At 45.0% G+C, this 106,140-nt stretch overlaps 1 protein-coding gene and 2 long non-coding RNA genes across 3 annotated transcripts; 1 reads left to right on the top strand and 2 right to left on the bottom strand.

Moving 5' to 3' along the window:
• Positions 1-10,869: 10,869 nt before the first annotated feature.
• LOC140907150 (ovostatin-like) lies at positions 10,870-58,499 on the bottom strand. Its single transcript, XM_073332481.1, has 36 exons — positions 58,420-58,499; positions 55,916-56,099; positions 54,477-54,633; positions 52,094-52,146; positions 51,572-51,592; positions 47,642-47,810; positions 46,238-46,322; positions 43,192-43,306; positions 41,318-41,432; positions 40,933-41,042; positions 39,947-40,105; positions 38,376-38,600; positions 37,696-37,753; positions 36,534-36,679; positions 35,932-36,081; positions 34,306-34,476; positions 32,153-32,270; positions 30,798-30,888; positions 29,017-29,245; positions 28,118-28,244; positions 26,705-26,808; positions 25,461-25,512; positions 24,751-24,834; positions 23,491-23,667; positions 23,126-23,207; positions 20,799-20,955; positions 20,227-20,301; positions 17,597-17,762; positions 16,868-17,088; positions 16,040-16,255; positions 15,783-15,907; positions 15,414-15,504; positions 13,676-13,744; positions 12,473-12,575; positions 11,373-11,448; positions 10,870-10,921 (listed from the first exon to the last, which is right to left on the bottom strand). Exons 1-36 carry the CDS (start codon positions 58,497-58,499, stop codon positions 10,870-10,872), a joined length of 4,413 nt encoding a protein of 1,470 aa, XP_073188582.1.
• Positions 58,500-61,615: 3,116 nt separating this feature from the next.
• LOC140905844 (uncharacterized) lies at positions 61,616-67,016 on the bottom strand. Its single transcript, XR_012156964.1, has 3 exons — positions 66,938-67,016; positions 63,688-63,804; positions 61,616-61,673 (listed from the first exon to the last, which is right to left on the bottom strand). It is a non-coding gene; the product is annotated as an uncharacterized lncRNA (long non-coding RNA).
• Positions 67,017-78,311: 11,295 nt separating this feature from the next.
• LOC140898773 (uncharacterized) lies at positions 78,312-86,353 on the top strand. The gene is made up of 2 exons (XR_012155093.1): positions 78,312-79,077; positions 85,681-86,353. It is a non-coding gene; the product is annotated as an uncharacterized lncRNA (long non-coding RNA).
• Positions 86,354-106,140: the final 19,787 nt, after the last annotated feature.

Below are 106,140 nucleotides of genomic sequence, written 5' to 3'. Positions count from 1 at the left end.
GTTATTGTAAAGTGCCACCCAGGGAGCCTGAGCCAGTGTGGAGGCCCTGAACGCTCCACCTACCCTGGGCGGGGTGCCAGGTTGCCCAAGAGCAGCCCCAGCCCATGCCCCCACCCCCCCGGGACAATTGCTGTCCCAGAGTCATTCAGCCTAGGACTGGAAATGTACATTTCAGGGCTGTCTTGCCCAATTAGGGACAGGGGTAAACTTTCCCCAACCAAGAGCCTTACAAAGGTCAGCAGCATTTGGCCTCTAGGGGGTGGCGAGGTCCTCTGAGCTACTTTCCCTGGGTCACTTCCTATCACTTCTTCTGGATTCACATATGAAAAAAAAATGAAAGAAGGTAACCCCAACCTGCTGGCCCCGTCTGGGCTCTGCATACAATTTTGTCCCCTCTGGGAGGCTTCTCCAGCTCCTTTTGGTGCTAGATGCACTCCTCCCCAGTCTCTCCCTTCTGAGCTGGGTTGCTCCCTTTTTCACTCTGTCTCCATTTTGAGCATGTTGTGCAGAATTGGAGGGGTGGGCCTAGCTGGGCCCAGTATAGTCCTTTCACCCCTTCCGTACCAGTATGGGTTTGTACCCCATCACAAAAGCTCAATCCATTGCAGCCAGCTATTTAGCCTGTTGCTTTGTGAATTAGGATCTGGACTGGCGAGCCATGGTTATGCTGCCAGGTTGGTATGAGGATGAGCAGGGGAAATTGGAAAAAGAAGGGTCTTCTTCCTAAAAGGTAAAGTCCTGAAGAGAGGAGGCCAAGACTGGAGAAAGGGCACACTTCTGGCGAGGCCATGCGCAGGGCCAAGTCCTAGGGGAAGTGCAGCTGGTGTGTTTGACTCATTTTGGTCCCAATCTAGCAGTGGCAGTTGAGGGCGCTCAGGCCCTCACAGGCTCCTCTCAATGCTTTGGGGGATTGTGCCCTTTATTTGGGAGACCCTCCCTTGCTGAACTCAATGTTCTGGAAAGGCCCAGACTATTTGCAGGCAACCTGAACTCTTTATTAATGATGGGGTTTTTTGCCATTTAATTCTACTGAAAGTCTGCTCTGATGAAGCCTTGGCTGGGATGATTTAGTTGGCACTGGTCCTGCTTTGAGCAGGGAGTTGGACTAGATGACCTCCTGAGGTCCCTTCCAACCCTGATATTCTGATTTTACCCAAAATCTCAAAACAGTGCTACAACTTGGGGCAGGGAAATAGTCATCAGCATTTGCTTTTTAATTGTCATCAGAAAGCCCCAGATTAAGCACTGTTGGATTGACTGAGGCAGTTCACAACTCTTGGAGCTACTGTTCCACTGACATCTACTGAAGCCTGAAGCAGCTCTTCACTAAAGGAAATGATCCCCCTGGAGCTGCCAATAACCACTAGGGCTTATCTGCTCACCAGCTACATTCACTGAATTAAGTATAGCTGTACTGAATGGTGAAGGCATATACTGGAGCAGCTTGGGAGAGCTGTGGTTGTAATATGAGGAGATCTGGGGATTAGTTTGAGGAGCATCTGAGAGCTGTGATATGAGATCTGGGCCTGAATGCCCCCATGTGTGTTATCAAAGGAAAGATGTGCATATGGACCTTGAGGTTGCAGTTGGCATCATTTGTGTAGGCTGTGTCAGTAGCAGGGCACTGGGTTCATCTTGCCATGGGTATTGTCAGTAGTGAGTTGGGACATGAGAGCTGTCTGTGGATTTAATGATGGGTAGGGGAAAGTATATGTTTAGGTGGTATCTTGTGTTGATGAGTTAAGGGGCTATAAAACGTATGAAGTGGTTGTTAAATTTTGCAAGTGTGGTGTGCTCTCAGGGCATAGGCTCACTGTTTGAGCACAGGGCAAGTGCAGGTAGTGCCCAGGATGGATAAAAATCAATGATTTTTTTAATTTAAATTAGATTATTTTGATAAAATGTTTTTTTTGTGGAAAAAAACTATCTAAAGATAGTTTTAATTAAGATGCATTATAGCTCAAAGATATCTCATCATGGAATAGAGATTACACATTCTAATTCTATAGTATGAGACAATATATTCATGTAATGCTTAAGAAAAGTTTTGTAAATGAGTTCCAATAGTTCATGGATTAGGGACCCAATCTGATGGGGTTCCAGGAGCTTCTGTATAGATTATTTAGGTTAATTTTTCTATCTACCCAATGGGACTCAGTGCTCAGTCTAGAAGATACCATCAGAGATCCTTAATTTTGCAGTTCTCAAACTGTAGATTTGTGTCTCCAGAGATAACATACTTATTAACAGCAAAAATGTTTTTAAATGAATAATATATAGAGGTGGGAAATAACAGACCTCAACCCTATTGTCCCTCTGCAAATTTGTGTACACAGAGTCAATCCCTTACCTCTCTCTAAAAGTGCAAAGTTTCAAAAAGTTCAATGAACAGAAGTTTGTTGGGGGTGGAATAAGTCTGGACAAGGAGAAGAAATCTGGAGATAAATGTGAGAAGGGAGGGACAGGCAGTAGAAACAAAACTGAAACTGTTTGAGCAGCATATTCCAGAAGTCTTGAGGTCTTTCTGAGTGTAGCCCTCATTGATTTGAGATCTACCATACCATTCTCTCACTAGAAGGGAAAACCTATAATGGCAGGAGGCCGTAAAAGAGACACAGTTTAGGAATATTTTAATGAAGTTCCTCTACCTGTCGGTAAGACAGGCATGTGTGCAAAATCCAAACAGTGCAACAAAGAAATGCAAGGCCTGGTTCCCCAAATGAAACAACATCATGAGAAGTGTTCCTTCTCAGGAGGAAGCTGCATTGAAGATGATGAAAGGAACATGTTTGAACATGCAGGATCTTCAGGTTGGTAAACTTTTTTATTTCATATTTTTTTCTTAAGGACTGCCTGTCTTCCTTCTGGACTATTGTTGAATTCTCATGTTTGAGCAAAAAATATCATTGTTACTCTATGGTACTATCATTTTAGATGCAGTTGTGATAAAAAATAAATAGCTGAAATAGGCAGATCTTCCTTTTACAATTTCACCTTTAAAGTTCTACTGTCTGTCAGTGAATGTAATGAGTGATACTAAATGAGCAGTGTGGTAATAATAATTAAATAACTGCATTGACTTATTTTGTTTAGGAGAATCCATCCTCAACATACAGGATTCTGAAGACTATCCACCTTCAAGATCACCATCATTTTCTATAGTTTCAGAGTTATCTGCCAATGATAGTGTTTCAGTCACATCATGTATGTCACATAGCCACAGTATATCACTTGTAGCAAAAAAAAAAAATCTCCATTATCCAGAAACAACCATAGATAAGTTTGTGATAAGAACCAGCAGATTACAAAAAGAGGTAATTGATGAAAAAATTGCCTGGTTTGTTTATGCAACAAACTCTCCTTTCCGTATGATTGAGAACCCACACTTCATTAACATTAAGACCAGGGCACAGTCCACCCAACAGAGCAGATGTCACAGGCAAATTGCTGGATACAGTGTATGAAAGAGAAATTGCTCAATGTGCAAACGGTCTAGAGGGTGAAATTGTTAACCTGAGTCTTGATGGGTGGATCAATGTCCACAATGATCCTGTTGTATGTGCTTGTGTGACGACAGAAGAAGAGAATGTCTTCCTTACAGAAACAATTGATACATCCGGAAATGCAAAAACAGTGGAATACTCACAAGAAGTAGCAGTAAAAGTTATGACAAAAGGTGAAAAAAAAATCAAATGTCTTGTACGCAGCTTGGTCACAGACAATGCTGCAAATGTATCCAAGATGAGAAGAAATTTAGAAGAGAGTGAAGAGCATCCCAAGCTAATAACATACAGTTGCAGTGCTCATTTGATGCACCTCCTAGCCAAAGATTTCAGTGTTCCAGAAATAAAGGCTAATGTTGTTGAAATTGCAAAATACTTCCGTAACAACCACTTTGCAGCAGCTGCTCTGAAAAAAGTGGGAGGAACCAAGCTAACTCTCCCACAAGATGTGTGGGACTATTTTGTTTTGGACTGTTTTGAGCACTATATCAAGAACTGGCCTAATATGATGACAGTTTGTGAACAAAATCGTGAAAAAATAGATGGCACTGTCATAGCCAAAGTTCTCAACATTGGGCTTAAGAGAAATGTTGAACACATGCTGAGTAACCTGAAGTCTATTTCTGTAGCCTTGAACAAAATGCAGGGAAATAGCTGTTTTATTGCTGATGCTATTGAAATTTGGAAGGAACTGAGTGAGATCTTAAAAAGAGAAATATTCAATGACAGAGTTAAATTACAAAGACTAAAAAAACGAATGGGACAAGCTCTATCTCCAGCTCATTTTCTTGCAAATATTTTCAATACTTGGTACCAGGGTCAAACCTTAACTGCTGAAGAAGAGGAGCTGGCTACAGCATGGACATCCAGCAATCATTCCTCCATAATACCAACTATAATAAACTTCAGATCTAAGGGTGACGTTTTCAAGAAAGTCACACCAGTGAACTTGGAGTAAGCACTTGGATTCAGAGACTATTGAAGTGATAATCTCACTTTTAACAGCAGTAGTTTCTTCTGCCGGAGTAGAAGGAATATTTTCTTCCTTTGGACTAATTCATTCCAAACTGAGAAATCGTTTGGGACCTGAAAAAGCAGGAAAGCTTGTTTTTCTTTTCCAGATTATGAACAAACAGGAAAATGAAGGTGAAGATGACTGTAGTTAGCTACTTTAAGTTTCTCATGTTGAACTGGCTGACACAGTCTATTTATTATTTTTTTTAATATTTCATTTAACTATTGTCGTTAAAAACAATTTTAACAAAAACAAACCTGATTTTAAAAAAAACTTGAACGTTTAACTAAATTAAAAAATATATATGCTTGTTTTGTTAAAATATTATATGTTTGCTATTGAAGAAAAAAAATCCAGAATACATAACGTTGTTTTTTTAGTTAAATCAAACAATTTAAATGTCTGTCTGGTGATGTTCTCCTCCTAATACAGCCTGGCAAGAAAATTCTCCAGATATTAATGATTAACCTGTTGAATTGCAGATAGTTCATCTCCCAATGACTTTATGAATATCTGCTTCAGTTACCTTTGGGAAATGAAATAACCAAACACTCATTCATTTTGTGATATAGCTGTAAAACTAATCTGATAAGTTTTCAAAATAAATCAAGGTTTAAAAATGTATCGTGTGTACCTTCTAAAAATGAAACAGACATCTATCTCTGAGTTGTGAGTCTTCCTGACTAGTGATTTAAATCAAATTCACCTGGTAGTGCCTGTCCATAACACTGAAAAGCAAAGTGGGAATGTGTGTGTTATGGGTTTTGTGAGGCATTGCTTGAAGAGGGCAGAGTTAACATTGCATGGGCATTTATATGAACTCTGTATTTTCTAGCTCTCAGAAGTTTGAGTTTTGCTGAAGTCAAAGTTCTGGAAGCGCATGAGGTATCAACAGGCAACCTTAACTCTGCATTAACAAAGATCTTTGCCATTTAATTTACCAGTTTTTTTAAATGGAAAGAGAAATGTTTGTTGGTAGGAGTTAATGTTTATATAAACAGTTGTAGTTCTCACCTAGGCTTGCAGCTAGTATGCTACTGTGACAAGGTAATAACAAAAAGAACTAGCTTTTATTTAGTGCTTTTCATCAGTAGCTCTCGAAGAATGTACCTCATTATCCCCAATTTACAGATGGGAAACTGAGGCAGAGAATGGTGAAGTAGCTGAAAAGAATCATAGAAATGTGGGGCTGGAAAAGTCCTCATGCGGTTATCAAGTCCAGCCCCCTGCACTGTGGCAAGACCAGTTAAACCTAGACAGATGTTTGCCTAACCTGTTCTTAAAAACCTCCAGTGATGTGAATTCCCCAATCTCCCTTGGCAGCCTATTCCAGAATTTATCTACACTTATAGTTATAATGTTTTCCCTAATATCTAACCTAAATCTCCCTTGCTGCAGAGTAAGCCCATTACTTTGTGTCCTACCTTCAGTGGACAGGGAGAACAATTCATCCTGGTCCTCTTTAGAACAGCCCTTAATGTATTTGAAGACTGTTATCACATACCCCACCCCCATCTTCTTTTCTCTAGACTTAACATACCTAGTTTTGTTTAACTTCTCCTCATAGGTCAGGTTTTCTGAACCTTTTATCAGTTTTGTTGCTCTCCTCTGGACTCTCTCCAATTTGTCCACATCTTTTCTAAAGTATGTCACCCACAACTAAACATAGTACTTCAGCTGAGGCCTCACCAGTGCCAAGTTAAGCAGGACAATTATGTTCCATGTCTTACATATCACACTCATGTTAATACACCTCAGAATGATATTAGCCTTTTCTACAATTGCATAACACTATTGACTCATGTTCAATTTGTGATTCACTGTTACCCCTAGATCCTTTTCAGCAGTTATTCCCCATTGTGTAGATGTGTATTGGATTTTTCGTTCCTAAGTGTAGTACTTTGCACTTGTCTTTATTGAATTTCATCTTGTTTTCAAACCAGTTCTCCAACTTGGCAAGGTCATTTTGAACTCTAATCATGTCCTCCAAGTGCTTGCAACCCTTACCAGCTGGGTGTCATCTACAAATCTAATAAAAATATTCTCTACCCCATTATCCAAATCATTAATGAAAATATTGAATAGTACCATACCCAGGACTGACCCCTTTGGGACCATACTAGATACATATTCCCAGTTTGATAGCAAACCATTGATGACTGGTCTTAGACTATGGTCTTTCAACCAATTATACACTAACCTTATAGTAATTTAATCTAGAGCACATTTCTCCAGTTTGCTTACGAGAATGTCATGTGGAACTATATCAAAAGCCTAACTAAAATAAAGATATCTCAGATCTATTACTTCCCCCCATCCACTAGGACAGTAACACTGTCAAAGAAATAAATTAGGTTTGTAAGGCATGATTTGTCTTTGAAAAATCCATGCTGGCTTTTCCTTATAACACTATTATCCTCAGAGTGCTTACAAATTGATTGTTTAATCTTTCTTCCATTGTCTTTCTAGGTATTGAAGTTAAGCTGACTGATACCTCTTTATTTCAGTGTTTATAGATAGTGGTCCAGTCCTCTGGGACCTCACATGTCCTTCATGAGTTCTCAAAGATAATTGCTAATGGTTCCAAGATGACTTCAGCTAGTACCTTAAGTAGCTGAGGGCTTGTCGACACTACCGCTGAAGTAAGTGTAATTTATGTCACGCAGGGGTGTGAAAAAACCATTTCCCTGAATGATGTAAGTTACATCGACTTAAAGCGATGTCTACACCATGCTATGTCAGCGGGAGATGCTCTTCTGTCAACATAGCATGATACAGCTGCGCTGATGTAGCATGGTAGTGAAGATAAGCCCTTAGTGTGACAATCAGAGTCCAGAGGCTCCAAGGGAAGCCCAGTGGGTCTGAAACCCAAAGAATAAATAATTGGAACAACTGTTTGTATACAGTATTATTGTACTATAAGAGTGTATTGGGTAAGACTTCATATAAAAACTGGCAACATGCTGGTTATGGATATCGTTGTGTGAGGTATATGCAGATGGCGATTAGAGTTATGTATGTGTGATGGAAAGATGTTCCTAAAATATGTTTTGGGGACAGACTTGATAAACAAGTTTGTCCTAGACAAAGGAATGTTGTTTTTCCTGTTTGCTTGTGTCTCCAATGTAAACTGAGAAAGGTGAGGTCAGAGACAGTGGAAGCTACATTACATATGTGTCAAAAGGGGGTGGGGAAGGGAGCTGTGGAAAAAATAGTTTGTGATAATGTAATTAATGACTGTATCATAATGCATACATTCAAGGGACCACATTAAGATTCCACAGGCACCCATAAGTCTGCCATTTCCTATCTATCTGCCAAGTGTTTGACTTTTCAATGTTAATGTTCTTTTAACTTGGTGTGTGCATGTGTGTGTGTGTGTAATATATATGTAGGGACTGTGTTTGTACGCATCACAAATGGGCTATTGTATACAAACAATAACCTAATTGTGCTATTGAGGAATACAACTCCATTACAGGTGTGTTAGTGAAAGGTAGTATTGCTAAAATGTGCTTAATGTAGCAATTTATCAGAAAAATCCCCAACTTCCTAACTTTGAATAGTAAAGTGTGATCTAGTGTGACACTCTGTACCTCAAAGTAGCACCATGCCCCCCTCTAGATCACCAATGTGATATCATTATGATATATTTTGTACACAGTATGTCTTGTGAGGTATCATTTTAAAAGTCTTGATCTGGAGAACATTAACATCCTCTTGGATGTATGTGCTTTCATCATATGCAAAGTTATAAAGTATTGTTATGTGTGTGTTACTGAAATATGTTGTGAGGTTGGAAACACCCACAACCAGCCTTTTAGGTACAACAATGGAGTAGCCATCAATAGGCAGACAGTATTAATGGCTCATCAACACCCATTAATGAAAGAATTCTCTGTCCCAGAGATTGTATACAATGGAGATTGCCTGACCAATGGGGACTGCCTGATCCCCACATCACAGTAAAGATATTTCCAGCAAGCTGAAATAAAATATAAAAGAGGGGAAGTGACATCATCACTTGGCCTCTTTCTCCACCCCCCACACCCTTCCCCCTGACAACTCAATATCTGGAGGAATGTCAGGAGGACGAAGACTTTGAACTGGGGGAGGGTGGTCCCAGGCTGGAAAAGAATCCCAGCCTGTGTATTGAGGATCTATAATCTGCTTGTACTGTCAGGGTGAGACACTGCTTGATTCAAATCCTGTTTAGTTTGTAGAATTTGGACTGTAAATTTATTTTTATGTCTTAAGTAACCAACTTTAATCTCTAAGCTTGCTACTTATAATCAATTAAAATCTTTCTAAAGTTAATAAAACCTCTTTTATATTTTACTTAAAACAGTGTGTTTTGGTTGAAGTGGTTGGGAAATCTCAGCTCAGTTTACAAAGGCTAGTGTATGCCCTCTCCATATCGAGGGAGCAGTGCTGGGGAAGGGCAGAGGGAGCTAGGGAGCTCCAGCCTAGCAAAACCCCAGGCTGCAGGCCAAGTTAAGGGCCCACAAAGGGTACTGGGGCTGCAGAAGGGCAGCCCAGAGACAGGCAGAGGCAGCAGGTCCAAACCCCCTTTGCCAATGATGAGTGGCCTTTACGGACTGCAGTCTGCCCCAGTGAGCGGGAACTAGAAGGTGACGGGCAGTAGCCACTGAGGCGAGGTGGGAATAGGGGGTTGGAGGTTCCCCTGAGTGGGGAGACCAAGATTGTGGGTTGCTGTGGTGGGCAGAACCCCTGGGTAAAGGGCACCGGGGTCCAGGAGGGACATGGGGGCCAGCAGCCGGCAAGACATCAGCCGGCAGACGGCGCTCTGGGGCTGGAAAGAGCTAATTCCCTGGACAACCAGCCAGAGGCACTGCGCCAGTGACTCGTCGCCCCGCCACACCTGGGGAATGGCACCGTGAGCACAACTTCTTCTGAGTGAGGTTTATACCTCAAATACTAGTGTAGTGATTTTAAGTGATAAATTAAAGGGTGTTGGCTGGAAACAGTAAAGAACAGGTTAAAAGTTTTTTTTTATTTTCTGTTTGCTTATTTGGGGAAAGGGAAATAGAAACAGAAAGGCATAAAACTGAGCAGCAGCAGTGAAGCAATTGCAAAGTTAGACACGTTCAGGTTAGAGGCAGAGGAAAAAAGAGAAAGTGTCAATTAAAGGACACAGAGATAAAAATGAACATGAAAGAGCTGAAGTTGAAGGAGAAGGAAATGACCGCTGCCTTAGAAGCAGCAGCATACTAGCGAGCCTTGGAACTAAAGCAACTGGAAGCTAAGACCCAGAAACAAGGCAAAGAGGCTGCAGAGGTGGAGGCTGCCAGAGAGGAAGCCACACGCAGAAGGGTCATGGAGCTACAAGCCAAAGAGGCTGAGGAGAAAGAAAAGGAATGGAACACCAATTGGAACTGTTAGAAAAGCAGAAAGAGATCCCTGTGTCACCAACAGATCCCATCATTCTGAGACTCCACAACTGGGACCAGCTGTGTCTTGCATACAAAGAGTCTGACTGCATTGAGGAATACTTCACTACTTTTGAAAAGCTGTGTGAAGTCCATGAAATACCTGAAGACAGGAGAGTCCCCACACTGGCTGCAAAATTGTCTGGTAAAGTTCAAAATGTATTTAATAAAATGCCAATTCAGGATGCTTTAGTATAACTCAAAATTTGAAGAAATGGTTTGGAAAAAATGTTCCAAATTACTCCTGAGGTGACGAGGGTAAAATTTAGAAATCTTAAGAGGAGTGTTGGTGTGAGTAATAATGAATCTGGGTTAAGGGAAAAGGTGTTGAAGATTTTGAACAATTGCTTGATGTCACTGCTCAGGAATATTTCTTGAGGATGGGTAAGGATGTTGTGAAGCAACGTATCGGGGATAAAGCTGTAAAATCTGTGATAGAAATGGCCACTCTGGCAGATGCCTTTGAGGAAACCCAGTCATCTATTGAGAGTAAACTGCAGAAAGAGGGTTTTAAACCTAGGGGGAAGAGGGGGATCCTGTTTTACCCCTGGTAAGAAGAAGCATGGTTGGGAGGCTAAACACTCACTACTTTCCTGGTAATTCCTCTCTCAACTCTCCCGAAAGGGGTGAGGAGCCCCAAAACTGCTATCAATGAAACTCTTCTGGGCACCTAAGAAATCGATGCCCTGAGCTGAAGGCAAACCAGCCAAGAAGCAACTGCCAGCCAAGGGGCCCTGTTGGCTGTGGATGAACAATTATCTTTGTGAACAGAACTCTCCCCTACCTGAACAAACAACATTTGAGAAGAGTTGTCAGCGTCACTTCATTAAAATGAACCAATCCACACACACACTGTGATTAGGAGTGTGATATTTATTGAAATGGCTCGAGCCAAACTCAATCACTCAGGGCAATGAGGATCTAAAATCACATTTCCACAGCTGTCATTTCTCCTGGTGAAAAGGAAAAAAAGAGAGTGATTAAAATCTATAGATTATTTTTTTTATGCAGAAATTATTTTTCTCTCTACAAATTATAATTTTGGGAGGAATTTGTTGCCATACATGTGATTTCCAGGAATCCAGTCTTCTAAAAGAAACACCTATGTATAGTGTGCACCTGGGTACCTCGGTGGGAGAGGGTTTCCGGGACTAAGCACACAATCTCAACTTTGTTAGGATAGACCAGCAACTGTGGCAATGATCTTCAGGGAATGAAGGTAAGATCCAGGATGGATCTTTGGGAGTGTTGGCAGAGATCAGGCTTTCCTGATCCACAGCAGTGTGTGTGGATTTATCCCACATCCAGCTCTCTACATTCCATTTTCCCCTCCACAAAGAATCAACTCTCTTCTGCTCTTCTTTCCCCATTCACACCTACCTAGTGTCTATTGCTCTCAGTTACCTTTTCCTGACTCCTAGCAGGTTTTCGCTTGAATCTTCACTGCAGGGCGTATTGTATTCAGCAAGAGCGTATTCGTCTGGAAAAGAAAAGGAAGAAAACGTTCATATTCCAGTGACAAATCGCTCCAACCCCAGTGCATGCACATCTGTGGTTAACACATATTCCAGCTCCACCAGCATCGAACGGATCTTGTTGTGGCCTCCCCAGCTGTTTAGGGACGTGTTTCCATGGCTGATTTAGACTGCACGGTCAGTGCCCAATGCTTTCCACTGGGCCTACTGACAATGTTCAGAAGGGAGGACTATCAGTAACTAGAGGAGCCATTTCTGATGCTAATTATGTTGATCAGATGGTAGTGTGTACAATCACAGGAAGCAGAATATACCCTCCCATCCTCTGGACAGCTCTACTGATCTGGGCAGAGACAGCTCCTTTTATCCCAAAGCTGGGCAAACAACATGGGACCTTAATGTGTAATGGTAACTATAGCTTTTGGTACTTGATGATGACTGAAAGAACAGAAGTTGGTCCAATAAAAGCTATTACTTCACTCACCTTGTCTCTCTGATACAACCATGATTACTTAGCTGCTAGCTATTATGGCAATGATATGGTTGGTGGGTGAACCAGGCCAGACTAGACAAGAGACTAGACAATAATTACCCTGGGTCATTTATTTTTACCATCATGCCAAATCTATGGCACGAGGGCTAAGCCACACATTGAATAAGATAAAGGGCAAACGTCCCTGTAGTGGCTTGTAATAAGTAGTTCTTGGGAGTGCCACTGTTCATCCTTCTTTTTATTCAAATTAAACAAGAATGTGGAGAGAGAGAACTCCCAATGACCCCTCTGGGGCCCAGTGTGCTGTATCATAACCTCTGAGAATTGGTAGAACCAGTAAATGCTGATAAAATCAGTAAAAACTGAAGCCTCACTTTCCACTCGCTGTTGCTCGGAGAGCGAAAAAAAGGCAAATGCAGAAATGGAAAGACAGGCCTGCAGCTGGGGAAATGCACCAGATTTTACAGTTATTCAGCAGCCTGGGTCATCCTAAAGCTTGATTCACTAGATCTCTTCTCAGGCTCAGGGAGGCCTACCTGTTTCATAGTAGTCATAGAGGTGCACTGAAGCAGGTTTGATATCAGACACAGGAAGGTTTTGCTCAACCGAGAAAGAGAAACTGATTTCCTCCTGGGTCACCTGGAAATGGGAGAGAAAAAATGCATCAGACTTTGTTTTGTTTAATGTCTACTTCACTGAATTGCTCTGAGCAGAGATTTCTAAGCCCTTCTCTCTCTTTCCCCATCCCCCCATAAACAGTGTCTTGTTTCTGCCAGCTTCCCTCTCTCTAATTGTTCAAATCCCACTTTAAAGTGCTGTGTTTTATTTAGACCATCAGCTCTTAGGGGCAGGGATGGAGGTTTATCTACATGTGTAAAATGCTGTGGAAATGTGCGGCTCTTCTGTAAAGATTAATAATAAATGCACAGAGCTCCCTTTCCATGGCACTATACTGCTGTTATATTCTGCGTTACACTGTACTCATTTGTAGGTCTCAGGGACAACAGAAAAAATATGTATAACTTAATTGCTATTATTCTATATGGATTTATATAGTGTGACTAAGTCATCTGAACAGCTCACTTTACCAATTAGAATCATAGAATATCAGGGTTGGAAGAGACGTCAGGAGGTCATCTAGTCCCACCCCCTGCTCAAAGCAGGACCAACCCTGACTAAATCATCCCAAGCCTAACCTTAAAAATATCTAAGGAAGGAGATTCCACCACCTCCCTGGGTAACGCATTCCAGTGCTTCACCACCCTCCTAGTGAAATAGTGTTTCCTAATATCAAACCTAGATCTCCCCCACTGCAACTTGAGACCATTGCTCCTTGTTCTGTCATCTGCCACCACTGAGAACAGCCGAGCTCCATCCACTTTGGAACCTCCCTTCAGGTAGTTGAAGGCTGCTATCAAATTCCCCCTCACTCTTCTCTTCTGCAGACTAAACAATCCCAGTTCCCTCAGCCTCTCCTCGTCAGTCATGTGCCCCAGCCCCCTGATCATGTTTTTCATAATTTGTCATATTTTTTCATAATTTTCATAAATTTCATCATTTTTCAGAATCATTTTTCTCATAATTATATGAGATGGCAACAGACACCTGAATCTCTCTGGACACAACAATAAACACAGGCTGGCTGATGATGTGTTATTTCATTCATTTAGGAGTGCATTTTAAGTTCCAAATTTTACAGAAACAACAACAACAAAAGGCACATTCTTCCACACACTTACATTTGACAAGTAGAAGAAGACATGGCTGTGCTTGGTATCCACCTGCATCACCTTACGATCATCCTGAAGCTTTAAACAAGGCAAATAATACCAACTTTAAACACAAGAAACATCCCCAAATCTACACAAACAGCAAGTCTGTGGTGCCACAGTGACAGTCACGATTGGTAATACAAAAAGTGGTATTTATTGCTGAAGTCCTAAGAGGAGTATTAAACAATCACCACAATGAAACACAGGACTTCTCAAAATTCACCCTTTTTTTCTTTTTTTTTTTAATTTTATTATGAATTCAACATTGGACCCATTTGAATGGAAAATGTTGCATGTTACCATTTTTTTCAGCTCAAGCTGACTGATTTTCTAGTGAAAAGTGCAAGGTCTTTAATGTGAGGTAGCTGTTTGAGCAAAATAGTTCCACTATAAAAATAGGCCAAAAAAAAGGCAAAAAAATGGTAAAAATAAACAATTTTGTTTTAACTGCTCCCAAAAGGAAAATGTGGAGAGTACAAAAAAATTCCACGCCAAGTACTGCCAAAGACAAGTTCTGGAATTCATACAGCTCCAGACACAAAGGATAAACCCAATCACAGGGTGATAAATGTGCTCTAAATGCACACACATACACAGAGAAAAGCAGACAGGGAATGAACAGACTCTGAGAAGAAATGCTTTCTATCACATACACTTCCTCTTTTCACTTCCCTGGCAGTTAAGTTGCATAGTTTGATGTTCACAAACATTTCTGTGTTATACGCCAGCCACAGCTGCTGTTGAAAGATGCCAATCTGGAGATGGGCCTGAGATTGAAACCCCACTCCCAGCCCAGATTTGAGAGTGTTTGATCTGGGGATTTGAGCCTGTTACGGGATTCATTCAAGTGTAAATTGCATCCTACTCCATGCCTTTGTGTGAAATGCCTTAGAGCAGTGTTTCTCAAGGATCAGGGTAAGTGATCCCTGAGATTTCCCTGAGACAGTTTAGGAAGGCAGCAACCCACTCCCTGATATCAAAAAGGTTGAGAAACACTGCCGTAGAGTCCTTGGCTGGAAGCTGAAACTAAATAAATCCAGGCTACCAATAGGGTGCACATTTTTAACAGTGAGGGATATTAACCACTGGGACAATTTACCAAGGCATGTCTTGCATCCTCCATTATTTGAAGTCTTTAACATGAGATCAGGTGTTTTTCTAGGAAATAAGCTTCAGCTTAACCACAAGATATGGCCTTGATACAGGAATATTAGGTGAAATTCTCTGGCCGGTGTTATGCAGGAGGTCAGACTAGATTATCACAGTGGTCCCTTCTGATCCTGTAATCTATTAATCATAACCTGGGGGGTTAGATAGTACAAGAGAGAGTGGGGAAGGGGAAATATAGATTCTTCCATGTTTGTTAAACTGTGCTACACATACATTGGCAACATCACATGGCAGGGTGTCCAGGTAGGCATGGGGAACCACATACATCACATGGATGATGAGGCACAGTGCCCAAGGCCAAGCACATTTAACCTCTCCAGGAGTAGTTACTGTGTAAATCTCACTTCATCAAATGGGCAGCTAAAGCACAGGGGATGTGGCTAGATCCCTGGCCCAAGTGGTTTAACTGAATTCTCCACATGACTCAGGACACCAGTTTGTTACTCAGTTCCTCTTCTTAACCAATCCCTGGTGTAATATCATCTAACCCCCACTGCCCTTTGGGTGGCTTACTGACAACATTCCCTTTCTGTACCTTCTGCAGGGACGATCTGACAGGGACGAAGCCGGAGAGCATCTTGACATCAATAATGGCCATGTTGGAGGTACTGCGCTTCCCGGCATAACTGAAACGAGAGAGACTGGATCACGATTGGGGAGGAAACACAATGACATGCACAAATACCCTATGAAATCTCACTGAACTGTATGACCCTTCTTTCCCATTCAGTTATATCAGCGGATGGAAAGGTTAGCAATAGGAGTCAGTGTCATTCAGCAGAAGGTCCTGCATGCCTTACTGCAGCTACACAATAGTATGCTGCAGTGTGCTCTTTTTAAATCCCTCCCCCAACACATTACCCTATGTGGCATTCAGGGAGCCAGGGCAGTGGGAAGGGGTTACCTGGCTGAGAGAACAAGGTCAAACTTTGGCAGGAAGCTGCCTGCACAGGAGGCATTCACTGTCTCCACAGAGAGAGAGAACCCAGAGGCCTTTTGAGGAAGGTAGATGTTGTATCTCAGGGTTGTCTAGAAGAGATAAAAATTGTCATGTAGCACAGGAGCCCCTGCATCACCTGCGGTAATGCTGCAGTCCTGCTGAAGGGAAAGGAGAGGAGATCTCCTGAGTTATCAGCTGAAAGGGCTGGAAGCCTTGTTTACCTGCAGATAGACACAGCCATTGCCTTTTACTTCTACGCTGTAATTCCCTGGGAGACTGGGCAGGGACACTTGCTGCAGCAGTAAGCGGTTCCTGTTATGCACCTGGAAAACCTTATTCAGAAGTTCCTTGGAGCTGATGTCGACGGTGTTTTGACCATCCTTTGAGAAGGTGAGATACCCATATTGGGCTAGTGCTTGGAGAGCGACAACAGTGTCCTGTAAAGTACAACATGGCCCCTCATTAGAAAGAGTCTCCACTGGGATATAATGCATAAGACTGGTACAGCTCCTATACACCCCAGAGAGCCTGTCACCTCCTGTTCTGGGATAGAATGGAAGGAGTGGAGCGGAGAGAAGGTGGTTTTGTGGCTTGAACTGAATTAAGACACCTGCATTCTATTGCTGATTGCCACTGACTTGTTGTGAGAACTCAGGCAAATCATCATTTCCTTACATTTAAATAGTGGTTACCAAGACATCTATAGCAGAGCTCTCTGTGCACTGACAATTAATGTTACAGGAGCACAAGACATCCAGCAGCATTAAAGACAATGGAACAAATTAACTCAGCCAGCTGGTGAATCATTTCCTAAAAAGCATCCCACTCCCCCGCTTCCAGGACCATACCCTCCACCTGCTCCAAAACCCCTGTCAGATAAATGGCTTTTGCACCAGATTTGGTCTATTTTGGAACAATGGGAGAGGGAAGTTTCAGAATCCCTAGGTCCTCTCTCGGGGCACTCTCCCAGCAGTGGAGGGGCACGGGGATCCAGCGTGAGAGCTTGACTGTTTTCAGGGTCTATTCCTTTGAACAGAAGCAATATTAACCTGTGTGGAGGAGAAGCCTCCATATGGATTCTGCTGTTTAGCGACCCACTGCACGATCTGAGCTACGTATGATAACTCCTCTGGAGTCAGGGTGGGGCTCTGGAGCAGCGCCAGTATCACATAGCAGGTCATCTCAATCTCAGCAGAGGCAGCACGGGAGTTGAAGGAGGGGAATATTTCTGCCAAGGGCTTCTCTTTCCGCTCCCAGTGCACTGAGCCGCCTGAGAACAGAAAGGAGATTATGAGGAGCTTGATCAGTTACCTAATGGTTAATGTGCAATGTTGCCATGTGGGGGATACAGCTTGATTCCCAATGCTCGTCCCTTGCTCCCATCCCTCTTTCACTCAAGTCTAGCAGGTCTGGGAGGTTGTAGAGGGCAACCTCATTTCTCAGTAGCTAGAATTCTGAACTGCAAGAGACCCAGGATCTATTTCCAGAGAGAGGGCGTGGTAGAAGGGAAGGAGTGCAAACAGGGGTCTATAAAAAGAAAGGAAAATGAAGCTGCAAGAACATTAGGCCTCAGTTTCCCCTTCTGCATAGTCCACAAGGTAAAGAGACATTCACAGAATTCATATTCCACTTTGGAGATAAGTCCAACCAAGGTTGCTGTGGAATGGGAAGGTAGCAGGGGCTGGACATCAAAGACTGACGTTTTTCATACCACAGGCTATTCTGCTCTCAAACCACTCTCAATGGTTATCTCATGGGAAAACTCAGATGACACTCACCAACTTTTGTAGCCGATTTGTCCAGCTCCTTCAAGAAGAATCTCCATTTCTCCTCGTTACCAGCTAACCCATAAGTGTAAGCCAGCAGAGCTTGATAATAAACATTGTCCACATTCCTGACAGATGCAGCGTCCAAGCAGGACAGACCATTCTGGACCAATTTGTGCTATCAATAAAAATGTGGTTTAGGTTTGTTTGGTATTCAGTTTAGTGCATCAGCTTCTCCTTACAGATTTCAACTGTTCTTTAATCATCCACCACTGGAATCTCATGTTGAGCATATGGCACGTTCACTTCCAAAGGGGCTGCAGAGTGCAGGAAGATCTCTTAAAGAGGAGGTCTCTTCTGAAAAGTGACCATGAAGAAATGGCACCTTCTTACCAACACACCTGCTGAACTAGGCCTAGGGGGACCTGGGTTTTATTCCCAGCTCTGCCTTTTACCAGCTGGATGACTAAGTCACTTTGTTTTTCTGTGCCTCAGTTTTCACATCTGTAGAATGAGGATAATGATAGTGCCCTCTTTGTAAAACAGTTTATCAACCAATGAAAAGTGTGATTAGAACTAGGCATTATTAATTGTTATTATTATTATTATTACTGTTATTTATTTGCTGACTTTAGCGACAAAAATAAATTTTCACTTCTATCAGCCTTGCAGAATTATTCCAACTCTGGATGAATGAGCTGGACTCTATTCCGGCTCATACATCAACAAGGGACTTATTAACTATCTTCCACCTGCACAGTCACAGATACATCTGGTGAGTGTTAATATGGTGATAATGGGATTGCACAGGTGTAACTAAAGAAACAAATTGATCCTGGAGAATGTTTTATTACTGTCTTTTTTGGGTCCCTATCTGGTCCCTACCACCATCGTATCTGAGTGCCTCACAATCTTTAATGTATTTATCCTTACAACATCCCCATGAGAAAAGGAAGGCCCTTTCATGGATCAGTAACTGGCTAAAAGATAGGAAACAAGGGGTAGTTTTCAGAATGGAGAAAGGTAAATAGTGGTGTTCCCCAGAGGTCTGTACTGGGACCGGTCCTATTCAACATATTCATAAATTATCTAGAAAAAGGGGTAGATAAGTGAGCAACAAAATGACAGATGAAATTCAATGTTTACAAATGCAAAGTACTGCACATTGGAAAACATAATCCCAACTATAAATACAAAATGGTGGGGTCTAAATTAGCTGTTACCGCTCAAGAAAGAGATCTTGGAGTCATCATGGATAGTTCTCTGAAAACATCTGCTCAATGTGAAGTGGCAGTCAAAAAAGCTAACAGAACGTTAGGAACCATTAGGAAAGGGATAGTTAATAAGACTGAAAATATCATAATGCCACTATATAAAGCCATGGTATGCCCACATCTTGTATACTGCGTGCAGTTCTGGTTGCCCCATCACAAAAAAGATATATGAGAATGGAAAATAGTACAGACAAAGGCAACAAAAATTATTAGTGGCATGGAACAGCTTCCATATGAGGATAGATTAAAAGGACTGTTCAGTTTGGAAAAGAGACGACTAAGGGGGGATCTGATAGAGGTCTATAAAATCATGAATGGTGTGGCGAAAGTGAATAAGGAAGTGTTATTTACTCCTTCACATAACACAAGAATCAGGGGTCACCCAATAACATTAATAGGTAACAGGTTTAAAACAAACAAAAGGAAGTATTTCATCACACAATGCACAGTCAACCTGTGGAACTCATTGCCAGGGGATGTTGTGAAGGCCAAAAGTATAACTGGGTTCACAGAAGAATTAGATAAGTTCATGGAGGACAGGTCCATCAGTGGCTATTAGCCAAGATGGTCAGGAATGCAACCCCATGCTCCAAATGTCCCTAAACCTCTGACTGCCAGAAGCTGGGACTGGATGACAGGAGAAGGATCACTTGAAAATAGCCCTGTTCTGTTCATTCCCTTTGAAGCACCTAGAACTGGCCACTGTTGGGAGACAGGATCCTGCACTAGAGTAACCACTGGACTGACCCAGTATGGCCATTCTTATGTTATCATCATCATCCCCATTTTAGAAGAGAAACAGAGAGAGGAAGTGATTTGCAGGAAGTCTGTAGCAGAGCAGGGCATTGAACTCAGGCCTCCCATGTCCCGGCTAGCACCCAGACCACCTCTTTCCTCTCCATTGCAATCATGATGTTGAAAAATGGAAACACAGCTTCAGGCTAAGGTCCTAGAATGAGTTTGCAAGGCTAGAAGCTAGAACAGCTGTATAGTGTACACTAAAAAAGATTGAGCTGGATTCTGCCTTTAAGGAACTCTGTTTTCTAACACAGCTGGACTGTTCTTGAAAGCTAAGATTTTCTACTGATGTGTGAATCCCTAACTGCAGTTAAACTGGGGACACAAGACATGACTAACTGATATAATGCATTAAGTATCCAGTGCATTTGTGAGGCCATTTACACATAATAATTATGTTACATAATTGGGTACAGACCCCTTGATATGGCCATATAGACACTCAGTGTGCAAAAGCCAGTATTTAAGACCTCACTGAAGAGTAGAGATGAGGCACAGATTCTCACTTCCACGCTGTTTGTGACATATGACTGACCAATCTAATAAGGCAGGGTAGCACTTAATTCATACCGAGCTGGGGAGTCCGGCTTCAAGCAATGCTGCAGTGACATAGGCTGTGAGTGAAAGTCCATCTTCTGCTCCACCCTGAGCAGAACACAAGGAAAAAGGAGGTCAATATGCCCTTGCTAAACCAAAATGTACACAAGTGAAATACTCAACTACCAGCCAGACTAGACATTATAAGGAATCCATGTGTTGGGTGCACATACAAAAAACAGGGGGTCAAATTCTACTCTCGGTTACACCAATATAAAGGCAGAAGGACTTCAGTAGGTTTACTCAGAGCTTACACTTGGATAATACAGCAGAATATGGCCCCGTGGTCCTTAGTTATAAATGCATATATGCAGCATTGCGGAATAAAACCCAGAACCTTTGGCTCATAAACACACCCATTTCTATTGCATTGTCTATCAGTACTAGTAGAAATTATATTCTGTCCATGGGACAGCTGCTAGAGGGCAGCTTATCCCAATGAAAGGGTTGAACATTTGGGGATAAGGATAGCAATTTGGCAGTGGCTGGACAGTTTTATCCCTGTGGCAGGACTGGAAGCTTGGGAGAAAGCTAAGATCACTCACCTTCAAGGCATTGTTGAAATGGTCCCCAACATTTTGGAAGCAGCCGTCTGGCTTCTGTTTACTTGCCAGCCAGGTCAGGGTTTGAGATTGGACATCGTCATCGATATATATGTAGCGTTTGGCTTGTGCAAAAGACTTGTATACGAAAGCAGTGAGCCTGCAAGTGAACCACACAACAGGAATGAGAAGCAGGGAATATCTCTTTATTCTGCTACCACCTTCCACAGGGGTGGCTGGAGGAGGCAGAATCCAGAGCCCAATCTGGTCTCATTTAAACCTCCACTCCATGATTTCCCCATGACCATCCCCTGGAAAGCAGTGCTAGTTGCAGAAGTCTGCACACTAGACACAGAGGTGGGACTGAGAGAACTTTGAGTAGAGGCACCATGTTTCGAGGCTCATTTTCCTGACCCACAGAACTCTCCCTCAGCAGAGCAATTCCTAGAGAAAGGGCATGAACACCTGTATGTTTCCTGCTGGGGCAGTGTGCCACACCCCACACACAGAAGGGTAGGATGCCCCCAAACACTTAGCAGTGAAAGCTGCATGATTGACAGGCAGCCCTGCAGACTAGACTGACAAACCCTAAAGAGTGATGTTCTCTGTTCATGCACAGAACAGGTACAATTCACACTGCTGTGGTGTAAGCTTCACCGAGCTAGCCATTCCCCTCACCTACCCACCACACCAAAATCTGCATCAAAATCTGGAGGTGAAAGGCTCCCTTTGCCATTGCCCTATTCCTTTAAGCAATCCAGTCCACCTCAATGGGTAGTAATCAATGGCTCCATGTCTAGTTGGCAGCCGGTATCAAGCAGAGCGCCCCAAGGATTGGTCCTGGGGCCGGTTTTGTTCAATATCTTCGTTAATGATCTGGAGGATGGCGTGGACTGCACCCTCAGCAAATTTGCAGATGACACTAAACTGGGAGGAGAGGTAGATATGCTGGAGGGTAGGGATAGGATACAAAGGGATCTAGACAAATTGGAGGATTGGGCCAAAAGAAATCTGTTGAAGTTCAACAAGGACAAGTGCAGAGTCCTGCACTTAGGACGGAAGAATCCCACGCACTGCTACAGACTAGGGACCGAATGGCTAGGCAGCAGTTCTGCGGAAAAGGACCTAGGGGTTACAGTGGACAAGAAGCTGGATATGAGTCAACAGTGTGCCCTTGTTGCCAAGAAGGCCAATGGCATTTTGGGATGTATAAGTAGGGGCACTGCCAGCAGATCGAGGGACGTGATCATTCCCCTCTATTCAACACTGGTTAGGCCTCATCTGGAGTACTGTGTCCAGTTTTGGGCCCCACACTACAGGAAGGATGTGGAAAAATTGGAAAGAGTCCAGCGTAGGGAAACAAAAATGATTAGGGGGCTGGAGCATATGATTTATGAAGAGAGGCTGAGGGAACTGGGATTGTTTAGTCTGCAGAAGAGAAGAATGAGGGGAGATTTGATAGCTGCTTTCAACTACCTGAAAGGGGGCTCCAAAGAGGATGGATCTAGGCTGTTCTCAATGGTAGCAGATGACAGAACGAGAAGCAATGGTCTCAAATTGCAGTGTGGGAGGTCTAGGTTGAATATTAGGAAACACTATTTCACTGGGAGAGTGGTGAAGCACAGGAATGGGTTACCTAGGGAGGTGGTGGAATTTCCATCCTTAGAGGTTTTTAAGGCCCGGCTTGACAAAGCCTTGGCTGGATGATTTAGTTGGTGTTGGTCCTGCTTTGAGCAGGGGATTAGACTAGATGACCTCCTGAGGTCTCTTCCAACCCTAATATTCTATGACTCTTTTGTTGGTGATGGGAAATTATCCTGACAGGACACTATACACATGTAAATAGTAAATAGCAGTGCGGGAGGTTTAGGTTAGATGTTAGGAAAAACTTTTTCACTAGGAGGGTGGTGAAGCAGTGCAATGGGTTACCTAGGGAGGTGGTGGAATCTCCTTCATTAGAGGTTTTTAAGGTCAGGCTTGAGATGGGTGGGATGATTTAATTGGGGATTGGTCCTGCTTTGAGCAGGGGATTGGTCCTCCTGAGGTCCCTTCCAACCATGACATTCTATGATTCTATTATTTCAATGTCTTAGAGGTGAAAGGCTTTATCTGCCATTCCCTAGTCCTGGGCCATCAGTTTCCCCCATCCTGGGGATGGACTGTAACCAGTGCCGTAGAGGTGAAAGGCTCCATACCCCCCTGAGTCAGCAGTCCACCTGCTGGCACTTCTGTCCCTGACTACAGAATCAGATTGTTGAGGTATTTCCGTTCTACACCATAAACAGCTTCCTCTCCTATCCCAGGTCCCTAAACAGCTTCCCAGCTCTCACCAGGTGCTCCCTTCCTCATCTCTGGTCCCAAACGAACTATAGGATCCATCCGGGTGTTTGTATGACAACTGCTTCTGGTATCCTGCAACCAAAACAAGAAGAACATATTTTCTAACCCCAGTAATGGACCTGTTTTGTTCTCTGATAAATTGAGGCTGAAGAGTTTTGGACTGAAGAATAAAAACAGTTTTAGTGAGTTATTTCACTGGCTATGAATTCTAACAGCTTGTGTCCTGTAATGTACCATCATGCACACCTCTGGGGCTTTCTAAACCATCAATAACTATTGCATGTACACTGGAACTAGAATGGCATTTCAGCAAAATCGGCCACAGGATTATAAGGAGGAATCTTAAACTTCTCACCGCTTGTTAAGTATCCAATACCCTTGAATTTGATCTCTGTAGTCAGCTGCCCTGTCTTATTCAGGTAGTCCAGGATGTAGATGTTGGGAGCGAACAGGACCATGTTCTGCTCCCCACAGCCATAGGGCATCTGGAGAAGATTCTCCATGTTCCTCATGGTCATGCCCAGGAGGTCCCCTGAGGAATGGGAGACAGAGGGAGTCAGTGGAGTTCAGAGTTGGTATTTAATACATTACAGTATACACTGTTTTATTTTACCAGATCATGAATTTGCAGACAGATACTGACTGACAGAGAAATTACAGTGCAGAACACTCCGCATGGGTAGCTTCTTAGGCCATTAATTTTTAAAATATAGAGCTGCAGACAAATAAGACAAATAGGGAAGATCTAAGGAAATAGGAATCAAGAGTAAAGAACATCTGAGCATCAGTATTGAGTTGGGAGCTAAGAAATAGCTGTTACCCTTTTAAAAAACAGGCTGTGTTCTTGAAGCCACATTCTCCCCATGCTGCAATTTCAAGGTGATTGACTTGCGGGGAGTTGCATGGGCTTAACTGAGAGCAGCATTTAGCCTGTGGATATGTCATTGCTAGGATTCATTTCTCCAGTGTGGTCACTGCGGCCAGCCGCACTGCACCTCACATTGAGCCAGAAAGACACTTTTTAAAGAACCAGACTCAGTTCAAAATTATGCTCATTAATTTCAGATCAACAGTTCCCATGGTTCAGTATTTCCACTTCTTTGCACCTTGCGTAGTTATTGGAGCTTCTCAGATCCTGGAATTCCCATTCAGTGGGAAATTCTGAAATACCAATTTTCTTTTCATTCCAAATTGGAATGAAAAAATGAAATTTCAAGATTTCCTACAAAATGAAACTCCAGAGTTTTGCTTCAGAAAAATCTAAATGACATTTTATTTCAACCTTATCAAAACATTCTTTTCATTTTGACAAGGCTGATCTTTATTGAAACTAAATGTTTTGACTTTTTTTGTCAAAATTATGATATGTTCCTGCAGCATGTTGCAATTTAGTTGAATCAGCATCTTCCAATGGAAAAACATTTTGTTGGAAAAATTCGGACCAGCTCTTATAGTTATTCACAGCTTTGCAAAGGGGATGTGAAATGCTAACAACTCAGATTGACAGTGTTGTATACCCACTCTACACTCATTTTGCACTGGTGTCAGTGACAACACGAGGTTAAGGCCAGGGGAGACTCAAGACCTTTATTCTTAGTATAAACATTAAACTTACCGAGGACAGAAAAAGAAGCTCTGGCTGATCCCTGCACCAGGTTCGCTGGCAGCTTTGGAGACACCATTTGAGAGACAGCTTTGCCTGTTGGTAAGATATAATAATAACAATTAATAAGAAATCTCTTTTTTTGAACCACTAACTTTCCCTTCTATAGTACCTTCTTTCCAACAATGGTCATACAGTTTAAGCCTGGGATCCTGGCTATGTACTCGAGTGGTTAGCCAGTGCTGCCATGGCTTCATTACTATTGTTATTTGCTGTAGTTAGATTAAACTAGCTCGGGTAAATCTACATATGCTACACTCACACCTCTGATTGCAATATAGACACACCCTACGACACACAGTTGAGTGGTTTTAATTCTACTCGTTGGAGGGTAGCTGTGCATATACACACTAGCCATTACCTCCCATGGACAAAATTAGAATAGACCCGGGTAGTGTCACTGCCTGAGGGCCTGCAAGCAAAACCAACCCCATCGTTTTAATGATCCAAAAGGACTGACGTGAAAAGCAAACAAACAACCACAGGGTGAAACACATTGCGACAACTCTTTCAATCTCAAAGAACTAAGGGGCTATTAATTAGGGCAGGGAAGGGCCCTGGTCGAACAGTGTTTTAATCTGGAAATCTCTCTGATAGCAATCACTTGCTGAATTTGTAGCCATGGCTGCCTTACAGGAGGGAACTTGGAGAGATGCCCTTACCTTTTGTGCAAATGAGGGAGCTCTCAGTCACCTCCTTTTTGATGCCTTCGGGCTGGTTGGCAGCAGGGAAGTGGAGAGGGAGGAAGACATAGCAATGAAACCAGAAACAAAATAATGCTGGAAAGCGCAAATTTGTAGCGTGCAGCATTGTAACAGGCTGCCCCCAGACTACTGAGTGAAGGTGACTGGCCTTCCATTCCAGTGGCATCACTCCCTCCCCATCTTGGCACCCAGCAGCCTTTGGTCTTTGTGTACCATTCCTCTCCACCAGGAAGGCAGCTGGGAGATGTGCTGCAGAAATTCACAGCTGAGGAGAGCTGGTCACAGTTCCAGCTTCCTTTGGTGCAGCAGCTGCCCTAGAGATCATAGGACAAATCCTGGCCCTTTTTCTGCACCCCTGCAACATCCCTATAGAAATGGGCCAAAGGCACCAAATGTGTGGAAAAGAACTTCCCCAAAGTCTGAGATCATCTCTTCCCCACTGACTTCACTGGGCTTCCACAGGTGTAAATGAAGGCAAATTTTGACCCCATGAGTGACTGGCTGCAGTAATATGCCAGATGTCATAAATTAGTGCAAATTCTGTCCTCAGTTACATCTGGACAAGCCCACTAATAGCCCCTGTGCACCACTCTGGCTATGTACCTGGAAAATGTCTCCCTCTAGTGGGAAAGAGGATAAAAGACAGATTGCTCCTTGCACATAGCCAAAGGAGGTGCTCCTTTAGCTCACGTGGAAGAGCTTTTATTTTTGGTGATGAAGGTCCCTAGTTCTGTTTCTGCTGACAATATGTGCTGGTTTCATTACAGCTGCATGGATGTAAGGCTTAACTGACAGCAGAATCCAACCAAGTGAATCCAGTCACAAGATATGGGAGATGGTGAAATTCCAGTACTGGCCATGTTGGTAGAGCGTTTGGCAACTAGTTTGGAGAAAGCGGGTTGAACTTTGATGCCATAACTGCTCTGTGGGTTGCAGCCTGGCTCACTAGTTCCTCCAAGGATCACAGGCATCCCATGGGCTTCCCAGGACAGCATTTTGGACAGAGTCTCAGGGTCACTGTTCAACCGATCAGCCAGCTGACCTACCCCAAGACAGGTGGGAAAAAATAGAACTTGCCTCAGACCCTGAGTCGATGCTCTCACAGGATGTTTTGGAGAGGGAGAGTCAAATCAAATTAAAAGAGATGCGTACCCCAGAGAGACCATTTCTCTCTCCCACAGAGTTGGGATTTTTTATCATACCTCAACTAACAGCATCTGCATGACAGTGTCCACACGTTCTATCCCCTGCTCCCGAGATGTGTCACTCGACTTTGTCTCAGCAGTAACCGCGAAGCTCACATTACCTGAAAGAAACCCCCCACAAGCCCAAGAAAGAAAATTAATCCTGAAAGCCTAGAATTATACTGGCATGAATTCACTCCTCCTAGGGTGGCCTGAGGGAACTCTGGGAAATTCCCTCTCTTCCAAGTCAGCCAGCAGTGTGAATGAATTCTGGTCATTGTTTAATACATCTCATCACAGACAGAATTCACCAATGAAGAGACAACGACTGGTGAATCCTGCCCACCTGACACTTATAGGGCAGCTTGGCAGAACTTCACTTAATCTCTTGCAAGTACCAGCACCATGGAAATGGGAAGAAGATGCCAATATCTTTTTAATCAGTACAAACTGTAACCTAACAAAAATTCAATTACTCTGGAGACACAGTAGCTTTTCTATTGTTAACTTTGCAGCCAGGGATCTATTATAAGCCTGCTCTTTACCATGCTATAATTTTGGACAGAAAAATTATTTTAGCTTCTAAGAGTTCATGATTACTCTCTAGGTTCAGTAAAATTGTTTACATGTCAGGCTTTTTGAATGCCAGTTTGAAGTAAATCAATCTGTTGTTTTTATTTCTGAACTTTAAAAATGATCCTATTATGAAATTTGAACCACAATGGCAAACTCTTTGGGGGAAGTTTTTGTAAATTAAAAAATAATGTTGTACTTCCATCTTTCTACACATACAAATCTCCAAACCATTTCACACAAAGGCTACTTTTGACAAGAAAGTATTGAAAAGTTAAAGCCAGATCCTCACTGGAACCTTACTGAAGTCGATAGAGCTATGCCAATCTCTGGTCCAATATTCCTTGCACATTTTGTTGTTATTGAATGATTTCTGATCTTGGTTGTTGATGTGTAAATTTTCAACATCCAGACCCTGGTGATTAAAGCTTTAGATATTTGTGGGTTTCAGTGAGCTAAGACCGAGACTCAGGCATTTAAAATTCTCTGTTGACAAGGAGCAAGTTCCCAAGTTTGGGCAGAGGTGGGGATTATGCACAGAAATATCTTAGGCAAGTGGACTCCTGCAAATGTTTCACATAAAACCAGATGAGCTGAATGGTCCTTTCTGGGACATGAGAGGAATGAACTGTGAGGAACAAGAACAGAGGCAGAACACGGGGTCCTACTTCACTGCCATGTGCCTGCAGAGATTGTGCCAGGGGAGTTCAGCAGAGCTGCTTCAGTGAAGTCTGGTACAGATAGCAGCAGTTCCTGTCTGTAGGTTAGCGGGCAGGGTATCGTGTGATAGAGAATTCCGGAGTGAGACTGGACAAACCAGCAATGTGCCATGAGAAAGACAAAGGCAGAGAAGCTTACCCAGTTTTTGAGGAATAATAGTCCAGGAGGAGGTTTTCCTCTCGTTGGCACACACCTTTGCAGTGTTGCCCTCTTGGGAAAGGGGCTCTATCTTGTAATCCCTGGACTCTTCCAGTATGGTACTGATCTGAGAGAGGGAGACAAAATAATATTGCACAGGCTGTTCCTAATGCTTGGCTGGGGGACAAAAGGAAGGTTTGTTGATCTCCTCCAGAGACTGATTCTGCAGCGTACCCACTGACGTCACCTTAGAGCTGTCCTGGGGTAGAGAGGTACAACACAGGTAGGAGGGATGGGGCATTCTTCAGAGGAGATAGTAAACCCTGACCCTTATGCCCATCTACTGTGGCCATTCAAGTAGAAAGCAAATTGTACTTTGCAAAATGACTTATTCCAATACCCTGACCAATATCCTCTCTGACGGCTTGTCTACAAGGCAAGGTAGTACATGGCAAGCTATGGTATGAATCTACAACACACGAGCATACCATGCACTAATTGTCTGTGTGGACCATGCTACCATGAAAAGTTCTGTATTGCGCTTTAACGTACTCCCATTTCAAACAGCGATATGTCAAAGAACACCAAATGCCAAAGGATAGACCCCTGAAAGGAGGGTTATATCAGGATGTAAATACCTGCCAGAATGAGTTCTCAGTTATAATAAGTTCCTTCTCCATTAAAGGATAGATCAGCATCCTGTAGCTAAACCCAGCTTAAAAGAAATCACTCCACTACTGTGTAGGAAGCCAGTGTAAAGAAGGCTGAGTGGCTGGAATGGGATTGTGAATGCTTCGTTCTGCATTGCTGCTGCATTCTGCTCTAGCTGAAAGAGGTAGAGCCTTGCTGGAAACACTACTAAGAGGGGTTCAGGAAGGAAAGGAAAGGACATACTGTACCTGGATACATTTGTTCAGGTAGTTGAAGACATTGGCTATCAAATTAAACTTTTCCCCTCGGACAATGGAGTAGGGCAGGGTCAAATCAACAAAGAAGGGCTGGAAGGCCTTCAAGGAGGTAGATGGGGATATGCCAAACCCAGCCTCCTCTTCCAGGCAGAAGGCGCTGGCTTTCCATTCCGTGATGGTGTCAGGGATGGTGAACGGAACACTGGCCTTTCCATTAGAACTAAAAGTACAAGAGACAAAGTGAGAAAAGAACCTGATTGTTCAAAGGGTATCTTACAGATAATCAAAAGAAGAGACTCCCAAGCTGAAATAATATTCTCCTTTCCCACTTAGGTTCCACAGGATATACCCCCCTGTGATGGGGCGTCTGCCCTGCACTGGCCCTGAAAGGGTTAAAACCCAGCCTGGAGGGCTGCAAGGAAACAGCCAATTTGGGCAGTGGCTGGATCAGCCAATCAGGGCCAAGCCAGCCCATATAAAAGGAAGCTGCAGGCCAGAGCAAGTCAGTCTGCTGCAGGAAGCTGAAGGGAGGGGACTGGCTTCCTAGAGGGCTGCTAGGACTTGCAAGCCCAAGGCCCTGGGAAGAGGGTGAAGCAGCCAGAGGCAGAAGCCAAAAGTGCTGGGGCTGAGTGGAAGTGGGCCAGGGAGCTGAGACAAACTGGTGGAGAAAGAAAGGAGGGCCAGCAGGAAGCTGTTGTTTGCAGGGACCCTGGGCTGGGAACTAGAGTAGTGGGCGGGCCTGGGTCTCGCCCCCTCCACTCGCCACTGAAGAAGCGGCCAGGCTATGGACTACCAAGCTGCTGCAAGGAGTGACTAGACTGTTGCGGAAGGAGTCCCCCGGAAGTCGGGAACCTGGATTGTGACATGGCCGGACGGCTGTGCTACAAAGCAGAGGCAGTGAGACTGAAACTGCAGTGGGTCTGCAGGTGGAGACAAGGACGGGAGAACCACCATCACCAGATGGCACACCTGCTGACCAGAGCTCATTCCCGAAACGGGCAGCAGGAGGTGCCAGTGTGGTGATTGACCCCGTGACACCCTCCATATTCAGAATATGTTGTTAAGCTGGAGGTAGAGCTGAAGGTTCATATCAATGACCATAATGTTAAATCCCTTGCAAGGATGTTGGAATTGCTCTTTTTTTTTAATTAGAAAAGTAGGGAATTCTGGTTTGTTTTTTTAAAGAAACACAAAAGAATGCTGTAGTTTTGTAACACAAAATAAAAAAAAATCCAAAACCACAAATCAGATATGATACATTATGGTTGACATTCCAAATAGATTAAACCACGGAAATTCATAATTAAGATCAGTATCTTTTTGAGGCGCTTTTCCTTGCCTTCTTGTTGCAGATGCTATTGGCAGCCTTGGGAGAATACTGAAAGCAACCTGGCTGTTGAAAATCAAAAATGGTTTCCTGCCTTTTTTTTTTTTAGTTCTTTAAACAAAAGCCTTTGCTGTCGTAGAGTTGAGAGGATTGGGGGGCCACCTTTCTGCCCAGCAGGAAGTAGCTTGCATTGTACTGAAAACAAGGACCAGGTAAAGATCCAACAGGGCATAATTTAGAACCTATCAGACTCCAGGGGCTTGGAGATGGGTAACAAATGGGAGCCCATCTGTCACTGAATAGGAAGAAAGACAACAAGGGTAAGAACATAGAGGTCTGGGAAGCAGTTACATGTTCCAACACCTTCCATGTGACTTCCGGTGAGCACTGGGAAGTGACTCAGAGACCCTTAAAATAGTCAAAGACAGAAAAGAAGAACACTCACTTGATGGGAACTAGATCCCAAATCCAGGTCTCAGGGAAGAATTTCCGAACTGTCTTTATCACAGAAGACCCACCTATTATCCTGCTTTCATCTAGAGGTGAAGAAAGGAGTTGTATATATAGTAAAAGTGTCATATTAGGGAGCATAGGGTAGAGATATCTAATGGGATCTACCTGGAAACTCCACTGAGCATGGTCTGAGCTGAGGGAAACAGAATTTTTTCCATGGGATTTCTTGCAGGAAAATTCTAAAAAATAACGAACTATGGGGGGGAGGGAACTACTCTTTTTTGTTTTCCAACTGCAAACATTAGAAAACAGTAACAGCTTAGGTTTACCCAACTCTTTGTTACTGGTTTCCAGTTGGAAAACAGTAAGGAGGTGTGAAAAGTATTTTTTCTCCAGTGTCTTATACTTTCTGACTATTTTTCACTTTTTTTCCTTTTGGAAAGTCAGCTGTGTCCACTGGCTAGAGTAATTGGAGGGACATGTTTCCTGTGATCTGTCCCAAGCCCCCTTCTATAGTCAAAGGTGGGGCAAAAGCTGGAAAGGTGACTTCCAGAGCGGCATTCCCTACAAAGATCCTAGGGGTCCTATCCAAGACTCTGTTCCCTATTTAAAGGTGGGGTAATGAGTCAGAGTTCTGTCATTGACCTGTTTGTGATATTGAGCAAGTCACAGAATCATAGAACCCGAGGGTTAGAAGAGACCACCAGGGTCACCTAGTCTAACCCACTGCCAAGATGCAGGATTTGTTGTGTCATTTAACTTGTACGTGCCTCAGCTTTCTCATCTGTAATATGAGGCTCTACATACCTTCTACCTCTCCCTGGGCTATAGAGAAGGATAATTGTAATACTTATTGTCCGCTGTAAAATGCTTTGAGATCCAGGGCTGCAAAAAGGCCATGTGAGTGCTAAGTACTACAGTATAGGGCATCTAAACCATTAGTAGCCCCATTATATTTTCTGATACTTCCTTGTTTAGATTTCAAGTCAGTTGTGAGCTTGTGAAAAGCTCTGGATCGATGAACCCTGGAGAATGAAATCTTTATCATCCTCTGAAAAGAGGCAGCATTGCAACTTTTCCCTCATTTTCCCCGGCACACAAGCTGAGTCAGACTCCAGTCAGTCCTTTGGCCATTCTGCAGAAACTACAACGGAAGCACTAACAGAGGCAAACCATGATGTGGAAACTTGTCCCACTAGGAACTAGACACACTGATTGGCCAATTCATTCTACATAGGGGACACTATTGAGGTGCAGCCAGATTGGAACTGGTGACCTGGAAGTGAAAAGACCATACCACATTTCCCAAGCCATCCAGTCCACCCCTTTTTTACACATTATCTTTACCGGAAAATCCACCACCTAAAGTATAGTGGGGCGTGGAATCTTTCGGGCATGCGTTGTCCGATGGGCACAGGACCGGCTTCCGTATTGTAGAATTAGTAAAAACCTTTAGACCCATATCCTTAAAATAAAATAATAAAACAATTAATTATATTGTTCAACGTATTAATAGAACCAAACAACTTCATTTCTCCCATTCCCTGTTCATTACTAGCAGTGGATCCTATTTAACGCCACAAGTTTGGTCTGCTCAGGAGATCAGTGCTCAGCTATCCATGGGGGCACTTCAATATTATGGTGAAGCATGGCATAAATGTAGATTTAGGGGGCTATATGAGTAACAGAATTGGTTGTATATTAGTTGATGAGAAAAATGTTTGATGAACTTAGGTCTTTTTTTTGTTCACAAATCATTCCCAAACCACTCCACACTTGTCATTTCATTCACTATTGGTAAGTATTTGGGTTAATAAACTATTAATAAATGTTTTCAAAAAAATGAATCAGTTATAGATTATTACAGAGTCCAACAGGTCAATAAACTGCTTATAACCATGGCTTATAACCATCTTAAACACCTTCTTCTGATGTGCTCATAACCATCTATAACATACTATTCATGTCCATAATATGCTTACAATATTGATTAATCATTTATTAATCCTTATAAACCATATATAGATGGAACCTTAATATAATCTGTGACCAATTTTCTGAAACTGTCTCCATGCCACCTCCTAGACATAGAATGTCCCTGCTGAGCTAATACCAAGAATAAAATCCCAGCCCCAATGAAGTCAATGTCAAAACTCCCACTGACTTCAGTGGGGCTAGGATTTCAGCCTAGGTCATTACTTTTGTCATTCAGTTCCTTCCTCAAGGCCCAGAGCTACCATGATGTCAATAACAAATTAGCAAGCTAATAACCACTAACAGTTAGAGCTGCTGCAGGTGGTTGATGTGTGCTAAACAGAAGCTAAAAGTGGAACCAACAGCTATCTCCCTCTCCATTCCACTTGTGTGCTACATACCTTTCCCCTGCCATTTTTCATTTTTTTAGTAAGAACGTAAGAGTTGCCGTACTGGGTCAGACCATGGTCCATCTTGCCCAGTATCCTGTCTCCAATATTGGCCTATACCAGAGCTTATGGGGAGTGTATAGAATAGGGCAATTATAGTGTAATCTTCCCCTGTCTTTCTACTCCCAGCTTCTGGGAGTCAGAGTTTTAGGGCTTTCCCCCAGCACTGAGTTGTGTCCCTGACCATCTTGGCTAACAGCCATTGATGGACCTATCCTCCATGAACTGATCCAATTCTCTTTTGAATGCAGTTATACTTTTGGCCATCACAACATCCTTTGACAATGAGTTCCCCAGGTTAGGTGTGTGCTATGTGAAAAAATACTTCCTCTTGTTTGTTTTAAACCTGCTGCCTATTAATTTAATCAGAGGGCCCCAGTTTGTTGTATTGTTTGAAGGGGCTAAATAATACTTCTCTATTCACTTTCTCCACACCATTCATGATTCTATAGACTTCTGTCATATATCTTTTCTAAGATGAGCAGACATAATCTTTTTATTCTCTCCTTGGACAGAAGCCATTTCATACCCTTGATCATCTTTGTTGCCCTTTCTGAATCTTTTCCAGTTCCACTATATCCTTTTTGAGATTGTGTGACCAGAACTGGACACAGTATTCAAGGTGTGGGCAGATCATGGATTTATATAGTTACATCATGGTATTTTCTGTCTTATTTTCTATCCAAAATTTCCTAATATTCTGTTAGCTTTTTTGACAACTGCTGCACATTGAGTGGAAGTTATCAGTTGTCTTTCAGACTGCAGGCTCTTAGGAACAGGGATTGTGTCCTCTTTAGAAAATGGCTACCACACTGTGGGCTCAACCATAATAAATATAACTGAGCATAATTCAGGGGACAGTCTAAACAAAAGTCACTGCAGGGGGAGAACGGAGGACCCCCTGAGATATGGCAGACATTTCCAGTGAATCCACCCTCCCCCTAGCAGTGGAGAGCCATTGCCTGAGCAGGGCTTTAAAATCTGAGACATAAATCTACAGCTTTTCCCTCCTCTGTTGTCCCTTTTGTGGAGCCAATACAATGACAGCAACATTGGGGAAACATTCAGAAGACGTACCCTGAAAACCCCATAGACGTCCCCATCAGAAGTAACTTTCACAGGCACATAGTATAAGCCATTGAAAAAGGTCTCTGTGACTGGGATGCACGGCTCTTTGTCATTATCTTCCAGGTTGAGCCCGTTGTAGTAATAGCCATAATTCTCATGCACACGGAGCTGACTGTATACCTGGTGGGAGGGGATGAAATCAGGTGAGCACAAGGAAACGTCTCAGAGGTGTAAAACCCTGTGTCACCACTGGCAATTACCAGGCATGAGCAAACTCCAAGCTGGACCCTTTGCCCTTCAACAGAGGTACAAGAAGTGTTCCAGCTCAGTAAGAAAACTATCCTGGGATACTTCAGGCTGTATTAGACTCACATGCTCAGCCTCTTAATACAGAGTGGACTAAAAGTGGCTTTGGAGCACCACAAGAGAGAAAACACAGTGAAGAAGAGACCACCTGTATTATGCAACCTCCTGCTTTAAGAGACCACCTCAGAAATCTCCTCCAATACAGTACATGTATGCTCCAACTTTATGAGAAAACTGCCCCTATTATAGTGTGGTTCTCTGAAAAGTGACTCTGTAAAAATGGTACCAGGGGTTTCCCAACAATTCCAGATTCTTTTTCAAATTGCTAGCTCCACAAACTTGCCCTGGGATCTCAGTGTCAAGCTGGGTCCTCTCTTTCTTGAATATCCTCACTAGTAATACAAACAATGCAGGCTGTTGGTGACACCTGTGCAATCCCATTGCTTGCAGTAGGTTTGCACAATTGTAACCGGCTGGAACTTAGTAACCAATTTTGTTGATGATGCACAAGAAGGAATAGATTCCATCACCTTCTCTCTGAGCTGTGCTGGCATTGCGGGGTGCACAGGAGCAAAAATCAGCAAACATATTTTTCTCATTAAGGTGAGTAGATATGAGCCTGAATGTTTCTGCACAAAGAGCCTGATTCAAAGCCCCTGAAGTTAATTGAAAGATTCAGATGACTTCTACAGGTGTTGGATCAGGCCCAACCAGCAAGCCTACTTGAGTAAGAAGATGCCATTTTACATAATCACTTACTTCTCTAGACTATATACCAATTTTGAGTGCATTAAGTGGCCCTGACAATGCAGATTTCTGGTATTTCCATATAATAACAGTAATACCTTGCACTTATACTGCACTTTTCATCAGTAGATATCAAATCGCTTTGCAAAGGGAGGTCAGTATCATTATGCCCATTGTACAGATGGGAAGACAGAGGCACTGAGACTTGTCCAAGGTCACCCAGCAAACATGTGGCAGGGTCAGGAATAGAACTCAGGTGTCTTGAGTCCCTATCCAGTTCTGTGTCCTGCAGGCCACCTATGAACTGAGACTAGATAGCCACGTGTTGCAAAAAAGTAACAAAGATATTGCAATAAGCAACAGCACAATTGAAGATTTCTCTCTGTGCCTGGAGGTATGTACCCCATCTACATCCAGTGTGTGGCTACTGGAGAGAGGAACTTTGGAAGCGTAGTAATGAAGCAGAATTCAGAATTGTTTCTTGGCACTTCCCTGCCATGTTAAGCTATAAACCCCCTTGGGAAGCACAATATTCTGCACAACTCTGAGTAGAGAGAGAAGAGGATTTGCAGCAGGGCTTACAGTATCAGCAGACAGCTCTTGCTCAGGTCTCAGGAGCAGGACACTCTGATCCACAGCCCGTAGGGCACAATAGGAGTTGGCAGCAGCCTCAAGGTGGAGGCTGATGTTAGAGCCTGGGAGCCCCTGATTCTTGGAGAACTGCAGCTGGACCTGGAATTGAGCAGAGAAATCAGAGCCCCTTAGGAGAATCATTTTAATGTGTAAATGTCAATCTCATGGAGAGATGATGAATAGGTTCTCACTCTTCTCCACAACCTCCTTCTATTCTCTGCAGGGCAAAGGCCTCACTATCAAAAAGAATCTCCCAGAGTCCCTGTTCTAGGGCCAGACATGACCTCAAAGGCCCTGCAAAGCATCCCTGCTCTTCTCTCTCCCAGACTTCACTGGCAGTCCTCGCTCTGCTTGAACATCTACCCATGTCCCTCCTGTCTCCCTGCTATTCTAATGCCAGCATTGGCATTCACTTCTTCAGATGTGTTTGCACTTTCTTTGCTCTCTGCCCTTGAAGGAAAGCCTGAGTACAGGGCTGGAATCACATCCTCTCGGTTCCCCGAGCCTGTGGCAACCTGGGGTGGGCCTCAAAGAGAAAGCGGAGCTCTCACCTTGTTCTTGAAGCACTTCTCAATCTGGACTCTGGTGCTATCGGCCACCAGCTCACCACCAGGGTGCACAGTGTAGACCAGTATCTGGGCAGTGGGAGCCAGCTTCTCACTGCCAGTCAGCAGGATGAAGAATGTGCCATAAGGAGCTGCAGGAGGAACATGAAGCCAGTAGTAGGAAAAGCCAAAAGAAGAGACAGGAGGAATCATGGCTTTAGTGGATGAACTAACATTTTTGCCTGTAAGCTAAAAGCTTCTTTAAAAGGAGATAGTTGGCTATTGGGAGACCCAGCTCTCACTAGCCTTCAAACTGCTCCCCTCAGTGAGATACCAGATGCCAACATTAAGATGATGAGCACCAGGCACCTTGCAGAGTGTGAGGTGAGCTGCAGTCGGAGAAGAATTCTATTAGCTTCACTTCTGGGTAGGAAATGTGGGTATGAGTGCTACAAGCATGGCACACACTGAGAATACTGTTCACAGAGATTGAAATCAGGACCTTCAGCACCAAACAGCCCAGGACTCCACCTCCTGAGCGAAAGGAGAGGTCCTTTACCTGGCTGAGATAGTATAGTAGCAGGCTCTCATGATCATTAGAGGAAGACAGTCTTATTTGCACAAGCCTAGTGTATTACACCAGAACCTGCAGGATGATGGCATGAGAAACACACAACATGGGTGTTTCTGTTACACCAAGAGTAAATCATGCACGAACTTACTGTTGACAACCAACTACTAAAGACAGGTTAGTCATCCAATCAGGGATCAGAAACAATATCATGTGATTTAGGTGATCATTCACATACTTCAAATTATGAATAATGAGGAGTCATAGTGAACAGTTTGCAAACACCCCTTGAGGAGAAATTAAAGAGAAAGAAAGGGACAAATTCACACCAAGTATCACTCCTAGCTAATCATTCAATTTAGAAACAACAAGGCTAATCTGGCTGTGATGCCAGGGGATGGACCACATGATGCACTAAAGTCCCCTTCCAGTGCTAATAATGCTGTGATTGTGGCTTATGTCGGAGATAGGTCTAGTAACTAACACCACATGGAAACAGATTCCAGCCAGCTGCTGTACTCAATTTTTAGCCCATTTCACTCAAGATACTTATGCTTTGGAGTTCACATCTTTGTTTTCTAACATCTCTGCACTTACCACCTTCGATGCTGACTTGCTGTTGGCCATTCAGAACAATTTTGCCTTTTGACATCACCTGTGCACAAAAAGACACCATGAGACAGGATCAGAGAAAGTTAAAATTGTTTCAGTGGGCTAGTAAATATCTATTATTTAGTGATGATCAGGATTGTAATGTTTGGTGCTCACGAAAATGAGGGATGGATCGCCTCATGATTGTTGGATGTAGCTGCAGGCAGATCCTGTGCTAGTTCCTGCATTCCTCACACACAGCTGTATCAATGCCCCTCAGCCCTGCCCTGCAGCTCCTTTCCTCCTTCCGCTAGTCCACTCCTGGGCTCCCCTCACAGCTCTGCCAATGCCCCTCAGTCCTGCCCTGCCCTGAGACTCTTGTCCTGGCCTCTCCTGCGTGGCAGTTGTGCAGCACAAGGGACTGAGGAATAGTCCCCCTAGTGGTAATTTATGCTCTCCACTGACTGGTGCTCACAGTGCCCTATGTGACTTCAGAGATCAATGTTTAATTTGTTCCAAGTTTAAATGGGCAGAGCCCTGGTGGAACCCATTGACAAGATAATGGCTTGGTTCTGATTTTTTACCACTGACTTGTCTAGGTTACGTATTTCTGACTTGATCAATACTCAACCGAGGTTAAAAGCAAAGAGACTTTCAGGGAAGCAGCGCAGCCACCCAACATTTACCACATAGTTGAAGTTCACACTGGTGGCATCCCTGTATCCCTCTTTGTTCAAAATGTAGTGCACCATGATCCTCTTCTGCTGGCCACAGTTCAGCGTCTCCGGGACCTGCTCGAGCTTCACAAAGCTATTGGTGCGGGAGTAGAAGCGCTGGATGTAGTAGGTCGTCTGAGATTCGTAAGAGTCCATCCAGCCAAGGTCTCTACAGTCATCTATTGCATATGTGGCCTGACAAGAGACATAGAGAAAAAAGCAAACAGAGGATTTCATGAAGAGGAAATTCAAGAGTCAACGGGCAGCTGGGGCAGAAATGTTTCTTCACAGCTGTCTCTAAGATAATCGGGGTAAAGCAGTGGAAAATGGTCTTTAGAGGCTATTTAGTCTAATAGATCTACCAATATTTTGTGTGTGAGCTTGTGTGAACATTCCTGCACAGCAAGTCCAGTCCAGCTAGGCTGCATGCTGTGCTAGCCCTCTGGAGTCCTTAACACATCCCGTCCCCTCTGGTGTGCCTAGACAGACAGGTCACTGGACATCCTTGTGGGGCTGGCTAGGGCTGCATAAGCTGTTAAGGGACTCTGCAGGGCTGGCTCTGCACCAGTCCCAGACAGACTGGATTTGCTGCAACCTCTCTTCTCCCCGTGCCAGGGAAAAGTGAACATGTGTCAAGGGATGTGTGTATCTCTGGAGCAGCCCAGTAGGGAGCGAGAGAAGCAACACCAAAACAAATAGTTGGTTTTGGAGGTCAGTGCATCCAGGTGGGATGTGGAAAGACAAAGAGGCAGGGAGGGGGTTCTACACTGAGGAGAAGGTAGGAAGGAACTGGGGGTTGCTTGAACCTCACCACTTCATAGTCACTCTCCAAGCACTGATGCTGTCCGCTAGTTGTCCCCCTAGCCAGGCCATTCTTGGGGTTTCTACAGGCCTTTTTGACCAAGTGACAAAATCCAGCAAGATCCTCTGCCCCCTGTATGCCTACTTAGCATTTTATAGTTTCTTTGGTGCAACCTAACCCAGAATCAAATTGGGGACAACACCAAAATCACAGGAGGCAGGAACCACACAGGAGGGGCCAGTACCAAACTGCAGAGCAAGCTGGAAAGATTGGAGCTGGGAGCGTGGGCTGCAGGCATTGAGAGGAGATTTCATCCCAATGAAGGCAGAGCTCTGTGTCCAGGGAGAGGAGACAATTAGAATACGGATACACAGTGGGGGGATAGAGCCAAACAGCTGAAACCATCATATTAAAGTGAGTTGGTTATCTTCTCTGATTAATATTGTCCTCATTTCATCCTTTTAGATAACCACATCTGAGGTTGCTGCTGGAACAGGACTGGGAGACCAAATGAAAACAAGCCCATTGAGTTCCTCTAAAAACAATGTTTCCTCTTCCTTCTTCTCTACTACCCTTCCCATGGACGCAGGTGTCACTGGAGGGACCAGCTACTTTCCCACACATTGCAACTCAGAACAGTATTTTCCATCAGAATACCAGCTTGCTTCTCCCTCCTCCCCCAGTTGAATGACCCTCTGGGGGAATAGAGCCTTTCCCCTTAGTTCTCTCAGTTACTTACTCTCAACTTAAAACTGGGCTCAAAGAATTCGGAGGTGTCGATGGAAAACCGAGCAGTGCCATTCTCATTTGTGATATAGTCAGCCACATGCTTCTCATTGAGATGTAGCTTGATGGTCTCATTTGCAACAGGGATGCCCTCCTCATTTTCCATCTGAAGCTGAATAAATAAAGGTGTGCAAGGTGTTCAGCAAACATACAGGACAGATAAAGCCCCACTTACTCCCCTTAATATGTTAGGTTGGCTTCAAAGCCTTCGGTATTGAAGACAACTTGTGTGGAGGCTACAGTGAATAGCAGAAGGTGTTGTCATCAAATATTCAAGTGTACTTAAAACACATGCACTGGTCAGAGTATTTTGTGTGGGTTCTGTGAAGGGCAGGGAGAGGAAATTCCCTGTGGAGCTTCACAGGAGGGACAAAGGAAGACAGGAGGAATATTCCTGCTGTGGAGAGAAGGAAGTGTTTATATACAGGATTAGGTACAAACCAGGGTAACCTGGTTTATATCTAATCCTGTATATAAACACTTCTTCAGACCTGACCTCAGACTCTTGCTTGCTGGGCCTGCCGGGATGGAATGGCTGCAAAGGTGGTGTTCTTTGCAGGATGCTAGCTTGTGAAACTTGCAGTGCTTAGGGGACTCGGAACTGATCTTGTGCCTTAACAAAGACCCCTCCCCCCCAGTATAAATTCTTTCTTCCTTGTCCCCACAGGGCTCATGTCATTTTGACTGTACAGCCCCTTGCCCCCCCCCCCCCCCCCCACACACACATGATAACGCAAGGTTCCATGACCCAGACAGGTTTCCTCATCTTCTCTGAAAGCCCCTAATGCAATGGGAGAACTGTGCATTAGGGGCTATTGCCGTGTGGTGTTACCGAGGGAACCTGCAACTGGGAGTAGGGGGATGGCCATATACAGCATCATGGAGATCATTTTTGCGACTGCAGAGTTTGCCCAGGACATTCTCTCTCTGCTGTCCTACCTCTCCATAGTAAGGAATTCCTCTTTTGTAGTACGTGTCCATGTTCTTAAACCACATTCTCTCCCTTGCCTGGTAGATGGAAATGTATTCAGCACCTATAATCTGTACACCTGAAGAAGGGTGCAGAAGAAGAGATAAGAATCAGAGCTGGGGGGAAGATATGGTTTTAAAGAAAGTTGCACTGAATGATCAAATGCAGGCTCCAGCACCCTGGAGGGGATAATTATGCTTATAAAATGGTACTTGATGGTGAACTGAGTCTTATGCTTGGCCATCAGAGATTCCCATCAAAGAGTACCAGCTCTCAAAGTGGCCTCTCAAACTCAGCCTGCAACCCCCGCCCATACCCCAGCCATATTCTAGTCTCCTTTCCCACCAGTGTTACCTGTTCCATCCTCTGTGAGGATTGCCTCCACTTCAAGGAACCAGAACATCCTGGGATGATAAAGCTTGAATGTTTTGGTGTTGATGACATTTGTGATGCAGCCATCCTTCCCCAGCTGAAAAGTGAAGGGACCACTCTGTGAGCATACAGGGAAAGAGCCCAAGTCTCTGAATGGTGAAACTACTGCTCTTTGACCTCGTCTGTAAAGCTCTTCAGACCTTAGCACCCCTGCTCTCATCTCCCTCACCTACCTCTTTGCTCTTGTCTTATTTCTCCTCTCTTGCTCGACACCTAACCAATCCTTCACCACTATTTTGCCTTCTTCTGCCTGAAACCCTCTCCCTCCTTGACCTGCTCCTCTATGTCTTCCGGTCCCCTCTCAAAATATACTTCTTGTGTGATATTTTAGGACTTACCTATACATGATTAACACCATGCATAGATACTCTTATCCTGGAATATGGCCTTATTTTAAATTAGTTTAATCTAAAATTAATTAAGCTAATTTGGAGTAGGGCACTCTTAGGACTTGTCTACACTTGAAATGCTACAGCAGCACAGCTGCACTGCTGTTTCACTTTGGCGTGGACACTATCCATGGTAATGGGAGGGGTTCTCGCATTACCGCAGTTAATCTACCTGTCGGAGAGGTCGATGAAAGAATTCTTCTGTCCACACTGGGGGATTTAACTATGCACCTCAGGAGTGTGGATTTTTCACATTCTGAGCAGTATAGCTGGGTCAACCTAACTTTTAAGTGTAGATCAGGCTTTGGTCCAGAATAAAGGTGTCCACACAGAGTTAATCAGGAATAGCTATTCTGGAATATTTTCCCATGTAGCCAAGCCCTTAGTTCGCTCAGCAAAATCCTGCAAGGTGCTGGGTACTCTAGCCCTGATTCAGCAAAGTACTTATGCACATGCTTAACTTTAAAGCATGTGAGTAAACCCAACTGATTTTAATGTAGCTACAACAATTCACACCAGTTAAGGATCTGGCCTAAAATGTTTTAATAGTCTGATTGCAAATCCCTTCCACTCTCAGTTTCGTTCTCTCGACTCATGTACTGACAGAATTATATTAGTTCTCTCTTTCTTGATGGAATCTCCCAGGGCAGATAAAATCGGAATATCTAAAGGTTTTTAAAGAAAGAGAGAAGATGCAGAAAAAAATGTTTTAGGGGAAAAGAACAAGAAGAAATCACACCTTCTTGGCCTTCCTTACACATCATAAAGTTCATAAAACAAAAAAACAAAAAGGCACAAGGCCAATGTTTTATACCCTTTGCAGGTTGCCTTCAATACATAAACAAGAGCAATAAAGATCGGTTTATCAAAGAGAAGAGGTGACTACTTTTCTCCTACCGTCTTCCCTGAAGTGGGATTATTTCTCTTTGAATCTACAGGCTAACATTTTTGGTGTTAAATCTGGTAAAACACAATTCAGCTGCTAGCACACCTATTCCTGGGATAGAGTGTTGTAGATTCATACACTCTTTGCTGAAGAAACAAACCCAGTGTCCTGGCCAAAGTGCCCTACTCAGTGAAATATGCTATAGTGTTTGAGGCTGCAAATGTAGAATAGTCATTGAATTTGCCTGCACAGTCACTGCACTCCCAGTCTAACCCACCTCTCTGTGGCTCCCATACATAATGGGCCAAATTCATCCACCGTGTATTAAAAAAACCTTTCCATCCAACCCTCCAACCATGGCAATGAGATATTGGGGAAAACATGCCTTCCTCTGACAGCACCTCTAGTCCCATCCCAAGAAATAGGAAAGGGAGCCAATAAAGCCTCCAGGCACCACGTAATGTCCTGGATGATGACATTTGTAAGAAAAGAAGGGCAAGCAGTGCAGGCCCCTATCATACTTGTCCAGTAACAGCTTCGCAGAATCCTTTGGGGGTCTCGTTGCACTTGTCGTTATAGTGTTTCCTGCACACACTGAGCTGGACTCTTCCCTGCACAGGCTGGCCGTAGGTGTAGCTAGAGGAGGAGGAAACACACAAATGAATCAGCTCACAAGATCACAGTTGCCAGGGCTGTCAGGAAACCAGTATAGGCTGTAACAGATTATGGACTAAAAGCTGAAATCCAGATAAGGCTAGTTCTGCTGGACCCAGGCTTCAGACATCTTTCCCTCCTCATTCCCTGCTTCTCATGGAAATTATTGCCTTACACAGGACTAGGGTTGCCAATTTTCTAATTGCACAAAACCGAATACCCCTGCCTCTCGCTGCCCTGCCCCTTCTCTGAGGCCCCGCCCACACTCACTCCATCCATCCTCCCTCCGTCACTTGCTCTCCCCTACCCTCACTCACTTCCACTGGGCTGGGGCAGGGGGTTGGGGTGTGGGATGGGGTGAGGGCTCCAGGGTGGGGCTATAAATGAGGGGTTCAGGGTGAAGTAGGGGGTGGCCAGGTGGCTCTGTGTGCTGCCTGTGCCTGCAGGCACTACCCCCCGCAGCTCCCATTGGCCAGGGTTCCCAGACAATGGGAGCTGTAGGGGCGGCACTCAGGGCGGTGCAGCGAGCAGAGCTTCCCTGATCACCCCTGCACATGCTGGCTGCTTCTGGGAGCTGCGCAGAGCCAGGGCAGGCAGGAAGCCTGCCTTAGCCCCACTGCACTGCTGACCAGACTTTGACAGACCAGTCAGTGGTGCTGACTGGAGCCACCAGGGTCCCTTTTCGACCAGGCATTCTGGTCGAAAACCGGATGCCTGGCAACCCTACACAGGACAAGATATGTCCCATGAAGGTGCCTATTAAGCCCTATTACACAGGGTTGCATGACACTTTTCCCTTGGCCCTGCAAGTGATGAAATGGGAATTTTCTGTAATACCTTATTATTAATCCCATGTGTGCCATAGTTTCCCCCTGTACATGGCCTTGCTACCCAGTGAGGGCTAAACGGTTAAATCTATTCTTGTAGCAGTGCATGAAACATGAGGTGCATGTCACTTAGCCATCTGGTATGAACCGTATGGGTCATTAAAGGACGGGCAGAGACTGACCCATATCAATGGGAAATCGGAGAAGACAATGGAAACCTCCAGAACACTTCAATCTCCCTGGACACTCATTAACAGACTTAAAAGTGGTAATTCTTCAACAAAAAAACTTCAAAAACAGACTTCAAAGAGAAACTGCAGAACTGGAATTAATTTGCAAACTGGACGCCATCAAATTAGGCCTGAATAAAGACTGGGAGTGGAAGGAGTCATTACAAAAAGTAATTTTCCCTCTGCTGATACTCACACCTTCTTGTCAACTACTGGAAATGGGCCACCTTGATTGCATTGGCCTCGTTCGCACTACAAAAGTAATTTTCCCTCTCTTGATATTCACCCCGTCTTGTCAACTGTTGAGAATAGGCCACTTCCACCTTAACTGAATTGGCCTCGTTAGCACTGACCCCCCACTTGGTAAGGCAACTCCCATCTTTTCATGTGCTGTAATATTTATACTGCTTACTGTATTTTTCACTCCATGCATCTGATGAAGTGGGTTTAGCCCATGAAAGCGTATGCCCCCCAAAATTTGTAAGTCTCTAAGGTGCCACAAGGACTCCTCATTGTTTTTGCTGATACAGACTAACATGGCTACCCCTCCAGAACATCAACACCTAGCAATCAAAGAACAAGAGGAAAGAGGTTCCCCCTCCACTCCCCCACCCCCGCCCAACATCTCGCAGCAGGGAAACTGAGCAGAGGCCAGCTTGCCAGCTCCAGAACAAAGGACTGAGAGGTGACAGGCGGGGGATAAAGACTTGATTTTGGGGAGAGGCTGGGCTGCTGTCACCTGGGAAAGGCACAGAAAGCCAAAGCCAGAAATGGATTCCACAGCAGCTTGGCTAGCTAATTGACTGGCTTGGCCAGACGGACTATGTCTTAGGCTATGTCTGCATTAGCACTTTTGTTGGTAAAACCTATGTCACGCAGGGGTGTGAAAAACACACCTATAAGTTATATAAGTTTTACCAACATAAGCACCGGGGTGGACAGCACTACACCAGCAGGAGACACTCTCCTGCCAACATAGCTATCACCGCTCGTTGGGAGTGGTTTAATTATACCGGCGGGAGAGCTCTCTCCTCTCAGCATGGAGAGGCTACACGGGAGATCGTACAGCAGCGCAGCTGCATTGGTCCAGCTGTGTTGCTGTAAGGTCTTTAGTGTAGATATAGCCTGAGCTTTCATTTCTTTGTACCAACATAAAGAATTCTGATACTCTGTCCCAGTTGCCTAATAAAACCTACTCTGTGTTGAAAAGGCTGTCTGGTGTCACTGCAGATACTTGCTGAGGTGCACTGGTCTTCGGAGCGTATAGATCTCTGACTAGGAGTCTGTCTCAATTGGACCTTTGGGCAGAGCTCATGGTGTGAAGCAGGAGTGCTGGAGCCCAGAGGCTCAGTCTCGGAGGTGGTGAGGCGGCAGGGCCTCTCCTGAAGGAAGAGTGCACGCTGAAGGGGTTCCTCCAAGAGACTGTTTAAAAATGGGGTGTAGCACAGATCCTGTGGATCTGTGACAGTGAAGTACACAGGGACCTTAATGCTAGACATCCTAATTTATTAACCTATGTACCTCTCCTACCCTCTTTCTTTCCTTTCTCTCCCCTTCCTATGTCTCTATAGTGATAAAAAAACAATACCTAGTATGTCTATATTGTTTTGTGTCTTCAAACTACTGGGCAAACATTATCCTCACAGCCCCAGCTGCATAATGCAGGTGAATATTATGATCATGTTACAGAGATTGAAAGTCAGATGCAGGGGTTAAGTAGCTTGCTGTAGGTCACAAAGTGAATCATTAGCAGGGTCAGGATTAGAATTCAAGAGTTCCTGTCTCCCAGTCTTGTGCTCCATCCACAAGACATTGCTGCTTGTATGAATTTACACTCTTTCCCGCTTGATACTCACACAGCACAAACATTCACTTTGAGTTCTTGATCCAAGAAAGAGATCCTCTTTGGTGCATTGATCGTCACTTCAAACTTTGGCAACACTGCAAATGCGAGGTAAATATCATTGCTAAGTGACATCTTAGTTGTGAGGGGGGAAGAAGAAACAGAGAAACCTAACTGCATCAGCATTTGAGGGGTATGAACACCAAAGAGAGAGATTAATTGTTTAGAGGAATACAGACAGGTATAACTAAGAGTAAGGGAATGATGTTTTTAGAAAAGGAAAATTTAGGTTTAATAGTATGAAAATTCTTCTTTACAAGGAGCTGTATTATTATAATACTCATACAGCACATTCATCTATAGATCTCCAAGCACTTAACAAAGGAGGTCAGTGTCACAATCCTCATTTTACAGGTATGGAAACTGAGGCACAGAAAGATTAAAGTGACTTGCCCAAGGTCACCCAGCAGGACAGTGGCAGACCTGAGAATAGAACCAACATTTCCTGGTTTCCAGGGCAGTGCTGATCCACTAGCCTGCACTACTCCATTAGGAAGGTTAGGAGTATAGTGTCCCAAGGGAAGTGGACATCTCAGTTGGTTGGAAACAGGGTTTTCTGAAGGAGGGGGTGGGAAAGGAGCTTTCCCTGCTAACACAGGAAGCTTGAGATTGTCAAAGTCCTACCCAACGAGCTCACAGGAGACAGGTGAAAGTCCCAGTGACAAGATGAGGGATGGCAAATTCATAAGAAGAAAACAAATCAAGGGAGTTGTTCCATATGTAAAATGACAGATACTAGACAGATCATCAGGCATTGGTAGCTTTTATTTTTCTATCTGCCCATAGTATCCTTCCACACTGTTTACTCTGCAGTCCACCACAGCTGCCAGATATCATTCTATTAAATAATAATAATATAATATATTCTATTGAATAATAGCTTTAGACTTCTAGAGCACAGTATATGCCTTACACGCAATATCAATCTCACCCGGTCATATGAGGTTTAACTTAATACTATTTCCCATTGTACAGATGGAGAAACTGGGGCACAAAGAGGTGACATGACTTGACCAAAGTTACACAGCAACTTAGTGACAAAGCCAGAAAAAGAACCCAGACTTCTGATTCCCGGCCTTCTGCTCTGATCAGTAGGCCACATTCCTTAGTATCTATCATGATACCCACTATTTATCCATCTCCCCATTGGCCTCAGTCTCTCCTCCCTGCTTCCATGCCTTGGCCTACCTGTCTTAACCAGTGAGTTCAATAAGAAAAATCATGTTATACAGTGTATAAGGTCTGCACGTCCTCATGCCTGTGTTAGACAAACAGCCCGTCACAGACTCAGGCTGTGGGACTTGGCCATATAAGACATAATTAACTAATGCAGATTAGATCTACTGCAGGTGCTTACCATATTCCTCCACAGTGAACCAATGATACGTTTTGTCACCTGACGTCTTCTCGACGATGATGTCATAACTCCCCAGGATTGGCTCTTGGATTAACGGGAATGAGAGCTGGACAATGGCATTATTGGATGTTACATCCAGCCACTGAAAGATCCGATTGCCCTGGGGATCCTAGTAGGTGTGGGGAGATAAATACAGATGCTTTTATCATCTTCTTCAAGGCCCTCCCACTTTTTTTCTTCCTTCCTTTACTTTTCATAGATTCACAGATTCCAAGGCTGGAAGGGACCATTGTAATCATCTAGTCTGAGCTCCTGTATAACGCAGGCCATAGAACTTACCCAAAATTCTCCCCAGAGCAGATCTTTTACAAAAACATCAAATCCTGATTTTAAAATTGCCAGTGACGGAGATTCTGCCATGGTCCTTGGTAAGTTGACCAAACAATTAATTACTCACGTGGTTAAAAATTTACACGTTATTTACAGTCTGAATTTATCTAGCTTCAGCTTCCAGCCATTGGATCATGTTATACCTTTTGTCTGCTAGATTGAAGAGCCCATTATTAAATATTTGTTCCCTGTGTTGATATTTATAGACTGTAATCAACTCACCTCTGAACCTTCTCTTTGTTAAGATAAATAGGTTGAGCTCCTTGAATCTAACACTAAAAGACAGGATTTCTAATCCTCTAATCATTCTAGATGCTCTTCTTTGAACTTTCTCCAGTTGCTAACCTCCTTCCCCGAATTGTGGGCACCAGAACTGAACAGAGTATTCCAGTGGTGGTCATACCAGTGCCAAATACAGAGATAAAATAATCTCTCTACTCCTACTGGAGATTCCTCTGTTTATGCATCCTTGGATTGCATTAGCTCTACTGCCACAGCATCACACTGGAAACTCATGTTCAGCTGATTATCCACCACGATCTCCAAATCTTTATCAGAGTCATTGCTTCCCAGGACAGAGTCCCCTGTCCTGCAAGTATGACATACATTCTTTGATCCTAGACATATATATTTAACTTTAGCTGTATTAAAACACATATTGTTTGCTTGTGCCCAGTTTATCAAGTGATCATGATTGCTCCAATTCAGTGACCTGTAATCTTCATTATTTACCACTCCCCCAATTTTTGCGTCATTTGCAAACTTTATCAGTGATGATATTATGCTGTCTTTCATGTCATTGGAATCATACCTGCTAGATGTCGATTCCCTATTTACAATTACATTTTGAGACCTATCAGTTAGCCAGTTTTTAATACATTTAGTGCGTGCCATGTTAGTTTTGTTTTGCTCTAGTTTTATAATAAAAATAGTATGTGGTACCAAGTCAAACAACTTAAAGAATTCTAAGTATATTACATCAACAGTATTACCTTTATAAACCAAACTTTTAATCTCATCAAAAAATATCAAGTTAGTTTGACAGAATCTATAATCCATAAACCCATGTTGATTTGCATTAATTTTACTAACCTCCTTGAATTGTTTCTTAATTGAATCCCTTAACAGCAAGGATTCAATTAATCCCTAACATAATCTTGTTTGGGATTGATGTCAACCTGACAGGCCTATAATAATCCAAGTTGTCCTTTTTACCCTTTGTAAAAATTGGAACATTAGCTTTCTTCCAGTCTTCTGGAACTTCACCAGTGCTCCAAGACATTAACAGTCCAGCAAGATCCTCAGCCAGTTCTTTTAAAACTCTTCAATACAAGTTATCTGGACCTGCTGATTTAAAAATGTCTAACTTTATAGCTTCTGTTTAACATCCTCAAGAAATATTAGTCGAATGGAAAAAGTGGTGTCATACAATGAGACTTGTAACATCTCTTTTTTCCCCAAATATGGAACAGAAATATTTATTGAACATTTCCATCTTTTCTGCATTATTATTGATAATTATATCATTTCCATCTAGTAATGGACCAATACGATTGTGAGGATTCTTTTTGTGCCCAATATATTTTAAAAATTCCTTCTTATTGCCCTTTACTCTTTTGGCCATTTCTCTATTCTAAATCAGGTCAGCTTTTTAACCAGCATGATCTTCTTCTTCAATTGTGGATTTTGGGGCATCTAGTAAGGTGTTAAATTATTCCCACTTATCATTCACATTTTTCTATTAAATACTTTCTCCCAAATTATGATTTGGTTCATAATTGTTTTCAGTTTTGTGAAATTGGCCCTATTAAAGCACTAAGTATACCTATTTCTGGTCTAGACTTTATTCTGCTTGCACATTATAAATTGGATCAAGTCATAATTACTTGTATCTAAGCTACTTTTTTTTTTTTTTTTTGTTCTATGATCCGTTCCTCATTATCTGTTAGCATGGGGGATTTTTTTTATTACACTTGGTCCTATCTGGGGTGTGGGGGATGGTTTAACATATAGGATGTGACTAAGGACTCAGTCTTATAGATGCTGAGTGCTCTGAACCCCTGTTGCTTCCTAGGATGAGACTGTGTGTGGACTAAACTACCCGCAGATTAGGCTACACTGGATATCAGATACACAAGCTGCCAATCTACATGAAACAACACAGGACTGGGACTCAGAAGATCTGGATTTTATTCCCAGCCCTGCCACTGGCATGCTGGGTGGCCTTGTGCAATCACTTCACTGCTCAGTGCCTGTTTCCATATCTGTACAATGGGGATATTAACACAGACCTCCTCTGTAAAGTACTTTGAAATACACAGTTGAAAAGCACTGTATAAGAGCTTTGTATTATCTGCATTTGCCCTTTCTAGGACATGATCTTACAGGGAAAGACAACTCCTATACATACATGGTAAGCTTGGGAGTGATGTCATCACATCAGCCAGTCTGCTGTAGTCTGACTGAGGTAAATTTAAACTGGATTCTTTATTCAAGCCCCCTCACAACTACCATGTGTGTTACGCTCCTTAGTTCTGTGGACTCCTTCCCTGTGGCTCCCTCTAGTGTTTGAAAGTCACTTGGCATTTACTCAACCCTGCTCTAGTCCACTGCCATTACAGTCAATATAACATCGCTCTGGGAAATCCCTTTCTGAGGAGCGGTACTCCTGGCTGTGAAAGCACAGAAAACGACACCCATCCTAACGGTCAGTGAGGAGAGGTGGGGACATAGGTGTTGGATTTAAATGCTGTAGTTTACAATAAGTATCTATGTTTTAAAAATAAATAATACATGGGTTTTTGCTATTGTAGTTTACACTCTTCACCAAAAATCTTTAAGAATGATCTAGCCCTCTGTTGTTATTTCCTATATAACATAACAGAGTGTGTGGAACAATATATTCATTATTATTATTATTATAATATTTTGTACTCCTAGAGCACCATCCGTCTGGGGATCTCAAAATGCCTTACAACACTAATGAAATTTAGTCTCAAAATAACCCCAGGAGACAATTATTATTGTCCCTACTTTACAGATGGGAATACTGAGCCACCGGTGTTCAGTCCAAGGTTACACATAGAGTCTGTGGCAGAGGTGGGAAACGAATCTAGACTTCCTGACTCACAGTCATCTCCTATAACCAGGGCTCCTCCCTATAATAGTGAGGAAGCTGATACACAATCATATAAATGAAAAACCCTGCTCCTTTCTTTGTTTCTAATCAGATTGTCTTGTATAAAAGAAAACCATAGAGGGACCTAGCTTATTCAGGAAGCATTGTGTACATGGTAAGTACTCATGCACCTATGGAGGGGGATTGGTTTTTCTTCCCTTCCTGGGACCCTTTATTGACAATTTCTTGCAATGCTCAGTGCCTGACACTCATTCTCAACACATTCTGCATGGGTTCCATCTGCACTGGGGAGTATTTGCTTTCAGGGTGACAATTTCTCAAGCAAACACTCCAATTCTGGAAGCTGAGAGAACTCTGTCCTTCGAAATAAGTCATGGTTTATGGTACAATGCACCTCTTACCTGAAGGATGATCAGGGGATACTGAAAAAGATAAAGGGCAAAAAAAAAAACCGGTTAGAATTCAAGGAAATTAGTTACTGATTTAGAAATAAACTGGATGATAAGGCAAGACTCTGGCTGCTCGTTTTCTGGGTGCACAAGTTTGGAGAAAAGGCACAAGGTTTTCGTTCAGGCCTATCTCAACTTGTGACCAGAAGTTCAGTGTGTTAAGGTTACAACCCTAATGTCACCTGTCTGTGAAGATGACAGTCTAAAATATTTACAGATTTCCACAGTCTCTTGATATGGGGAGTGGTGAGGTGACTCTCCCCTTCAGATCTGCATTCTCTAGGGATGTCCCAGGCCCTTTCCCCCATACAAAGGTGGGTCAGTGACTAGTGATGTGAATTCAAGGAGTATATTCACTAGAGAGACATCAGGAGATCTATTCAACCTGTTTTCCCGATATAAAGGTCAGATAGTGGCTGATTAAGTGAATCTATAACAGGTCCTTGAAAAATATTGACTCCCAGTCACACTCACCATCTCCTGGACAGGTTTGAAACTGTTATCCAAAGAGACAACTCGGAACATCACTGAAAAGAAAGGAGGTGATGGGGAAAGAAAAAAAATGAACAACGTTAGCAGCAGAATACCATTTTCTAATATATGTTCTGAAACTAAGTTTCTTCAGACAAATCATTGAAGGAAAGTTTGAAGTGTTAAAGAGAAGCCTTTTGAGTTATTGGAGAAGCAAAAAGTATTTGAATGTTATTTTTTAACTGGTGAAAAAAAATCAACTAAAGTATTTCCTCCATGTATCAGCTTGGGTCAACTATATCTAAAAAGTAAACACACATGGTCATATCATCTCTCAGCTTCTACTCCATTATACCAGGGGTAATTTTAGCCCACATATTATTTATTGAACTTCCTGAACTTAAATCTTGGGGCAGTGGAAAGATAAATCTAAAGATAAAATTATTCGAAGTTTGGAAGAAGAGAGAATAATTGACTTTCCCACCCTAAATCAAATGTGGACTATTCAAACTGTTTATCATGCATCATTTTATTTGCTACATGTTTTATTGTCATGTACAACAACAATTAAAACCCTTTCATTTAAATAAAATCACAAATTAACTGTACTTAGTGTGATGGGGTGTACTCCGCACACTGACTCTGAGAGGGCTGAATTAGGCCAGGCAGGCCCAATCAGCCAATCAAGCAGCAAACAAGGGAGATTCAGGCTATGTGGAGGGAGCTAATTAGGAGGAAGTTCATCTGTGAGAAAACAGACAAGGCTTCTATAAAGCCTGGAAGTTGATGGCAGAAAGGGGCTGCAGGGAAGTAAGCTTCAGTCACACCCTGTGAGAAGGGAGGTATGTCTGGAGGCTACAGAGGCAGGTAACCTACAGTTAGATCCTGAGAGGAGAGAGCTTGGGAGGGTGGCAAACCCAGAGGGGGTGGAAGCCAGACAGGTAGGAAAGGCTCAGGGAAAGAGCCAGCAAGGTCTGGGAGGGAACAGACCTGAGCTGCTGATTAGAGGGTCCCTGAGCTGGAATCCAGAGTACAGCACAGACCTGGGATCCCCTACCAGCCACTGTGGAAGTGACACTGGCTGGGCAGGGAATGGGAAGACTGCCCAAGCCTGTTGGTAAAAAGAGACTTTGATACCCTGGAAAGGGAGAGCCAAGCCACAAAGAGGCAACAGCTGCTCCTGGCGGCAGAGAGAGGCTGCAGAGAGAGAAGAGATGAAGTGCAACTGCAGGAAGGGGTATCAGCTGTGCAGAGCTAATCCCCAGAATGGCCAGGAGGAGGTGCCATCCTGTTGTGAGTAGAACACTGCTTGGCAGTTAATCATGCTTGGATATTTCAAATATGGCTGAATGAGGTTATTCCAAACTAACAAAACAAATGTTGCTTGTATTAAGAAGCACCACAGGTTTCTGCTCCAAAGGTATTTTCCAGAAAATATGAAGCATCCGAAAAGAGGGGAGCAACTTCATCACCATGAGAATAGCCCAGGTAGAAATGTAGAAGGACTGGCAGGGCCCTCTCTATCTTAGGAACTTATATGGCCCCAATCACCATAGTAGTAGAGCACCTTACAATCTTTAATGTATTCATCCTCACAACACCCCTGTGAGATAGGGCAGTGCTGTTATCCCCGTTGATGGGAAACTGAGGCACAGATAGACTGAGTGACTTGCCCAAGGTCACACAGGAGGTCTGTTGTAGGGCAGGGAGCTGAACCTGCATGTCACAAATCCAGAAGTAGCACTCTAACCAGTAGACCATCCTTCCTCTCTAGCACCAACACAGCTCGGTATCACTGTCCTAAATGAATCAGGAAAAACCTATCCATCACTGCTTGCTGTCTTCAGGTTATGCTCCAAGACTCACCTCTTCATCAGAGTATTCCCCAAAAGAAAAGAGTAGAAGAAAACCCAGTCATGTGTTCAATGATAGAAACCACAGAGTAGGAAGAAGAATTGATTTTCTCTTCTGGACACATCTCACTGTCTTTATTCTTTATTTTTTGTATTGTACGCCCTGTAGAAATGATGACTGAATCCGAATCTCAGACTCAGATAAGCATAAACAACAAAAGATCTGGATATTCCTGAAGTGATGGATTTCTGTAAATCCAGAAAGCCATAAGATCTCTGAGGAAATTCATTCAATTAGGAACATATAAATGCTATTTATGCATTAAAATTCTATGAATAAGCTACTTTCCCCGCTGTCTTTTGATGATCCCTACCTGGGGCTGCAGCCAGAGACCACCTCCGGGACTGATTATGGACATCCTGCTCCAGTTCTTCTCCTTCTTAGCAATGAGACTCCATCCTAACCTCCCTGCCCCCTGACATCCACACTCCCAGTTCAATAATTAACTCATACCGCCCCCCGCCCCATTCACCTGTCTGTCCAGGTTTGTAAATGGGTTTGTCCGTCTGGATGAAGACAATGCTGTCCACGTTCTGAATTGCCACCGACCTTTTCTCTGACAGGTGGACTGTGTGGCCTCTGGCAGAGAAAGTGATGAAAGCCAAAGGGTCAGAGGTGGCAAGAGGAGCCTGGGAGGGAACAAAAAAACGAAGACAGAAAGTGTTTTAGGGTCCGTCTATGTGATGGGTTCCCAAGTGAGGGTGATGACCCCTAAGTGAATCATGCTGAGTCTGGTGATAGATTGTCTGTCTGCCAACAAAACAAGTTCTAAGAGTATGTCTACACTGCAGTTGGAGGTGTAATTTCCAGCTCTGGCAAACATATACACACACACTAGCTTTGATTGAGCTACTATAATAAAAATAACGTAGCCACAGCAATACTAGCAGTGGGTGACCGAGAATCTCAGCTGGGATTGTACTCAGGCAGCTAGTCCAAGCTGTTGCCTGTGCCATTGTAGCCTCACCGCTGTTTTTTAGTGTGCTAACTCAATCACAACTAGTGCGTGTGTGTTTAGTGAAGCTGAAAATTACACCTCCAGCTCTATGTCCCCTTACAGTCTACGCTATGGATTGGCACTAGTTTTATCCCCAGGCTGTGGCCTCCACACGCAGTTCAAATCCACACACAGAACAGCTAGCATAAATGTTTCCTAATCTCTCCGGACTACTGTGTATTGACCCTATTGATGTGCAGGGCTGTCAGGCTATTAGCAAGTTCTAAAGTGCTTCTCCTGCTGCGTATGGGATCACCTAACTATGGGCTCTTCTGTGGCTTTTGGCCCTGCACTGTAATGAGAAAGGAGACTTCTGTGTTCCAACTGGGTTATGAGCTAGATCGAGTCAAATCCGCCTACACCCTGGGGTGAAAGTCAAATGTCTTTCCCTGACACACTCCCTGATCTCTCTCCCCCTCTCCCCACACACTCTGATAGATTTTTTTTTTCTTCTTCAGACTCGTTTTCTAATCTTTTTTTTTCCTTTCCCTGCAGTCTGTCTTTGCGTACATCTACACGGAGACTGGAGGTATAACTTCCAGCTCTAGCATGCTAAAAATAGCCGTTTAGCTGCAGCTGCATGAACAGCAGGAGGGGCTAGCCACCTGAGTATATACCTGGGAGTTTAGACAAGATTGTGCTCTGGGCTGCTATACCCTCCTGTGACTTGTGCCGCTGTGGCTACACTTCTATTTTGAGTGTGTTAGCTTGATCAGAACTAGTGTATGTCTCCTTGAGCTGCAATGTACGCCCCCAGCTCCAGTGTAGACATACCTTGTGTCTTGTTTTTCATTTCCCATCCCCATTCTCCTTGAGCCTTTCTCCTCTTGTTCTTCAAGAGTAGGATCCGTTTGGACCACAGGAGGGATGTGTCCCCCTTTGTCTCTCTTTAGTTGAATTAAAATATGAAATACCTTGAACTCTCTGCATTGGAAGAAATTTTTTTCTGTCACAGATTCCTCAAATAGCGTGGTCTTGATGTCATGATAGTTCAAGTGAACATTCAGGGACAGTGGCTCACTGAGGTTGTAGAGCTGTACACACAGGCTCTGCGGAGAGATGCTCTGCAGCACCGAAGGGACCACCAGGACATACTGACTACAGATAAACAAAGCCAAACAGCCAGGTCAGTCAGCAGAAAGGACGGGACGCACAACAAAAAATACATTTGGAGAAAAACTTAGGGCTTGTCTACACTCGCAATTTACAGCACTGCAACTTCCTCGCTCAGGGGTGTGAAAAAACACACCGTTGAGCGCAGGAAGTCTCCAGCGCTGGTAGCTACGCCCCTCGTGGAGAGGTTCTTTTTTTTTTTTTTTAAAGAGTGCTAGGAGAGCTCTCTCCCAGCGCTCTGACCTGACTACACAAGCCACATTAAAGTGCTGCCATGGCAGTGCTTTAACGTTGCCAGTGTAGACTAGCTCTAGGTGGCTACTGGGAATCCTGATCAAAAGCTTGTTGAAATCAGCAGAAAGACTCCAGTTTAATGGGCTTTGGATCAGGCCCTAAGTGAGCACAGTGTGTTGTCCCTCAAGCTATTCCACTATTAGATGATTCTCCACACCCCCTCACCTCAAACTTGAACTGGAGGGACAAGCTTGAGGGGTGGTATGTATCATACTTATCAGGCCCTCATCACCATAGTATCTGAGCATCTCATGTTGTCTAATGGATGTATATACCTCTGTGAGGGAAGGAAGTGCTGTTATCCCCATTTTTACAAATGAGGAACTGAATCACAGGGAAGGTAAATTACTTGCCCAAGGTCACACGGGAAATCTGTGGCAGAGCAAGAAAATGAACCCATGTCCCCAACTAGTGCCCTAACCACCAGACCATCCCCAGGTAGAGAATTCTGTTTCTGTGGCCTAGTCAGCCATGAGCTTATTTTCTGAGACTATCGACAAAAGTACCAGTTAATGCTAATTGTGGTGGTAGATCTGGGCACATTTCCATCAAGAAAGGAACTGAAATGTCACAACTTATTTGCCATAATACACAGGAAATGCACTTCAGTCTTGGCATGCAACGCTTGATTATTCCAGGAGGAGAGACTACCCAACTCAGCTTTTGTTTCTATCACTCTATCCTCTTCCCACCCCTCTCACTTTGTTGCTCCCTTTGTCTCCTGCCATTATGCCTTTTTTAAAAATGTTGCCTGTTATGGTTAGAACAGGCTCCCACTCCCAGGGCATCCTCACTCTCACCCTCCAAGCCCCTCCTCTGTTTGGTTAGGCTTCTGCTGCTAGCCTTCCCCCTGCTCCCCTGGTTCTTTCATTAAAATAAAAGTCAGAACTGAGAAACTGGACATGCAACCTAAAATGAATCACATCATATTTTTGTTGTAATCCTGGCCCCACCCTTCCCTCCCACTTATTTTATTGTTTTCATCTTTAACTGATCTTGCTTGGCTTAGATTGCACAATCCTCAGAGAACAGACCAGGAGTAAAATTTTCAAAAATGCTTAAGTGCTTAGGAGCCCAAGTCCCATGAACATTCATAGGGTGTTATACCCATACGTCCCTCAGGAAAATGAAACTTAGACTCCTAAATCACTGAAGTGATTTTTAAATTTTTACCCCAAGTCTTCTATTTCTGTAAAACCCTGAGCACTGTTATGGTGCTGCATAAGCAACACATGATGCCATCAGACTCCAGCACAGCTCTGAGAGGCCCCTACAGTGCCCCTTGCTATTCCAGTCCTACCACTCACCCAGTCTTGCCAATACACCTTACTCCTGACCATCAGCACTGTCTGCTTATCTAGTCCTAGGCCTCCTCCTCATTTCTGCTGCTGCACCTCAATCCTCATCTGCATTAGTGCCTGTTATTAGTCCTGGATCTCTACTAAACAAATCACATTTCATACCAATTTTGTGAAAATGAGAGAGATTCACTCTACACTGAAACATCCACCAAATTCATTTCAGCCACACCTTTAACTGCAATCTGAACCCAAATTTCCAGAAACAAAAGTCTTAGTGCATCATACAACAATGCCCCCAGTACAAATTAAATGATGGAAAAATAATGCAATATTATATAGTAAAAGCAAATAATATGTGATCTCTTACGGCCCATAAGATTTTGCCGAAGTCAAATGAAAGACAAGAACACTCAGAAAAATCTTTGACCACATTGTCGTCCACGGAGATGAAAAGGGAAAGTTGAAGGTGGAACCTCTCACAGAGAGCATATCTTCTGGCTTTTTAAATGCCCACGGCTGTTTCCTCCTCCTCACTCATATTCCAATGAAAAGACACAGAAAAAATTTGCATAGAATAATTTCCCTCTGTCCTGCCTTTCTTCACACCCTTTCAGGTGTTGCTTCATAAATGTAGTTTAGGGGAGTTCCAGTGTTGCCAATTAATTCATTTTTACAGGCCAAGCCACTTCCTGATTCTCTTAATGTCTCACTTGTGCTTGCCTCTCTGATTTTCTCTGCAGTAGGGCTTGTCATCAGCTGAAGATTCCTTGATGCTCCAGCTTGTTAACATGTATCATTGCTGAAGTGCTTGTGTGCGCCATCAGGACACAAAGCTCCCACAACACTGCTGTGCCGTAGGCCTGGAATGTTGGATGATGATAACATGCACAAAGGGTGTGGTTAAATTCAACAAGGAAGGGGAAGAAAATCCCAAACATCCTTCTTTTTTTTTTTTTTTTTTTTTTTTTAAAAGAGGTTCAAACACATAAGGATGAAAGAAAGGCAACTCTTCATTTACTTATTAAGGCCCTACAAACTGAGTTTGTAATCGTGATGTTTCATAGAGTTTAAGGTCAGAAAGGAGCACCAGATCATCTAGTCTGATCTTCTGTACATCACAGGCCACCAGTACAACTCAGCACCCACACGCTGAACCCAACAAATGAAATGACACCAAAGTATTACAGCCATCGGGTCTAAACTATTATGTGCCACAGTCAGAGAATAGGCGGGATCAACATGCACCAATGCCCATGGCCTGTGTTTCTGGGGATCTCTGCTTTGCATCTGGTGCACTTCCCTGTAAGAGTCCAAACAGTCCAGAGATGAAGGATCTTTCCCTGAATCCATACTTATAGCTTCTTCTCACTGAAAACAAACTGACAGGGCCACTACCCATGTGGGCTTTTCCTCTGATGGAGAGTGAGGGATGAATTTAGAGTGTTTGACCTCCAGTCGTCCCACACAATGACCATCTGCTTTGAAATTAGCACTTTGTTGTTCAAGTTCTTCATTTGCATTCCAGAAGGCTTCTTTCTCATCCAATGGGTTATTAATTTACAGGAGTAAATGTTTGGTATTACATTATAATGGGATACAGAAAAGTGAAAACAATACAAGTTATATCCCTTTAGCTTTCTTGAAGATTAAACACAAAATACACTCTCATACATTTAATCATAATTTTGATCTAGACTAATACACAAGTGAATTGCCCTGCTATGCATTTGCAAGCATTCAGTGAGGCCAGGGCATTGGCATGAGCTGGCACCTGGTTTGGCAGTGTCACACCCTCTTCCAACCACACCCTCTGGGAAAACCTCCTGGGAGAAGCCTGAGAGCACATTCAATAAAACTGGTTGGAAAAATTTCAACACAACAGTTTTCTGTTGGAAAATGCAGTTTTGATTGACTCATTCCTGCAAAATGATTCAATGTTGAGAATTTTCAGTGGGAAAAAGTGAAAACAAATTGTTGACTTTCTTATTTCGTTTGATAATATTAGTGTCTCATTTTGATGAGATAAAATGTTTTGTTTTAACGTTACCACTTCAATTATTTTTTTCAATTTTTATAGTATAATTAAATGTTAATTTTAAATGTATTATATATAATTTATATTATAATATTTTGACATCATTGAAACAAAATTATTTGACATTATCAATGTTTCCAAAGTGAAATTGTTCAGAATTTCCCTTCTTCAAAAAATTACTAAATTTGGCCTTTTCATTTTAATTCAGAACAAAAACCAACTTCAAAATATCAGAATTCCCCACAGAACATTTTCCCCATTTTCCAACCGGCTCTAATATTCAGCACATCTTGACTCTCTCAGACCAAGGGGGGAGTAAATTCTAGTGCAAAGGATCCCTCATTGAATATGCCCTGCAGCCAGCCCCCTCTAGTTTATAACTGGGGGGAACGGGGGTTCCTCGCTCAAGCTCCCCAGCTGACTGCAACTGCCAGAGTATCACATGGGGAGAGAGCGTTTCTAAGGTAGCCAAGTTACAAAGCAATGAGGGTTTTGTAGATGAAAAGAAACCAACTCATTCAGCTTCACCCAGAAATAAACTGGAAGCCAGCGTAGACTGTGGAATAGTGGGAAACAATTATGCACATTTTTTTACTTCTGTGCTCTGCTTAAGTCCCTTCATTAAACTTCTTTTTATCCAATTTGTTTAGAGCATTTTCTAAATGTTTCCATCACCACAATACCTGGACACCACATATATTAGTAAAAAAATCATCATTTGTCTGAAAAAGGACCAAACTTTCCTCTTCTCTCCCCTCCCCCCCCCCCCCAATCACATTGCACCAGTTTCCTAAGTGGGATCATTCTTGGAGATTGTCTTACTATTACAGTATCTGTTGAGTGCTGATGATGTGTCCTCCAGGGGAGATGCTACTGACCATTCTTCAGCTGCCAGCACTGAAGGAAGGTCTGTGAACCTTACACTGTGGCCTAAGGTGGCAACACTCAGGGCCACTCTGCTCTCTAATCTATGTTCCGGTAAGAAAGGTTTTCCCATTGCATTGCCAGTGCACCTGCATGGGTATGGAAAACATGGGTCTGGCATGCCCGGGGTTAAATGGTGCCATCAGTTAGGTGGACGGTCTATCGATACTAGGGAGAGATACAGAGGAATGGGTAAGAAACCACAGAGAAGTACTGAAAAAGGCTACAAAACTATGGGGGTAAAAAGGAAGTACGAAAAAGTATGCTTTCTTCCAGACCCAGGATGATTTGGTGTGGGGAGAGGGGGCATAACACAGATGCAGAGGCAGTTCCATCCCTTAAAAAGAAAAGACAAGACATTCAGGATGTAGCTGTCCCCCAAAATTTTTAAAAGCTTGAGTTCTTTGGTGGCAATATTAAACTACTGACTGTGGAAGACTCTTCCCAAATGTATCAGAATTCATCAACCCAAAGTTAGGGTCATTAAGAAAATATGGAAACTGGGCTCAAAAAAGGGAGCACTAAGGATGAAACGTATTGTCCTGATATTAAAATGCAGAGGTCCAGAAAAGGCCCTGAGATTGAAGATGTTGCAAATATGTTTACTGACATAAAATGGCCCTTGTATTTAATAGTTACTCTAATGGGTGAACCTAAGGGTAGAGCTGAGGAACAAGTGTCAAATGCCCTTCGTGACTGATATCTTCAGACAGAATAGAAATGCAAACCTCCCAAAAGACTAAACATGTATAGGTTAATGAATTGCAGGAAAAGAGCGTGGTGCATGAAGCTATGTAACTGAAGGGAGAAGCTGTCATTATGTTGTCTGTGTGCTACACCTTTTGCTGTTGAAGAGTTACCTTGTTGCTGTGGGGCAGGTGGGAGGCAAGCTGCCCTCTTCTGTTTCAGTTCAGATGCAGAATGTTACCAAGTCATTCATAGCTTTTGCTCGTTCTTCCAATGGATTTTATATTTGTGCTTTCTCCACTTGCTGCTTTCATATATCTAAAATACAAAGACCTCATCTGAGAAATTCATGTGTTGCTTTTTCACAACAATTTATTTCAAAAGTAGCAGAATTTGCTCATTCACTGTTTCTCATTAGAAAAAGAAAAGGAGAGGAAGGAATCCTCTAAGGGCTTGTCTACACTGGCAATTTACAGTGCTGCAACTTTCTCGCTCAGGGGTGTGAAAAAACACCCCCCCAAGTGCAGCAAGTTTCAGCGCTGTAAAGCGACAGTGTAGACAGTGCACCAGAACTGGGAGCCGCACTCCCTGTGCTGGTAGCTACGCCCCTCGTCGAAGTGGGTTTTTTAGAGCGCTGGGATGAGAAACTGCAGAACTGGAAGTAATTTGCAAACTGGACACCATCAAATTAGGCCTGAATAAAGACTGGGAGTGGATGGGTCAGGACAAAAAGTAATTTTCCCTGTGCTGATACTCACACCTTCTTGTCAACTGTTGGAAATGGGCCACCTTGATTGCATTGGCCTCGTTAGCACTACAAAAGTAATTTTCCCTCCCTTGGTATTCACCCCTTCTTGTCAACTGTTGATAATAGTCCACTTCCACCTTAATTGAATTGGCTCATTAGCACTAACACCACACTTGGTAAGGCAATTCCCATCTTTTTATGTGCTATAATATATATTCTGCTTACTGTATTTTTCACTCCATGCATCTGATGAAGTGGGTTTTAGCCACGAAAATTTAACCAAATAAATTTGTTAGTCTCTAAGATGCCAAAAGGACTCCTTGTTTTTTCTTTCTTTTTTTTTTTTTTAGGGAAAAGGTGTGTCTTAATTAGAATTCATTAACATGAAGTAAAATCCGAGTGAAAACAAGGCAATTTGTAGTTTTCATATGAGTTAGCAGGTCAAGGTAAACTCTCTGAGTCAACAGTGTGCCCTTGTTGCCTAGAAGACCAATGGCATTATGTAGATGCATTGCCAGCAGATCAAGGGACGTGATCGTTCCCCTCTATTCGACATTGGTGAGGCCTCATCTGGAGTACTGTGTCCAGTTTTGGGCCCCACACTACAAGAAGGATGTGGAAAAATTGGAGAGAGTCCAGTGGAGGGCAACAAAAATGATTAGGGGACTGGAACACATGACTTACGAGGAGAGGCTGAGGGAACTGGGATTGTTTAGTCTGCAGAAGAGAAGAATGAGGGGGGATTTGATAACTGCTTTCAACTACCTGAAAGGGGGTTCCAAAGAGGATGGATCTGGACTGTTCTCAGTGGTAGCTGATGACAGAACAAGGAGTAATGGTCTCAAGTTGCAGTGCGGGAGGTTTAGGTTGGATATTAGGAAAAACTTTTTCTCTCGGAGGGTGGTGAAACACTGGAATGCGTTACCTAGGGAGGTGGTGGAATCTCCTTCCTTAGATATTTTTAAGGTCAGGCTTGACAAAGCCCTGGCTGGGATGATTTAGTTGGGGATTGGTCCTGCTTTGAGCAGGGGGTTGGACTAGATGACCTCCTGAGGTCCCTTCCAACCCTGATATTCTATGATTCTAGACTCCCTAAAAGTTTTTAACTTAACCAGCTAACGCGTGTAAAAACTAGAGATTGCCTTGTCTTCACTAAACTTTTAACCTCATGTTAGCTAATTCAAATTAAGAACACACTTTTTTCCTCGTGACGATATGCCTTTGAAGGTCACTGATTAAACCTAATTTTCCTTGGAAAAAATGAAGTCCCCCTACTCTTGCCTTATCCAGACCTCTTTCTTGCAAACACTTTGTACACCTCAAGGCAAAACTTTTCTGACTCAGGGAGATCTGTTGGAAGAGCTGCTACATGGCACCCTTCATACCTCAGAAAATAATTGTCTACACCCTTCTAATGGATTGCTTTATGTGAATCATGTGTCAATGAGTCCAAAAATCCATCGGTCTGTTCTCTGCCTGTGATGAAATGGCTATGACCTGGGACTCATACACATTGTGGAGCCTCAGTCTGTTGAAGCACAATCCTGTTTTCTTTGCTGGGGTGTGGAAAAGAAATCTACTTACCATAACTGGCAGCTCCAGAATTGTTTAGGCTGTGTCCCAAATAGAAGGTTGCTTGGAGAGCTGCTGGTGCCGACAAGTAGATTTGCAGAATCAAAGACATCTGAAGGTGCTCAGCACCTAAAAAAAGCAGGCCACTTCATTTAGGTGCCAAAATAGATACCCTGGCTGGATAATTTTTGCCTCATTCATTCTAAGGCCAAAATTGTCAAGAGTGGCCAATCATTCTGGGTGTCCGACTTGAGACTACAAACCTGATTTCAAGAGATGTTGAACACTCAATTCTGCTTACCTCAACAGAAGCTTCAGGTACTGAGCCCCTCTGAAAAATCAGGTTTCTCAAATTGGGCACTCAAAAACACAGGCTGTAATTTTTAAAAATAGGGTACTATCCCTTCAAATAGTTTGTGAGTCCTCTAATAGTCTTTAATGCTCCAGAAGGCTTGCATATAGTTAATAAACACAGTGCCCATGTGATTCTTTCATAATACATTTCATAGATTCCAAGGCCAGAAGGGACCATTGTGATCATCTAGTCTGACCTCCTGTTTATCACAGGCCATACAGATGAGCAAATTGAAATATCTGATTTTATAGTGAGGCTATATTCTGATTTGAGATGGGGTTAAAACACAGGATTAAGATCTGGAGCTTGCTTTCAAACACACAACACAAACACAAGTGTGTTAAGAGTGTTGGGTTCAATCTGTTATAAAACTAAGTAATGTGTATAATTTGCATCTAGGTTCAGATTTTGTGTATCATCCAAACTTCAGATGTGTTTGGATTCAGGAATCTATTGTTAGTCCATCTCTAATTCTGGGCAACATTCTGTAAAGAATCCAACCAACCAACAAAAGACCCAGCCCATAAGCACACAGCACCCCTGGGCCCCCATTTCACATTATGGAGTCTCACCTTTACCCTCCCTCAGGAACATTCAGCCCTGGTGTAACTCCATTTAAAAGTCAAGAGAAAATGAGCCAGAGATCTGAAAATCCATCTATACTTTTCTAGCTTCATGACAATGTCTGCAAATAGAGATTCTGCAAGCTGAGCTCAGCAGGTACCTGAGGGTGGTGCATGAGCCAGGAAAGCATCCAGCTTGCTCTCCCACAGATTGCTTTGTAAGCACCAAGTAGAGTAAAATCGGCCATCTCAGGCATAGAGACAATATAGTGAATAAGATGGTGCCATTTGTATATAGTCACTTTCTTCTGCTGTAACTGGACAGTGGATTATCCCCTGTTATCATGCAAATATTATTTATCTGATCAATGCCTGGGGTAATGGCCACACCTTCTGCCACTACCTCAGTTACACAATTGCAAGGTGTGTTAGCACCCATAAAAATTATTTTGATGCCAGAAATTATAATTAGTTTTGAAAGAATGAAAATCTCTCCTTCCTGATTAGCCAGTGAAATAGCTGTACAACACCTGCTGCTTTGCTATCAACCCTAGCTATGGTACCCAGTGTGGCTCTGGGAAGGCAAGCACTTCAGGAGCTGATCTCAGAGTCTCAATTTATTAGCAGGATGAGTTAGTTTGGGAAACATCAGTGATTTTAGGGCCACTCTTCTGTCAGTGGGGCTGAGAGGATGACTTTATGCCCTCCCTTTCTCTTAGAAAAGCAAGATATTCCTGCAGATGTGAGAGTTATCTGAACAAAATGCACTGAGCTCACATCACTCCTTCTGCTCTTCTCCATAGCTTGTTTCTGATTAACAGAATGGCATTGCAGTCCAGCACTGAGATATGACATTTATTTATCACATTCTGGGCTTTATTGCATTACACAGGTACCCTGGCAGTACTGATTAAACTTCTGTCACAGCCTACCCAGAGAAAGACCTGGAATGTAAAGCTCTGGTTAGCAGTCTAAAGGAGAGGATGGACCTAAGTTCCCTTGAAGTTGCATAAGCTGCATGGCTACACAGCAGGCTATCAAGGGCCACTCAGGTGTACAGCCACAGGGGCCTGGAGAGGAGAGAGGTAGGGGTGTGCGGGGAGCAATTTGGGGCATGCAGGACTGTGGCGAGAGAGGGCAGGGCAGCCTGCACCCCAAACCCCTCATTCTGGGCCCCACCCCAGAACCTGCACCCCCAGCCAGAGCCCTCAGCCCCCTACACCCCAAGCCCAACCCTCTGCCCTAGTCCTGAGCCCCCTCCCCCACCCGAAAGCCCTCATCACTGGCCCCACCCCAGAGCCCACATGCCCCTGAACCCCAACCCTCTGCCCCAGCCCTGAACCCCCTCGCACCCTCTGAACCCCTCGGCCCCACCTCTACCACTCATCACCTCCATATTGGTGCACATAACAAAATTAATTCCGCAAATGGATATAAAAAATTTGAGGGAATATTATGGTGGACATCTTCCCAGGGTATTACAACCATCTTATCTATCCATCTTTACTCTCTCTCTACACCATTCACCCTTCTATCCTACCACTTCCTTCCCCTTCCCCAGCTAGCATTTCACCCGCTGTTACCCTTTCCAGCTATCTACTGGTGTCAGCAGGAAGCCTGACTACAGGCTGTGCTGAATTCAGAAAGGGCATATGTCATAAATATAAAGGGAAGGGTAAACCCCTTTAAAATCCCTCCTGGCCAGAGGAAAAATCCTCTCACCTGTAAAGGGTTCAGAAGCTAAAGGTAACCTCACTGGCACCTGATCAAAATGACCAATGAGGAGACAAGATACTTTCAAAAGCTGGGAGGAGGGAGGAAAAACAAAGGGTCTGTGTCTGTCTGTGTGATGCTTTTGCCGGGGACAGAACAGGAATGGAGTCTTAGAACTTTTAGTAAGTAATCTAGCTAGGTATGTGTTAGATTATGATTTCTTTAAATGGCTGAGAAAAGAGCTCTGCTGAATAGAATGACTATCCCTGTCTGTGTGTCTTTTTTGTAACGTAAGATTTTGCCTAGAGGGATTCTCTCTGTTTTGAATCTAATTCCCCTGTAAGATATCTACCATCCTGATTTTACAGAGGTGATTCCTTTACTTCTATTAAAAGTCTTCTTGTAAGAAAACTGAATGCTTTTTCATTGTTCTCAGATCCAAGGGGTTGGGTCTGTGGTCACTGATGCAAATTGGTGAGGATTTTTGCCAAACCTTTCCCAAGAAGTGGGGTGCAAGGTTTGGGAGGATTTTGGGGGGAAAGACGTGTCCAAACTACGTTTCCCAGTAAACCCAGTTAGTTTGGTGGTGGCAGTGGTTATTCCAAGGACAAAGGATAAAATTAATTTGTACCTTGGAAGTTTTATCCTAAGCTGGTAAAAGTAAGCTCAGGAGGTTTTCATGCAGGTCCCCACATCTGTACCCTAGAGTTCAGAGTGGGGGAGGAACCTTGACAGCATATTTATCTGGAACAAGGAAGATATATATGTCCCAGTGTGAACTCAGTTTTACCACTACTGCTTCAACAACATGTGGTCAGTGACTGATAAATTCCAGTGGAACCACCCCAAGGACTGGCACAACACCCAGCACTGACGCCGTCTGTGATGTCACAGCTTGAGTAGAATGCACAGGCACACAGGATATGTCTACCAGAGATTCTCAATCTTCATTGCACCGTGATTCCCTTCTGACAAGAAAAATTACTATATGACCCCAGGAGGGGAGACCCAAGCCAGAGCCCGCCTGAGCCCCACCGCCCCGAGTGCGGGGGGCAAAGCTGAAGCCCAAAGGCTTCTTCCCTGGGTGGGGGAAGGGGAGAGCCTCGGGCTTTGGCTTCAGCCCCAGGCAGTAGGGCTTGGGCCCTGGACCCCAGTATGTCTAACACCAGCCTTGGCGACCCCATTAAAAGGGGGTTGTGACCCACTTTGGGGTCCTGACCCACAGTTTAAGAACCCAGAAGTGCGAGTGGTGGAGGGGCTAGCTACCCCACATATGTGTCCATCAGAGATGCTCGGTATGTCTTTGGGGCAGCTAGCTCTTCCCACTGCTCCAGTTGCCACAGCTACATTCTATTTTTTGTGCTAGTTTGTTGAGAGGTAGAGGAGCTCCATAATACTTTGTAATTTTACAATGCCTTCTATCTGAGGCTCTCAAAAATAAGTTAAGGCTCACAACCCTTCCTGGGGGGTAGGCAAATATCCTGTTTTACATATTGGGAAACCAAGGCCCAGTGAGGGGAAATGACCATGTCATGGCCACAAAGTGAGTGTGTCACAGCCAGGAACAAAACATAAGCCTGACTCTGTCTCATGCTTTAATTATAGTTGTACTTCTTGAGCTGCTCTGAAGACAGGCCCTGATGACACTCTGGGCAAGTCTATACTACAAAATTAAGTCAACCTAAGTTATGTCAACATACATCCACCACAGTATTTGAATCAGTTTTACATATTCATACTGCGCTCCTTGTGTCGGTGACGCATGTCCTCACCAAGACCGTTTGCACCAATTTAACTGCCACCGTGGGGCACTGTGGGATAGTTTCTGAAAGGCAGCAACAGCTGATGTAAGCAATGCACTGTCTACACTGACACCGTATCAACCTAACTACATCAACTTAAGCACCACGCCTCTTGCAGAGGTGAAGTTATTAAGTTGGTGTAGTGGGAGAGTTGCATCAGTGAGAGCTACATTTTAGTGTAGATGCTTACACAGTTAGGCTGATGTAAATTGCCTTATGTCAACCTAACTCTGTTGTACAGCCCAGACTTCTGCGAAGCACAGAGCTGAGTCATTGCTGTGCAGTGGCAGCATTGTGGACAAGTGGGCCCCCTCCCACCCCATCTGTCTAGTGAAAGGGTGTGATGGGGCAAAGCTTTGTTCTCAATAGGCACCTCAGGAGCTGGCAAAGTGTGAAAATTAAGGAGTAATCTTAAAACGCTCTTCGGGGCATTGTAGAGATGGGAGGTGGCTTTTGAGGAAGAGAATCCAGGAGGGTAGAAAATGGAAGTGTGGTAGGACTTTGTGGGGCTAGAGAAGTGGCCATCCTGACCCCAAATAAACTTAATTTTTATCTATCTTCAAACTCTCTGGGCTTATTGGGCTATGTAGGGAGTAAAAAGAGTGGCTTTGAGATAGGATTGGGTGACAGAGTCTGCATTCAGATCCGAACTCCTACAACATTTTGGCACATTTGACTCCAGAATTCTGATTTATATGTACCTTCACTAGGATACAGAAGCAGAAACTAGATCAGAAGCCCAGGAAATAGCTGAAGAAATGCAGTAATTTTAAGGAAATCAGCTGCTTCTCTCTTGCTAAAGTTGTGCTCAGTAGTTTGCTATTTTTTTTTAAATTGGCACAGGTGCAACAAGGCTAACTACCTGCTCTGTAGTAGTCTAAGGCCATGTCTACATTACCCGCCAGATCGATCACTACCCGCCCATCTATCGGGGATCGATTTATCGCGTCTAGTGTAGATGTGATAAATCGATCCCCGATCGCTCTGCCGTCAACTCTGGAATTCCACCACGGCGAGAGGCGGAAGCAGAGTCGACAGGGGAGCGGCAGCCATCGATCCTGCACCGCGAGGATGCAAAGTAAGCGATTCTAAGTAGATTTAAGACGCGTCGACTTCAGCTACGCTATTCTCGTAGCTGAAGTTGCGTATTTTAGATCAATCCCGCCCCCCTAGTGTAGACCAGGCCATAGATAAGCACTAAAGCTGATGTAACGTTGGCCACAGGACATTCTTGCTCAACTGAGATCGAGAAAATGATTTCTTACTGTGAGACTTGGAAATGAAAGGAAGGAACTGCATCAAAACTGGGTGCTTAGAATACAGATTATTTTCCACTGGGATGAGCAGAGGGGATCCCAAAATGAAGTTAGGGTCCAAACAAATTGATCTCCCCTTAGCTAATCCCATCCAGCCAACGGGATCCTTGTTCACCCACTTTAGTGTACTTGTTTATGCTTCTTTTCTCAAAAGAACTCTAAAAAACATAAACAAAAACAATCAAACAAACCAAACCCAAACAAGAGACACTATAAAAAGGAGAGTGATTTTCCCACAACTTATGCTCTCCAGATAGAAGAGGACATGGTTGTTCTTGTTTTCTATACAGATCAACTTATGATCCTCTTAAAGCTATAAAATAAAAAAGAAGATGAAGTAATATTAATAACAAGCGTTAAATTCAGATCCCCTAAACACAGAGTCGTCAAACCTTTTGAGTTCGTGTTTATAGTTAGGCTTTGGATTTAGTTTATTTGTTTGAATTTTAGAATGGTTCCTCTATAGCTTGGCTTATGTCCCATTTATGTGCGTTCTCTGCAGATATTCACTTGAGTGCCTTTCAATCTCACAAGTAATCACAAATACTGAGCTTTATACACACATACCTGGGTATTCATGGAAAGCCTATTTTAAATTTGCACAGAGTAATTTAGCAGAATTTTTCCTGAGAATGTGGAAACTGGAAGATGGCTGCATTTTAAATTTTACAATAGTTTGATTCTTTTCTGACTTTCTGAATACTGGATAAATTTAAGCACTCCAAACTTCACACATACACCTATATGAGAGGGCTCTGCACACTAACATAGGGAGCTTTCACAGGTAGGATATTTTAGGACTGCTAGAATCCTAGGACTGGGAACGGATGACAGGGGATGGATCACTTGATAAATTGCCCTGTTCTGTTCACTCCCTCTGAAGCACCTGGCACTGGCCATTGTCAGAAGAGAGGATATTGGACTAGGTGGACCATTGGTCTGACTCAGTACAGCCATTCTTATGTTCTAGAAGAGTTTATGAACTTCCGTTGTTATGGACTGGTTCTCCATATAGTGTTTAAGGTTTTAATTGTCCTGGATTACATGCCTGGCCTGTACATGAATGTATGTGTGGCCTTCCCCTTCTTGCACAGCCTGTGTAAGGACAAATTACAATCATCATCACTTGGGGGAGCACCCAGACCACTCCTGCCATACACCTCTGAGGTCACAAAGTGCCCCAAGAGAAGCAAGGAGGGGTGAGAAGGAGGCAGGGCCTTCCCTAGTACACAGAAACAGCAAAGTGTGCTCCACAAGGGAACGTAGCCACCCGTATATTCCCCCTAGACCTCTTCCAGGGCAGTGCAGAGCTTCTCTTCCCCTGAGCTGTGCCCAAATGACACAATTGTGTCAGATAATTTGTGTTTTCATTGTCTGATGATTGCTGTTTAAGTATTAAGCAATTAGTAATTAAAGTTTCCATTGTGACCTGCTTAACTCTGTTCAGAACTGCCTGAGATAGGGAGTCAAGGTGGAGGAGGTAATATATTTTATTTTACTTCTGTTCGTGAGAGAGACAAGCTTTCAAGCTTGCACAGAGTTCTTCTTGAAATAGGGAGTGGCAGAACTTGCTGGGTCGTAAGGAAACCTGTCCTAGTTTAAGGAGCTGCAGGGTCAGCCAAGGAGAGGAGAGATGTCACTTGACAGACTTGCTAAGGTGTAATGGAGCAGTTGCTGAGTATTTCTACACTGCAGCTGGGAGCAAGCCTCCTAGTTTGGGTAGACATACCCATGTTAGCAAGGCTTCAGCTAGCACGCTACACATTATGTTGATGATCTGGTTCAAAAAAGAGCTCAGGCTCTCAAGCAAACCCGTAGGGCTGAGACACTGAAATCTATTCTGAACCAGACTGTCTACATTGCTGTAGGGTGCTAGCTTGAGTCCCACTAGTGTGGGTCTGGCTACCTGGCTGGGAGGCTCATTCCTAGCTGTAGCATAGACATGCCCTTAGATGGGGGATACGACAGGGTGAGGTCACACTCCTTCTTCTGTCTACCCAGGCTATTCAGAGACCTGCAGTTGTTAAACACCACTATGTAGTTTATTTACATTATCTCACCTTTACTGACCCACACACCACATTATTTACAGCATTTGTTACTTCTCATCCCTTTACTAAGGAGTAGAGAGGGATGATCTGTCTCCAGCCAGAGATTCTTCCTTCCTATGCTGTCTTCTACTCTACTTCTGCTAATTAGGCACAGTTAAGTCCCTGTGGGGAAGGAGGAATTAATTGGCATTTAATCAGAGTGCTGGTTTTAACTGTAGGTTCCCAGCATTGCTCGCCTCTCCAGCTTTCCTTGAGCAGGTGCTGCGAGAGGGTGCTCCCAGCCCACCCCTCACCCCTGGCCCTCCAGATCTTTTAATTGGGCCCCTGCCCCGTGAGCCCGCCTGGCTGTTCCCCCTGCATACCTTGAGCCAGCTGCGCAGCCTGCAGTTGGTTTGCTTCCAAACCCCACCAAGGGCACATCTGAACACGCTCATACACCATATTCTCCATTTCCTCACCCTCATGTTCTGCCCTGATATTAAGTGGTGGGACCTATTGCCATCTGCTGAGGGTGAGGAACCCCGGTGGGCCAGTCTCTATTCCAACTTGGTCCCACAGCCCACCAGCAATATTAGTCGGTAGCTCCTTCATGAAGCCCTGAGCACTGGTGTGTACGTGGCGTGATTCACTCCTGTCCCCGATGCCTGTCCCTTTTGAGGCATGAGGGAGATGCTGGCGCATACCTTGAGTCTGTCAGGTTGCAGCCCCTTTTCTGGCTCCTCCTGGGACTACTTTTGCGGTTCTGGCTGCACTTCTCTCCCCACCTTCTAATGTATTGCACACCCCATCTGTGTTCCCACAAAGTCGTAAGACCTGCTCATCAATCTCCTCCTAGAGATGGCCAAAGTGGCCATCTATAACACCAGAGAGAGGATGTTGTCTGAGGGGGTGCTTTGCGACCGTAGGGCCTACTTCCATTCCTCCCTCATTTCATGCATCTGGACAGAGTTCCTCTGGGCGGCATCTACTGGCTCCCTAGACACCTTTGAGGAGCAGTGGTTGCTGTCCAGGTTCTCTGCTCAGTGTCCCCCTCCGGATCCCTTATTATGACCCTGTGACCCCCATCCCTGTTTCTTCATTTGTTGTCCCCTGTATTCAGTTGAACCTTGAGTTTGGTGGCTACTCTCCCTAGGCTGGGGGAGGGGCCTTCACCTGTGGGTGGGCTTGTGCACACCCACCTTCCCAGGATTCAATAGGTGTAGATTCCTTGCACTCTGTCATAGGGGAGAACATGGACAGCGAGAAGACTGCCAAGGAAGACAGGGGGAGGAGTTGGCTGTAAACTGGGGGAAGGAGTGGTGCTAGCAGAGCATTTCTGAAATGCGGCCACCAGTTTTTTTGTGTGGCCATGACAGTCTCCAAAGCATGGGCAAAGATTTTGGGGGGGGGGGCAGGGGCCCCTCCCTGCAGTGCTCAGCTGTTGCTCCTGAATAGCTGTTACCAAGGGCAGCAAGATGCACCACCTTGGTATTTGTGCTGGTGCTGCCAGCAGGGATTGGTGCCTTTCACTGTAAGCCTCCTCAGGGGCTCTGGGCAGCACCTCTGGAGACACATGGGGCCCGTGTGTGGTGCTGCAGGTGACTCTTGTCAGTAGAGGTGGCTGCAATGCTTCATTACCTGGGAGCTCCCCTAGGAAGCTCCCCTGCTTCCACCCGCTTGGGGCATGGGGAGCCTGGGACTCCACAGGCAGCTGGTGAGTTTCTGACCTACCTTCTCCAGGGCAGGTCTCACTGAAGGGCAGCAGGAGGCAGGGACAGAGAGATGGGTCAGTTCTTCCCACACCTGGGGTTGCACTTAGTTACTGTTTATATTTACTGTCCCTACCAAAGCAGCTCAATGGCCGTGGGCTGCTGCAGGGCTTGGCAGCTTTCCCCAGCAGGGTGAGGGGCTCCTGCTCTGTGACATGTGATGAGCACAAGAATAGGAGCAAAGTCAGGTGTGCTGAATGGGGTGCTCTACTTCTTACCGCCTTCCCACTACATACATAAATTACAAGGATGTGGACAAGAATGTGCATATTTATTGTTTTTTCTGAAGTTAAGTATTTTGGGGGAAATTGTCATTGGGGCCACCAGCAAGAGTTGGTGACCACACTTTGAGGCCACCAAAAATTTTGTTGTGAGAACCCCCCTAGCTGGTATGACGTCATAGAGTAGCAATGGCTGTGGTCTGGCGTCAGAGTGTAGGGACTGGATGAATGAAGACTGGCCAGGGACTGGAGCTAGGCAGGAAGGCCAAAGGCTATCTGAGGAGCTGACTAGCAAGACAATTATAGTTGCTTGAGGAACAAGAAAACACTGCACATGCAGTATAAAAAGCTGTAATGGGCTCTCAAGCCATCTAGCATATAGAGCTTTTCATCCAAAAGAGGCAGGAAGTTGGCTCTGTATAAAACTGGTAGTTTACAACTGATAAAGTAGCTAGAACTCTGAACCAAGTGGTTGTACTGATTCTCCTGTGGCTGACAACCATGCTAGCTACTCAGACCCCTTTTAACCAGCCCATCTTGTAATAACTTGTAACATTTGCTGCCTACAGGGTGGCTTATTCACTTTGCTCCCATTCTCTACCTTGCACAGAGAGGATCTGATAGCTACAAAGCCTGAAAGCATCTTCTTGTCAACAATGGCCAGGCTGGAGTTATTGCATGAGACCTTTGTCACAGAGTCGGTCTCCTTGAAATCTCCCTAGTATTCAGAGCTCGGTTTCCATGGTCTAGCAGGTGCACAATGAGGGACTTTTAGAGCACCACATAAAGGTAGACCAGAGTCTTTGTTGTTTTTATCTGTGTATCTGTGGTCACAAAAATTGGTTTTGCTATGAGGTTTGTGGTCTAATTGCAAAGATGTGAAAGCTCCATTAGCCGATGTGTAACCTTTTATGGCTTGCAGTTATTGTTTGTGGCAAGATATTGCACATGATGAACCAGTGTTGGTTGACAGCAAATTATCTCAAAGTCCTAAAGTGGGAGGTTCTCAGTGTGAACCATTTGTGATCACATGAGCCACCTCTCCTCCCATTCATAATCACATAACATTCTGTGTCAGGGTCCCCGGGGTGCAGCCTGGACTGTGGGACCACTGAGCCCTCTGTCCCACCAACATGGCATGGCCCTCACACTGTGATAAGCCTCTGAAGGACACTGCACTTACACCGACATCCACAGGCAGGGACACGCATGCCTGTGTTATATGAATGACCACCCAGCCACTCCAGAACCATCAACAGAGAGGCTCCAGCCAATTTTCCCGAGCTCCCCAGTCTTGCACCCCAGAACTGTACCATTTTGCATTGGTCAGAAGCCTGCATACATCCACTACTCAGTTTGCCACTTAGTCAGTGTGTAATAGACACAAACTAGCCTTTGTAAACTGAGCTGAGATTTCCCAAGCACTTCAACCAAAACACACTATTTTAGGTAAAATATAAGATACATTTTAAGTGATTATAAGTCATAGAAATGCAGGTCAGAGATAGTTACCTTAAGAAAGTAAAAAGTAAACATACATTCTAAATCCTAAACTTTTAGCAAGAGTTTAATCATACACCTTTTCTCACCCTGACAGATGTTACAAAGAGGTCACAGATCCTCACTACACGGAGTGGGACTCTTTTCCAGCCTGCGACCACCCTTCCCCAGTTCAAAGTCTTTGTCTTCCAGGTATTGGCAGGGGAGGAGGAGAGGGAGGGGAAGATGTGAGGCCAGGTGATGATGTCACTTCCCTGCTTTTATATTGTCTTCCAGCTTGCTGGAAAAATCTTAGCTATGATGTGGGGCTCAGGCAGTCCCCATTGGTCAAGCAGTCTCCATTTCATACATGCTCTCTCTGAGAAGTCTCTGGGGTAGTGGATTCTTTCCTTGATGGGTGTTGATGAGCCATTAATGCTGTCTGGCTAACGATGGCTACTCCATTGCTGTACCTGAAAAGCTGGCTGTGGGTGTTTCCAATCTCACAACATATTTCAGTATCACACACATAGCAAAACTTCATAACTTCACATTTAATTATAGAACATACCATTCAAAAAGATATTAATGTTCAACAGATCAAGACTTTTAAAATGATACCTCACAAGGCATACTTTGTACAAAACATATCATATCATCACACTGGTGAGTATGGGAGTTCCAGGGTGCTATTTTGAGTTGGAGTGTCACAGCTCTCCCCTTAGTTTAGTGCAGGAATGTAATCACTGACTAATGCAAAGGCACTGTGTCCAAGGTCCTTGTTAGGTTTTGACCCTACAGTTCCCAAAGGTTGCTAAACATTGTAATGTTACGCACATGTGCTTTTGCAAAGTTCTGTGTACCTTTGAACACTTTGTGGATCAGTCTGGTGATCTCAAAAGTTAACTAGTGTGCCTCCTCTGGGTAGCTAGAAAGCATCTCTTTGTATCTGCACAGCATTGTTAAGCCTTCTGCTTTTCCAACTGGAGTGAACTCAATGCAGATAATGTTTTCTAGAGTGTAGGTATCGTGGCATTTAACCTTCAGCGTGTCATACATTCCTATGGCAAATACTTTCACAGAAAATCCTTGGGAAAGTATTTATGTATTTGCAGTTGCCTTTGATGCAGGGAAGGTGTTTTTTTTTTCTAAAAGGTCAACTACACAGACTATTTTGTCCCTCATTTTATCTCCTCTGTTTCTCAGAGGGAAAGGAAGAGAGCCAGCACTAGGTGTCCAACCAACTCTCCAACACCAGCAAGTGTTTAGCAGACCATAGTTTGGGAACTAGATGCCCATATCTTTTTTGTTGTTTTTTTTTTTTTAAAGGCAAGTCCCTAGTTGTTATACTTTCAATTAAAACCTTGAAAACGTGACAACCTAAAAGTAATTAATAGAGCAGTGCCTGCATGAGCTTGCAGAGATTCTGCAAGAATAGCTCTGAGGTATTTAGATGACAATGATCATAGTTTAAAATGTTGACATTTAAAAATATTTCATGACTCATCAAAGCAGGGTGGAGTGGAGAAGTATCATTATGAAGATTTACACAATTTATGATGCAAGCTATTGTTAGGATATAGATATTCAGGTCTGTCTGTAAAGGCCTATACTTTAAGAATGTAGGTACAAAGAATCATAGAATAACAGAGTTGGAAGGGACCTCTGGAGGTCATCTAGTCCAACCCCCTGCCCAGAGCAGGACCAATCCCCAACTAAATCATCCCAGCCAGGGCTTTGTCAAGCCTGACCTTAAACTTCTAAGGAAGGGGATTCCACCACCTCCCTAGGTAACGCATTCCAGTGTTTCACCACCCTCCTAGTGAAAAAATTTTTCCTAATATCCAACCTAAATCTCCCCCACTGCAACTTGAGACCATTACTCCTTGTCCTGTCATCTATCACTGAGAATAGTCTAGATCCATCCTCTTTGGATCCACCTTTCAGGTAGTTAAAAGCAGCTATCAAATCCCCCCTCATTCTTCTCTTCCGTAGACTAAACAATCCCAGTTCCCTCAGCCTCTCCTCATAAGTCATCTGTTTCAGACCCCTAATCATTTCTGTTGCCCTTCGCTGGACTCTCTCCAATTTTTCCACATCCTTCTTGTAGTCTGGGGCCCAAAACTGGACACAGTACTCCAGATGAGGCCTCACCAATGTCGAATAGAGGGGAATGATCACGTCCCTCGATCTGCTGGCAATGCCCCTACTTATACATCCCAAAATGCCATTGGCCTTCTTGGCAACAAGGGCACACTGTTGACTCATATCTTGCTTGTCGTCCACTGTCACCCCAGGTCCTTCTCTGCAGAACTGCTGCCTAGCCATTCGGTCCCTAGTCTGTAGCGGTGTATTGGATTCATCCGTCTTAAGTGCAGGACTCTGCACTTGTCCTTGTTGAACCTCATCAGATTTCTTTTGGCCCAATCCTCCAATTTGTTTAGGTCCCTCTGTATCCTATCCCTACCCTCCAGCGTATCTACCACTCCTCCCAGTTTAGTGTCATCCGCAAACTTGCTGAGGGTGCAATCCACACCATCCTCCAGATCATTAATGAAGATATTGAACAAAACTGGCCCCAGGACCGACCCTTGGGGCACTCCGCTAGATACCGGCTGCCAACTAGTCATGGAGCCATTGATCACTACCCGTTGAGCCTGACAATCTAGCCAACTTTCTACCCACCTTGTAGTGCATCCATCCAGCCCATACTTCTTTAATTTGCTGACAATACTGTGGGAGACCATGTCAAAAGCTTTGCTAAAGTCAAGGAATAACACGTCCACTGCTTTCCCTTCATCCACAGAACCAGTAATCTCATCATAGAAGGCAATTAGATTAGTCAGGCATGACTTTCCCTTGCTGAATCCATGCTGACTGTTCCTGATCACTTTCCTCTCCTCTAAGTGCTTCAGAATTGATTCCTTGAGGACCTGCTCCATGATTTTTCCAGGGACTGAGGTGAGGCTGACTGGCCTGTAGTTCCCAGGATCCTCCTTCTTCCCTTTTTTTAAAGATGGGCACTACATTAGCCTTTTTCCAGTCTTCCGGGACTTCCCCTCATCGCCGTGAGTTTTCAAAGATAATGGCCAATGACTCTGCAATCACATCCGCCAATTCCTTTAGCACTCTCGGATGCAACGCATCTGGCCCCATGGACTTGTGCATGTCCAGCTTTTCTAAATAGTCCCGAACCATTTCTTTCTTCACAGAGGGCTGGCCACCTCCTCCCCATGCTGTGCTGCCCAGTGCAGCAGTCTGGGAGCAGACCTTGTTCGTGAAGACACAGGCAAAAAAAGCATTGAGTATGTAAGCAGTGTCAGGATGAGCTCCACCCTGACATCTGGTGGTGAGGTGTGGCAAGTTGTGGAAAAGAATTTCAGGGGCCGATCTCATTTGCATAGGCACACCCACCACGCCTAGAATGAGACCATAGCTGCCCAAATGGTCACTTTGGCTGCTGTGGGATCCCCAGTGTCTCTGTTATTGGGGCAGGAAGAATAAATTGTTATTACCCTGATTATGGGAACTGTGCTTGGAACTGTACGTGGCCTTTTGTTACGATGGAGGGATTCACCATCATCTAAGTAGCACTCGCTAGGCAAGGGTCATGGGTTCCAAAACTGTGTGAATGGAGAGAGGCTGGGGACAAGTATTAATACTTGGTGGCATGGGCCCCTTGGTGAGGGCCTTACATGCTAATTGCACTTCCTCCTCTCTCCACTGTGGAATATCAGAGCTAATTTTGATTTCATTAGAAGTCTAGTTACAGGCTGCTGAGCTCACTTTGGGCTGACAGTGCACCAGCACTGGGGCTCCCCTATTATAAGCTGAATTCACCTAAGCGCTGAAATCACTGAGTGTTGTGTTAAGTAGTGGGGGAGCCTGAAGATATATTGTGGAGCAGTTTGCGGGCCGGCTGGCGAAGCAGTTCGACACGGAGCAGTGTGTGGATGGCAGGAGCTGCTTGTGGGCCGTGGAGCTGAGCGAAGGAGTTCGTGGGGCGGCTGGCGGAGCGGAGCGCAGCTGAGTGAAGGAGTTCGTGGGGCGGCTGGTGGAGCGGAGTGCAGCTGCGCGAAGGAGTTTTGTGGGGCGGCTGGCGGAGCGGAGCGGAGCGCCGCTATGGAGCTATGGGGCGGTCAGCTTCAGATCACGTAAGGTGCCTCTTACCCCCGTCCCATTTCCACCCAGGTTGGGAGGTAAAGCTCCGCCGATAAACTTTCGAACTCTGGGGCTGCCCTGACCAGGGACAGAGACTTTTGGGGCATTGGACTTTTGGGGTTGCTGGACTCAAGAACCAAAGGGAAAAGGGCATGCCCCAATTTGCCTGGGGTGGGTTGTTTTTGCTCATGGGTTGTGTTATGAATCCGGTTGGTGGTGTTTCCCCAACATAATGCCACATTGTTTCTCTCTGTTATTAAAAGACTTTTGCTACACTCAGACTATGTGCTTGCGAGAGGGGAAGTATTGCCTCTTGGAGGCGCCCAGCGGGGGTGGTATATATTTGTCCCAGGTCACTGGGTGGGGGCTCGAGCCAGTTTGCATTGTGTTATTGGAATGGAACCCCTAGATATTGAACCCGGCCCTTGTTGCTGCCAACTCTGACGGGCAGAAGGGTTACATTTTTGGGGGCTCGTCCGGGATCGCCTGGGTCAGTACCCCTCGCAAGCACCTGTTGAGTGATCCACTACATTGGGAAACAATTTATATATTTTTTTTGTTTGTGCTTATATTTTGAGGAAATTACTGTTTGTATAATGGCTAATATGTCAGGTTTGTTGGGCCCTGGCTCAGCAGCTTCTAGCTCGGAGGCTGCAGCCTCGGCTGATGATTGGACAAAAGCTCTGGGGCAAATATTGGAAAAGGTTGTGCTGCCCCATGCTGAGTCAGACTCTTGTCGTAAGTTAAGATTATTTGCTGGGGAGGAGGAGTTTGAACCCTGGTTAGAGCATACCACTGAAATGCTGCAAGAGTGGGCCGTACCAGATGCAGAAAAGCGAAGATGCCTTATAGAGAGCCTTGGCGGCCCAGCATTAGATGTGATTCGCACCCTGAAGCTCATTGACCCTGGGGTCAGTGTGAAGGACTGCCTAGAGGCCCTTGAACACAACTTTGGGAGCGTAGAGGGCCCTGAAGACAGCTACTGTAAGTTCCTTAATTCCCGACAACAAAAGGGCGAGAAGGCTTCAGCCTACATACAGAGACTGGAGAGACTGCTTCAGAGAGCTGTCATGAGGGGAGCAGTGACTGCTGAGCAGATGGATCAGACCAGACTGGCTCAAATTGTAAGAGGAACTCAGTATCAGAACCCGATTCTACTTCATCTCCGGCTAAGAGAACGACGGGAACATCCCCCAAGTTACTCCCAGCTGATAAAAGAGGTCCGAGAGGAGGAAGAAAGGCAGGCTGCCAGTGAGTTTTGGGAAGCCCAAACATCGGAGCCAGCCAGCACAACACCACTGCAAATGGCCAGTGTACTGATGGTGAGCACCAGAGAGGAACTTGCCCAACAAATACAGGTCCTGACGGAATGGATAGCTGAGCTGCAAAGTACCGTTGACCGAGTTAAGACTTCTAGGAATAAGAAGCCTCAAACTGTGGCGATTGAGAAGCCCGCACTTAGAGCCACCATCCCCCCCAGGCGAAGGGGGAAAGGTCAATTCTTCTGCTACCGATGTGGTCAGGATGGACACAGTGCTGCCAAGTGCCGTAATGAAGAAAACCCCTCCTTAGTGTATGGAAAGCTGAGGATCAGTTGGGAGAGATCCGGTAGCTGCCAGAGGGTCTGGGGACGGGGACCCCCCAGGTCTGCAGGATTTGAAGATTCCCCCAGAAAAGACTGTCCAGCTGGGATCCCTGCAGGACTGATAGGGCCTCGAGCAGAGGTCATGGTGAGGATCGAAGGGGTGGAGTGTAAAGCAGTGCTTGACACTGGATCTCAAGTGACTATTATATTTCAGTCATTCTACCAACAGATGCTTAGGCACCTGCCTATACAGCCACTGACTGGCCTTGGCCTATGTGGCCTCAGCATGGATGAATACCCCTATCAAGGGTATGTCATAGTGCACCTGGAATTCCCAGAGGAGGTTGCTGGGGTGAGAGAAGAGGTAGACACAGCTGCCTTAATATGCCCTGACCCTAAAGGGACTTCTGATGTGTCTGTGCTGATAGGGACCAACTCCAGTCTCTTCAAGGTACTCGCAGATTACTGCAGAAGGCGGGCTGGGGACCAGTACCTGAATACCCTGATGATCCATACGCTTTGTGCTGAAGCCTATAGGAAAATTGAGAGCGCTAAAAGGGACACATCTGAGCTACCGCTTGGGGCACTGAAGTACGCGGGCACAACCCCCTTAGTAGTGCCTGCAAGGACGGAGCAAGAAGTGCTTGTCATGAGTACCTGTCTGAAAGGCAGTAAAGGGACGTTAGCAATGATAGAGCAGCCGATGGGAGGAGAGCTCCCTGAAGGAGTGCTGGTCCCCAGTGGAGTCATAACCCTACCTGCTGAAGCCCAGGAAAGGGTGACTATACTGATTGCTAATGAAACGAGTCGTGATATTTTTGTGAAGCAAGGACAAAAGATAGCAGACCTCTTTGAGCCTGAGTCGATTGTAAAACCCCAGTATGAAACTCCAGTTCCGGCAATAGACCCAGCAAAGTTTGACTTTGGAGATTCACCAGTGTCCGAGGACTGGAAAGATCGCCTGAGGAAGAAACTTTGTGAAAGATCCAAGGTGTTCTCACTGCATGAGTGGGATGTGGGATGTGCAAAAGGAGTAGAGCACAATATCAGACTACATGACTCTCGACCTTTCAGGGAGAGATCTAGGAAGATTGCTCTCTCTGAGATGGAAGATGTGCGACATCATCTTCAGGAGCTGGCTGCGAATGGCATCATTACAGAGTCCCGCAGCCCATACGCCTCACCCATCGTGGTAGTCCGCAAAAAGAATGGGAAAATCCGGATGTGTATTGACTACCGCACCCTAAACAGCCGTACGGTGGTCGACCAGTACACTATGCCTCGAGTGCAAGACGCCTTAGACTGTTTGCTGGGAAGCCAGTGGTTCTCTGTGTTGGATCTTCGAAGTGGATACTACCAGATCCCTCTGGGAGAAGAAGATAAGGAGAAGACAGCCTTCATCTGCCCATTAGGGTTTTATCAGTTCGAACGCATGCCCCAAGGGATTTCTGGAGCACCTGCCACCTTTCAACGTCTCATGGAGAAAGTTGTGGGAGACATGAATTTACTGCAAGTGTTAGTTTATTTGGATGACCTGATTGTGTTTGGAAGAACCTTAGAGGAGCATGAAGAAAGACTTCTTAAAGTGCTTGATAGGTTGGAGGATTATGGTCTGAAGCTTTCAATTGACAAATGCCAGTTCTGCAGAACCTCAGTGAAGTATGTGGGTCACATTGTGTCCCAAGAAGGTGTGAGTACTGATCCTGATAAAATAGAAGCACTCACTACATGGCCACGTCCAAGTAACTACAGAGAACTCAAGACCTTCCTTGGATTTAGTGGCTACTACCGCAGATTTGTGAAAAACTATGCTACGATTGTAAAGCCTCTGAATGATCTTACCAGGGGACATCAGTCCAGCAAGAACAAATCTAAGTCCAAGAATAAGGGGAGGTCCCCAAAGCCTCCTGTGCAGAGACACAATGGCCCCTTTGCACCATTTGGGCCACGGTGGGATGAGAGATGTGAAAGGGCTTTTCAAGAAATCATTACTTGCCTAACTCATGCTCCAGTCCTAGTTTTTGCTGACCCAAGCAAACCATTTATCCTGCATACTGATGCCAGTTTGGAGGGTCTGGGAGCAGTCCTGTACCAGGAAGTGGAAGGCAAATGTAAACCTGTAGCCTTTGCCAGCCGAGGATTGTCTGATAGTGAAACTCGCTATCCCACCCACAAGCTGGAGTTTTTGGCCTTGAAATGGGCCATCACTGAGAAATTTCGAGACTACTTGTATGGTGCTCAGTTCCAGGTGTGGACAGACAACAATCCACTGACTTATGTGTTAACAAGTGCTAAGCTGGATGCTACAGGGCAGAGATGGGTGGCCGCCTTGGCTAGCTATGAGTTCAGCATTCAGTACCGATCAGGGAGAAGCAATGTAGATGCAGATGCATTGTCCAGGCGTCCGCAGGCTCCAGAAGTTGCTGTGATACCCACAGATGGAGTGAGAGCTATTTGCAGTGTGAGTCGCCGAGAGCCAGAGGCCCGTGAAGACTTTCAGGGATGTGTTGCAGAAGCTTTGGGCCTGCCCCCTGAATGCATGCCTTCTGCTTCGGTGAACTATATTGCATTAGACCAATCTCCTTTGCCCATGCTCAATGCGGCTGACTGGCAAGAAGCCCAGCGGCAAGATATTGACATTCGTGATACACTACTTGCCAAAAGGGAGGGGCGAAGCCCAACTGCGGTTGTCCCACCTAACCCGGAGGGTAAACTACTATTGAGAGAATGGACCAAACTAAAACTGATTCAGGGAGTGCTACACCGAATGACCACTGACCCTTTACAAAAACAACGAGCACAACTAGTACTGCCAAAAAAGTACAGAGCCCTGGCCATGAGGGCCCTGCATGATGACTTTGGGCATTTAGGGATGGAGAGGACCCTGGAACTTATTCGTAGTAGGTTCTATTGGCCCCGAATGGCTGAAGATGTTCGCAGGAAATGTGAGACTTGCGCTCGATGTGTTCAAAGGAAAACTCTGCCCACGAGGGCTGCATATCTCAAGAACATCACCAGCAACAAACCTTTGGAGTTGGTATGCATTGATTTCTTGTCTGTAGAGGTAGACAAGAGGAATGTTGGAAACATTCTAGTAGTGACTGACCATTTTACACGGTATGCACAAGCATATCCCACACGTGATCAGAGGGCCACCACCGTTGCTCGAGTATTGTGGGACAAATATTTCTCAGTCTATGGATTCCCGGCTCGGATACACTCTGATCAGGGGCGGGATTTTGAGAGTCACCTTCTGAAGGAGGTGCTGAAGATAGCAGGAATTAAAAAGTCTAGGACAACGCCTTATCACCCCCAAGGTGATCCTCAGCCAGAGAGGTTCAATCGAACCCTATTAGATATGTTGGGAACTTTGCGACCAGAGCAGAAGGCAACCTGGAGCCAGCATGTCGCATTTCTGGTGCATGCCTACAATGCCACAAAGAACGATGCTACGGGAGTCACCCCATATCTCTTGATGTTTGGGCGAGAACCAAGATTACCCATAGACTTGTGCTTTGGTGTATCAGAGGATGGAGATAGCTATGAAACTCATCAGCAATATGTATCCCGACTAAAAGAAAAGCTGCGGGATGCTTATCGCTTAGCTACCGCTGCGGCTCGGAAGAACGCAGACCGCAACAAACATCGATATGATGCTAGAGTGCGTTCGCAGGAGCTCCAGCCGGGGGACAGAGTCCTGCTGCGAAATTTGGGTATTGCTGGCAAACACAAGATAGCTGACAGATGGAAGGCAATACCTTACCTGGTGATGGAAAAGCTGGGAGATCTGCCGGTCTACAAGATCAAACCTGAAGACGGTCCAGGGCAAATAAAGACGGTGCATAGAAACCTTTTGCTCCCTGTGGGGGAATTGGTAAGCACCCCTTGTGAGATGGGCCACGGCAGGGCCGCCGGGCAGAACAGAGGTGCTAGACCAAAGCCGCCATCCAACACAGACAGTGGGCCCCCTGCAGCTAACTTACCCCTATTCTGCACATCTGAGAGTGAGTCTGAGGAGGAAGACACAACCCTGGTGTATCCTGGGATGGAGACAAGATTTCAGTCTCGATCAGCTGAACCAAACGAGAGTTTTCCCTCTTCCGCCCTAAACCCAATGGCGGAACTATTTAGGCCCCTTTCTGATACCCCGGTGCTGCTGATGAGACCCCCCTGTGATGACACACACAGCTTATTGGACAATGGGGACAGACAGGTAGAGGATGTCCTGGGCACCTTGGACCCTCCAGCGTTAGAACTAGGAGTGCAGGGGCCTACGCCAGTAGCCGAGGGACCCTCCAGGGAAGCCTCTCCATCCGTCACTCAAGAGGATGTTCCCCTTACTTCGGCAACAGAGATTCTCAATAGACGAGACAGGGTGATAAGACCAGTGAAACGGTTAACTTATGATGCACCTGGGGTGACTAGTGAGGAGCCAATACATTTAGCACACAGGCTTGTGGAAGCTAAAGTGGGCTTCCTGAGGCCCTTTGGAGGAAACCAATGAGTTGGTATAAAGGGAGTGTGATTTGTCGGGACGACAAAGTCTCGGCTGGGGGGAGGATGTAAGCAGTGTCAGGATGAGCTCCACCCTGACATCTGGTGGTGAGGTGTGGCAAGTTGTGGAAAAGAATTTCAGGGGCCGATCTCATTTGCATAGGCACACCCACCACGCCTAGAATGAGACCATAGCTGCCCAAATGGTCACTTTGGCTGCTGTGGGATCCCCAGTGTCTCTGTTATTGGGGCAGGAAGAATAAATTGTTATTACCCTGATTATGGGAACTGTGCTTGGAACTGTACGTGGCCTTTTGTTACGATGGAGGGATTCACCATCATCTAAGTAGCACTCGCTAGGCAAGGGTCATGGGTTCCAAAACTGTGTGAATGGAGAGAGGCTGGGGACAAGTATTAATACTTGGTGGCATGGGCCCCTTGGTGAGGGCCTTACATGCTAATTGCACTTCCTCCTCTCTCCACTGTGGAATATCAGAGCTAATTTTGATTTCATTAGAAGTCTAGTTACAGGCTGCTGAGCTCACTTTGGGCTGACAGTGCACCAGCACTGGGGCTCCCCTATTATAAGCTGAATTCACCTAAGCGCTGAAATCACTGAGTGTTGTGTTAAGTAGTGGGGGAGCCTGAAGATATATTGTGGAGCAGTTTGCGGGCCGGCTGGCGAAGCAGTTCGACACGGAGCAGTGTGTGGATGGCAGGAGCTGCTTGTGGGCCGTGGAGCTGAGCGAAGGAGTTCGTGGGGCGGCTGGCGGAGCGGAGCGCAGCTGAGTGAAGGAGTTCGTGGGGCGGCTGGTGGAGCGGAGTGCAGCTGCGCGAAGGAGTTTTGTGGGGCGGCTGGCGGAGCGGAGCGCCGCTATGGAGCTATGGGGCGGTCAGCTTCAGATCACGTAAGGTGCCTCTTACCCCCGTCCCATTTCCACCCAGGTTGGGAGGTAAAGCTCCGCCGATAAACTTTCGAACTCTGGGGCTGCCCTGACCAGGGACAGAGACTTTTGGGGCATTGGACTTTTGGGGTTGCTGGACTCAAGAACCAAAGGGAAAAGGGCATGCCCCAATTTGCCTGGGGTGGGTTGTTTTTGCTCATGGGTTGTGTTATGAATCCGGTTGGTGGTGTTTCCCCAACATAATGCCACATTGTTTCTCTCTGTTATTAAAAGACTTTTGCTACACTCAGACTATGTGCTTGCGAGAGGGGAAGTATTGCCTCTTGGAGGCGCCCAGCGGGGGTGGTATATATTTGTCCCAGGTCACTGGGTGGGGGCTCGAGCCAGTTTGCATTGTGTTATTGGAATGGAACCCCTAGATATTGAACCCGGCCCTTGTTGCTGCCAACTCTGACGGGCAGAAGGGTTACAAGTACATTAGCTTTTTCCACATCCTCTGTCACTAGGTTGCCTCCCTCATTCAGTAAGGGGCCCACACTTTCCTTGGCTTTCTTCTTGTTGCCAACATACCTGAAGAAACCCTTCTTATCACTTAGCTAGTTATAGAGGTATAAAAGAAAATCAAAATCACTGTCTGCCGGTGTAAGGGCCTTCTCTTACTGTGACAGTCTGAGGCCCTGTTCTTAGGGTAAGGCCTCTGGCTAAGCAGCAGAGGCAGCCATAAGCTGGGAAGCGACCGGTCACATCTTTACATTCCAAACTAGTCACACTGAAATAAAGTGCTATTAGTTTGTTATGCATTATCAGGACAGGACTGTATTCCTATCGCCTCCAGAGTAAGGGAAGAGCCTAGAAGATGTAAAAGAAAACTTAGTTTGATAGCATCCTGTCTGGCAAGAACTTGATTATCAATAGCTGGGATGTGAAATCCTCATTTCTTTGTTGTTCTATCACTGTAGTCCCCATTTCCCTATTGTTTGTCTGTATAATCTCTGTCTGGTTCTGTGATTGTTTGTCTGCTGTATAATCAATTTTGTTGGGTATAAACTAATTAAGGTGGTGGGATATAATTGGTTACATAATCATGTTACAATATGTTAGGATTGGATAGTTAAATTTCAGTAAAATTTGTTACGATATAGCTAAGCAGAACTCAAGTTTTACTACATAGTCTGCAGTAAATCAGGAAGTAAGGGGGGAATGGGAACAGGGAATGGGTTGGGTGAATTGGCATCATGTTTTGCTAAGGGTGGGGGGGATGTGAACAGGGACACAGGTGTAACCCTTCTGCCCATCAGAGTTGGCAGCAACAAGGGCCAGGTTCAGTATCTAGGGGATCATTCCAATAACACAATGCAAAACCGGCTTGAGTCCCCACCCAGTGACCTGGGACAAATATATACCACCCCTGCTGGGCGCCTCCAAGAGGCAATACTTCCCCTCTCACAAGCACAGAGTCTGAGTGTAGCAAAAGCCTTTTAATAACAGAGAGAAACAATGTGGCATTATGTTGGGGAAACACCACCAACAGGATTCATAACACAACCCATGAGCAAAAAAACCCAATTCAAGCAAATTGGGCTGTGTCCTTTCCCTTTGGTTCTTGAGCCCAGCAACCCAAAGTCACAAAAGTCCAACAACCCAAAAGTCTCTGTCCCTGATCAGTGCAGCACCAGAGTTCAAAAGTTTATCTGCAGTTTTACCTCCCAACCTGGGTGGAGATGGGGAGGTTAAGGGGCACCTTATGTGGTTCAAAGCTGACTGCCCCATCTGTCCATGGGGCTCCGCTCCGCCAGCCGTCCCACAAATCACTCTGCTCTGCCAGCTGCCCCCATGACCCGCGCCAGCCGTCCCATAAACTGCTCCACCCCACCAGCCACTCTGCTCTGCAATATATCTTCACACGCCCCCCCCACTACTTAGCACAACACTCAGCAATTTCAGCTCTTAGTAAATTTAGCTCTTTTGTGATTTCAGCTTGTAGTAGGGGAGCCTCAGTTCTGGTACCCCATTAACCCAAAGTGAATTCAGCTCAGCAGCCTGTAACTAGATTCCTAATAGAATCAAAATTAGCTCTGATATTCCTCAATGAAGAGAGGAGACAATGCAATTAGCATATAAGGCCCATACCCCCAGGTATTAATACCTATTCTCAGCCTCTCTCAATTCACTGAGTTTTGGAACCCATGTCCCTTGCCTAGCGAGTGCTACTTAGGTGATGGCGAGTCGCTCCATCATAACAAAAGGCCAAGTACAGTTCCACTGTCCTTGATTCACATAATCAGGATAATAACAATTTATTCTTCCTGCCCCAATAACAGAGAAACCAGGGATCCCACAGCAGCCTAAGTGACCATTTGGGCAGCTATGGGCTCATGCTAGACAGGGTGGGTTTGCCTATGCAAATGAGATCAGCCCCTGAAGTCTTTTCCACAAATTGCCACAACTCACCACCAGATGTCAGGGTGGAGCTCATCCTGACTCTGCTTACACAGGCAAGGCTCTGTGGTATCGGAGCTGGGAAGGTGGATACTAAGGAAGGAAAGTGGAATCATTGCTTGCTGGAAGTTCACCTCAATAACATCAAATAGTTTGCACCTTTGGACTTCAGATATTGTTGCTCTCTGTTCATGCGAGAAGGACCAGGGAAGTAAGCAGGTGAAGGAATAAGCCCTCTAACAGCTATGCTCATTTTGGGTAGGCCTTTTACAATACATGGTTGTGTCGAAGGTGTTTGTACTTGTTTCCATTACCCTGAAGAGGAGTACATCTTTCCAAAATTTGTGAAATGCTGCGCTAATAAACAAACACCCCCCAAGTGTGAGGAATGTCCCATACTTAAAAGATGGAGAAACTGAGGCATAGCGACTTGCACACAGTCACAATGGGAATCTGTGGCAGAATTTGGATTAGAACCCAGCTGTCCTGACTCTTATTCCTGTTTCTTAACTACAGAATTATTCTTCCTTCCAAGGAATGTGGCAGGAGAGTCTGTTGGAGTAGTTAGGTGGTCTCTTGAGGGAGTTTTCCTGTAGGCCTTGGAGTGGAGAGCTGAATCCGAACAGTGGGACTGGAGCAGGTAAAGGGATTGCTTCAGTAAAGGTGGTTTGACATGCAGATGAGTCAATCACGCAGAGGGATGCAGAAAGGCTGCAGGCCAGCACACCAAGTAATGAAGAATGTCATCTAATGAGGGGACAAAAAAGAGGAGAAGCAGGCCAGGGAAAGCTGCTGCTGGAATGAGTCAGAAGAAAGCCCCTGCTTTGCAGAGATCAGTTTCTTGCTGTTCTCCGTGCACCATTTTATCCACCTTTGCTTGGATTATTTTGCCAACAATCATAAGGTGGTGGTGTTGATCCACTTTGGAATGAAATTTAATGAGAGATGATTGCTCTACTGAAAATGGATTCCTAGATTTATTCTGATAATTTAAATTAGAGTTGAGCAAAGAGAGAGGAGTGAGGAAGGGAACAACTAAAGGTGTTAGAAAGGGGTATAGATGGGTAACTGAGCAAAGCAAGGCCAATCATATCAGACAGTGATACAATAAAATGTAACAAATTACACTCCCCTTGAGCATCAGATCAATGCAAGTTACACTGCTATGTGGCCTATACACAGTATTGATACCACAGTTGTAGCTTACATCACCACTGCACTTAGCCCTGTGTAAGTTTACTTGGAATTAATTACAAACTGCTTAACAAGGCAGTAGGGCTACCTTAGCTGTGTCTATACATTTGCAAACAGGATGTGCTGACACATTTCAAAGGTGCAAATTAAGGAGGCATGCTGAAAGCCTGGTCCTTTGGGGTTACGTTTATTGTGGATGATGCTCTGACGTTCTGACGTTGTTCTGCTCACTTACCAGTTATTACTATTTTTATCCCACCTGAATCATAGAATTATAGAATATTAGGGTTGGAAGAGACCTCAGGAGGTCATCTACTCCAATTCCCTGCTCAAAGCAGGACCAATCCCCAACTAAATCATCCCAGCTAAGGCTTTGTCAAGCCAGGCCTTAAAAACCTCCACCACCTTCCAAGGTAACCCATTCCAGTGCTTCGCTATGCTCCTAGTAAAGTGTTTCCTAATATCCAACCTAGACCTCCCACACTGCAACTTGAGACCATTGCTTCTTGTTGTGTCATCTGCCACCAGGGAGAACAGCCCAGCTCCATCCTCTTTGGAACCCCCCTTCAGGTAGATGAAGGCTATTAAATCCCCCCTCACTCTTGTCTTCTGCAGGCTAAATAACCCCAGTTCCCCCAGCCTCTCCGCGTAAGTCATGTGCCCCAGCCCCCAATCATTTCCGTTGCCCTCTGCTGGACTCTCTCCAATTTGTCCACATCCCTTCTGTAGTGGGGTGTGGTGGGGTCCACAACTGGACACAATACTCCAGGTGTGGCCTCACCAGTGCTGAATACAGGGAGATAATCACTTCTCTGAATCTGCTGGCAGTGCTCCCACTAATACAGCCCAATATGCCATTGGCAACAAGGGCACACTGCTGACTTATATCCAGCTTCTCGTCCACTGTAATCCCCAGTTCCGTTTCTGCAGAACTCCCGCTTAGCCAGTCGGTCCTCAGTCTGTAGCGGTGCATGAGATTCTTCCATCATAAATGCAGGACTCTGCACTTGTCCTTGTTGAACCTCATCAGATTTCTTTTGACCCAATCCTCCAATTTGTCTAGGTCACTCTGGACCCTATCCCTGCCTTCCAGGATGTCCTGTTGCTGAGATCAAGTCTCACCTTGGTTTCTCTCAGTTACTATGTTCCCACAAAGCTTTGCCTCCTTTAAAAGGGCCAATAAACACAGAAACACAGCTCAAGGGGGAGTGGTGCTATCACTCTCTCACCAGGCAGTTTGCCCATGGGACTAGCAGACAGGAAACCTCAGTGCTTACCAGAGGCTGAGGAGCGAGCAAGTGTGGAAAACCTGGGACAGGTGCCTGTATAAGACAAAGCCCCAATGGCAGGGCTGTCCCTATAAAATAGGGGCAGCTGGTCTCTCTACCTTGGCCCCAACCCCACTAGTCACAGGCTGGGCTGGGCGGCCCAGGACAAGCCTCTCTCAGCTCAGACACTCAGCCTGCGGCAGGTCTCTGCCCCGCAGCACCAGGGAGCCGCCCCGCCCGCAAGCCGTGCCCTGCCTCTGGTCGCCCCGCGCCCCACCCCCCCGGCTGGGTCTCCGCTCCTGTGGCGGGAGGGGGGCGGCCAGGACCGGTAAGGAGGCGGCAGTGCCCGCGCTTGCGGCCCGGAGGGAAAGAGGGGCCGGCCCCGCGGCGCGCGCAGCGGGGACAACCCGGGCTGGCCTTTCAAGCCGCGCCGGGCTTTTCCCCACTCCGGCCCGAGGCGGTGACGCCCAGAGCCCCGCCCCCTTTCCTGGAGTCACAGGATTCGCTCGCTCGCTCCCTCGGCTCCGCGCCGCGTGCTCGCAGCGCACGTGACCGAGCTGGCCCGAGCGCAGCGTGGGCGGGGTAAAGACGATGTCGCGGGGGCGCAGGAGGTGACGTCGCCGAGCCGTTGTCACGCGTGCAGGGGCTGCGCTCGGGGCCGGAGTCACGTCACGTCACTTGCCGGCCGGGGTGTAACGCGATCCCTGCGCGCGGGGGGGGCGGGGCTCCCGGTCCTGCTGGGCGGGGCGGGCGCGCAGCCCCCCCCCCCCCCCGCGCGCCGTCTCCTTGTGGGGCTCCTGGAGACCCCGCTGTGCCCCGGTGGGGGGGGAGCACGCGGGGGGGGGAGCACGCGGGGGGGGGGCATTTAAACTGGACTCCGCTGTCACCCCGTCCCTGGTGGCCCCCGCGGTGTTTCTGCCGGGGCAGGGCCGGCGCGCACCCCCCGCCTCCCCCGGGGCGAAGTTCAGGGCTGTGAAATTTGCTATCTATGCCATGACCAGCCCACGAAATGTGTAATTTCTCCACAGCCTTTCCCGAGCGAGGGGCCAGGACCCCAGAAGCGAATCACAAGCCGATGAGGGGGCACAGTATCGGCATATTGGCATACCGCCGCTGCTGGTAGCCGCCCTGCTTGGAGCTGGGGGGGGGCAAGAGAGCACTGGCTGCTGGCCGGGGCCCAGCTCTGATGCAAGCCTTGTATGGTGTGGTCCCCTTCTGTGCTGCGGGGCACCACGGCTTTCAGAGCTGGGCCTCTGGAGAGCAGATTTCACAGGGGATACATCATTTAATGGAGGAGACTAGATTTCACAGTCCATGAGGTGATTTGTCATGGCCATGAATTCAGTAGACCCCTAAGTATGGACCATGAAAATAGAAAGCAACAGTATAAAAGGCACTGATGCAGCAGTGTAGCAATAAATGGCCTGCTGCTTAAGAACAAATGGAGTAAATAGGCAACATGTGTTCTAAACACTCAAAATCAACAAGGAGTCTAGTGCCATTTTAATGACTAACAAATTTATTTGGGCATAAGCTTTTGTGGGTAAAAAACCCACTTCTTCAGTTGCACGGAGTGAAAATTACAGAGGCAGGCATTATTATACTGACACATGAAGAGAAGGGAGTTACCTTACAAGTGGAGAACCTGTGCTGACTCGGCTAATTCAGTCAGGGTGGATGAGATCCACTCCCAATAATTGAGAAGGAGGGGTCAATACCAAGAGAGGGAAAGGTTGCTTTTGTGGTGAACCAGCCACTCCTACTCCCTATTCAAGCCCAAATTAATGGTGTTATAATTTCCAAATGAATTTTAGTTCTGCAGTTTCTCTTGGAAGTCTGTTTTTGAAGTTCTTTTGTTGAAGTATGGCTACTTTTAAATCTGTTATAGAGTGTCCAGGGAGATTGAAGTGTTCTACTGTCTTTTGTATATTACCAGTCATGATGTCTGATTTGTGTCCATTGATTTTTTTATGTAGAGACTGTCAGGTTTGGCCAATGTACATGGCAGAGGAGCATTGCTGGCACATGATGGGGTATATCACATTATTCGATGTGCAGGTGAATGAGTCCATGCTGGTGTGGTTGGGTACTCTGATGGTGTCACTAGAGTAGAGTACTCTGTCCCCATATCTATTTTAGTGACACTGATTGAATTGAATTGGCCCTGTCAACACTGGTTCTCCACTTGTAAGGTAACTCTCTTCTCTTCAGAGTAGCAGCTGTGTTAGTCTGTATCTGTACAAAGAAAAGGAGTACTTGTGGCACCTTAGAGACGAACAAATTTATTAGAGCATAAGCTTTCATGAGCTACAGCTCCTTTTCTTTTTATGGCTACAGACTAAAACGGCTGCTACTCTGAAACCTGTCATTATGCAAGGCACTGAATTTAGCCGTATGGAGTGGGAATCTATTGAAAAAACTCATACACTGTATGCATCTGATGAAGTGAGCTGTAGCTCACGAAAGCTTATGCTCTAATAAATTTGTTAGTTTCTAAGGTGCCACAAGTACTCCTTTTTTCTTCTCTTCATGTGTCAGTATAATAATGCTTGCATCTGTAATTTTCACTCCATGCATCTGAAGAAGTGGTTTTTTTACTCACGAAAGCTTATGCCCAAATAAATTTGTTGGATATAGACTAAAACGGCTACCCCTCTGATACTAAACATACAAAGTTTTTACACTTTGCACATTTTGCACAACTCTTGCTGGTGGCCACTCTGACAAATTTTCCTAAAAAGTAATTAACTTTAGAAAAAAACAAGTAAATATGCATATATCATTGTAATTTATTTATATAGAGGTTTTTTTTAGGACAATAAAAATAATGTACAGTTGTATTTTGGTGTCCTTGGACTCTGCTGCCTCCCTGGTCCCCCGCCCATCACCTCTGACCCCCACTGCTTCCCTCCTCTGCATTGCCCCGAGCTCCCTTCTGCAGCCTCGCACCCCAGGCTCACCCTGATCCTTGCTTCTTGACCATGGTCAAGGTCAGCCCTGCTGAAGCCCCTCCACCCTGAGCTGAAACCCAGAGTTGGAGAGCCACCGCTGGATCTGGGGTGGGGGAGGCTCAAGCCTGGAGCTTGGAGCTCTGAAGGTGGGAGTGGGGAAGAAACAGAGGCTGAAGCATGCAGCCAAAGGAGGGGAGGGGGGTTAAGCCTGTCGCTGGAGCCTCCAGCTGAAGGTTGGGGGGAGCCTGTGAGGCTGAAGCTCCCCGCTGGAGTCTCTGGCTGAAGCCTGCCCTTTGGTGCTGCTTTGCCCCCTCCCCCATCTCTGTCCAGGAGGCTGTTGTGGCTGCAGGAAAACCCCCTGATGGCTACATGTGGCCACAGTGCCTGCATTTGAGAAACACCACCTGTCCTGTTTTGTTCATTTCTTCGAAAGCATCTGGCATTGGCCACTGTTGAAAGACAGGATAGTGGGCTAAAGGGACCATTGATCTGACCCAGTATGGCTGTTCTTGTGGTTTTATGTTCTTATGATAAAGGTACGCATAATGATGTAAAGGAGGTAGACTGAAAAAAATGTTTTGTTTTTTTTCCAGTAATACAAGAACTTAAATGAAACTGAAAGGCAGCAAACTTAACTGATAAAATGCTGCCCCTTTTTATCTTTAGCATCTAGTCAAAGACTGGGGTTCTATGGGTGTTCCAGCTGGGAGTAGAAATTGGAGATAGGGATTTCTTTAATGCAATTTTGTTTATTTACAAATAAGTCCTGTGTCTCTGAACGCAGAGGGACTGACAGAAGTGGAAGCAACTTATTTTGCGCACAGCACTAGAGTAATCTTTTCAGCCTGCACCCCAACTCAAAAAAATCCCTCTCCCCAGGTTTCTTCTAGGGTCAGCCATATGCTATCAGGTATTCCTTCAGCCTGTTGTCCTGTCCTCTCAGTCAGTTTTTGTTTGTTCTCCACCCCACACCCATCCCCCCAATCCACCCATGCCTCTTTACACTACTCAGTCAAACCCTCCACCCACCTGGTGCTAGTTCTGGGCACGCTCTCTTTGTTTTAGGTGTGACCCATTAACTCTGTTTTACAATTGACTCAAATGCGTGACTGATTCACATGTGGGTTTAAAGAAGTTTTAAGTCAACCCATATCAAGGTGTCATCATGCTCATAACACCTCCCAACTGAGTTTTGTCCATCTTACTGATCAGTAAAATGGTGACACCCAATAACCCATCCTAAACAAAAAGAAAAGAAATAATTTTAGAACTACAAATTTAACTATTTACATGTTGTCATAAATATAAAGGGAAGGGTAAACCCCTTTGAAATCCCTCCTGGCTAGGGGAAAGCTCCTCTCACCTGTAAAGGGTTAAGAAGCTAAAGGTAACCTCGCTGGCACCTGACCAAAATGACCAATGAGGAGACAAGATACTTTCAAAAGCTGGGAGGAGGGAGAGAAACAAAGGGTCTGTGCGTCTGTCTATAGTCTGTCTTTATCGGGGATAGACCAGGAATGGAGTCTTAGAACTTTTAGTAAGTAATCTAGCTAGGTATGTGTTAGATTATGATTTCTTTAAATGGCTGAGAAAAGAATTGTGCTGAATAGAATAACTATTTCTGTCTGTGTGTCTTTTTTGTAACTTAAGGTTTTGCCTAGAGGGGTTCTCTCTGTTTTTGAATCTAATTACCCTGTAAGATATCTACCATCCTGATTTTACAGGGGGGATTTCTTTATTTCTATTTACTTCTATTTTTATTAAAAGTCTTCTTGTAAGAAAACTGAATGCTTTTTCATTGTTCTCAGATCCAAGGGTTTGGGTCTGTGGTCACCTATGCAAATTGGTGAGGCTTTTTATCCAACATTTCCCAGGAAAGGGGGGGGTGCAAGTGTTGGGAGGATTGTTCATTGTTCTTAAGATCCAAGGGTCTGGGTCTGTAGTCACCTAGGCAAATTGGTGAGGCTTTTTACCAAACCTTGTCCAGGAAGTGTGGTGCAAGGTTCTGGGAAGTATTTTGGGGGGAAAGACGCGTCCAAACAGCTCTTCCCCAGTAACCAGTATTAGTTTGGTGGTGGTAGCGGCCAATCCAAGGACGACAGGTGGAATATTTTGTACCTTGGGGAAGTTTTGACCTAAGCTGGTAAAGATAAGCTTAGGAGGTTTTTCATGCAGGTCCCCACATCTGTACCCTAGAGTTCAGAGTGGGGGAGGAACCTTGACACATGTGTATAGTGTCCTTCTGTCAGGATAGTTTCCCATCACCAACAAAAGAATCATAGAATATTAGGGTTGGAAGAGACCACAGGAGGTCATCTAGTCTAATTCTCTGCTCAAAGCAGGACCAACACCAACTAAATCATCCAGCCAAGGTTTTGTCAAGCCGGGCCTTAAAAACCTCTAAGGATGGAGATTCCACCACCTCTCTAGGTAACCATTCCCGTGCTTCACCACTCTCCTAGTGAAATAGTGTTTCCTAATATTCAACCTAGACCTCCCACACTGCAACTTGAGACCATTGCTTCTTGTTCTGTCATCTGCCATCACTGAGAACAGCCTAGCTCCATCCTCTTTGGAACCCCCATTCAGGTGGTTGAAGGCTGATATCAAATCCCCTCTTACTCTTCTCTTCTGCAGACTAAATAATCGTAGTTCCCTCAGCCTCTCCTCATAAATCCTGTGCCCCAGCTCCCTAATAATTTCTGTTGTCCTCGCTGGACTCTCTCCAATTTGTCCACATCCCTTCTGCAGTGGGGGAACCAAAACTGGACACAATACTCCAGATGTGGCCTCACCAGTGCCGAATAGAGGGGAATAATCACTTCCCTTGATCTGCTGGCAATGCTCCTACTAATACAGCCCAATATGCCATTGGCCTTCTTTACAATAAGGGTGCACTGCTGACTCATATCCAGTTTCTCATCCACTGTAGTCCCAAGGTCCTTTTCTGCAGAGCTGCTGCTTAGCTAGTCGGTCTCCAGCCTGTAGAGTTGCATGGGATTCTTCCTTCCTAAGTGCAGAACTCTGCACTTGTCCTTGTTGAACATCAGATTTCTTTTGGCCCAATCCTCCAATTTGTCTAGGTCACTCTGGACCCTATCCCTACCTGCCGTCATATCTACCTTTTCCCCCCAGTTTAGTGTCATCTGCAAACTTGCTGAGGGTACAATCCATCCCATCATCCAAATCATTAATAAAAATATTCAAGAAAACCACCATTTTCCCCATATTCACAGAGGCAGTTATCTCATCATATGTTATGCTTATCAGAATGCTATGCTCACCAAAAATGTGGTGCTTTTCTCTGCCTGGATTTCCTTTCATTGCATTCTTGAAGCATTTTTGTTGTTTCCATGGAACTTGCTGGCCTGTGAAAGTTTCTTCCTGCCCATTCTTGTTGAGTGGAGCTGCAGAGTTTTCCCTGGGTGCTCTTTTCAACTGTAAAGTATTTTGGGGGCAAGGATCCTTTTATGTTTTTGGTGATATATACATTTTTAGTTAAGTGTTGAGATTATCAAAAACAATTGAAAAAGAAAATATCTAGGTGGGTGTGGAAAATCGGGATTTCCCTATGAAAACTTTCCCTTGGACTACATGTAAAGGAAAAGAGAGGTTGTGCCTTTTCTCTAGGGTGACCATATTTCCCAAAGAGAAAATGGGACACCCCTAGCTGCTCGTCCGAGGCCCCCCTGTCAATGTGTTGCGGTGGCTGGAACCCTGCTTGCTGGAACCCTATGACCCCCACCCCGTGAGGCTGTTTCCTGGTCCTTGGAACCCTGCTGGCCCCCGCAGGAGGCTGTTGTGATATCAGTCAGTTCTGTCTTTTGGGGGAACCAGGGCGTAGTATCTAGCCTGTCTGACTCTTGAAAGACACCCCACCACCACCAGTCTCTGCTTGAACAAAAACTGATCAGAAAAAAAGGCTGGCAGAGAGCAGTGAAGGGCGTTGGGAGACACACCTGACCCCTCCTGACAAGAATGACAAGAGTAAGACATCTCCATTAGCATACAGAATGAAGAACAGAGACAACTCCCCTAGCCTCATCTGCATGAAAGATGGGACAGGGATTAGCATAAAGAATGAAGAACAGAGAACTGCACTGAACTCTGGGACCAGAAAAGCAGGGACGCACTGCATCATGGGAATCTCTGCTCCAGATGTTAATGAACCTATGCCTGCACACACCCAGCTCAGCAATTATCAGACCAATTCTAGTAATTAATCCTTGATTGATATCCAAAATACTGAAGCAGCCTATTTGCATTGTGAGCTCCCTGGAAGAAAACACCATCCATAGCCAAGAGTGATCAGCTCCTATTGTCTAGCCTAAAGAAAACCCTTGAGTCATCAGTTTACCTATAAACAAATCTAATGTTCTCTCTTGAACGATTGTATTTTCTCTACAAAAATCCCTGCTCACCCTCCAGTCAGTGTTCTGACGCTTAGATCCAAACTATGCATCAGTTCCACCGGGACTCCATCTCCTGACTGACTGTGCTGGGGGCTCTGCCTGTCTCCAGCACTCAGGACCCTGAGCTACCACCATCATCTGGGAACCCCGACCAGTTCAAGCCTCCTGGAGTGGGTGAGATCCCCCTCTTTCTCTCTCTCTTTATTTTCCTTTCTACCTTAGGTATTAACCTTTAATAATGTATGTTTTGTTGATTTAACCCTCCTTGTGTAGTTATCACTATTATTCAATAAATAACTTTTATGGTTAAGCTGGTTGCTTCTCTCTCTCTCTCTGCACTTTACTCTTTTGGGTTTTAGCTTCCCCCATTTACTCTGCAGCAGCGCTTCTTTTACCTAAGCTAAAGATCCCTGTAGCGCCCAAAATACTGTGGGGTTTGCTCATCCAGTGGGTTACTACTGGTACAATTGTGACAAGAAGGTGGGGATAGGGACATGTTAAACCTGTGGCACATAAAGGGGGCGGAGGGCAGCTGAAAGTGCTGCTCATCCCAGCCTATTGAGACCAGAGGCACACGAGGGTGACAGCTTGAGGATGCTGCTTAACCCAGCCCATTGAGTACAGGGACATATAAGGGGATCAGCTTGAGAGCACTGATTGACCCGGTCCGCTCAGACTTGCTCTGTTAGTATATTTGTGTGTGTTTGTGTGTGTGTTTTCATCTAGTTCTAGGGCTGGAGGAACCCAGTCCTGGGGAACCTAGGTCCTGCAGGGTAGCTCCACTGGGAGGGGACTTGCAGAAGGAAGGAGTAGAGCTCTATATGAACACACAAGTGACATAAGCAGTGCATTAATAGAATTACAGAACCTTCCACCCCACCAAAGAGGAACCCTAATAAATGAGCATACCCCAAAGTAACAGGCATATCTGGTAACAGTTGCCTGGCCACTGGAACCCTGCTGGCCCCTGCATGCTGGAACGCTGCTTCCCCCCCCAACCCTGCCTCCCCCCTCTGTGGGGCTAGTATCTCCACTTGCGCCCTCTGCACTGCACCCCACTTTATTTTCCAAAAGTGAGCATCTGTCCTGTTTGCTCTTACCAAAAAATCAAGTCAGCAAGATAAAATGGCACAAATGCCTCCTTTTGGAAAAAAAAAAAGAGTCAGGATTGCCAGAACAGGGCTTAAAAAAGGGCCTGTTCTGGCCAAAACTGGACATACGGTCACCCTACTTTTCTCTTTGTTTAAAGGAGACTAAAAGCTGTTTTTAAAACGAGCAGGATTTTTTTGTTTTGTTTTGTTTTTTAATAAGAAATTCAAGTCTAGCCTATTCTATTTTTTTCTGTAAGACTTTGTATGAATTCTATTCTAGTCGTCTAGATAAATGCTCAGGTTTCACTTATTGTGTAAATTAAACACAATTTAGAACTGTTTTTAATACTCAATTAAATCGAACACCTGTCAAGAACTTTAAAAGAAAAGATCTTTGTTAAATGTAATCCACCAATGGGAATGCTAGAATAGATCTGCATAGGTGACTCAACCTGCTCTGGGAAGAATCGGAGAAGCACCCGGAAGAATAACTCATCTCGCATTATTGCAGAATCTGTTGTATCCCTGGTAAAACAGCTTTTCAGACCCTCTTTTTCATGCACTAAATTCACAATTGGAAAGAAGCAAACATGGGGGTGAATACTCAGCTATTTTCTGCACTATACCCTGCTTATTTATATTAACTACAGATGAGAAACGGAGGGGTCATCAAAGGCCAGTATCCCATGAGAGGTCTTTCTGCTGCCAGTTAAGGCCGGAGTGGCCTAGTAGTGTCAAGGGGGCTGTGGTATCATCTTACTGAGATGTGCTTTCTGAGATGTCAGTTACAATCCAGGAGTGACCTGCATCGTGCTGATGAACATGGGAATGAGTAAACTGATAGAGACCAAGCCCATAATTCACCATAGCAGCAGCTGAGCCTAGAAGGCGCTGAGCCTTCAGCTCCCAGGCAGCGCTCTGCAGACTTGCTGTGTGGGGCCATGACCTGCATAGCATGCACACACTCTAGGGCAGGAGAGTGGATCCTTTCCTCTTCTCTCCTTCCCCGTCCCAGCCATCACAGAAGCCCTGACCATAGGCACTTCCATCTCAGTAACTGTCATGTTTGCCAACTCCCTCCCCATCCTACCCAGAGGAGAAGAGACCTGGAAGGAAGAGAGGAAGATGGAGAAGATGGGAGAATGGGGAAAGGGATCTGGAGTCCCTACAAAAGGAAAGGCAGAAGAGATGCAGAGGGAGCTGGGAGACTGACAGATGATGGAGAGATGGGAGGAAGGGATGAGGGAGGAGATAATCTGCTCCATGGCAATACAAAACAATGACCTAAAGGCTGTTTTCTAAGGGTATGTCTACAAAGCAAAGAAAAACCCGCAGCTTGCCCATGCCAGCCATCTCGGACTTACAGGCTCAGGCTGTGGGGCTGTTTCATCACTGTTTAGATTTCTGGGCTCACGCTGGAGCCAGAGCTTTGGGACACTATCACCTCACAGGGTCCAGAGCCCAGGCCACAGCCAGAGCCTGGAAATCTACACAACAATGAAATAGCCTTGCAGCCCGAACCCCATGAGACCCAGTTGGTTGGCAAGGGCCAGCCATGGGTGTCTAGTTGCTGTGTAGACACACCCATAAGGACTTGTCCATGGCAACCCACACAATAAATAGCACAGCTGAGATAAAGCACTAAGGTCTCATATCTTCAAGTCCTAGGCTGTGTGCACTTGAGCAAACTAACAGGTGAGAAATACGAAATACCAGCCCAAGGAAGATGTTTCAGCTAGATTACTATATTAGACAGAACAAGGTAAAGTTCTTTGGGAATATAATGTGATGCTGCATGCCATATTCTTCATAGAGATATTATTATGATTATGACATAATCATAATGTATCTTATACAGGATGTGTCATGTGAGTTATCATGGAAAGGTTATGATTTACTGAATATGATTATCCTATTTGTATGCATGTATCATTTTTTTATCTGAAGTTAAGAATATTGTCTTTGTATATTTGTATTACAAATGTGTTTGCACCTGGGGAACGCCCACTAGGCAGCATGCAGTCAGTCTAGATGGCTGGCTGGGATGAGCCCATTCAGGTTAAAGGGCCATTAGAGAAAACAATAGGACTTAGAAGAAGTTTATCTCCCACTGGGCGTAAGGGGGTGGACTTCCTGAGGATGCTACAAACAGCCTCTGACTCATGATTGCTATGACACTACAAGCACACATGACAAGGTCACCTGGTGCTGGTCTCCATCTTGGGATTCCAGTGTTCTTCCGTTGAGTGGCGTGGGAACCAAGCTTTGAAACAAAGTGTTCCCGCCATATGCAAAAGCTATATAAAGCAGGTGAGTGACTCCCCACCCAAAGAGACTCCTGGAAACATCTGAGAAACAAAGACTGAACTGGGGGAAGTGCTGGACGCAGGCTAAAGAGATTTTTAGCCTGTGAATGGAACACCTGGGGTTTCCAAGCTGTAAGCTAGTGCAGCTTGCCCATTAAGATCCTGCAGTCTGCTTGCATCGTCATTTAGGGTGAGAATTTGCTATTCATATCCAGTCTATGTAGTATATTAAGCTTAGTTTGCATGTTTTGTTTATTTGCTAGGTAATCTGATTTGATCTGTTTGCTATCCCTTATAGTTACTGTGACAAGCTCTGTCCTTGACTCCGTGGGTTCCACGTTTCCTGGCGGCTTTCGCTAGCCTCAGAGGCTCACTGTGACCTTCCACATAACCCTTCTCTGTCTAGAGACAAGGGTCACAGTCTACTGAGCCATTTTCATCATAAGCCAGCGAGGGAGGTGAGGAGAAGTTATCCTTCCTTGCACAGTCACTGTTATCTCCCAGTCTCAGTGATTAATCAGGGGGGAAAGGGTGGGGGGGAGCCCGGGCCCACCCTCTACTCCAAGCTCCAGCCCATAGTATCAGCTATGGTAGCTGATCTTTTAGAAACATGACATGTACAATTCCCTGGGCTACTTCCCCCACAGCAGCCCTCACTTCCTCAAACTCCACTTCATCCTTACCTCAGGGCCTCCTTCCTTGTGCCTGATATGGTGTGTACTACTCAGTCTCTCCAACAGCACAACTTCCTCCCACAACTCATGACATGCACACCCACCTGACTGAGAGGCTTTTAACTAGTTTCAGCCAGCCCCTGATTGGCTTCAGGTGTCCCAATCAACCTAGCCTTCTCCCTGCCTTCTGGAAAGTTCTTAATTGGCCCCAGGTGTCTTAATTGACCTGGAGCAGCCGCCATTTCACTTATCCTGGTACCAGGGATTTGTTTAGCCTGGAGCTAATATATCTGTCTCCCACTACCTTTCTATAGCCATCTGGCCTTGCCCCGTCACATTACTTAAAATCTATCTTTTGTAGTTAATACATTTGTTTTTGCTTTGTCTAAAACCAAGGTGTGTGGAAGTCATAACTTGGGGCAAAAAGCTGTTGTATATTCCTCTCGCCATTGAGGGAGGGGGCCAATTTCATGAGCTTACAGTGTACAGTTCTGTGTGCAGCGCAAGATAGTATAATTTTGGGGTTATACTCCAGAGTGGTGTGCATGCCGTAGGAAATGGGACGTGCCCTAGCTGTGCCTTCCCATGCAGGGGCTCGTTAAAGAACCTGTGTGCATTTTAACTCGAGTTAGCTAACATGAGGTTAAAAGGCAGTGAAGACAAACAGTTTGTAGTTTCCAATGGGTTAGTAGGTCAAGTTAAAACTGTGTCATAGCATAGGGTTTACCATGACCTGCTAATTCATGTGACAGCTACAAATTGTCTTGTCTTCACTAGGATTTTACTTCATGTTTACTAACTCGAGTTAACCCGCCTAGTGATTTGGGGTCTATCTGACCACACTATGCATAACAATGTAAATAACATTTTTTGTGTCAAATCTGGGCCTATTCATACATTATTCTCAAAGTAGGATGAGGTCCCTTTTTCCGTGTTGGTTTTATCATGCTGCTGGTTGCAGTTTTGATGTATCAAACAAAGTCTATAAAAAGGTCAGTTAGAACCCTCAATTTTAGTCAGTGGCAAAAATGAAAGTACTACACATCCAAGGGTCTTTGGAGGTCTCTTGGACCCCAAACACATACAAACATTTAAATAAATCATGACAGGCAAACCACTGTCTCTTCTTTTACGTATTCACAAACTGTGATGAGACCAACATGTTAGCACTGGTTTTGTCTGCATACCTGTTGTGGTTTTAGTGTAGTGAAAAAAGTCACTTAAATGGTATTGGGGTCAGTTGGACCCCAAATTAATTTTGCATGTATTCCAGCATCAGATTGTTTTTATTTTGAGGCAGCAGTTATGATGGGATTATATGAATCTTTCTCCATTGCTTTTATTGTAGTTTCAGTGGGTGAGAAATCACTGATGCAGAAAGAAAAGGAGTACTTGTGGCACCTTGGAGACGAACAAATTTATTTGAGCATAAGCTTTTGTGAGTTACAGCTAATTTCATCGGATGCATTCAGTGGATGCATCCGATGAAGTGAGCTGTAGCTCACAAAAGCTTATGCTCAAATAAATTTGTTCGTCTCTAAGGTGCCACAAGTACTCCTTTTCTTTTTGTGAATACAGACTAACATGGCTGCTATTCTGAAACCTGTCATGATGCAGAAAGGAACATTGCAGCCTTGCCTCAGATTCCGAGTATGCTGGGTACTTATCCAGAGCCTAAGAAATGGGGAAGATGCAACATCTGCTCCAGAGAAAATGAATAAATAATAAAAATATGCAAAGTGTAAGAAATTTGTATATTCAGAACATGTTGACTATTTGCTCCATTTGTTCAAAGCAATAAGATATTTACTGCCACTTTGTTGTGTTTCTGCCTTTTATACTGTTGCTGTTCCTGTCTGTTTTCATTGTCTATACTTGGGGTCAGTTAGACCCCAACACCTGTATTTTATGTAGTTTTAAAAAAAAAAAAAAGAGTTTTGATCATGGGGTCAGTTAGACCCAGCACAAATACTGTGTCGTGTGCTGCTGACTCTAGAAAAGTTTTAACTTGTTCATAGTTTTATAGTTCACTGGTTACAGTAAAGTCAGTTTTAAATGCATCCATCCCCCTTCCCCACAATTTTGACAAACCAGGGGGTCTCCAAGACCCCAGTACAGAAACAGTTGGGTGATTTTTGGTCCGATACCAAGGCTAGGAACACACCTGTTTCCTAGTGAGGACACACCAGAAAGAGTTGAAGAACAGTTCTTTCTATCCTGTCCTTTTGGTGCTGTTGCATCCAGTAAAGGCTGAGGAGCATCAGCAAAGCTTTCAGATCCTAGCCCTAGAATAACAGGAGGGGAGAGATTGCAGGACTTTATGCTGTTTAAAACAAAATTTTACTGGCCATATATTATAGATAAGCCATGGAGAGGGCTCCTCAGCTCAGGTAAGGTCTTGTTTTGAAAAGTGCTTTCAGCCATGAGTGCCATGCAAATTCTACAGGAAAGGAACAAGATACTCTATTGTACGATTTTTCTCCCCAGGACTCCAGGGTTTCATCACTGAGGCTCTGCTTGTTTTTCCTGGAACTAAATACTCCTCCACTGAAACGAAGAACAGCGTGGATGGAGGGCCACATCGGGGTTGCGAAATGGTATTGAGGACCAGGTAGGGAAGGCTGTGCCTCCACAAACAACCTGGCCCCCGCTCCCATCCGCCCCTCCCACTTCCCGCCTCCTGACTGCCCCCCTCAGAACTCCCGACCATCCAAACCCCCTACTCCTTGTCCCCTGACCACCCCCCTCCCGGGACCCCCAGCCCCTAACCGGCCCCCCAGGATCCCACTCCCTATCCAACCCCCACTGCTCCCTGTCCCCTGACTGCCCCACCCCCTATCCACAGCCCCACCCCCTGACAGGCCCCCTGGGACTCCCGACCCATCCAACCCCCCCCCTTTGTCCACTGACCACCCCCTCCTGGGATCCCCATCCCTAACTGCCCCCCAGGACCCCACCCCCTATCCAACCCCCCCCCCCCCCCCGCTCCCTGTCCCTCCCCGGGACCCCACCCCCTATCCAAGCCCCCTTGCTCCCTGTCTCCTGACCGCCCCCACCCTGAACCTCCACCCCATCCAACCACCCCCTGTCCCCTGACTGTCCCCCAGGACCTCCTACCCCTTATCCAACCCCACCCTCCCCCCGCCCCCTTACCATGCTGCTCAGAGTGGCAGGACAGGCTTATTGGAAAGCTTGGGAGGTGGGCGGGTGCAAACCACGCTGCCCACGCGGCGGTGTTACTGCAGGGCAGGGGGACAGCAGGGGAGGGGCTGGGGGCTAGCCTTCCCGGCCAGGAGCTCAGAGGCCAGGCAGGATGGTCCCGTGGGCTGGATGTGGCCCGCGAGCTGTAGTTTGCCCACCTCTGAGCTAGTTGGACAATTTTTGGCAATTTTTTGTTCCATTTTCTGACAAGCTCTAATAATGAACTCTCAGATAAAGAAAGGGGGAGGAGGAGTGTATCTAATGAGATACGAAGAATGGGCAAATTCTGCTTCTCTTGAAATAAAGGCAAATGTTGCAAGTGTGTTTCTAAAAAACAAAAAGCAGCACATGAATTTCTCAGTTGAGGTGCTTCTTATTTCAGATATAGGAAAATAGCAAGTGGAGAAACAACAAACATAAATCTCCTTGGAAGAGAGCAAACACAGTGACTGTCTTGGTGACATGCGGCATCTGAACTGAAACAGAAGAAGGCAGCTTGCCTTCCAGCTGCTCCCACAGCACACAAGATGGCTCTT

The sequence above is a fragment of the Lepidochelys kempii genome, chromosome 1, assembly GCF_965140265.1.
Source record: "Lepidochelys kempii isolate rLepKem1 chromosome 1, rLepKem1.hap2, whole genome shotgun sequence".
In the NCBI taxonomy this organism is placed as follows: Eukaryota; Metazoa; Chordata; order Testudines; family Cheloniidae; genus Lepidochelys; species Lepidochelys kempii.
This window is presented reverse-complemented; position numbering and strand designations above follow the sequence as displayed.

Bases quoted from the DNA above. Each gene is read 5' to 3' on its own strand.
- LOC140907150 (XM_073332481.1), bottom strand. From the start codon at position 58,499: ATGTTAACAAGCTGGAGCATCAAGGAATCTTCAGCTGATGACAAGCCC. The intron at 36,680-37,695 runs GTAAGTGCAGAG...TTCCTCCTGCAG, and splicing joins GCAAGTCAGCATCGAAGGTG to CTCCTTATGGCACATTCTTC. The intron at 23,668-24,750 runs GTAAGTTTAATG...CCCATTCCTCAG, and splicing joins AGCTTCTTTTTCTGTCCTCG to GGGACCTCCTGGGCATGACC.